At 34.8% G+C, this 102,525-nt stretch overlaps 2 protein-coding genes across 6 annotated transcripts; both read right to left on the bottom strand.

Moving 5' to 3' along the window:
• Positions 1-1,317: 1,317 nt before the first annotated feature.
• LOC138691686 (zinc finger protein 723-like) lies at positions 1,318-41,253 on the bottom strand. Of its 3 annotated transcripts, none has more exons than XM_069813930.1 (6): positions 41,123-41,253; positions 12,393-12,496; positions 11,540-11,677; positions 10,384-10,524; positions 9,125-9,207; positions 1,318-4,037 (listed from the first exon to the last, which is right to left on the bottom strand). In XM_069813930.1, the coding sequence occupies exons 2-6, from the start codon at positions 12,489-12,491 to the stop codon at positions 3,155-3,157; spliced, it is 1,344 nt and encodes a 447-aa protein (XP_069670031.1). In that variant the 5' UTR covers positions 12,492-12,496; positions 41,123-41,253; the 3' UTR covers positions 1,318-3,154. The 3 variants fall into 3 exon arrangements, with proteins under 3 accessions (XP_069670031.1, XP_069670030.1, XP_069670029.1); XM_069813929.1 differs by lacking the exon at positions 41,123-41,253 and adding an exon at positions 14,027-14,173; XM_069813928.1 differs by lacking the exon at positions 41,123-41,253 and adding an exon at positions 13,898-14,160.
• LOC138691687 (zinc finger protein 665-like) lies at positions 19,028-102,151 on the bottom strand. Of its 3 annotated transcripts, none has more exons than XM_069813933.1 (8): positions 82,160-82,657; positions 62,405-62,507; positions 60,867-61,007; positions 56,817-56,899; positions 30,079-30,182; positions 28,349-28,489; positions 25,305-25,387; positions 19,032-22,063 (listed from the first exon to the last, which is right to left on the bottom strand). In XM_069813933.1, coding segments are annotated over exons 3-8 (1,380 nt in total). In that variant the 5' UTR covers positions 60,869-61,007; positions 62,405-62,507; positions 82,160-82,657; the 3' UTR covers positions 19,032-21,096. The 3 variants fall into 3 exon arrangements, with proteins under 3 accessions (XP_069670035.1, XP_069670034.1, XP_069670033.1); XM_069813932.1 differs by lacking the exon at positions 82,160-82,657 and adding an exon at positions 71,180-71,337; XM_069813934.1 differs by lacking the exons at positions 56,817-56,899; positions 60,867-61,007; positions 62,405-62,507; positions 82,160-82,657 and adding exons at positions 101,583-101,674; positions 101,936-102,151 and having other exon boundaries at positions 19,028-22,063; positions 30,079-30,090.
• Positions 102,152-102,525: the final 374 nt, after the last annotated feature.

Below are 102,525 nucleotides of genomic sequence, written 5' to 3'. Positions count from 1 at the left end.
ATAGACGAAATTATGCGGAAATCAGAGGACAAATATTTTGACCAGAAGTGTACAGTTGAAGCGGAAGTAAAGAACACAATCCAATAAGAGTCTCGATAATAGCGACTTAGCACCGCCAACTTCGGTTAAGACACAGATTCTGATTGGTGATCGACGTCGGGGAATGCACAGAGGGGAACACGCAGCGAGTATGGGAGAAGGAAATGATTTAGGTTTCCGCCATAGCTGCCTTTTCTAAGTGGTCTAGCTATAGGTAGGCGATGGTTGGATCCTGTGTCTCAACCCTATACTCAATTATTATCTTAGCGTATGCTCGATTACTCTAACCTCTAGCGCTTGAAATTGGAACTAAACACCGGCGCACAGAGAAACAAAACAAGGAAAAATCGCTCAGTGTCCATTCTTTATAATCCCTATTCGCTGTGCAGACCACTTAGTAGCAGTAGTGGAAGTGGTGGCAGTGATGGTGGTAGATTGATGTACATCAGCCAAGGACATTCGTGGCATTCTGGGGCAAAAAAGCATGAGAAGTACTCCCCCACTCGTCGGTGTACGCTAAACATAGTTTGTTTACTAATCCTGAACATCATCTGTAATAGTCAGTGGTCTAATGTACAACTGCACGGGTTCCATATGGACGTTTCTCGTAAAATGCTTCGAATGTTTAGAAAGAAATCAGAAAATTGTTATTTCATGAAATTTAAACATGTTAACATGGATTGTGTGGAATCTAAAAATAGTTACAAATTATAAAAGCATAAACTTACTGCAAAATTGATGCGTGTTGTTTTTCAAAGATATTTTATATTTGATAGACTTATTTCTCACGCATTCACTCTATACTCCGTTACGCTATACTTAAACCTAATTGAAATATTGATGGCAGGCTTATGTTATACTTCAGATGACTACAGGCAAACAAAGTAGCGTATATGAATCTGGTAAAAGATTTTAACACTGAATTGGAAGAAAATTAAAATTTCAATCCTGCATTAGATGCAAGCTATGCCTTCATGAGATAGCACATTCTTGCAAATGTTTTTCTAATGTTCACGCTCTCTTGTACACAGCTCCACTGTTAACACATTCCACCACTGCGAGACCAAATCCATGACGTCTCAGTAAGACACACCACGGCTCGTGAGGATAGTGGCAGATATGGATTCGCCCTCTATGCTTCCCTTCCTATGACCATGGCTGCTGTACAGCAATATAGAGCAAGTCAACAAATATTATACTATAAAACAAATACATTATTGTTTATTAGGATTTTATACAATGCTGAAGTTTTCCTCAACCAAGCAAACTTGTAAGCCCTAAAACAAATGTTATTTTAATTCTTTCCCGCAACTGATACATAACCAACATTTATTCATCTTGTAATACTTCAGCTCCTGCACCGTCCAAATCCTTCCATCTATTTTCCAGTTGGTCTTCCTTTCCTATGCCTTCCTTCTAGTTCCATCATCATATTACTTTTTTTGGTAATCCTCCATCTTCCATTCCTTTATTCATTTACAATTTCTACCAGTAATATATCTTTTTCCTACATTCATTGTTTCCCTTTTTATTATATTCTTTAGCTTTTCCGACTTAGACTTTTCCAGCTCCTCTTCTCCAAAAGTCCATTTATAGGACTCTTAAATTTCCTTCTTGTACCCTATTTAATGTCCTAGTATCTGCTCCATATATCAAATAATTTATCTATATAAATACTTTTGTTTCTTTCGGTCAATATGTAAGGCATTTAACATCCTAAAAGCTTGTTTCTTTTGATATTTCTGCTTATCTACTTCTAATTTTAATTATCTATCTTGTTGCAATAAGGCACACAAATATTTAAAATGTTCACCTTACTTTGTTTTACATTATGTTCTTCAACTTCGATTACATCACTATTTGCAGTCATGTATTGTCTTATATAGATTTACTTTTATTCTATAAAGAAAAGATGTTCCAAGATGGAGTCCTGGGAAACTTACACCAAAATTCATGTTCCTCTAATCTGATTAGATTGTATCAGTACTTCATTTTATTCGTCCATTTGTACGTTTTATTATTATTGGTTACATAGCAATGGTGTACCCGAACATCAAATATGTAGTTTGAGGTCTTGCATAAGTGTGATCTATAATCTATACGATCAAAAGCTTCTGATAAATCCATAAAGAATGGTATGTCTCAATCATTATAAATATATAGCTTAGTAAATGTGTGGTCTACGCAATACAAAGCTTTTGCTAAATCCTTGAAGACAAAATTTGTTGTTATTATTATTATTATTACGTGGGGTAAAATATCATAATGATAAGATATTATGTTTAAATGCTCTATTTCATATACGATTAAATGTACATATTTAAATTTGCAACTTTCAATGTTTACGGAATATAGTACGGAATGTTGTCACAGTAGAGCATTATTGTTATTATTACTATTATTATTATTATTATTATTATTATTATTATTATTACAAATTTTTGGAATGCTATCACCATAAAATAAAACTCTTCTGCACAAAAAGACGCAAACAATTCAACATCTGAATTAACCACTTTAGACTTTACCTTGATTTTACGCTAGTATCGGCATTAACACGATTTGGGCATGCGCACTGAAGAGAGCAGAGGATGACATTCATACTCTGGTGGCTGCAGCTTACCCCCTATAAGCAGACGCAATCCAATGGGCCACCAACACAAAAATCCTCACTGTAAATGTACCACAAAGTGTAAGCAAATATGGCTTTCTAATTTCCCTTAAAACGTAACATATATTCCACAGACATAAGTTTTAAAAATTCTTTCGACTGTGTGGGGAAGTTCAGTTTTTGTAGATTTCCAAATAGTCCAATTTAATTGTGTCTCGTCAGTGTAGACACTCTTCACACACATCACATCCGTATTGCCTAACCCGTGTTGCATGTTTCTTTAAATAATCCGGTAAGAAAAAAAAAAAACTTCCCACAAACATCAAATCTGAATGGCCTTCGGCCTCTGTGTACGCGTCCATGTCTGCGTAATTGTCCCGATTGCGAGAAACAGTTCCAACACACATTGCATTTGAATAGCCTCTCGCCAGTATGTACCCGAGCATATTTGCGTAACTTTCCATTCCTCGAAAAACACTTCCGACAGCTTTCCCACTTAAATGGTCATTCGCGTGTATGTATGAGAACATGGCTTCTTAAATGGCCCTTTTCACTGAAACACTTACCACACACCTCGCATTTGAATGGCCTTTCGCCTGTATGTATGCGTGAATGTGTAATTAAATTGCCCTTTTCCATGAAACACTTGTCACACACCTCGCATTTGAATGGCCTTTCGCCTGTGTGTATGCGTGAATGGGTACTTAAATGGCCCCTTTCCATGAAACCCTTGCCACACACCTCGCATTTGAAAGGCCTCTCACCAGAATGTACCCGAGCATGCCTACGTAACCCTGCTTTTGCCGAAAAACACTTCCCACACATTTCGCACTTAAATGGCCTTTCGCCTGTATGTATCCGTGCATGGGTGCTTAAATGGCCACTTTCCGTGAAACTCTTGCCACACACTTTGCAATTGAATGGCCTTTCGCCTGTGTGTATCCGTGAATGTTTCTTCAAAACTCCCGATTCAAAGAAACATTTTCCACACTCCTCGCATTTGAATGGTCTCTCCCCAGTGTGCTTACGTGCATGAATCTTGATATTACATGTGTATCTAAATGACTTTCCACACACATTGCAATGATACGCCTTCCAGCGGGAGTGAAGGACGGCATGCTTGTTTAAGTCATTTAATTTAAAAAAATTCTTCCCACAGACATCACACTGGAACGACTTTTTGTTTGTATGTATATCAGAATGAACTTGCAGTGTTTGAGCTGTTACATAAACCTCATTGGATAAATTACATTTGATAGAACTATGGTCTATGTTACTAATATTTGAACTGTCACCATTTTGGCTGCCACACTGTGTCAAATGGTCATCTTCATGGTTTACGCCGGTGCATTCTTGGGACACACTCTTCTGAACAATATTCACAAACCTGACATGAAAAGAGAAAAATATTAGAGTCCACAATACTCAATGCAGTGAAGTCAAAATATATTAAGCATAATGTAGTACAATTCCGTATTATTTTGAAAGAAGCACTTCAAAACAATTCATAACTACGGGATGTTAGCTGGCGCTAGTGGCACAAAATGGAAACACTTGAATAAATTTTATAAACGAAACTTTTGAACGACCTCTGGAACGTGGCTCTGTTGGCTATAAAGGGATCCCTCCAAATTTGTAAGATTCGATTTAATAATATTTAAAATTTTCTTTTTTACTATAGTTTTGTGCACTTTGTTCAATTGTCGTATATTTTGACTTACTTTATTTTTTGTAATATTTAGAGCATTTTTTACCATCATGATACGAAATTAACTAATTGTAATTTAACTTAAATACAGATTGCATTTCCCCAAACTAATACACAATTAAAATGAAATCAATCATACACCTTGATTACACAATTTTCAACACTGTATCACTTCTGAATGTGTATTACATAGCTTTCGCGTGTTAAATATTACAGTACCTGGTTAACTTGTTCAAGCCTGTTATTGGTCATCTTCAGAACTGGTTGGTGCTCGTTTTGGCGCCTTTTGTTCGTGTTCCCTGTGAGGGTGTTTTTGTGTAGTGTAGTGTAATGTGGAGTCTAAGAGTGTGTGTTAGTTAAGAAGTTTATTAGGGTGTGTTGAGAAGTTCATTAGGATGTGTTTTTGTGTGTCTATATATTTCGTATTGTTCTATTGTGTATAGTTTCTGCCTTTTTGGTTGAATGTGTAGAATTTCCATGTCTGTGTTTATGTCTCTGTGCGTGTGGTTAGCATTTGTGATGTGTTCTGCATATGTGGAAGTGATTTTGTAGTTTTTTTTATGGCTGTGATGTGTTCTTTGTAACGTGTTTGATATGATCTGCCTGTCTGTCTTGTGTACAAGGTCTTGCAGCTGTTGCATTTGAGATTGTGTACACCTGTGTGGTTGTGTTTCTTTGTTTGTGTGTTGAGATGTATTTTAGAGGAATTATTTGTTCTGCATGCGATGGTATAATTTTATTTCTTGAATGAGATTGCAATTTTGTGTGTTTTTTGTTTTCGTATGGTAGTGTTATGAATTTTTTGTTTTCTTGTGTTTGTGTTGTATTATTATGTTTTTTCTGAAGTGTAATTAATTTAATTCTCCATTAAGTCATCATGGCCTTCGGAGTTATAGTACAATCGTAATTCCGAAGACCTTGTGCCTTGTTATTTTAAGCAGTGACCTATATATTGAATTCATTTGTTATATTACGAGAAGAAAATTTCGTCATAAACACAGATAACCTCATATCCTTCGGACTCAATAAAATAAAGGGATGTAAAACTACATCTTCCTAAGAATATCAAACATTATGTGGGCAGCAGCACCTGGACATATGGAGTAGACGCATTTTACTCCACAGGGCATACAAGATCATGCTTCAAAGATGATGGAACGGTATCAATAACAAATAGCCATTTAACATGAAGATGCTTGCATTCATAATATGATAACCTGATAGGGAACACAACGCTAAAATGCAGCGAAGTTTGAACAGAGAGATGAAGAGTTGCAGCTGAACTATGGTGCCAAAGATATATGTACCAGGCCCATAAAAACTCGTCGCAACTTTCACACATTCGAATTAAACAGCACAAAAAGCAGTCAACTAGCACGACACATACAAGGCTTCTAAACTTCTCATAGGTTGCATTAGTATCGAGTTTGTTGGCGAGGGATTGACGGGGAAAGGAGAGCGATTCTGACATCACAAGATAGCTGAGCGCGCCAATATAGGAGACAGAGCCCGCATTCTATAGGTACAGAACAAACTACTTGTGAACAACAGTGCATTTTTTAAATATTGGCCTAAAATCCTGTTGACTGATATTTTTATATGGTACACATAAATATGAAAACAATATATCGTATTGTTCATTTACATTTTAAGGTGTGATGTTATGAATTTTTGTCAGTTACTAAATATACAACGAAGAACGTGTATGTATATGTCGTCGTCATCATCATCATCATCATGACCGTCACTTTTATTTTATTTTATTTTTTTTTATTGGGTTATTTTACGACGCTGTATCAACATCGAGGTTATTTAGCGTCTGAATAATATGAAGGTGATAATGCCGGTGAAATGAGTCCGGGGTCCAGCACCGAAAGTTACCCAGCATTTGCTCCTATTGGGTTGAGGGAAAACCCCGGAAAAAACCTCAACCAGGTAACTTGCCCCGACCGGGATTCGAACTCGGGCCACCTGGTTTCGCAGCCAGACGCGCTGACCGTTACACCACAGGTGTGGACTGACCGTCACGAATTAGGCATGTGTAGACCTGTTTCAGCCCCATCTAACAGTCTTCTAAAGGGCCTTCCTAACCGTCGATGTCCTCTGGGTTGATTGTATGTATATATCTGTGTGTATGTGTGTGTGTGTGTGATGTCGACACAATTAAATTTTAGACTTTCCCTAGCAATGTTTCAAAAACAAATATGCAAATTAGTTGTAAATATAGCGCTATTGGTAATTATTAAACTAAATAGGTCTCATTATGATAATGTAAATTTTCACTATTACTCGGGACAGAAAGATAACTAATATGCCTACCTAAACCAAAAGAGTTCTTCTGAAGTATACAAATTAAAGGTGACTGACATAATAACAAATAAAAAGCATTTCATACTCTTCGGACTCAATAGAATAAAGGGCAGTAAGAGTACCTCCTGATAACAACATGAAACACTTCACACAGATCTGTTTGTATCTCCATAATAATCCTCAAGGCGATTGGAATTTCGCACTGTTCTCGAGTTTTCTTCAGTTTTTGACAGACCCCTAGTTTTCTTTATAGTTAAAATCATGGTTCTATTTTTAGACGCCGTTCCACCAAAGCTGAAAGCATAGCCTAGTCATCTCGCGCAGGTTATGTGTGCAGCAGCACCTGGAAATCTTATGGAGTAGACGCATTTTCCTCTACAGCGCATCCAAGTTTATGCTTCAATGATCATGGGACGGTATCAATAACAAATAGCTATGTAAGACGAATATGCTTGCATTCATAACATGGTAATATCACAGTCTACTATATACAGTCGCGAAGCTCAATATGTAGTAAAAATGCAAACATGGGTAGTTGCCCACCACTAGGATCGCTACTATCGCCTCATCATCGCAGCTCTCTCTCCTAACAGACGACAAAATATGTTACACTTTCGTTGTCTTGTTCTTTTGGGAAAAATTAACACCTTCTTTCCATATTGAAATATTAAATGCACAAAGTTAATTTATTATTTTAATGAAGTATATTAAATTCCACCATAAACTCGAAGATACCTGCAAGAAATAAGTTAATATAATTTTTGTTTGTGCAAAACGCACTGAAATTTACTATAATAGCTTCATTCATTCAAGATTATAGCGATAATTAACTATGAAACCAATATATATTCATTTGCATTTCCCTTTACAACAATAATAATGGAAATATGAATTACTGGAGTAACTTACGTGTACCGGTACTTGTAGTGTAGGCTTACGTAGTTAACAAAGTGGGATGAGGTTAAGCAATAATAATCACACCAGAATTAGAAATAAAACGTGATCAATAAATTTTATTGTAACAGACTTTTTCTACGTCTCTAGTAAAGCAACAAATAAAAATAACAACAAAATTAACAGCTATAATTAAAAACGTCCTTTGAAAAAAAAAATGTAGGCCTAAGCAATAATAATCCCACCAGAATTAAAAATAAAACGTGATCAATAAATTTCATTAAAACAAACTTAATTTTTCTACGTCTTTAGTAAAATAACACATAAAAATAATAACAAAATTAATAACTACAATTAAAAATATATCCTCTGAAAAAAAAAGTAGACCTAACCTTTATTTCTCTGGAATTTTAGCAGCCCACGTCTCTACTAAAGCAACAAATAAAAATAACAACAAAATTAACAGCTATAATTAAAAACATGTCCTTTGAAAAAAAAAAAGTAGGCCTAACCAATAATAATCCCACCAGAATTGAAAATAAAACGTGATCAATAAATTTCATTAAAACAAACTTAATTTTTCTACGTCTTTAGTAAAATAACACATAAAAATAATAACAAAATTAATAGCTACAATTAAAAATATATCCTCTGAAAAAAAGTAGACCTAACCTTTATTTCTCTGGACAGAAGTGACAGAACTTTAATCGGTATCTAATGTCCTTTCGGTTAGACTGAAAAAGTTCATTGTGAAATTTAAGGATATAATGTATTCTAACAGTCACAAAGAACTTCAAAATTGAGAGTTTTGTTTGTGCACAGCATTCTTGTGGAAACCCAGGAACCTTTCTGAATCTTTCGGAAATCGGAAAAAGGATAACTCTGGCCTCTTTCTCTTACTGTTGCTACAATTTATAGCACTACAAACATCTCCTCCTTGTCCCATATTATTATTCCAATTATTATATTTTAGCCATTAACATTTTCATTACAACCAATAACGAACATTTCACAAGCATCAATGTGAAATATGCAATGAGCTAGCACTCGATAGAAATACGACACAGTCCAAAGTCGACCATGGACAGTGTATTGTTTCTAGTTGCTAACCGCTTGGAGCACTTTATCACGAGATTTGCAAAAAATCACCTCAAGCTTCGCGACTGTATATAGTAGATTGTGGTAATATGATAGGGGACACAATGCTAAAATGCAGCGAAGTATGAACAGGGAGATGAAGAGTTGCAGCCAACCTATGATTGCACACAAATATATGTGCCACGCCCAAAAAGCTTGTCGCAACTTTCACTGCACTCGAATTACACAGCGCAAAAGGAGCCAACTAGCTCGACACATAGGAATTGCAGCTGCAGTAGACATGTTACCAATCAAAAGCAATGCCATGTGATCGTACACTTTACGAATATCGTGGTTCCCGGAGAACAGAGGAATAATAAAGCAGCAGATAAAGTATTAACTTATGCATTATAAAATTTAAGTCCTTCGTCATCAAATGAAGCTATACAAGACTAGAAGAAGCATAACCTGCACAGTACACTCACCTCTCAGGGAACACTTCATCCTCCCCTGAAGATATTTCGGCTTTGAGTTCCTGCTGAACTCTGTCCACATCGAACAAATCTTCCTGGAAAAGTAAGTAAATAATGAAGAGAAATTTAGATGATTATTTGGAATACATTTTCAACCTTACATATATGTGCACAAGATCTACACAGGTCCTCAAAAATACGTAAACACAATTTGATTGTTCTTTTCTGATAAGAAGCAGAAAATAAAGGTTTGCTTCCAAACATGCAAATTACCAAAATATTCAACGTACTGTAGGCCTACTACAATAATTGTTTGCGTACCATCAGTTGATTCTTCCTGGAAAGATGAATGTAAATGTCTATGTGTCCGAATTTGGTCACAACCGTAACACACAGTTTTCAGATAATAATAACTTATTTACACAGAGTTATTTTAAAAATAATTTGGAGATACTATAACACAATCAAATATATTAACTAAAGAGGTATACAGACGTGGACAAATTATTAACAAAATTGACGATTTTTATGATAATTCTGTTTACAAAATTTGACTTTTCAATTTAGACTACAATTGACAATTTTGCATATTTCTATCATTGCAGTAGACAGAAATATGCAAAAATGTCAACTGTAGTTTAAATTGAAGAGTTAAATTTTGTAAAAATATATAATAAAAATCTTCAATTTTGTTAATAATTTGTAAATTAGCAAAAATGTCAACTACAGTCTAAATTGAAGAGTCAAATTTTGTAAAACTATAAAAATAAAAATCTTCAGTTTTGCTAATATTTTGAAAAAAAATATCGAAAATGTCAACTGTATTCCAAATTGAAGAATCGAATTTTGTAAAAATATATAATAAAAACCTTCAGTTTTGCTAATAATTTGTAAATATGCAAAAATATCAAATGTAGTCCAAATTGAAGAGTTAAATTTTCTAAAAATATACAGTACAAATCTTCACTTTTGCTAATAATTTGGAAATACGCAAAAATGTCAAGTGTAGTCTAAATTGAAGAATCATATTTTGTAAAAATATATAATAAAAATCTTCAATTTTGCTAATAATTTGTCCACGTCTGTAATTTGAAACAGGAATATTGAATTTGATATATTTCACAATTATTTGAAACCGAACATGTCACGACTGTGAGACTGGCATTCTCAAAAAAAAGGGAAACAATTAACACTATTCGAGAATATTAATGGTTCTGATATATATAAAATGCAGTGTTGGTATATATGTATATTGATAGTGAATCACTTACATCAATTTCCGATTTCACCATAGGAAAGCTAATATTCACTGGAGTGGTGTTTTCAACTTTTATATCTGTTTTTATATCATAATTGTTGTACCAGCATTCTGTCTTCATGTCAGTCACTTCCAGTTGCGATAAACTGCCTTCCTAGAGAACATAAACACATCGTGAATACATTTCTTTAGCTACGGTATATTAAAGTTCACTTTATGTGTAATACCTAACAGTCTGGTTTTACATCGCAGTTATAGGCTAACTTCCACAACTTAGGCGACAATTTAGAGAAGAAAATTTAAGGCAGAATAGAACTCAGACCTTAAGGCGAAAAGGAAATGACTAATAATAGGATACGTATTACTCTGGAAATAATTGAAGTGTCGGCTGGAACAACGTTGTAAGTTACAACATTTTCATTCGGCGTGTTTCCGTGTAATAATATTGTAAGTCATGTTACCTTGCTATACTCTTTGGCTTGCAACTGTCCAGCAATGCAGTACGTGAAATTTGTGCACTCAAAAGTTTGCTACCCTATAAGAACAACGTTGTAGGTATACACATTTGTGCAGCTCCTGTAAATTTTACCAAATGTAACTTACAACATTGTTCCAGCCGATGATTGAATTTACATATTGTAGTATTCTATACGTAAAATGTGTAATAAATGTAAAAGAAGCAGATTTATATTGTACACCATGAGGGCAAATGCATTTTCGAACATGATACTTTATTGCTCACCTGCGTGTGCTGATATAAATTATGATTATACGCAGTGAACTAAAGTTTAAAATTCATATATAACTCTAGAAGGCCGAAAAAAAGCAGCTATATTAAGTGATTAAAATAGTAAAGTGCTGTAAGAAAGTGTAAATAGAAAAATACTGTTGTAATGAACATATCATTGACAAAAAATTATTCCAAACGAACTTCAAGAAAGGAAGACTAAAACATATGGCAAATGGAACTCGATGAGGAGATGTTTTATGAAGAAAGATACAAAGATATGATCAATCTTATTAATAGCACACTGAAAAAGATAGTAGCTCTCTCATGATTCAAACAATACTGTGGTTACGTTTATGAAGACGGAGTCTCTGACGAACACAATACAAGTTAAAACCCAGAGGAAGGAGAAGAGCTAGGGCACACTGTGTGTTACACTTACCTGACCTTCAGACTTCACCACGGGAAAATTAAATGGAACTGGGGTTTCTTCAAATTTCACCTCTAAGACAGAACTGCTGTAGTCGTTGCTTATCTCAGTCGAGGGCACATTCAACAAATTCAGTTCCTGGATAACAAACTGAAAACATAAAATCATAATTTATACCAGTGTTCCACTCCTGCTTGTAGCATAATATACAACGATTTATGTTCTGTTTCCTTCTAGAAGATCGTAGGAAAATCCACTGTCTTTCCCTCCTCTTTCATATAATGCATTTCTCCACTCCTCTCTATCACGCATCTCGTTTTCAAAAAATATCCACCCACAAAAATCTAGATACACGATCACAACACGCATCAATATCATCCATTACCTCCCACCGAACATCCTCATACTCATCTTCTTTCACTGTGGCTGTTCCTCGACTTTGGAATTCCCTACCGAGTAATGTGAGGGACTGTCAGACATCAGACTACTTCAAGAATAGACTAAGAAATATTTTTCAAACAATGCTCGTTAAGAATAATAGTTGTTTCAAGTTTCTCAATGTTTAATGGTTATTACAGGATAAATATTTAAATTATCTGATTATTATTGCTATTATTACTAAGATTATTACTATTACTATTTTTATCAATGTTTATTATTGTCTCACGAACATTACTTATCTAACTTTCATTATTTACTTTCATATCGTTTCATGACCTACATATTAATGTAATCACTACGGTAAGCCTATTGTATTCAGACAGAATTAGAATCTGGCCAACAGGCCTTAGCTCTTCCTGATTAAAAAACTTATTATACCCCTACCTCGCATAATTATATGAAGTAGAAATGACTTTCACGTTACCTCTGATACAGGCTTCTTCCCTTCCTGTTCCACATCTGTGTAATCATTCGTCTGTATAGCCAGCGGGTCGACTTTGGGTTCCGTCTTGATCACATCCATCGCAACTGAAACAGATAATGAAATTAGTTAAAATCAACTGCAGAATGTTGGCTCCGAGGGAAAATTTATTATCTTCCTATTATGAATTAACTGTGTGTGGTTTTTTGTATGCAGGTGATTACATAAATATACACATATCTGAATAGTTGAATATAAAATAGAATATACGAAGTTTCTGTTTAAATGGGTTTTGACAGAAGAGCCATTAGTAATAATCAATTTAAGCACGCAGAGTTTCTCTGCTACACACAAAGGCATGAACTGGAAATTATAACTGAGTTAAGCTATTTGTAATACTTCAGGCAGTGCCTCCCAAACTTGTTTGACTGACGACACGATTTATTGAACGCCCACGATATCGCGACACACATATTTGTTTTTACTATTAATAATATAATAACAACCAGTGTTTTACTTCTGAAGAAAAATGAAGTGGAACTCGCTATAGAATATTTTACAGCGGACAGGGAGATGATTATTGCACACTGCACGGGAATTTTGTCGTCTTTTAGCCAAATAGTTATTCACACATATTTCGCCGTTCCATCCAGTTCTGTGAGAAAAAAAAACACTGATAACAACTTCTTTGTACTGTCGGACAACCAAAGTTTTAATAGATCGATGTTAACACGTAATAGAAAATTCCAGGAAAGAAGCAGCAACTTGAGTAGCATTGGAAAAAAAAAAAAAAAAAAGGAATGCGTAAAAAATCCGAAAGTATCTATGCTGGATGTCCGAAAAGATTTTTATTTTTTAAAACTACATATTTAAATTAATGTGAAGTCTGTGCTTGGTGGGTTGTACAGAGTTCCCCTATATATGGTTGATAGGACTACTATAGTGGTTTTGAGTTCTTTGCAAAAGAAAAACCATTCAGTAATGTCTCAATTATATTCGAACCTATAAACCTAATTAATTGGCATGTACTGCTTGTGTCATGGCTTGCATCCAACTGCAGAGCAAATACAGTATCCCCACTAATTAACTGGTCACATTAATTTCAATGTCGTGAGACATTCCTTTTATTTTACGACTAACAGTGTTATCCAATAACGGAATTTTGGATACTTCTTCCGCAGCATCATTAAACATAATTTTCATAATTTTTTTTTCTCTCTTAATATTACTTCCTTGCCAATATGGAGTTTTTTTTTCTGTTGTTGTGATTCCATATCTACAATATAACCTCTTGGGACATGAGGTTAACTTTAGACATGTTACTGGTCAGGTACGTAAGTATTTATTTATTAGTGGTACATGTACATAATTTATTTGTTGGATGTTCCCTTATAAATCACTGATGTGTGGCGTGTATAGAGAAATCGTATTCACATTACACTGCTCTTCTTAATTTTTATAGGTGTGACAAAATATCGGTGTAATTCATGCATATTGTGCTAACTTACAGATATAAAATATCGTTGTGACAAAATCACCGATATTTGTCACAGATAGTTGAAAATATATTTTAAGCTCATCTCTATGTAAATTTACAAACAGCTGCATTACACTGCAAAACAGGCTTACAGACGAACCTTAAAATCGAAAATGAAATATCAAGTCAAACGCGAGTAATAAATACACCGCAGATAACAAGTGGCAATATTGACGAATGTAGACACTTATCTTTAAGAAATATTAAAATAAACTAAACCACTTCCCAATTAAGAGACAAAATTCAATTGGATTATCAGCTTCCAGTATGATCAAGTGAGCCGTGATCATGGATTGTGGCGCAGCGACAAAGCCCCAATCATAATGTCCAAATAAGTGACCGAAGAAAACATGTCCAAAATGTAAATGTCCAAACCAAAAATGTGCAAACTCAAAAATGCCGAAACAAAGTGTGGAATGCTAAAATGTCCCAAGAAACAAATGTGTCCAAAGTGTAAAATGTCCAAACTGGAAAAATTCCAAAGAGCAAGCTTCTAAAATGTAAAATGTCCAAATGAAAATAGTGCACATTAAGATACGGGAGAAGTAATTGATATTCATAGCAATCGGATCAGTCATTAAATAGCCCATCAGGAAATGGGGTTATAATAGCAAGAACATAACAAAAATGTACAAATATAAAACTATGTCCAGATATATAACTACAACGTTTTTGGTCCATTACAAAAATATTCCAAACGAAAATTTACAGTGTACTTCTAAAATATTAACAACAAAAGTTCAACACCAGCTGTGAATTGTAATTCCTCAACAATATTTTAAATTTTTAACAGTATTAGTTGACTCTTGACTCCTAACAGAGTCAGGTTAGCAGTGGAACATGGCTCAAATAATTGTCTCAAAAAGGTCAATCATTACCGTAGACATTTATGTCAAAAGTAACCTATTATCAATATAGCAACAAAATTTACTGACATGATACAAGGAAATGAATGCAATGCGCGCTGCAAAATTGATAAAAATTTTGAGGTGGTACTTATTTTACTCTATACATTGGACCTGAGGCACATTTGCATGAAGGGAATATTGTAGATTCAGCTAGAAAAGAAACAATACCTATAAAGAGAAAAGCTAACGAGCACCCACATGAACAACCAGAGCATATAGGCTACTGTGTACAGATTTGAACAACATCAAGGCTGAAGAACTTTTATGTAGTTTAACAGACCGCAATAACCTGTGAGGAACTGGCAATACAGCTCAGATTTGTCACAGACCAGGTAGACTTGACATGCAGTTCCTGCAGGATTTTTGCAACATCCATATATCCATTCTACCAGAAGTGAGTGATTCCTAAATTTTTATTCGAATGTGTGTAATTCTACCAAAATGTTTATCTTTGCTGCAGCGAGAAACACTGAAATTCTTAGTAGAAGTAGAATTACACACAAATTATTGGACTATTTCAGAAGGCTATATTTCCACCAATATTGAACATAAATACATGATATTATCATCATTTGAAAGAGGGGAAGATAGAAGTTTCATACTAACCTTGCATGAACTCGATTTGATCCCCAAGTATTATATGGCAGAAGTTTAGGTGGTGATTCCATTTTTTGCTAAACTCTCTCAAGCACGTCTTGTGTGATGTTCCTGATTGCTGTGTTAATGTGCCTTCTCAATTCGGTGAACACCGCTGGAAGTGCAGGTATGTAGACACTGTCCTTCAAGAAACCCCATAAAAAGAAATTGCACACTGTGACATTCGGTGAAAGGGGTGGCCATGTGTAGAAGTTGCTGTCTGCATTTATTACACAACCAGTACAGTCCATCGATCTCATTTCAGCTACTGCCACAAATCACGCACGAGGAACAGGGGTTCATTTTCCAACAATACGGAGCCCCTCTATATTGCCATACGAAGATCCGCATGCACATGTGTCAACACCTACCTGGTCGATGCATTGGTATTATTTTGTTCATGTCGATAGCTATTGTTCCAAATGAAAGAAATGAAACTTTCTAAAAAAAATACATCCTATAAATTATTAAAATCTATGTATGGACTACAATTATGAGCCCTTACTTAGACTTCAATTCCGTGAAAACAGCACATCAATATCACTTTTATTTCAGAAATATTTGCGGTGAAAATTTTAAATGAATCACTGTGTCTTTTGGATTGCAAAATCTTTGAATTACGTTAATTCACTCCTGCCAGAGTTGATTTTTGATAGTGTCCAATTAAACTTGGCTTGTTAAATGTTCTAGCAGTACTGGTAAAGGAAATTATGTCTCATGGAATAGCCTATCAATAAATATCGTCAAATGTAACTAAAGTCATAATATTATAGTAATAAATTGTAGTTCTTCTGTAAAAAGGTTGACTGCTGTTCCCTTTTGCAGTTTCGGGTGACGTAATTTGCCCATTACGTGACTACAGAAATACAATAAAACCTCTGTAAGACGTTCTTCAAGGCACCGCATAAAAATAGCGTATTATACGGCACAGCATCATAGCAAGAGTGGGTCATTTTTGGATTTTTTAAATTTTAACACAAAGGTACATTATGAATCAGCATAAACATATGTTGAAGAAATTTAAGGATCAAATCATGTAATTATTACGCAGGATAAAAAGTTATTTTATTTTCTTTCCTTTCAGAAAATGTCAGAACAAATACACTGTCTTATCAATTGAAGTGTCCAATATTTAAAAAATTCAAAACCTGTTTTCTGTCTTGCACATAATCCAGTACTGTGAATAAACTGCATTTTCCACACGATTTAAATCGTGACATCAGTAATTTGACTCCAAAACATTAATGAATCTACGAATAACAGACACTGTGGCAAGGGCTTTGTTATGAGAAGGATTTGGATTGTCTTCCGCTTCCACGTCCACTTCGTCTAGTCATCAGTGACAATGTGAATTAAAACAGGGAGCAACAACAGGCTCTGAAAACAGTAGTCTTGTAAGTACTCAAAGGTTGCATTCCATTCTATTGTATTTACCAAATAAAGTCCGTTACAAATTCTTGATCATGCAAGCCATAGTTGTAAATGTAGAAGTCCAAGAAAATTTTCTCAGTGTCATTTACAGAACGATATTTTAGAATTTTCAAAAGAAGAAAAAGTGTATTAAACGGAATGAAGTGCATATTATGTGATGGATTTTGCATGATTTTATATAGGGATGTGAAGGCATCGGACGAAAAGTTCTTATAATGCGAGAAAACGTAAGAAACGGGCGTGTATTAATGGGGTGTCACTGTATATCACTCTGGAATAGGGTCTTCCTAAATCCCCCCTCCCTTGCAGTTTGTAAGGTAGTGCCGTTCTTAGAATAGTTTGGTTCCATTTCAAGACTTGATTTTGTTTAAAAGAATATCTATGCCATGAAGAGAGTGGTAAAAAAGGTATTTTATTCCTACAGACCACTTAGTTCTAGTAGTGGAAGTGATGGCAGTGATGGTGGTAGTAGATTGATAGACATCAGCCAAGGACATTCATGACACTAAGGGCCAAAAAAGCATGGCATGTATACCCACTCCTCGGTGTACGCTGAACATAGTATATTTACTACTCCTGAACATCACCTGCAATGAACAGTGGTGTAATCTACGACTACACGGGTTCGAAATGACATTTGTCGTAAAAGAAGGCTTCAATGTTTCGAAAGGAATGAGAAAATGCTAATTTCATGATATTCACAGATGATAAAATGCATTGTGTGTAATGTAAATACAGTTACAAAATATAAAAGCATATAACACACAAAGGCACTACAGAATTCATGCAGAATTGTTGGTCTTGAAAGTGATGTTATATTTTATAGGCTTATTTCTCAGGCATTCCATCTTTACAGTGTTACGTTATGCTTAACCCTGATTCAAATACTGATCCCAGGATATGTTATAATTCAGATGAGTCCATGAAAACAAAGTGACCTATATGGATCTGGTAAAAGATTTTAATATGGAATTGGAAGAAAAATAAATTTTAAATTCTCCATTAGATGCAAACTATGCCAATTCATATGAGATAGTACATTCTTCCATATGTTTTTCTAATGTTTACACTCCTTTGTGCACAGCTTCTCTGTTAACATACTGCGAGATCAAATCCATGAGAGCATCTCACTAAGACACACCAAGGCTCGTGAGAAGAGAGGGAGATTTTCATTCGCCCTCTATGCTTACCTATGCCCATAGCTGCTGTACACCATTATAGATCAAGTCAACACGTATTATAATACTATAAAATTAATACATTAGTATTTATTAGGATTTTATACAATGCTGAAGTTTTATTCAACCAAACAAACTTGTTAGCCATAAAAAAATGGTAAATTTAATTCTTTTTTCGCAACTGTTCCCTATGCAACTTATATTCATCTTCTAATATTTTCAACCTCTACACCGTCCAACTCCTTCCATCTATTTTTCAATTGATCTTCCTTTCCTATGCTTCCATCAAGTTCCAATCTTCATATTAATTTTTTGGTATTCTTCCAGCTTTCATCCCTTTTTTCATTTGTAACATCTACCAGTAATAAATCTTTTTTCTACATTAATTGCTTCCCTTTGTATTATACATATATAAATATATATATATATATATATATATATATATATATATATATATATATATATATATATATATATTATCTCTTCTGTCTTGCAATTTTCTAGTTCCTCTTCTCTGAAGACCATTTCAGTGGCTCTTAATTTTGCTTCTTGTCCCTATTTATTGCCCTAGTCTCTGCTCTGTACAGCGATCAATATATATAAATAATTCTGTTCCTTTTGGTCAATATGTTGTTGCTCCAGAGTCAAGATTTTAACATCCCAAGAGCTCACTTCCTTTCATATTTCCGCACATCTACTTCTCATTTTGATTATCTGAGTTGTTGCAATACTGCAGCCAAATATTTGAAATTTTCAACTTACTTAGTTTTGCATTATGCCCTTCAACTTCGATTCCATCATCATTTGCAGTCATATATTCCGTTGTCATACCCCAGGGACGGATTTATAGGGGATGAAAGGGAGGACCTAGGGTTCTTGGGTTAGCTCCCTATCAATTCTATAATCGACGCTACGGACCCCAAGAGTCAGATATTTGGAGGAGGAGGGTAGGTTCACTGGTTCACTGGTTCAAACAAATAAAACAGTCACTATTTTTAAATAAATATATTATAAACTAAAATCAATTAATTAATCAGTAATTAAAAATGTAAAATAAACAAAGTTGCTAAGTTCCTTTATGAACTTCAAGGTTAAAGAAAATATTGAATAAATGAAATAACAAAATCATCTACCCTTTTCTCATAATGCCAATGCCTTCCCTTTAGAAAAGATAAACTTTTATTATCTGGCTGTGTTAAGTTTAACAAACAATTATCCACTTACAGATTGATAGTAGTGAAGACTTCATGGCGACGACGAAGAACGATGGTTGTGACGAAGACGCTTCCACGGGTAACCAAACCAAAGAGATACCTCGCTTTAAAAGTTAAAGTCCAATAATGTTCATACACAAGATGAGTGAAAACTTCTAAGTCCTAGTTATATAATGTAGACTTGTAATTTCTAAGTACAAAATATTTACAATAAAGACTAAGTGTGAAAATCAACACTTAGATGTTATGATGCGATGCGTTGGAGAACTTCAGAGTGTATAGCACCCTCGCCTACTCTACTCCTCACTTCCTATCTCTTGAACAAAATCTTCTCGCTTGTGCCCCGCTGCAATGGTCTCTAAGCCCTTCACCCCGTCATTTTATATGATTTTCAAATACTAAAACCCGCCGAACAACGCCCTGGCGCCCCTCTCTGATTGGGTAGAAAAATACAAAGGAAGCATCTACGTTTATGAGAAAGGGTTTACAATTGGTTAAGTAAAAGTATTCAAGGCGACACGTGTTACCATATTTAGACAATAAAAGACAGGATGGGTCAAGGTTCACATACCACATTTACCAGGATGATATGGCTTCCTTTAAGCCTTGGCTCATCTTGTGGTCGTGAGAAGGCATCTTCAACAATACCACAAGGGCCGGACGATACACAGGATGGAGCTTCCTCGTTACTCCTTATCTATCTTAGTCATAACTTATGAATCTCTTTTGAATATAATCTTACAGAGGAATTTCAATGCACGTGTGTGCCGTGAGAAAGGTTAAAGGTTCTAGGTACATGGGACCATGGGAAGGCTGGAGCATCACACCGTCTTATTTAGATTTACTTTTATTTTATAAAGAAGAGAGGTTCCAAAAGGGATTCCTGGGGAAATTACACCAAATTTTGTGTTCCTCTTATATGATTACATTGTACCAGTACTTTATTTTATTCGACGATTTTATCTTTCATAATTATTTGTTACATAGCATTGGTGAACGTGAAAATCAAAATATATAGTTTGTGGTCTAGAAAAGGTGGTAACTATAATCTATACAATCCAAAGCTTCTGATAAATCCACAAGGAATGGTATGTCCCAATCATCATAAATATGTAGTTTAGTAAATCAATGGACTATGCAATACAAAGCTATTGCTAAATCCTTGAAATTATTATTATTATTATTATTATTATTATTATTATTATTATTATTATTACGTGGTTGAAATATGATACGATATTATGTTCATATGTTCTGTTTCATATACGATTAAATGTACATGTTTAAATTTGTAACTCTGAATGTTTACGGAATATAGTACTACAATGTTGGCACAGTAGAGCATTACTGTTGTTATTATTATTATTAATATTTGGAATGCTATCAACATAAAATAAAACTCTTCTGCACAAAAAGGCGCAAACAATTCAACATCTGAATTCCGGCGCTTGAGACTATACTTTGGTTTTATGCTAGTATCGGCGTTCACACGATTAGAGCATGCGCAATGAAGAGAGCAAAGGATGACATTCATACTGTGGTGGCTGTAGCTTACCCCTAGTAAGCAGACGCATTCAAAGGGGCCGCAACACTGAAATCCTCACTGTAAATGTACCATAAATTGTAACCAAATATGGCTTTCTAGCTTCACATAAACGTAACATATATTCCAGAGATATGTTTTAAAAATTCTTTCGACTGTGTTCGGGAAGTAGGTGTTTTGTAGATTTCGGAATAGCCGCATTATATTGCATATCGTCTGTGTGTACAGTAACACTTCCCACAAATTTCGCAAATAACTGGTTAATTACGTGTATGTATACGGGCATGGGTTCTTAAATGGCCCTTATCTATGAAATTCTTTCCACACACCTCGCATTTGAATGGCCTTTCGCCAGTGTGCATGCGTGAGTGTTTACGTAAGTGTCCCGATTGTGTGAAACACTTCAAACACAACTCGCATTTGAATGGCCTGTCGCCCGTGTGCATGCGTGCATGTTTACGTAAGTGCCCGGATTGAGTGAAACACTTCCCACACACATTGCATTTGAATGGCCTCTCGCCAGAATGTACCCGAGCATGCCTGCGTAACCATCCATTTTCCGAAAAACACTTCCCACAAACTTCGCACTTAAACGGCCTTTCCCCTGTATGTATGCGTGCATGCGTACTTAAATGACATTTTTCCGTGAAACGCTTGCCACACACCTTGCAATTGAATGGCCTTTCGCCTGTGTGTATCCGTGCATGATTCTTCAAATGTTCCTTCTGAGAGAAACACTTCCCACAAGCTTGGCATCTGAAAGGCCTTTCGCCGCTGTGTATCAGCAAATGTTTCTTTAATCCTGCCAATTGTAAGTAAGATTTTCCACACACCTCGCATTTGAATGGTCTCTCCCCGGTATGCATACGTGCATGAACCTTGAAATTCCAGGATCTTCTAAATGACTTCCCACACACATTGCAATGATACGGCTTCCCGCCAGTGTGAAAGATTGCATGCTTCTTTACGTCACTTGATTTAAAAAAATTCTTCCCACAGACATCACACTGGAACGACGTCTTGTCTGCAGGTACGTCAAAATGAACATTCAGTGTTTGAGGTGTTACAAAAACCTCATTGCTTAAATTAAATTTGATAGAACTATGATTTATGTTACTAATATTTGAATTGTCACCACTGTGGTTACCACACTGTGTCAACTGGTCTTCTTCACGATGAACACTAGCGCATTCTTGTGACAGACGATTCTCAACAATATTCACAATCCTGATATGAAAAGAAAAATAAATTAGAGTGCTCAATACTCAATGCGGTGAAGTTCGACTATATTAAGCATAATGTACTACAATGACGTATTATCTTGGGGGAAAAAAAAAAGCAGCTCAAAACAATTCATAACTACGGCATGTTATTTGGAGCTAGTGGCACAAAGTGGAAACACCTGCATAAGTTTCATAAAGGAAACATTTTTTTAGAAACCTTCGGAACTTGCCTCTGTTGGCTATAAAGGGATCCCTGCAAATTAATAAAAATCATTATAATACTAGTTAAGTTTTTCCTTTTACTATAGTTTAGAGCACCTTTTTCCATTGCTGCATATTTTGACTTACTATATTTGAAATAGTTGTGTCCGGTTTCTGGTACACCTCAGTTAACTCTCAGTTACTTAACTGTTCTCATAAATTTAACTGCAGTGATAACTGTCATGAGTTTCCCGGAAAGTTGACTGTAGATTTATCAGTGCTTGTAACTAATAGTAGAGGTAACTTCAAGTTGAATATCTATTATCGTCCATAGATGTGTCCACCAGTATTTCTTTGTGATTTTTTAGTCATTTAGAGTTACTTTTGTTTACAGGAGTTTTCACCATTAATGTGGCTGATATGTAAACAGTGAGCTCTGTACAAGTAGGTGGAAGGCTTTTTAATTAAAGAATTATGTGACAAACGATAGTGTACTTGTACACTTCTATCTCAATCATAATATGATTAAAAAGCAATAACTGTTGGTATTTGGCGTGGTCATCGATGTAAATAATACTATTGAAAAGAGGGCTAGATGTAACTTCTGCTTCCAAACTGCAACTATATTCAGCTTTGTGGCTATGGCAGCCATTCCGATAAACATATCAAAATATTTTACATTCGTCCATATGAATGCTTGCATGAATTCAAATCGACTTTTCAGAGTCCGAAACACGATTGGCATTGGTAGAACATGCAAGAATAAAATACTCCTCCTCGACTGACGACATAGAATCTTTAGTTGATGACGAAAATTTAACTTGCGATGTTCAAAATTGTTTTTAAAACATATTATCATCCTAATATGTCATAGAAATAAGAGACATTTACCTTAAGTGAAGTAAATACAACTCCAAATTTTTAAAACTATACAGATAATATAATAAAACAATTTATTGTGATCTATATTATTTAATATCGGTTATAATAGTTTACAAAACAGTAATGCAGTAACGTCGCATGTTGGTATTTGTTCGAATCAGTACTAACAGCCAGGTAAATACAGGGCGAAATACAGTTAGCAGTTGAAGCATAGATAACTGTAAAGATGACAATAATATATGTTTTTGGAAACTAATTTTTAACAATTAAGTACGTTAAATCATAGATAACACTGTATATTGAGGTAACTGTCTTTTCAGAAACTCGGCATTAGAGCCTTTTTTACCAAAATGATACTAAACCAAAATTAACTATTTGTAATTTAACTTAATGGTGTTTCATTTGTTTGCATTTCCCAAACTAATACACATTTAAAATAAAATCAATTATACATCTTGATTATACAACTTTTAACAATGTATCACTCCGCAATATGTATTATATATATTTTGCGTGTTAAATATTACAGTACCTGGTAAACTTGTTTCAACCAGTTGAGGATGTGTTTCTATAGTGTAATCTGGTGTCGAAGAGTGTGTATGTTCTGAAATTGAGTTGTGTGTTGAGAATTTCATATGGATGTGTTTTTTGTGTAACTATACATTTGAATTTTCTTCTATTGTGTTTACTTTCTGGCATTTGGTCGAAATGGTAGAATTTCCATGTCTGTGTTATGTCTCTGTGGGTGTGGTGATTTGTCTCCATATGTAGAAGTGTTTTGTAGTTTTGTTATGGCTGTGATGTGTTCTTTGTAACATGTTTGAAATTATCAGCATGTCTGTCCTATATACAAGTTGTTGCAGTTGTTACATTTGAGTTTGTGTAAGCCTGTGTGGTTGTATTTGTTTGTTTGTGTGTTGAGATGTTTTTGTAGAGTATTATTTGTTCTGCATTCGATGTTGTACTTTAATTTCTAGAATGAGCCTGCAATCTTGTGTGTGTTTTTGTTTTCTTATGTTAGTGTGATGTATTCTTTGTGGTCTTGTGTTTGTGTTGTATTCTTAAGTTTTTTGTGATTTGTAATTAATTCAATTCTGAATTAAGTCATCATGGCCTTCGGAATTATAGCAAAATCGTAATTCCGAAGGCCATGAGCCTTGTTATTGAAAGCAGTGACCTATATATATATATATATATATATATATACATATATTCGTCATAAACACAGCTAACCTCAAAACGTAATAAAATAATCGAAAACAAAAATATGGATGAGTGGAATTTGCAAGAAAAGAAGAAAGGTTAGAAATAAGTACAAAGGCAATGCAAGAAAACCTCATTCCAAAGTCTTCAGCAATTTTGAAGGCAAAATCGGAATAATATCAAAGTAGATGCACTGAAATACATGCAACAAGCAAAATTGGCTTTATAAGTGAAAACGTACTCATCACGAGTGAACTACATGCATTCCTTATACAGTCGGTTACATCACGATATATTAAAGCTGTATCTACACTGTTCAATTTTCAATTCGCGTATGCAAACAATCTGGTGAGAATATTGAAAGGATCGAATTGAAAGCGCACGTTTAATTAAGATACACGCAGATTTTGTTTAAATAGCGTCTCGTGTTGAACGTCATCTTCACTACCTAGATATATTCATTAATACATATGAAGTAGAAGCGTTTTCCTCCACAACGCATTCAAAGTCATGCTTCAAAAATCATAGAACGGTATCAATATCAAATAGCTCTTTAAGATTAAGATGCTTGCATTCATAATATGATAATCTGATACGGAACAGAACGCTAAAATGCAGAGAAGTATGAACAGGGAGATGGAGAGTTGCAGCCAAGCCATGGTTGCAAAAATATATGGACCAGGCCCATAAAAACTCGTCGCAACTTTCAGGCATTCGAATTAAACTGCAGAAAAGCAGCCAACTAGCTCGACACACAGGGATTGCAGATGCAGTAGAAATGTTACCAATCAAAATAATGCCATATGATCCTACACTTCACGAATATCATGGTTCCCACAGGACAGCTGAATAATAAAGCAGCAGATATAGTATTAACTTACGCGTTATAAAATTTATGTCCTTCGTCATTAGATGAAGCTGTGAAAGAATGGAAGGAGCATAACCAGCACAGTACTCACCTCTCAGGGAAAACTTCTTCCTCCTCTGAAGATATTTCGGCTTTGAGTTCCTGCTGAACTCTGTCCACATCGAACAAATCTTCCTGGAAAAGTGAGTAAATAATGACGAGAAATTTAGATGATTATTTGGAATGCATTTCCAACTTTACATATATGTGCACAAGATCTCTACAGGTATTCAAAAATACGTTAACACAATTTTCTTGTTCTTTTCTGATAAGAAGCATAAAATAAAGGTTTTGCTTCCAAACATGCAAATTGCCAAAATATTCAACATACTGTACTACAATAATTGTTCGCGTACCATCAGTTGATTGACAGTTTTCTTCCTGGAAAGATGTATGTACATGTCTATGTGTCCGAATTTGGTGACACCCGTAACACAATTTTCGTATATATATATATATATATGTTTTTTTTTTAGACGATTCTGTCCCACACCGGGATGGGTATCCGGTATGGCTTAGTGCGTAAAGCATCAGCACATAAAGCTGAAAACCCGGGTTCAAATCCTGGTGCCGGAGAGAATTTTTCTCTGTTCCATTATTCTTTCATCACACAATTTTCAGTTAGTAATAACCAGGGAAAGGATTTATATGTAAATACATATTTACTTATAAAGCTAATATAATTTATATTTTGCATTATCTTTATGTTTCACAATGTGTAGGGTTGAAAAATCCTACTTTTATTTTCCATATTTTTCCATATTTTAGAGTTTAGTACATATTTTCGTTAATTTCCATATATTTTCCATATTTCATATAAAACAGTCCATATTATATTAGGTTTAACAATAAAACAAAACAAAATTCCATTAACTTTTAAAAATACATTTCAACAATAGAGATTTAAACACATGTTCAGTAATCCCTTTAACATCAGAGTTATTTGAAAATTAGCAGTCCTATCAACAATGGGAAAGTAAGTTACAAAACTGTATTAATTTAATTTAAAATTTTTAACAGACTTCAGTTGTGCAGCTCAACAGTTAAATGCCAGTCAGAGTACACATAGGTTCAGTTTTGTAAATCATACTATAAAGACGGTAAATATGCCAAAAGTACGTCATTCAGTCAATTTAAAATCAAAACTAACAAGTTACATTTCAGAATTTAAAGAAGATGGTTTATCAACTGACAATAATTGTAATTTGTGTCAGTGTGCAGTATCATCTACACAAAAGTTCCTGGTGCAACAACACATTACAACTAGTAAACATCAGGCCAACAAACAACTAAATTCCAAGCAGAGACAATTGTTTTTAACACAACCAACAACATCGAATGTAAGATCTGAGTTTAACATCGACCTGTGCCGTTCTCTCATCTCTGCTGATATTCCTCTCTACAAACTAAAGAATAAGGTCTTCAGGGAATTCCTTGAAAAATATACTCAACATACAATCCCGGATGAGTCAACACTTAGGAAGACGTATGCTCCATCCATCTACGATGAGACAATACAGAAGATAAGAGATGAAATTAAAGATAGTTCAATTTGGGTTTCCATTGATGAGACTCCCGACAAAGAAGGTAGACTTGTTGGTAATGTAGTTATCGGTTTGTTAAGTGAACAATATTCTGAACGAATTCTTTTACATTGTGATGTTCTAGAAAAGTGCAATAACAAAACTATAGTTAAACTGTTCAACGAAGCTATGGGTATCCTGTGGCCAAAGGGTATTATGTACGATAATGTGTTATTCTTTATTAGCGATGCTGCCCCTTATATGGTCAAAGCTGGACAAGCATTATCTGTTGTATATCCTAAATTGACTCATTTTACTTGTGTGGCGCATGCATTTCATCGTGTGGCAGAAGTGGTCAGAGACAATTTCCCTAAAGTAGATTTGTTGATTTCATCAGTGAAAAAAGTATTTCTCAAAGCTCCCAGTAGAGTTAACGTGTTGAAAGAAATGTACCCTGAAATTCCATTGCCACCAAAGCCAATTTTAACTAGATGGGGTACATGGCTAGAAGCAGTTGAATATTATGCCGAACATATAGACTCTATTAACAATGTTCTCCTTGCATTGGACTCTGAAGATGCAGTCTCAATTGATACTGCGAAAACAGTTACCTGTGACATAAGTGTGAAGAATGACTTAGCTCACATTCAGCATACATTTTCATGCATCATAAAAACGCTCAAAAGTCTCCAAAATAGGCACCTTTCACTATCTGAAAGTTTTGAAATTATAAATAGTACTGTGGAACAACTGAATCGTGGTAGAGGTAAAGTTGCAGATGCAGTAAGAGCTAAGGTGGACACTGTACTTTCAAAAAACCCTGGATATGAAGAACTACAAAAGGTTGTTGCTGTGATGAGTGGTGAATCAACAGTGAAGATTAACTTGGACTTATCCCCAGCAGACATTGTGAAATTGAATTATGTACCAGTTACTTCTTGTGACGTCGAACGCTCTTTTAGTCAGTATAAATCTATCCTCAGAGACAATAGAAGAAGATTCACTTTTCAGCACTTGAAAGAAATGTTTGTAACCTATTGTTATGGTAACAGACAATAAAAATTGTGTTTTGTTGAAACTACATTGGAAGATAAGGTACGTCCATTATATTTTTTGTTTAGTTTGATTAAAATGTACCAATATTTAACGTACATAGTCATTTTTTTATAATTTTAAGTCCATATTTAATTCCATATTTTGGTAAAAATCCATATTTAATTCCATATTTTGGTAAAAATAACTACATATATATTTACATATTTCATATATTTTTAGTCCATATAAATCCGTTCCCTGGTAATAACTTATTTTCACAGAGTTACTTTAAAATTCATTTGGAGATACCATAACACAATCTAATACATTAACTAAAGAAGTATAATTTGAAACAGGTAAATCGAATTTAATATATTTAACAATTATTTCAAACTGAAAATGTCACGACCGTGACAATGAAATCCCTTAAAAAAAAAAAAAAAACGGAAAAAATTGACCCTATTCGAGAATATTACTCATAACTGTTCTAATATATATAAAATGCATAATATTATGTATACTGATAGTGAATACTTACATCAACTTCCGATTTCACTATAGGATAGCTAAAAGCCACTGGAGTGGTGTCTTCAACTTTTATCTCTGTTATTATATCATAATTGTGGTTCCCGCATTCTGTCTTCATGTCAGTCACTTCCAGATGCGATAAATTCCCTTCCTACAGAACATAAACACATCGTGAATACATTTATTTAGCTATATTAAAGTTCACTTTATGTGTAATAGCTATTACTCTGATTCTGCATGGCAGTTATAGCATAACTTCCTGGAATTAGGCGACAAATTAGAGAAGAAAATTTAAGCCAGAATAGAAATCAGACATTAAGGCGCAAAGGAAATGACTAATAATAGGCCACGTATTACTCTGGAAATAATTTAGATATTGTAATACTGTATATGTAAAATGTGTAATAAATGTAAAGGAAGCAGATTTATATTGCACACCATGTGGGCAAGTGTATTTTCGAACATGACATTTTATTGCTCACCTACGTGTGCTGATATAAATTATGAGTATACGCAGTGAACAAAAGATTCAAATTCATAAATAACTCTAGAAGTCCGAAAAAATAGCAGCTATTTCATCTGATTTAACTGGTAAAGATACTGTAAGCAAAGTGCAAATAGAAAAATATTGTTGTAATGAACATATCACTGACAAAAAATAATTCCAAACGAACTTCAAGAAAGGAAGCCTAAAAGATGTGGGAAACGGAACTCGATGAGGAGATGTTTTATAAAGAAAGATACAAAGATATGATCAATCTTATTAATAGCACACTGAAAAAGACAGTAGCTCTCTCATGATTCAAACAATACTGGGTTTACCTATATGAACATGGAGCCTGTGATGAACACAATACACGTTAAAACCCAGACGAAGGAGAAGAGCTAGGCCACCCCGGATGTAACACTTACCTGAACCTCACACTTCAACAGGGGAAAATTAATTGGAACTGAGATTTTTTCACATTTGATCTCTGAGACAGCACTGCTGTAGTCGTTGCTTATCTCAGTAGAGGGCAGATTCAACAAATTCAGTTCCTGGATAACCAACTGACAACGTAAACTAATAAATTATACGTGTGTTCTGTCCCTACTTCTAGCATATTATACAACGATTTATGTTCTGTTTCCTTCTAGAAGATCGTAGGAAAATCCACTGTCTTTCCCTCCTCTTTCATATATTGCATTTCTCCACTTCATTCTATCTCGCATCTCGTTTTCAAAATTTATCCACACACCAAAATCTAGATACACGATCAAAACACGCATCTATAGTATCCATTCCCTGCCACCGAACATCCTCATAGTCATCTTCTTTCACGATGGCTGTTCCTCGACTTTAGAATTCCCTACCGAGTAATGTCAGGGACTGTCAGACATCACACTAATTTAAGAATAGCATAAGGAAATATTTTTCAAACAATTCTCGTTAAGAATAATAGTTGTTTCAAGTTTCTCAATGTTTAATGGTTAATACAGGATAAATATTTAAATTATCTCATTATTATTGTTATTATTACTAAGATTATTACTATTACTATTTTTATCAATGTGTGTTATTGTCTCACGAACGTTACTTATCTAACTTTCATTATTCACTTTCATGTTGATTTATGACCTACATATTAATGTAATCCTACCGTATTCAGACAGAATCTGGCATTGGCTCTTCCTGATTAAAAAGCTTTTTATATCCCTACCTCGCATAATTATATGAAGTATAAATGACTTTCACGTTACCTCTGATACAGGCTTCTTCTCTTCCTGTTCCACATCTGTGTAGTCATTCATCTGTATAGCCAGCGGGTCGACTTTGGGTTCCGTCTTGATCACATCCATCGCAACTGAAACAAGTAATGAAATTAGTTATAATCACCTGCAGAACATGGGCTCCGAGAAAAAAATTTATTAGCTTCTTATTATGAATTAACTGTGTCCTATGTTTTCATTTCCGAGTGAATGTTTTTTTTTTTGTATGCAGGTGCTTACATAAATATACGCAAATCTGAATAGTTGAATATAAAATAGATTATGCAAAGTTCCTGTTTAAATGTCTTATGACAGAAGACCCATTACTAATTTTCAATTTAAGCACGCAGATTTTCTCTGCTACACACAAAGTTATGAACTGCAAATTATAACTGAATTAAGCTATTTGTAATACTTGAGGCAGTTGTTCCCAACCTTCTTTGACTGACGACACAATTTACTGAAGGCCCACATCGCGACACTCATATTTGTTTTTATTATTTATAATATAATAACAACCAGTGTTTTACTCGTGGAGAAAAATGTAGTGGAACTCTGTATAGAATATTGTATAACGGACGGGGATCTGATTAATGTTCACTGCACGGGTATTTTGTCGTCTTTTATCCTCCCTTTCGCCCAACTAAGACTTTCAAGCTCTAAGCAGAATTCGAAGAGAAATTATATTAAAAACATAGTTACTCAAACATATTTCGCCGTTCCAGCGCATTGTCAAGAAAAAAAAAACACTGATAACAACTTCCATGTAGTGTCAGACATCCAAAGTTGTAAATGGATCGATGTTAACACGCAATAGAAAATTTCAGTAAACAAGCACCACCTTAAGTAGCATTGTGGGAAAACAAAGAAATGTGTAAAAAAATCCCAAGCTATCTATGATGGATGTCCGAAAAAAGTTTTCAATTGTCGCTTTTTCAAACTACATATTTAAATTAATGTGAAGTCTAGCTTGGTGGGTTGCACAGAGTTCCTCTATACGTGGTTGACAGGCCAACTAGAGTGGGTTTGAGCTGCTGGAAAAACAAAAACTGTTCAGTAATATCTGAATTATATTCGAACCTACAGACCTAATTAATTGACATTTACTACTTCAGTCATGGCTTTCATTCAACTGCAGAGCAAACACAGTATCCCCCACTAATTTACTGTTCACATTAATTTCAATGTAATGAGACATTCTTTCATTGTAAGACTAAAAGTATCATCCAATAACCGGATTTTGGATACTTATTCTTCCGCAGCATCACTAAACATACTTTTCACAATTTTTTTTCTGTTGGTAATATCAGTTCCTTGGCAATATTATGAGGTTTTTTCTACTGGGCTTTTAACAGAGAAACTACTTACGAAACATGCAACGCTTTCTCAGAAGTATAAAAATATATTCTTGGTTATGAAGCTACACGATGTCTTTTTACTATATTTGGCACCACCGTCTGGTTTGACAAAACATTTCCGCATGTAAGAGATTTGGGATTTTGTTTATATTCATCTCCACGCCACACAAAACCATATTGCAAGTATTCATCACTATACTTACGAAACGCATTAAGTTTTTGTGAACACCGAAGGGAATTTTCGCTCACATTATTTGAATTAGCACTGCTGTCATCTAACCCAGTGTCTTTTTCGAATCAGAAATTTGTCCATGATAAAATCTAAACAAAGAACTTTTAATAACATAGTCGTACTATCACCCGCTCACACTTATACAGGTGTAACAACTTTAATGTTTAGAATTTCTGGAACATGTTCCCTGACACGTTCTACGTTGATTAAAACTAACATACCTATATCCGAAAGTGAGAGGTTACAAAGATAACAGAGCTGGAAAAAATAGAACTTGCAGCTCCAACCATTATACCGTTTATACAAGGACTATTTTATGGCATTACTAAGTACAGATACATAAGAAACATTTGAAAAGCAGTGAATGAAGGAAATTTTACTTTTAAGAGAAATTAAATTAAAATTGTTTAGGCTGCTAAGGAAACGAAACAGACAACAGTTTAAAATAACAGTTGTGGGAAAAATAAACCGTATTGTGACTAGTCTTTTTTATTGAGTTTTGACCATTAAAACACGCCTTTTGTGTACACACATCAGGAATACGCCGACATAGTTAATGTGTATTGACTGTGTGAAGGCAATGCAACAGCAGTTGTTTTGGCATATCAAGCACGGTTCCCAAATCGTAGGATTCCTAGTGCACAGGTATTTTCACGTGCCTATTGGCAAATTTCAAGAAGTACAGTGTTTGGAATCTTAAGCACATTTTTTTCAACTTTGCACTGCTTCTTTCATACTCACAAGTAGTTGGTATTAAAATGTAATATGGTAACTTGATAATAAAAATAATGACATAGACATGTCACTTTCGGAAATTGGTGTTACTTCTTTCAGTATTCAGCGATAAAATTAACCTAAAAAATTTAACTTTGGGGTACAAATAATCCAAACCTATAGAACTTTGGATATAGATGTTAGGTTTAATAGAAGTAGAACGTGTCAGGGAACATGTTCCAGAAATTCTAAACATTAAAGTTGTTACACCCTGTATACTGAAACTGTCCAATAGTCGCATATTTTGACGATTCTAAACTCTGTTTATTACTAAGTGGGAAGAGTAAACAAATTACTAAGCATTGTTGCAGGTTTTCACTTTCATTCGAATTATCACCAGGAAGAAAAATTAAACTAAGCATTTATGCAGGTTTTCACGTATCATGGTAAAGTCTGTCTCAAAATAAAATGCACCATATCGAAGACATCGTTGTACATAAAAAATGTGTTGTAAAGAAACTTTCTGGATAGCATAAAATTCATTTTTCAATTTTAAAATTTCGCCACAAACTCCATGCGGAAATGTGATTGCTGTATCGACTTAAAATCGAGAACAGTTCAAGAGAGAGAGAGAGAGAGACAGAGAGAGAGAGAGAGAGAGAGAAAAGAAAGCGCAAATTAAAAAAAAAATAGGAAACAGTCATTCACTAAAGTGGATAGGCTATATCGTAGCTACTTTTAACGATAAATACAATATATCTGTGTCATTTTGCTCCTAAAGGGACGATCTTTAAAATATCTTGAGCACACTTTTGATATTCGTCGCCAAAACTTTAATATCGACAATTACTGTACCTTAAGAATGAATTTTAGAGATACTCTTATAGAAATACGAAGGTACATTTTTTAAATGCAACAAAATAGCAAAATTACATTCCAGAGAAGTGTTTATTAAAAGCCTAAGGAATGTGTGTAGCAAACATCACGAATATAGCGTTAATAGTTTCAGAAGTTACACAACACTTTGTATGGAATAAAAAAAGTAATTGAATTCAAAGGAAACTGAAATCAAAGTGTACTGTCATTTACAAATCTTGTATCAAGAATTTTTTTTAAAGAGGAAGTTATAGGAAAATGCAATCGAAGTTTACTGTCATTGCAAACGCATTTGCACGAGAAATTTAAAAATTGCGTCACAGCACGTAGCAGGGCGAAAAAGTGGTATTGAATTTAATGTAATATGATTTCACTTTTATGGACTCCTTCAGACGAAACTACGTAGCAGAAGCATTACTGGATCGTTCGTGATGCTACGATTGAGCGTTTTAAACCCTGCTTTCCGCTAGAGAATATTTCAATTTTCCAGGGAACATGGCAAATTTGTTCATACGGAGACACAACAGACATCAAAATACAGCGCGATCTGTTATGTTTTCCCCTGAGGCAAGGAGTTTTTCCCATCAGCGACACTTACTCATTTGACGTTATGGTTAAACGAGCAGCGAAGTAGTTTCCTCACAATTGCGCTTATGCACCTTCAATCATCTTAACTCTCATACCAACATCACTTTAGTGATATTACAGATGTTTCACTCTAGTGTACATACGAATCTATGACAGATTAGTTTTGAGTTAGTTTAGAATTTTGTTATGCCCGGCATATATGAATCTCTGCAGGATATTCAAAACCTGGTGATTTTTGTTTAGTGTTGTTGTTAGAACTGGCTAGTTACTGTAATGACTGACGTAGAAACGAAGTTACAATATAGAAATCTTCTGTCTAATTAATTATTTGTTGTGCTTCAGTATATGCCATTGGCTACTGAATTAATACCAGATTCGTGCTTTTCACATTACATCGTATCGTCTCTTTAATGTCCCTACGTTCCATTTCTTCACTAGAAACTACAATGTCTTCACTTACATTATCACGTACCTCTCATTTCTTTACTACATTTCCGAACAATTTTCTTCTCTTGAAATGTTTCCCTATAAAATCCTTAACTTTTGAAATCATTCCCCGCAAGATATCCTTTACAAAAGGTCGACCTGGTTGGCGAGTTGGTATATCGCTGGCCTTCTGTACCCAAGGTTGCGGGTTCGATCCCGGGGCAGGTCGATGTCATGTCAGTAGATTTACTGGCATGTAAAAGAACTCCTGCAGGACAAAATTCCGGCACATCCGGCGACGCTGATATAACCTCCGCAGTTGTGAGCGTCGTTAAATAAAACATAACAAACTACCTCAACGCTCGTTTCTCATTTACTTTGTCTCTAGCTACACTAAACATGCTCCATTATGCAACGTTCTATTTCACCTGTGGCAAGCTTGCAGACATATAAAGAATAACACAAAATTGGGCTAAAATATTAATGAGTACATGGTCATAGTGAAAACGTACCGGTAGGTAGGATTTCCTTCACTTACCAAACAAATAGTTGGAATCAGAATGAAAACGTGTCGCTGGAGTTGCCACTTCCCATTCTACTATATACAGTCGCGAAGCTCAATATGTAGTAAAAATGCAAACATGGGTAGTTGCCCACCACTAGGATCGTTACTATCGCCTCATCATCGCAGCTCTCTCTCCTAATACTGGTGACAAACTACAGTAGTAATAGCGATTAGGCCCGATCGCGATTACCGAAAATGTGGTGACACACTACATCCGTCTGGGCAACAGCTGAATTACCATAGAGGAAAGAATTTTCTCTATGTATATACGTATATGTTTGTTTCCCTCCTGGACAACACCTAAAGTTCATACTTCCTTTTGATGTTCGTTCATTGTTCCCCCCCCCCTTTTTTGTTGTTTCTTGCAGCTTGATATGGGAATTTACAGTATTTGTTAAATTTGTTATATGCTTTACAATGTAAACTGATAGAATTTATATCATTACTATTTATATTATTTTGAAAAGAGATTGTATAACCTATAAAATTATATCATGCCAAAAATTTATCTTATTTTGTAATAAAACATTTTTAAAATCAACCTTAACCTCAACGATAGCGTCGTAATGGAGACTGAAATTGAAAATCTGAAAAAGAAACCAGATCCAGTTTGTAATCCATTATTTATTGAAATGAAACACATTTCAGCATCCTTCTATTGCTCTCCCTCCCTCTCTCTCTCTCTCTATATATATATATATATATATATATATATATATATATATATATATATATATATATATATATATATATATGAAATATGAATAATTCGTCTGTCATTTGTCAATATATTTCTTTTTACTTTTCTCACATCTGCATTAAATTTCTCCACTACGTCTAATAGTAGCCAAATTCATTTTCGTTTCTATTTCATAAACAATGGAAGGGGTAACAAAATTTCACAGCAGAAGCTATCACGACTTCCTGAATAATATAATTCAAGGTTATTCGAAACCAAAGTCTACTAAAATGTTACTTTCGTCCACTGGACCGTGCCTCAGCGTGATTATCTTGTTCTGGAAACAGGATTTAGCCAAAGAGTTTGTAATACTTACTAGAGACACATACCCGTGAGTGGCAGGAAAGAAAAATGTCACAAATTGAATCGGCTAGCATCCGCCATTAAAGGGAGTGTTTGCGGCGCAAAATTCGAAAACAGTACCACAATACATTGATGTAGCCTGGTGATAGACACTGTTTTAAACATCTTTTACAAAGGATGAGTCGTGATGAAATAAACATGAATGGCAGAGGAGCGCTATATTTATTAAAGTATTATAATGGTTCATCTTTGGCGATATTCTAAAAAATAAATTAAATCACCCATATACACTCGGGATAAGTATGTGAAATAGTGAATAATGGCAATGTCAGCTTTAATTTTCAGTATTACTAGTATTGTTTTAAGGACATAATAATGGATATTTACTGTAATATTTCAAATGATCTATATTTCAGTCCTTTCATGCAAAGGAAGAGGAAGGTATATGGTGCTTAGAAAATATTTAGTGGTGAAATATGAGATCATAAATATTCTGGAAACAGATTTAAAATATAATGAGAATAAATTTTATCATAAAACAATCTATTCATTGTGTAGTTGATGACCACCAAGTTAGAGGTCAGTACAGACTTTTTAATACAATTAGTAGCGGTAATAGTAGGCCTAGAAGTAGTGGTAATAGTAGGCCTAGTAGTAGTGGTAATAGTAGGCCTAGTAGTAGTGGTAATAATAGACCTAGTAGTACCGGTAGTGGTAATAGTAGGCCTAGTATTAGTGGTAATAGTAGGCCTAATTTTTGTGGTAATGGTAGGCCTAGTAGTAGTGGTAATAATAGGCCTAGTAGTAGTGGTAATAGTAGGCCTAGTACTAGTGGTAATAGTAGGCCTAGTAGTAGTGGTAATAATAGGCCGAGTAGTGGAAATAGTAGACCTAGTAGTAGTGGTAATAGTAGGCCTAGTAGTAATGGTAATAGTAGGTGCAGTAGTAGTAGGTCTAGTTTTTGTGGTAATAGTAGGTCTAGTTTTTGTGGCAATAGTAGGCCTAGTAGTAATGGCAATAGTAGGCCTAGTCGTAGTGGTAATAGTAGGCCTAGTTTTTGTGGTAATGGTAGGCCTAGTAGTAGTGGTAATAATAGGCCTAGTTTTGGCGGTATTAATAGGCCTAGTAGTAGTGAGATCTAGTTAGTAGTAGTGGTAATAATAGACCTAGTAGTAGTGGTAATAGTAGGCCTAGTAGTAGTAGTAGTCATAGTAGACCTAGTAGTAGTGGTAATAATAGGCCTAACTGGGCCATCACCTATATTTTCACTAATTTTTTTGCATTTAATACAACCAAAAACTAGGAATACATACTGTACAATACGGAAATTACATTATTAATTCATTTATTGTGAAACAAAACAGTTTTAGACAGATATAGTCTGAGGATTTTCTTATGCACTCTGCTATTATAATCCACTGTAATATGATGCCACCTAACCGTTACAGACATTGTTGAAACCAACCTTGTAAACCTGATTAATGTGTTTCTGGAAAAAATTTATCCAAGAAATATTCCGACATTCTGTAAACACATTGAAAGGAGGAACTGCATTTGGAACATTCTTTCAAATATTAAGATATGCATGCTTTCCTGAGCATCCTACAATAGTAGCTATGTTCGAACAATTATTTGCGGCGCAGTATTTCACCATTTTCTTATTATTTCCCTTCAAGTGTACTTATATTTATTCGTACTCCTCAATAAGCACGAACTGCTCGCACTCCCGGCGAAGCATCAACTCCCTTTAATGGCGGCCGAACAGCGGTTCAATTTTGTACGCGAAACTAGCGCCGTTGGTGTCTCTAGTTATATATTACGAACTCTTTGGATTTAGCTCCTGATCGCGATCGGGACGGTGACACCACAGTCTACTATATACAGTCGCGAAGCTCAATATGTAGTAAAAATGCAAACATTGGTAGTTGCCCACCACTAGGATCGCTACTATCGCATCATCGCAGATCTCTTTCCTAGCAGACGATAAAATATGTTACACTTTCGTTGTGTTCTTTTGCAAAATTAACATCTTCCTTCCATTATTGAAATATTAAATGCATAAAGTTAATTTATTATTTTAATGAAGTATATTAAATTCCACCATAAACTCGAAGATACCTCCAAGAAATAAGTTAATATAATTTTTGTTTGTGCAAAACGAACTGAAATTCACTATAATAGCTTCACCCATTCAAGATTATAGCGATAATTAACTATGAAACCAATAAATATTCATTTGCATTTCCCTTTACAACAATAATAATGGAAATATGAATTAATGGAGTAATTTACGTGTACCGGTACTTGTAGTGTAGGCTTACGTAGTTAACAAAGTGGGATGAGGTTAAGCAATAATAATCACACCAGAAATGGAAATAAAACGTGATCAATAAATTTTATTGTAACAGACTTTTTTTACGTCTCTAGTAAAGCAACAAATAAAAATAACAACAAAATTAACAGCTATAATGAAAAACATATCCTTTGAAAAAAAAATGGGCTTAAGGAATAATAATCCCACCAGAATTGAAAATAAAACGTCATCAATAAATTTCATCAAAGCAAACTTATTTTTTTTCTACGTCTTTAGTAAAATAACACATAAAAATAATAACAAAATTAATAGCTACAATTAAAAAGATATCCTCTGAAAAAAAAAAGTAGACCTAACCTTTATTTCTCTGGAAATTTAGCAGCCTAAGTGACAGAACTTTAACCGGTATCTAATGTCCTTTCGGTTAGACTGAAACATTTCATTGTGAAATTTAAGGATACAATGTATTCTAACAGTCACAAAGAACTTCAAAATTAAGAGTTTTGTTTCTGCACAGCATTCTTGTGGAAACCCAGGAACCTTTCTGAATCTTTCGGAAATCGGAAAAAGGATAACTCTGGCCTCTTTTTCTTACTGTTGCTACAATTTATATCACTACAAACGTCTCCTCCTTGTCCCATATTATTATTCCAATTATTATATTTTAGCCATTAACATTTTCATTACAACCAATAACGAACATTTCACAAGCATCAATGTGAAATATGCAACGAGTTAGCACTCGATAGAAGTACGACACAGTCCAAAGTCGACCATAGACAGTCTATTGCACAGTCTAATAGATACAGTCACGCAACTCATACGTATAAAATATGCCAACATTTGACAGCTGGCGCGACAGCAGCCCTCTAGCGGCAGGCAAGTTAAAAGTATGCACACGACATACGATAACACATCAGAAAACGGGTTTTGCGTAATTTATTCTATATCTTTATGCTATACAATAAGTGTATATGGTTCTTATTAATTCTACTTTAGAATCCTGGAAGAATTTCACAAGTTTCAGAAGCTGGGAATAAACGTAATTCTTTCTGCTCCTTACAACTGAATCATGGCCCTGATCACGTATTATGGTTTGAAATAATATAATTGTTCGTGCGTGGTCGGTTAATTCAATTCATTCCTAAATATATTTATGAATCATTGGAACTTTGTATTTCCTGTGAGAAGAGTAAAAATTAGTAGCTTCAAAATTGTAGGGCATATCGTGTGGTGAACTCTTCTCCCTATTTCCTGAGAAATTAACGATTTTGCATACCGCAAATTGGGGTAAACTCGGCCGCTGAGGTAAACTTGAAAATAAAGAAAGTGGAGGATTTAAACATTAATATGAAGTTCATTATTTTTCCATTTCTTAAGAACCGGTATTTCCTTTATTATTTTGAGTCACAAATAGTGCTGATGTATGATTTAAATTTTTATGGCAAGTTTACCGCATTTTACATTACATTTCCAGTTTTCACACATAATGCCTAATTTTAACTTATCCTACCTATATAATATGTAATTTACATGCACTTACTGTTAATATGACGTAGGTGAGAACAAATAAATGAACACACAATTTTGTTGAAAAAATTGTAACTTCAATTAACTCAGAAATTGTAGGCCTAATTTTATTTTCAGAGCAGAAGTGGTGTAAGTCAAAAATGGGTAATGAGGGTTAAAGTAAATATTCTGTCAAATACAGCGCAAAGTGGCAGTTAATATTGAATGTATTTAAACTTTTAATAGTCAGTGAATAGCACGAAGGATATATTAATTGCTACTTTGCGCTGTATTTTACATAATTTTTACTTTAAACCGCATTACCTGATTTTGACTTACACCACATCTGCACTGAACGGCTCAAATAATCACTGGGAATGTAAAATAAACACCAATAACAGTCATGCAAATTATTACAGAAAATATTGTTTTTTATATTAAATTTAAAAAGACTCTTTCATTTCTTGAGAACTTTATACGTCTGCCACATGAATCTACACCAACACATCAGAAATTTATCGACACAGTCTGGATTTATTCAAGAAGTGAATATTTTGCAAAAGGATTACTATACTCCATGAAATCTTGCAAAATGAACACCATGATACCTACTTGAATGCTATATATCGTTCAACTTTTGAAAAATATAAAGAAAAAAAACACGAATACAAAATTATGGAATTACTTGCATTAAAAACTGTAGATATATTATCCAAAATCGGAATGGTTACACATTTACACATATGATCTCTGCAAAAAATAATATACTGTAACAGGTATTTACTTTGTTTTTATTTAAACAGTCCTTCCTGACATACAAATAGGTACAGTAACTGATAAATAATAAATGTTTTATAGAACACAATTCGTAGGCTACCTACAACGTGGATTATTGGTTATGACTGAGTTATGATTTTCTCTTGGTCTTTAGGGAATCTGACGAACGACAAATTCGGAGATTTAAACTTTTTGTTACTGCAATTTTCGTCATTGCACACATCGCCTTTATTCCGACGCATGATTAAAACGTTATTATAATATCTCGCATCCCTTTAAAGCACGTGCTGGCTGTATCACCCCTATGACCAGTGCCTTGCCTGCCGCTTGGGCGCTAGTGTCGCGAATGTTGGCAAAAAAAAAGTGTTGAAGTTGCGCGACTGTATATATTAGACTGTGGTCTATTGTTTCTAGTTGCTAACCGCTTGGAGCGCTTTATCATGAGATTTGCAAAAAAACACCTCGAGCTTCGCGACTGTATATAGTAGACTATGATTTAACCTTATTAGCTGTATTACATTGGAAAACACGTTTACAGAAGATCCTCAAAATCGAAAATGAAATATCAAATCACACTCGAGTAATAAATAGACGCAGATAATAACTGGCAATATTGATGGATGTAGACACTTACCTTTAAGGATTATTTGAATGGAAATAAACTAAGAGCTAGCCCCACTTCCCAATTGAGAATGTAAGACTCTTCGAACATAATGCTCGAAGGTAAGACTCAAAATTGCAATGGACTAAGAGCTCCCAGTATGATCAAGTTGGCCGTGAACATGGATAATGCCGCTGCCAACGAGCACAGAATACATTCTGCTGCCACTACCCACAATCATTATGTCGAAATGAAAATATCCGAAATGTGAAATGTCTAAACACAAAAATGTCCGAAGCTTAAATGTCTTTTCTAAAGTGTCAAATGTCCGAACTGAAAAAATTCCAAAGAGTAAACTTCTAAAATGTAAAATGTCGAAATTAAAAATCTCAAAACCAAAAAGGTCCAAATAAAAAAACGTGGGAACTAACATGTAATATAACCGGTACCGAGTTTCATAGCAATTGGGCCAGGCATTAAATAGCCTATCAAGAAAAGGGGACATAATACCAAGTACATAACAGAAATTTCCAAATATAATAAAACTGTAGCCAATACAGAAATGTTCCAAACGAACATTTACAGTGTACTTCTAAAATACTAACAACAAAAATTCAACACCAGCTGTGAATTGTAATTCCTCAAAGATATTTTAAATTTCTAACAGTATTACTTGACTCTTGACTCCTAACAGAGTCAGGTTAGCAGTGGAACATGGCTCTTAATTGACTCAAAACGGTCAATCTTTACCGTAGACATTTATATCACAAGTAGCCTATTATCAACATAGCAACAAAATTTACTGACCTGATACAAGGAAATGTATGCAATGCACGCTGCAGAATTAATAAAAATTTTGAGGTGGTACCTGTTTTACAGTATACATTGGGACTGAGGCACTATTGCATGAAGGGAAAACTGTAGGTGCAGCTAGAACAGAAACAGTGACACCAATAAAGAGAAAAGCTAACGAGCACCCAAATGATCAACCAGAGCATATACTGCGTAAAGATTTAAAAACATCAAGGGTGAAGAACTTTTATGTAGTTTAACAGACCGCAATAACCTGTGAGGAACTGCCAATACGGCTCAGATTTGTTACAGCCAGGTAGACTTAACGTGCAGTTGCTGCAGGATTTTTGCAACATCCATATACTCATACCACCAGAAGTGAGTGATTCCTAAATTTTTATTCGAATGTGTGTAATCCTACAAGAATTTTTATCTTTGCTGCAGTGAGCAACATTGAAATTCTTTGTAGAAGTAGAATTACACACAGTGGTTACAAATTATTGGACGATTTCAGAAGGTTACATTTTCACCAATAATGAACATAAATACCTGTTCTTGCCACCATTTCAAAGAGGGAAGATTGAAGTTTTACACCGTACTAACCTTACATGCCCTCAATTTGAGTGCCAAGTATAATACGGCAAACCCCCATAGAGTGATTTAATTTTTTTCCTAACCTTCTCAAGGATGTCTTGTGTGATGTTCCTGATTGTTGTGTTAACCCATTATATCCCAACGTATGAAATAACATACGAGAAATACGTAATTTTGTTTATTCAATTAACAATGTAAATATTGTTTGTTACAAGGGTTTTGTCTGTTGTTATTATACAAGGATGTTTGAATTTACCACATAGAAAGTTTCACTGTTTGTGAAACTGTCTTTTGTCCTTTAGTACAGTAGTCAACATCAAGATGTCTATCAATGGAAGCAAAAACGCACGAAGGTAAACAATTTTGGCTTTATTTTATATAATACTGCAATTTTCTTGCTTTCTTATGTAATAATATAAAGAATGATCTTTGTTGCTTCTATAATCCCATTATTGACAGATAGCTCCATTACATTATTGTAGTAGGACAAGTTGAATTGTTGTGTATGATAAATCATACGTTGGGAAGTAACGAGTTCCGTATTGTTTTAGGGTTCTGGAAACCAGTGAAGATTTTTTTTTAATTTTAGTAGGTTATTTGACGACGCTTTATCAACATCTCCGGTTACTTAGCATCTGAATGATATGATTGCTCATATTGGGTTGAGGGAAAATCCCAGACAAAACCTCAACCAGGTAAATTGCCCAGACCGGGAGTCGAACCCAAGTCACCTGGTTTCATGGCTAGACGCGCTAACCGTTACTCCACAGGTGTGGACACCAGTGAAGAGATATTTAGTGTATTAGAAGAATTTGGATAGGAATGATGAAGTAGCGCAAGACATAAGAAAAGTATCTCATAATAATTGGTTCTTGTACCACCATGTGATTGTCTAGATAGCGACCAAGATGAAACTGGAAATGACCAGGAGGGGCGAAGCACATTTTCTAGATTTATGGAGAGATGTTCTGAGTCAGGAAATGGAGGTGAAATCTGTATTTGATAATTTTTCCAAGGTACTGAAATTTTGTACAGATAAAGAAGATTCACTTTCAGGTCATAAAGAAACATAAGGAACAAAAAGCAAACGTAGTGTACACAAAAGACCTAAGAAAGTAAAAGTAGATGAAGTTCAGAGAAAATATACTGAAAAAATTTTGGATTCTGATAATAGTATTGCAAAAATACCTGATTCCATTCCTACATAATGTATAAGTAGTTTACACAATAATGCCGCCTGTATTGATATATTCAGACATAATTGATGCAATTGTTGAACGCATTGTTAGAGAAAGTGTAAAATATGCATCAGAAAAGGGTTTCATGATCCAGTTGCCCTCAGAAGATGTATACAAATACAAAGCGATTTTGCTTTTATCTGGATACTGAAAATTATGCATCGTCGTATGTACCTATTGATAGAGTCGACCTGACACCAACAATGCCCTTGCGAGCAACGCAATGTAAAGAAATTCCTTCGATCAGATACATAGATTTTTTTCATTTGAACGATGACAATACCAGAAGACAAAATATATAAGATCTGGTCACTAATTACACATCTCAATGATAAATTTGGAAGCCTCATTGTCCAACTAGGGAATAAATTCTCTCTGGACGAAGCAATGGAACCATACTATGTTCATCACTTCCTTGAAACAATTTATTCGTGGAAAGTCCATTCGGTATGGATACAAGTTGGTATCATGTTCATCCACGGGTTACCTCGTTAGTTTTCAACCCTATACTGGTGCAAGTGGTAGAGAAGAAGGTAAAACACTTGGAACTGATGTTACCAAAAGACCATATAGGCCTATTGAATTCCTTCCTCAGAAATGTACAGTTTATATTGACTATTACTTCAATTCTCTTCCTCTTCTCAAAACTTTGTCAGAAAATGGCATCAACTGCATAGGAACTACACTTAATGATCAGTGGAGAAAGCTCCATTACACGATCTGAAGAGAGATCCCAGAGGTTCACACCACGCACTACAAGATGACAGAAATTGGATAACATTTATCAAGTGGCATGGCAACAGTGTAGTTACTGTAGCTACCAACATATGCAATGACAAAGTTCTGGGACTAGGAAAATGTTCTCGAGGGAGTAAAAATCAAAAGAAGTGTGGAAAGTGTTCTAAGTTTCGATGTGTGAGATGTAATGTTTGTTTACATCCAAGGAAAAGTTTCTTGCAATACCATTTGCGATAACAATATATTTGCTACACCGAAACAGTGCCATTGTTTACAAAATGTATCAACTTATTATTGTTATTAGTACATAGGCCTATGTAGTGTAAAACACATAAAACATCATGTGCAGCAAATGTTTACTCATATGAACAGAAAATTTATTTGCACTACACACCAAGGCCCAGTGTATGATTTTTCATACGGCTTAAAAAACACAAGTAACTTACATTATTCTCAAAATAAAACCATTATATGTGATAAGTGATCTAAGGGCATACTAGAACTCAAATTTAGTACAAAAATTCAAAAATATTTTATTTCGGGATATAATGGGTTAATGTCCCTTCTGAATTCGGCCAACATCGTTGGAAGTGGACTTATGTGAACATTGTCCTTGACGAACCCCACAAAAAGAAATTACATTGTGCAGTTCGGTGACCGGTTTGGCAATGTATAGAAGATGCTGTCTCCATTCGTTGCACGACCAGTCCAGTCCATTGACCTGAATTCGACTAATGCCATAACTCACTGACGAGGAGGAACAGGGGTTCACTTTCCAACAATATGGAGCGCCCCTATATTCGCATACAGAGATCCGGATGTACCTAAGTCAACACTTACCAGGTCGATGGATTGGTATTATTCTATTCCTGTCAATAGCTAATGTTCCATTTGAAAAAAAAAAATGTAACTATAAAAAAAAAATAATACACATCCTAATAAAAATCAAAATCTAAGTATGGGCTACAATTATGAACTCTCTGACTTCAATTCTGTAAAAACTCCACATGAATAGTACCTTTCGTTTCAGAAATATTAGGAGAGAAAATTGTAAATGAGTCACAGTGTATATTCGATTGCAAAATCTTTGCATTATTTTAATTCACTTCATCCACAGTTGATTTTTATAGTATCTATATTAAACTTGGCTTGTTCAATATTCTAGCAACACTGGTAAAGCAAATTATGTCTCATGGAATAGCCTATCGATAAGTATCGTCAAATATAACTAAAGTCATAATAATACAGTAATAAATTTTAGTTCTTTTATAAGAAGGTTAACTCCTCTTCTTCTTCTTCGCTTTTGTAGTTTTGGACGACGTTACTTGTCCATTCTGTGACTACAGAAATACAGTGAAATCTCTGTATGACGCTTTTCAAGGCACAGCATAAAAATAGCGTATTATACGGGACAGCATCTTAGCAAGATTTTTTAAATTTTAGTACAAAGGTATGAATCAGCATAAACATTTGTTGGAGAAATTTAAGGATCAAATAATGTATTTATTACGCAGGATAAAAGGTTATTTTATTTTCTTTCCTTTCAAAAAATGTCAGAACAAATACACTGTTTTATCAATTAAAGTATCCCTTTATTTAAAAATTCAAAAATTGTTTTCTCCCTTGCACTTAATCCAGTACTATGAATAAATTAAATTTTCCACACGATTTAAATCGGAAGTGACATCAGATACTTGACTGCTAAAATATTAATGAATCTACGAATCACAGACACTGCGGCAAGGGCTTTGTTAGGAGAAGAATTTGGATTGTCTACCACTTCCACTTCGTCTAGTCATCATGACAACGTAATTTAAAACAGGCAGCAAGAAGGACAGGCTCTGAAAACAAGCTTACCAGTTTGTTAAGCACTATTACCATACCAAATTTGTTCCCGATTAAAATATACGGCACCAAAATTCCGTTCAGTGAATCAGTAAAGAATCTAGGTATTTATATGGATAAAAGTTTAAATTGGAACATTCAAGTTGCAGAAACCTGCAAAAAAGTATTCTCATTAATCCACTCGTTTAGGTGATTGAAGAATATTCTACCCCTTTCCATGAAAAAAATGTTAGTGCAAACACTCGTGATGCCCCACTTCGATTATTGTGATATTCTGCTTACTGACCTAAGCGTTACTTCGGCGCAGAGACTACAACATGTTCATAATATGTGCGTCCGTTTCGTCTGCAATATTCGCCGGCCTGATCACGTAACACCATCCATCGAAATGTTGTCCTGGCTCCGTCTAGAAGATAGTAGGAAAATCCACTGTCCTTCCCTTCTCTTTCACATATTGCATTTCTCCACTCCTGTCTATTTTGCGTCTCGTTTTCAAAATTTATCCACCCATCATAACCTAGACACACGATCACAAAAATCCTCAAAATTATTCATTCCCTCCCACCGAACATCCTCATATTCATCTTCTTTCACTGTGGCTGTTCCTCGGCTTCGGAATTCCGTACCGAGTAATGTCAGGGACTGTCAGACATCAAACCAATTTAAGAATAGGCTAACGAAATATTTTTCTAACAATTCTTGTTAACAATAATAGCTGTTTCAGATTTATCAATGTTTAATGGTTATATATCACAGATAAATATCTAAATTATTTCATTATTATTATTATTATTATTATTATTATTATTATTATTATTATTATTATTATTATTATTATTATTATTATTATAACTATTTCTTACGAATGTATATTATTGTCACACTAACATTACTTATCCAACTTTCATTATTTACTTTCATGTTGTTTTATGGTCTAGATATTAATGTAATAACTATGTAAGCAATTGTATTCAATTAGAATTAGAATCTGGCTGGGCGGAAGAGAAGGTCTACTGGCCTTAGCTCTGCAAGATTAAATAAATAAATTATTATTATTAATTATTATTATTACTAGGTATCATGATAACACATCAATATTATTATTTTCTTTGCTTACTTTATACCTTATAAAGTACATAAATTCGTATTAAAAGTCATATTTTGTGATGGGATAGAAGTTACTCCTGGCAGAGATATTAATATGAATTTAGGAGAGGTGGATAAATTTCCAAAAAGGGGAAAATCCCCTATCCCCCCATTAATTCGGACCCTGCTGCTGAACATCATCTGTAATAGTCATTGGACTAATGTATGATTGTACGGGTTCCAAATGGACGCTTCTCGTAAAACACTTCGAATGTTTCGAAAGGAATGAGAAAAAGCTTATTTCATGATATTTAAACAAGATAAAATGCATTATGTGTACTGTAAAAAGTACAACATATATAAAGGCGTACAACGCCCAAAGGCACTGCAAAATTCATGGAGAATTGTTGGTTTTCAAGTATATGTTATAATTTACAGACTTATTTCTCACGCATTGGCTCTTTACTCTGTTACGTTATACTTAAACCTAATTCGAATATTGATCGCAGGCTTATGTTATACTTGAGATGACTACAGGAAAACAAAGTAGCCTGGAAAAAGATTTCAATGTGGAATTGAAAGAGAAATAAAATTTGAATCCTGTATTAGATGCAAGTTATGTCATTTCATATGAGATGGCACATTCTTCCGAATGTTTTCAAATGTTCGCACTCTTTTTGCACGGCTCCACTGTTAACATATTCCACCACTGCGAGACCGAATCCATGACAGCATCTCAACAAGACACACCACGGCTCGTGAGGAGAGTGGGAGGTATTCATTCGCCCTCTACGCTTTTCTTCCTGTGACCATGGCTGCTGTACATCAATATAGAGCAAGCCAACACTTATTATACTATAAAATCAATGCATTATTATTTATTAGTATTTTATATAATGCTGAAGTTTTCTCAACCAAACAAACTTGTAAGTCATGAAATAAATTTGTTCATATCATTCCTTTCGGCAACTGTTCCCTATCCAACATATCATCTTTTAATTCTTTCAGCTGCTACATGGTCAAACTCCTTCCATCTATTTTTAACTTGGTCTTCCTTTCCTATGCTTTCCTTCTGGTTTCCATCATCATATTACCTTTTTCGGTATTGTTCCATTTTCCATCCCCTTTTTTATTTGTAACTTCTACCGGTAACATATCTTTTTCTTACATTCACTGTTTCACTTTTTTATATTCCTTATCTTTTCCCGTCGACCTGGTTGGCACGTTGGTATAGCGCTGGCCTTCTATGCCCAAGGTTGCGGGTTCGATCCCGGGCCAGGTCGATGGCATTTAAGTGTGCTTAAATGCGACAGCCTCATGTCAGTAGATTTACTGGCATGTAAAAGAACTCCTGCGGGACAAAATTCCGGCACATCCGGCGACGCTGATATAACCTCTGCAGTTGCGAGCGTCGTTAAATACAACATAACATTTTAAAAACATTTTTTTATCTTTTCCGTCTTGAAATTTTCTAGCTCCTCTCCTCCAACTGGCCATTTCAATGGCTCTTAATTTTCCTTCTTGTACTCTATTTATTGTCCTATTCTCTGCTACATACAGAAAACAAATAAATATTTTTTTCTTTTGGTCAATGTTGCTGCTCAAACGTAAGGAATTTAACATCCCAAAAGCTTGTTTCGTCAGATATTTCTGTTTCTCTACTTCTAACTTTAATTATCCATCTTCGTGCAATACTGACCCTAATATTTAAAATTTTCAACTTACTTTGTTTTGAATTATGTCCTACTACTTCGATGCATTTGAGGTTTTTTCCGGTATTTTTCCCTCAACCCAATATGAGCAAATGCTGGGCAACTTTCGGTGCTGGACCCCGGACTCATTTCACCGGCATTATCACCTTCATCTCATTCAGACGCTAAATAAGCTATGATGTTGATAAGGCGTCGTAAAATAACCTACTAAAATAAAAAAAACTTGGATGTCATCATTATTTGCAGTCATGTATTTTGTCTTATTTAGATTTACTTTCATTTAATAAAGAAGCGACGTTCGAAGATGGAGTCCTCGGGAACCTACACGCTCCAGATTTTATTTCCATCTTATCTGATTAGATTGTATCTGTACATAAATTTATTCACCATTTTAAAAATTTGTCCATTTGTACCTTTTATAATTATTGGTTACATAGCAATGGTGTACCCGAACATCAAAATATGTAGTTTGTGGTCTAGCAAAGTGTGAACTATATACTACACAAACAAAAGCTTATGATAAATACATAAAGAATGGTATATCCCAATCATCATAAATATGTAGGCTAGCTTAGTAAATGTGTGGTCGATGCAATACAAAGCTTTTGCTAAATACTTGAAGACAATTTGTTGCTTTTTATTATTATTATTATTATTATTATTATTATTATTATTACAAGGTTGAACATATCGTAAAGATATTATGTATATATGCTGTATTTTATATACGATTAAAATATACACTTTTAAATTTGTGACATTGAAAGTTTGTGGATTATATTACAACCACAGTGTACTATATACAGTCGCGAAGCTTGAGGTGATTTTTTGCAAATCTCGCGATAAAGCGCTCCAAGCGGTTAGCAACTAGAAACAATAGACTGTCCACAGTCGACTTTGGATTTAGAGTCGACTGTGTCGTATTTCCATCGAGTGCTAGGTCGTTGCGTATTTCGCATTGATGCTTGTGAATAAAAATCCTACCATCTATTTCTTATTGTACTTCTAGATGCAAAAAGTGGTTAATAAACAGCAGGAGGGAAGATCTAATGACAAAGAATGAAGCATATCTTTATAATAATATAAACTTTTGCTCTCTTCATTTCGAAAACACACAATTTATGAATGAAAACAAAAATAAATTAATCTGGAATGCAGTTCCAACTTTATTTGATGCTTCAAATAAACCTGTTCCGTTATTACCTGCAGCTGAGAAACAAAAGCTTTGCATTAATTTTACGTCTGTATAAGCTGATTCCTTGAATAATTAGTATATTTTCAGACAACTTAGGCCTACTTTTTTTTTAAGGATGTGTTTTTAATTATAGCTGTTAATTTTGTTGTTATTTTTATTTGTTACTTTACTAGAGACGTAGAAAAAGTAAGTCTGTTACAATAAAATTTATTGATCACGTTTTATTTCCAATTCTGGTGTGATTATTATTGCTTAACCTCATCCCACTTTGTTAGCTACGTAAGCCTACACTATAAGTACCGGTACACGTAAGTTACTCCCATTAATTCATATTTCCATTATTATTGTTATTATATTATTGTTGTAAAGGAAAATGCAAATTAATATTTATTGGTTTCATAGTTCATTATCGCTATAATCTTGAATGAGTGAAGCGATTATAGTAAATTTGAGTTCGTTTTGCACAAACAAAAATAATATTAACCTATTTCTTGCAGGTATCTTCGAGTTTATGGTGGAATTTGATATACTTAATTAAAATAATGATCTTTATCCATTTAATATTTCAATAATGGAAGGAAGGTGTTAATTTTTCCAAAAGCACACGATAAGGAAAGTGCAACATATTTTGTAGTCTGCTAGGAGAGATCTGTGATGATGATGCGATAGTAGCGATCCTAGTGGTGGGCAACTACCCATGTTTGCATTTTTACTACATATTGAGCTTCGCGACTGTATATAGTAGACTGTGTTACAACTATGTTAGTACAATACAGCTTTATTGTTATTAGTATTACTATTATTATTATTATTATTATTATTATTATTATTATTACACACTTTGGAATGCTGTGAACATAAAATAAAACTCTTCTGCACAAAAAGAAGCAAACAATTCAATATCTGAATTACACCACTTCAGATTATACCTGGATTTGATGCTAACAGCGGCCCTCAAACAATTAGCGCATGCACACTGATGAGAGAGAGAAGGATGAGATTCATCCTCCTTTGGCTGCAGCTACCCCACCCCCGCAAATAAACACGCCAGACGCGTTTAACAGGGGACGCAAAACATATATACGCACTGCAAATGTAGACTCTCTTATAAGCGAATATGGCTTTCTAGCTTCCATTACACGAGAAACATATTCCACAGAAATCATTTTTAAAAAGTTTTTCGACTGTGTGGGGAAGTTTAGTCTTTTGTAGATTCCAAATAGTCGCATTTAGAACGGGTCACGGCTATGTAGAGTTTTCACACACATCGCATTCGAATGTCTTTATCTGTGTATGCATGTATCTTTAAAAACAAATCCCACACGCATGACAATTGAATAATTTCTGCTAGGTGTGCATCCGTAAATGACTCCTTAAGTTTCCCTTTTGCAAAAAACACTTACCACACGCATCGCACTTGAATGGTTTTTCTCCGGTGTGTATGCGCGCATGTCTGTATAATTGTCCCGAATCAGAGAAACCTTTCGCACACATAATGCATTTGAATGGCCTTTCGCCGGTGTGAATGCGTGCATGTATGCGTAATTGTCCCGATTGCCCGAAACACTTGAAACACACATTGCATTTGAATGGCCTTTCGCCAGTATGTGTCCGAGCATGCCTACTTAAATGTCCCTTTTCCGAGAAACAAATTCCACATTCTTCGCATTTGAAAGGCCTTTCGCCTCCATGTATCCGTGCATGTCTGTTTAAAATTCCTAATTGTAAGAAACACTTTCCACACGCCTCGCATTTGAATGGTTTCTCACCTGTATGCATACGTGTATGAATCTTGAAATTCCATGATTTTCTAAATGACTTTCCACAATCATTGCAATGATATGGCTTCCCGCCAGTGTGCAGGTTTGCATGCTTCTTTGCGTCACTTAATTTAAAAATATACTTCCCACAGACATTACATTGGAATGAGTTTTTGTCGGTATGTATATCAAAATGAACTTTCACTGAATGAGGTGCTACAAAAACCGCGTTGCATAAATTACATCTGATAGAGCTATGGTTTATGTCGCTAATATTTGAATTGTCACCATTGTGGCTGCCATACTGTGTCAAATGATATTCCTGACGATCAACGCGTGCGCATTCTTGTGACACACGCTTCCCAACATTATTCACAATCCTGATATGAAAATAGAAATATATTAGAGTCCACAATACTGAATGCGGTGAAGTTAGATAGACTACACTACCAGAGCCTTTAGTTACAAGCCGGAGCCATACGTCGGCAACACTGTAATTAACTGTCACCCAGAGGCCGACTATAGAGGACACGTGTTTGTGTTAATACCGATTTTCAATGTAAATTAATGTTACAATATAAGTGTGTGTCGATGGAATTATGATCGCGGTCGTACCAAACGTTTATTGTTGATGAATTTTAAACTAAATGCGTGTTGGTCATAGAAAAAAAAAAAACAAGACAATAAATGAAAATAAAATGGTTGCAGTCTTTGGGAATTTTTACGGTTATTGATGACAAAGTAATTGACTATTCTACTAAATATTAAATATTGTATAACTACATTTTTATAGTCTTATTTGTGGTTTGTGTGTATCAGAATTCTAGCCAAATTGTTGGGTCTCACCTGCTATATCAATAAAGTTACGCCGTTGGTTTTCAAATTCATTGTAAACAGCTGTTTTGTTATCCCATAAATGTTGGAGTTTTGTTGAAAATTCGGAATGCCTGCTATACGTCAGAACTACCTATAATTTGTAGATGCATATAATCACTTTGTTGGTTTTTAAGGTTTGTTTATTAGTATTATTTATTTTGTAATAAATTAGGTATAAACATGTTTCTTTTCACTTCGTATTTACAGGATTTAAAGTTCACTGAGTTTACGGTAATTGACACATTCATGTACTTAATAGATAATGTTGCGTTTTGTTACGTATTATGTTGAGGGTATGTTTTTTTCATTTTTTCATAGATCTTTTTACGTGGCTTAACTGTATTTACATTCTCATACTTTTATTATAATAGGTATGTCAATAGCTTGTTCTGTTTATATTTTATTTTAGGCCTATTTGCATAATTTACATTCTTAGCCTGTTTTCTGTAGTTATATTTATTTAAAATTATATTTTAAAAAGTTCATAACAAATAATTCAGGATACCAGTATTGTTATGGTGACTGGCCAGGTTCAAACTTAAACTGGCTTCCTGGACATCTGAAATATTTATAGAAAAGCATGACATAATCACATGAAATTAAAATGCATGATATCCTACATCTTTCACGTCAGAGGTGAAACAACATTAAGCGGAAAAACATTGTCAATTTACTAGCTACAAATTTGTTAACTGAATGGAACTTAAGAATACTGCGTAGGAACTTACGTCTTTATTACATTATTGTTTTTATTATTTTGGGTGCAAGGAATATCTTTTTTATTTATTTATTTACCTTCGTACTATCAATAAAAACATGTTCTTTTTTGTAATTATTTTAAGTGGCAGCCTTTGTATGTAAGTAGCCTCCTTACTTCGTATTCTGAAGTATAGCTAATTGATTGCAATAAAACACTATTTTCGAACCCGCAATAATTTACATCACTACTCTGAATCTTGATCTTACCTTTGTGCATGAAGTAATATTGAAAAAATACGCGTTACGTATAACGAAAAGAATGAGCAAACACAATATCACTTTAAAATCTCCCGCCTCCACTCTGCGTTGCCAAACCTACCCATGCTCTGGCTTGTAACTAAAGAAGGCTCTGACACTATGCATAATGTAATACAATGACGTATTATCTTGAAAAAAGCAGCTCAAAACAATTCATAACTACGGCAAGTTAGCTGGAGCTAATGGCACAAAATGGACACACTTGAATAAGTTTCATAAACGAAACATTTTCAACAAACCTCTGGAACCTAGCTCTGTTGGCTATAAAGGGATCCGTCCAAATTTATAAAAATCAATGTAACAATACCTAAATTTTTCTTTTTAACTATAGTTTTGAGCACTTTTTCCAATTGTCGCATATTTTGACTTACTTTTTTACCAACAATATACCAATCCAAAATTAACTAACTGTAATTTAACTTAAATAGAGAGGTTAAATGGTGATACATTTGTTTGCATTTCCCCAAACTAATACACATTTAAAATAAAATCAATTATCTTGATTACACAACTTTTAACACTGTATTACTTCGGAATATGTATTACATATATATATATATATATATATATATATATATATATATATATATATATATATTTAGAGTGTTAAATATTACAGTACCTGATTAACTAGTTTTAACCTGTTATTGGCCATCTTGAGAACTGGTTGGTGCTGGTATTGGCGACTGTTGTTTGTGTTTCTGTGAGGGTGTGTTTGTATAGTGTAATGTAGAGTCAAAGAGTGTGTATGTTCTGAACTTGAGTTGTGTGTAGAGAATTTCATTTGGATGTGTTTTTGTGTAGCTATATATTTGAATTTTGTTCTATTGTGTTTAGTTTCTTGCATTTGGTTGAATGTTTAGAATTTCCATGTCTGGGTTTATGTCTCTGTGGATGTGGTTAGCATTTGTGATGTGTTCTAAATATGAGGAACTGTTTTGTAGTATTGTTATGGCTGTGATGTACTCTTTGTAACGTGTTTGAAATTATCAGCCTGTCTGTCCTATGTACAAGTTGTTGCCGGTGTTATATTTAAGTTTGTGTAAGGCTGTGTGGTTGTATTTGTTTGTTTGTGTGTTGAGATGTTTTTTAGAGGAATATTTCTTCTGCATGCGATGTTGTACTTTAATTTCTAGAGTGAGCTTGCAATCTTGTGTGTGTTTTAGTATTCGTATGTTAGTGTGATGAATTTTTTGTGGTCTTGTGTTTGTGTGGTATTCTTAAGTTTTTTGTGATTTGTAATTCATTCAGTTCTCAATTAAGTCATTCTGGCTTTCGGAATTACAGCAAAATCGTAATTCCGAAGGCCATGCGTCCTGTTATTGAAAGCAGTGACCTATATATATATATATATATATATATGTCATAAACAGAGCTAACCTCAAAATATAATAAAATAATAGAAAACAAAAAGACGGAGGGGTGGACTTTACAAGAAAAGAAGAAAGGTTAGAAATAAGTACAAAGGCATTGCTATGCAAGAAAACTTCATTCCAAAGTCTTCAGCAATTTTTAAGAAAAATCGGAATATCAAAGTAGATGCAATGAAATACATGCAACAAGCAAAATAGGAATACTTGATTGATTTGCCCTATTCCAACGCCTTCAAACGTAATACTAAGCCTACATGATAAATATGTTATTTATATTACTATAGCTGCAGTATTTTAGACTGGGGGTTCGCAACTGGTGTGATGCGGAGCCCCATGAAGTGTGTCGCGAAATTTTGAAATTGAAAATTAAATTTAATTCCATCCAGATAGTCTCTTCACAACGCAATTTTTTATTTATAAGGAAACCTTTGATTTGGTACATTTTATTTTGAGACAGATTTTACCAACGAAACTGAACACTTTCAAAAAGTCTCAGTTTCATTTTTCTCCCTGGCGATAATTCAATGGAAGTGAACACTGCAAAAATGCTTAGTAATTCCTTTACTCTTTCCACTTAGTAATAAACAGAGATCAGAATTGTTAGAATATTTTCACCAGTGTCAGTATATACGTGTGAGCGGGTCATACTGGGATTATTTTAGCAAAAGTGCCTTTTTTAGATTTCATCATGGACCAATTTTTATTTCGAAAAACACAATCTCAATCAAGTTCTGGGTTAGATGACAGTAGTGCTCATTCAAATAATATGAGCGAAAATTCCCTTCAGGGTTCACAAAAAACAACTACGTTTCGTAAATATAGTGATGAATATTTGCAATATGGTTTTACATAGTGTGGCGATGAAAATAAAGAAAATCTCGAGTGTATTATATGCGGATATGTTTTGTCAAATCAGTCCATGATGCCGAATAAACTAAACAAATATTTATAACTGCCATTTTGAACGACATAATTGTGTTAATTAGCATTTTGTACCATGAAAATAGTGAAGTCTATACAAAGGAACAGAGTGTTGTATCTTGAGGATGATTTACTTGTAGCTCTGTCAACCATAAGGCCACGCATAGGGAAACTCTATGCAATGCACCAAGCGCAGACTTCACATTAATTTAAATTAGTGAGTTTTCAATAACGACAATAAAAATCATTTATCGAACATTCAGTATAAGTACCTTGGGATTTTTGACACATCCTTATATTATTCTTCTAATGACAAATGCCATTCCAGTTGCTGGTTTTTCTTTTGTAATATTCGACTACTTGTTAGCATCGACCTATCTACAAAACTGGATGTCCGACATTACAAAGAAGTTATTATTATCGGACAAAAAAGCGTATTACAAGGGATAGCGTAATAAGCGGGCGCGTCTTATCGAGGTTTTACTGTATTATTAATTTAAGCCTTATAAAATTTATGTCAGACTTCATTAAATGAAGCTGTCAAAGACTGAAAGAAGCATAACCAGCACAATTCACTCACCTCTCAGGGAACACTTCATCCTCCTTTGAAGATATTTCAGCTTTGAGTTCCTGCTGAACACTGTGCACATCGAACAAATCTTCCTGGAAAAGTAAGCAAATAATGACGAGAAATTTAGATGATTATTTGGAACAAATTTTCAAACTTGCAAATATGTGCATGAGATCAATACAGGTCCTCAGAAATACGTAAACACAATTTGCTTGTTCTTTTCAGATAAGAAGCGTAAAATAAAGGTTTTGCTTCCAAACATGCAAATTGCACTTATTCAATTTTACTATAAAATAATAAGTAACACAGATCGTTCCAGCTGCTTGACAAGATTCATAACTTGAAATTGATTGAAGTATGGAACCTGGAATTTGTCGTCTTTGTGAAGAATTGTAAGATATTTGAAGATACCTATTCCACGGCAGATAAAAAGATATGGCAGATAAAAGTTTATAAAAAAGATCCGGAATATGGACCATACAGCATACAGTAACGACAAATGCATGAATGGAAAATTCAGTCTGTTTATACAAGACCTGTCGCATTTGTTAACTGCCGCCAATCAAGGTGAAATCTTGCCAAGGAAGCAATGGATTGAAGAGAGTGGAGGGACAAAATTTTCCCTCAAGTTGTCAAAGAACCAGAGAATCAGTTATCACTGTTATCAGAATTTAAAAGATATGTTCGCTAAAGAAGAAACAACATAAATATTATCATTCCTGAGAAAAGAAGGTTAATGTAAATGAGGTCGTCATGCAGGCTGACTCCCTAATAACAAAAGATGAAATTCAGGCAGCTCATTGGAGCCATAATCAAGTAACCTTATTTACATGTAGTGTGTGCCATGATCAAAAAGCATCATCTTATGCAAAGACAATAAACTTTGTCGAACCATGGAAGATGGCACTATTTGTTAATACATATAACAATTTTATTAAAATCTTGAATCCTCGTGAAATTCGAATGAAAGAAAACCGTTTTTTGACAAAATCATGTAAATGTTCAGATCAGGTGAAATCAATTTCTTTGTTTCAATTATTTAGTTTTATGTTAGGAAATGACAATCATTGTATTGAAAGTATGACAGGAAAATTCAGTTAGTAATAACCAAGATATTTCTGAAAATACTTACATCACTGTTGGCCATCTAGAACATCATATAATAATTATTTACTGGTTATTGAGAATGGTTGGAGTCATTTAGAGAGAATCTATGTACCATACATACAACATGAAATACGACAAAGATTTCACTAACCTAGATAAGACTGACGTCCTATATGTAGGACACAGGACGTTGTATTTTTTTTAACATTGTTGTGTAAGATTTTCATAGTCGGCAATCATGATATCATAATCCTTATGTGTTACAAATTGCCTCTAACTTTTTTTTCTTATGTTTAGTCTGTCATAGTCATTGTTGTTAACATATTTGTGTGAGTCATGGCTGTGGGGTAGAACATGTTGTTCTTGAAGTCGGTATATATCACATGCTATAGGGATAATGCTTTTGATATTGATAGGGCATACTCGTATGATGTACTTGGTATATAATAATTCATAATTAGATTCAATTTTTTATTTAGTGTTATGCCATATCATGGTAAAGTTAGGCATACTACATGTAGTACGTCAGTCATAAGAGGGGACATTTCGTGAGACTGATGGTACTCATGTTGTTATAGGGGTTTTCACTAAATGAAGCCTTACAAATGATTCAGGATATCCAAATATATTTCTTTCATTTTAGTTCCGACATCAATATATTTTTTTATCATTGGTATTTTCATTTATCAAAGAAATTTCAAGCTAGCTATTACTTTCCTTGTGTCTGTAAGCTGTGTTTTTCCAATAATTGAACGCAAACTGCGTAAGGCTTGATTTTTTTACTCCTAACAGATACAGCAAAATCCCTCGTAACCAGGACACATATAACCAAAAATACGAAAACAACGGCACTTTTGGCTGGGCAAAAAAGAAAAAAAGTTTAAATCTGCCAGATTGCCACAGTGTGGGCCGTCAGTTTTGCCACATTGGAAAGTTCGCACGAACTTTCATTTTCAGTGAATATTCGAATCTAAAAGTTTTGTATTATTTGTGCCCTGTGGTGTGTTTCAATAAAGAAAATTCACGAAGTTTTTATGTTTATTTAGTGTTGTCACATTAGAAAGTTCGCATGCACTTTAGTTTCCATTGTATTTTTGTCAGTAGGTTATGTTACGACGCTGTATCAATATCCTAGGTGATTTAGTGTCTGAATGAGGTGAAGGTGATGTTGGTGAAATGAGTCTGTGGTCCAGTACCAATAGTTACCAAGCATTTGCTCATATTGAGTTGAGGGAAAACCTCAATCAGTTAACTTGCCTCGACCAGGAATCGAACCTGTACTACTGGATTTGCGGCCATACGCGTTAACAGTTACTCCACAGGTTTAGAGTTTAATGAATATTCTAACCTAAAATTGTGTATTAGTGTATGTGTGTTGGGTAATGTGTTGTAATAAAGTAAATTCACACACTTTTTATGTTTAGTTAGTTATGTTCGGGCCGTCAGTGTTGCTACATTAGGAAGTTCGCACGAACTTTCATTTTCAGTGAATATTCGAACCCGGAATTAGTGTATTATGTGTGTTGTGTGATGGATTTTAATAAGGAAAATGCACAGTTTATATGTTTATTCAGTTGTGAGCAAGTGATAGAGAAATAAGCTTCATATGGCTGCAGTTTCAATATTTGGCACCATGAAATACGAACCTTTTTTTTTCTTCCTATGTACGGATATTTATTTATTCATTCATCCAGCAAAATCTCGTATCCAGAACTGGCCTTGGCCTTTTGATGCCAGTCAAAAAGGATTCTACTGTATTTTAATTGCTTTTCCAACATTCTTCCACTAATTATTTCAATAGATACGTACCCGTCATAACTGTGACATTACATTGTCATACAAGTGACCCATGACAGTGGAAATTATGTTATGATTTTGAAAAATAGCAACCCTTTTGTTTAATATTTTGAAGTGTCAATCAATCAATCAATCAATCAATCAATCAATTTAGGGTATTTCAAAGCCTAAGAGGTTTTTAGCCTCATTCACGATATATCGCCATATGTCTCTGTTCTCTGCATCTTCTTGTCGTCCTCCCACTGTAGAAAGATTATCATATACTTGGTCCTGCCAGCGGAGACGAGGTCTACCAAGAGGTCTCTTACATCTTGGAACACGCCATAGAACGTGTACAAGCCAACGTAGTATTAACGCTATTATGTCCGGATCTTTATAAATATCCCTTAATTCCCTGCAGTTCAAAATTCTCCATGTCTCATTTTCTTGAATGGGACCAAAAATCTTCCTCAAGATAGTGTTCTCCAAAGTAAAAAGGGATTTTGTTGTTTTCTTTTCTTAATATCCGAGTTTCACAGCAATATAAGAGAGTTGGTAGGATTATAGTTTTATAGCATCTTAATTTTGATAATCTAGAAAGTAGTTTGGAACTAAGCAATTTATGAAGGGAGTAGTAACACTTATTTGCCAAAACGAGTCTATGTTCAATTTCTTTCCCAAATAAGCCTGTTTCATCAACTATACTTCATAAGTATTTAAATTCTGTAACTTTTTGAAAATTTTCTCAAGTATAACGAATTAAAATATTCAACATACTGTATTACACAAATTGTTCACGAACCATCAGTTGATTCACAGTTTTTTTTTTCTGGAAAGATGTATGTACGTGCGTATGTGTCCGAATTTGGTCACACCCATAATACACAGTTTTCAATTAATAATAACTTATTTTTACACAGTTATTTTAAAATTAATTTGGAGATACCATAACAAAATCAATTGCATTAACTAAGGAGTTATAATTTGAAACGAGAATATAGAATCTGGTATATTTTACAATTATTTGAAAATATACATGTCACACCCGTGACAATGAAATCCCCCCTCCCAAAAAAAAACTGAAAAACTTTACACTATTCGAGAATATTACTCATAACTGTTCTAACATATGTAAAATGCAGTGCTAGCATATGTACACTTAGAGTGAATACTTACATCAACTTCCGATTTCACCATAGGAAAGCTAATAGCCACTGGAGTGGAGTCTTCAACTTTTATCTCTGTTTTTATATCATAATTATGGTCCCCGCATTCTGTCTTCATATCACTCACTTCCAGATGCGATAGATTTCCTTCCTACAGAATATAAACACATCGTGAAAACTTTTAATTAGTTATATTAAAGTTCACTTTATATGTAATAGCTATCAATCTGATTCTGCATGGCAGTCACTCGCTAACTCCCTCAACTTAGGCGACAAATTAGAGAAGAAAATTATGCAGAATAGAACTCAAACCTTAACACACAAAGGAAATGACTAATAATAGGCCATGTGTCATAATTTAATGACTAGAATCATTGTCTTGCTAAGTAACTTTGAGCCATATATTTTTAAATTGTCTTAATTATACTTATTGGAACCAACATGCCATTGAAATTAAGAATAAATGCGAAATAATAACTAATATTCTATTGTAAAGTGGGTGTTTATATTCGTATATCAGCACAAAATCTGCTCATGTTGTATGGAGATTATGTCACGAGAATATCCCTGGAGATCCAGTTTCAAGTTGTGATACGATTCATTAATTAATTAATAAGTTTGGGGGAACGGGAAGTGTTCAAGATAAGAAGCGAAAAATACGAGGTAGAGAAAAAACTTTTGATGACATTGCATGCCTAGAAAATTCCCCTAAGAAACCTCCTAAGCAGATGGCATAAATGTGTGAAAAATGAAGACAGGCAGTTCCAGCATCTCCTTGCGTCACATGGGTGAGTACATAACTTACAAAATGCATTAGAATTTATTTGGCAGTCACTCTAGCATGACAAGTAACTGTTGAAACACGGACTCATGTATTGCTTGGCCAGCGGGAAGCAGCAGGTTATTGACGGGCACTATCCCTGTTGCAGTTCTGGTCGAATATAATTGGATGACCCACTACTATAAGAACAGTTTGCAATGGATGCCAGCTTCTACACATCTCAATCGGTTCGAAGCTATCGTTATATAATTATGTGTAGCCATGAAGAAGAAAAGTATTTAAAAACAGCATATATATATATATATATATATTTTTTTTATTGGGTTATTTTACGACGCTGTATCAACATCTAGGTTATTTAGCATATGAATAAAAATGAAGGTAATAATGCCTGTGAAATGAGTCCGGGTCCAGCACCTAAAGTTACCCAGCTATATATATATATATATATATATATATATATACATATTTCCTTAAATTTTTATGATTCTGGAAAAGGGATACAGTACAAAGAGTGTTCTTTTACGCATGCACATCTTAGTCTCTCATACTCCATTGCTCTGGCATAAAAACAATTTTGGAACGCACAAGTAAAGTGTCAGAAAAGCAAAAGATATCTATAAGATTGGATATGATGGTAAATAAGACGAAAAACACCATGATTTATTTTCTTTGGTCAGATAAAAATTATTTGGGAACATCTGCGTCATATGATACGAGTATACTCTTAAGTAGCATATATGAAATAGCAATGACTTTCCCTTTACCTCTGATAAGCCTTCTTCTCTTCCTGTTCCACATCTGTGTTATCATTTGTCTGTATACCCAATGGGTCGACTTTGGGTTCCTTCTTGATCACATCCATCGCAACTGAAAGATGTAAACAAAATAGTGACAATCAACTGCAGAATGTGAGCTGAGAGGGAAAATTTATTAACTTCTTATTAAGAAAACTGTGTGTTATGTTTACATTTCCTGTGTGGGTATCTTTGTATGCAGGTGCTTACATAAATGTACACACATCTGAAAAGTTGAATATGAAATAGATATCTCAAAGTTTTTGTTAAATGTGGTATGACAGAAGAGCCATTAGTAATTTTTAATTTAAACACGCAGATTTTCTCTGCTACACACAAAGGCATGAACTGCAAATTATAACTGAATTCAGCTATTTGTAATACTTCAGGCAGTGATCCCCAGTCTTGTTTGACTGACGACACACTTTACTGAATGCCCACAATATATCGACACACTTATTTTTGTTTTTATTATTAATAATATAATAACAACCAGTGCTTTAATTCTGGGGAAAAGGTTAATAGAACTGTGTGTACAATATTTTATAGCGATGGGAGAAATGAACTCTGTTCACTGCACGAAAACTATATCGTTTTTAACCTTACTTTCGTCGAACTAAGACTTTGAAGGTCTAAGCGGAATTGAAAGAGACGTTGTATTAAAAACACAGTTATTCACGTATATTTCGACGTTCCAGCGCGTTCTGTCAGAGAAAAAGCACTGATAACAACTTCTATGTAGTGTCGGACATCCAATGTTGTAAATACTGTAGATCCACGTTAACACGCAATAGAAAATTCTAGAGAACAAGCAGCAAGATGAGTAGCATTGGGGAAAAAGCAAAGGCATGCGTCAAAAATTCCAACCTATCTATGCTTGATGTCTGAAAAAAGATTTTGATTATCTTTTTTTAAACCACTTATTGAAATTAATATGAAGTATGGGCTTGGTGGGATCCACAGAGTTCTTCTATACGTGGTTGACAGGCCAACTATAGTGGTTTTGATTTCTTGGCAAAACAAAAACTGTTCAGTAATATTTGATTATATTCTAAGTTATAAAGCTAATTAATTGGCATTTAGTACTTCTGTCACGGCTTTCATCCAACTGGACAGCAAACACAGTATCCCCAACTAATTTACTGATCACATTAATTTCAATGTCATGAGACATTTCTTTTATTTTACAACTAAGAGCGTTATCCAATAACGGAATTTTGAATACTTCTTCTTCCGCTGCATCACCAAACTTAATTTTCACAATTCGTTTTCTGCTCTTAATATTAGATCCTAGCCAATATTATAAGATTTTTTTCTGTTGGGCTATGAACTCTGAAACTACACATGAAGCATGCAACGGTTTCTCAGAAACATAAATTCGTATTACTATCGAAGAAAAGGATTTTTCCTGTGACTTCAAAAGACATTCAAACTATTCTCTTGGTTGTGAAGCTACATGAGAATGATTACTTTCTTAATGTGTTTTTAAGTTTATTTGGCACTGCCGACTGGTTTGACAAAACATTTGCGCATATAAGACACTCGCGATTTTGTTTATATTAATTTCCACGCCACATAAAACCATATTACAAGTATTCATCATTATATTTACGAAACGCATTACGTTTTTGTGAAACTTGAAGGGAATTTTCCCTCACATTATTTGAATAAGCACTGCGGTCATCTAACCCAGAAGTTTATTTAGATTGTATTTTTTCGACTTAAAGTTTGTTCACGATAAAATCTACATAAAGCACTTTTGATAAAATAGTCGTACTATCACCCGCTCATATATATATATATATATATATATATATATATATATATATATATATATATAGGGTGTTTGAAAAATACGGGGCATAATTTCAGGTATGTATTTCCCACATGTAGACAATCAAAATAGTTCATTACAACATGTGTCCGGAAATGCTTCATTTCCGAGTTATGGCCTTCACAACATTGAAATTCACTGGAACGTTTTTCTTTCCGCAGGTCGTTGTCATTACAGAAAATGTTCAAAATGTCCACCTCCTGCTTGAATATAGACCTCACATCGATGTCTCATTGACCTGCGAACACGATCCCAAACTCCAGGAGTTTTGCGTATGTCCTCAGAACATGCCACAATTCATTTCCGAAGGGATTCCAAATCAGGCACCGGAGACGAATAAAGCAATGATTTTAAATGGCCTCACAAGTAGAAATCGAGAGGGTTCTGATCAGGTGAGCGTGGAGGCCAAGCATTTGGGCCACCTCTACCTATCCATCGATCAGGAAACCTTCGATCCAAGTACCGGCGAGCTGTACGACTGAAGTGTGCAGAAGTGCCATCATGCAAAAAGTGAATGTGTTGACGATTGGTCAGTGGAGTGTCTTCTAAAACATGAGGTATGGTGTTTTCCAGGAAGTTTGTGATTTCCTGCCCCGTAAGTCTGTTTACAAGTACATGGGGTCCAACTAATCGATCACCAATGATACCGGCCCACATGTTGAGGGAGAACCGCACCTGGTGATGAGATGGAACAGTTGCACGTGGGTTTTCGTACGCCCATACATGCTGATTGTGGAAATTTCTTATGCCATCTCGTGTGAACTGTGCTTCATCTGTAAATAATACTAAGGCAGGAAAGTTCGGATTTACACCACACTGCTGCAAGAACCACTGACAGAACCTAACTCGTGCAGGGTAATCTGCTGGTGACAGGGCCTGTACACGTTGCAAATGATAAGGATACAATTGATACTCTTTCAACAGTCTCCAGACAGTCGTATGAGGAACACTGACTTGCAATGCTATCCTTCGTGTGCTGATAGGAGTCATGTTCACAGCCTCCAGAATATCCTCCTGTACTTCTGGAGTTGTAGATCTTGGTCGTCCCCTTCCCAAACCAGGACAGTTAAATTTTCCATACTCGCACAGACGGTAATGGAGACGTACAAATGTCTTCCGATCTGGACATTGTCGCTGTGGGTACCTCTCCTGGTACAAACGACGAGCCAGCGCAGCATTGCCGTCCGCCTTACCGTACATGAAGTGTATCTCTGCCAGCTCTTGATTTGAATACATGTCGTACAGTCTAACGCCTACACAACACTGAATGTAACCTTCGCCTCGGAATGAGCTGGCATAAAATTTATAGTTCAATTTTAAAATTTCGCGACAAACTCCATGGGACTGCGCGACACACAAAGTATTTCTAACATCCTGACTTGAATACTTTGAAAACTGTCAGCACAATGCAAGATTTGTAAAAGAAAAAGAAAAAAAAAGACCTAATTTTTAAACAAGTATCTACCACTAACTGAAGTAGGAGTTCCCAACCGGTGTGTATGACTCTAACTCCATTAAATTCGGAGAGGCATCCTGGAGAATAGTTGAGGGAAATTACGGTTTATACTCGTTTAAAAAAGGCTTTGTTTCTTTTGTACAAATCTTGCAATGTACTGACAATTTTCAAAGTATTAAAATCAGGGTGTTAGAAATACATTAAATGCGATGTTTCAAAACTAAATGCATAATTCTAACAGCAAGTTGCCGTTATGTGCTACTGGTTATGTAATATTGTAAATGGTGAAGAAAATACTTAATAATTTTCTATACATCGTGGAAATGTTTCAAACAGAGAAACAAAAGACTGTGCATGTATATTATTGATATACGGCATGTGTATACAGGTTACAGAATAAAGCCACACAAACCAACAGAATACACTGGCAGTATTAACTCCTCTACAAGCGATAATGCTCAGAGTAGTGAGGCAAGGTAAGTGCAAAACTGGCATATATTAAATATTGCAGTTTGTTTTGAAATTACAGAGAATTAAATTATGAAATTGACAAAATTATGTCTTCACAATAAGCTAAGAGTACGCCTGAACGCTCTCCTCTGTGTTCCATACGACAGACACATTCTCAGTTAAAATTAAACTATTATAGCTATTACTTCAACATTTTTTTACGCGAATTTCGCGGAAATATTATCAAATTATAAGTCAAATGGGCATTACATCCAAATTATCCACATTTTCCTCCTTCCATTTATCTGGTTGATGCAAGTTAGAGGTCTGCACATGCTCGGGTGAAGATCGTGAGCCGGGCTTGTGTTGAAATTCGAGCAGGCTTGATCCTTAATGAAATGTAAATCATTTTGTTGTGCGACCGATTAATAATAAAACGAAGATTTTAATACGTGCTTGACTAGATGCCCATCCAACACCCATGTAGAACAATAGACTACCGGTATCATAAATTACTGTTTAGTTTGGTTCACATTTTGTAACGGCATTTGTCTCGTCTCTACTCCGTCTCTGACACAGATCATTGTTTATTTGTTTTATGTGTGAATTACTCTTTCTCATCCTCCTACTGAAGTGATATGTCTCACAGTTTTTCCTTACCCCAATAGACTCTGCCCTCTGCTTTATCTGGTAATCTTCGGGTTTCGGGCCAGGGCTCGGGTGATAACTATGACCTAAATTTGGGTTTCACGTCGGGTTCAAATCGAGTCGGACCAGGCTGGGCCTCGGAATGTCGGTCCGTCCAGACTTTCATAGCAAGGACGGTCAATGTATCTTATAATGACTTTTAAGTGGAGAAGGCAGTGGATTTTGACATTTTCTTTACTAGTATAAACGCACCAATTTTATTTATTATTTTTAATGTGGAAATATGATTGCTCTATCAACTTATATTCCAGATCAGTTCAATAGAAAAAAAACGCCCAAGTTAAAAAAGAAAAAGAAACAGGAAACAGTCATACAATAATGTGGATATCTCGTAGCTACTTTTAATGATAAATACAATATCTCTATCCCATTTTGCTCCTAAATACACAATCTTTAAAATGTATTGAGCACACTTTTGATATTCGTCGCCAAAATTTTATTATCCACAATTACTACACGTTAAGAATGAATTTTAGATATACTTTTATAGAAATTCGTAGGCACATTTTTTAAATTCAACAAAATACCAAATTTCTATTCAAGAGAAGTGTTTATTAAAATGCCTAAGGAATGTGTAACAAATTTCACGAATGTAGCGTTAACAGTTTCAGAAGCTTTTTATACAGAATAAATGTAATTCAATTCACAGAAAACTGAAATCGAAGTATAGTCTCATTTAAAAATCTTGTATCAAGAGTTTTTTTTAAAGAAGATGTTACAGGAAATTGCAAACAAAGTTTACTGGCAAAAAGTCTTTGCACGAGGAATTTAAAAATGACGTCACAGCGGATAACAGGGACAAAAGGAAGTATAAAAATTTATGTAATATGTTTTTCATCTTTATGGACTCCTTCAGACAAAACTACTTAGCAGCAAAATTAGTGTATTGTTACCGGTAGTGACGCTGTGAACGAGCGTTTTAAACCCTGGTTTAAACTATAATATACTTCAGTTTTGCAGTGAACATGGCAAATTTGTAAATACGGAGACATAATAAACGTAAAAATACGATGAATTTAAATACTATTATAGTCACAATCATGCCATGGTATGAAAGAAAAATTCCACAACCTCGAGCGGAATTCGAACCTGCGACTTCCTGTACTCCGGCCAGGCGCTCTACCACTGAGCTATCGAGATCATCTCACGCCAAAGCCTTGGAATTATCCTTTCATACTGGCGACTCTTTTATAGAGTACTGTCCATAGCGTCTGATCTAGTCAACACTGCTTATGGGTGGGAAGAAACTTTACAAATGTAATCTTCATCTTACTATGTTGGATGACGTATAAACGTCCGTTGATGTGACGTATTAATGAATTTTAATACTATTATAGTCACAATCATGCCATGGTGAATATAATAGTATTTAAATTCATTAATCATGCCATGGTGACTATAATAGTATTTAAATTCATTAATATGTCACATCAACGGACGTTTATACGTCATCCAACATCGTAAGATGAAGATTACATTTGTAAAAATACGGTGCGATCAGTTACGCTTTCCCCCGCGCCGCGGAGTTTTTCCTATGAGCGAGCCCTGACTCGTTACGGTTAAACCCGCAAATAGGGATTATAAAGAATGGACACTTCGCGTCGGTACCTTGGATGTAGCCGGACTGATTTCAATGAACTTCAAGCCAACTACAGCGTGAGATTCTGCTTTCTCCCTAGAGTTGGCGCTGACATTACACCAGCTAGCAGTCGACACAGCGGAAATATAACACATATGAAGGGTACACGGGAATAACGATCAAGGTCCATTTTATAAAGTTTCGAGAAAACGAATTTTAAAGTTTAAGCACTTAATACTTAGTTATGTGTGTATTTAATATAAATCGACGTAGTGGAATGTCAAGAATGATGATTTCTTATTACTAGCTAGACCACATGATAGTACTTTCTTTCCACTATAAGATAGCATTATTAACTCAATTTCGATTTTTGATGGACCTTGTTCGTTTTTCCCGTGTACCCTTCATATAATTAATACATCTAGGTACATTATGTACTCAAATTAAATAAATTGGATCCATAAAATAATAAATCCGTCCTTAACTGTAATGTCTAGACTCTAGAGTTCCTTTATAATGAGAGTTGAGACGTTGATCTCAACAACAATTGAAATATGTAATGATTTGATAGCACTGAAAATGGAAAAACAAAACTCTTATGAGAAGTAAAATCATATCCTTATATTATATTATACAATACATAACTATTAAACGAATTAGATACATAATTTTATAAAATGATATATTATATCTGAAATATAAAAAATTATTATTACAACTAGTTTGTCACTGATAAATAAGGAAAAGCCGTTAACTTGAATTTATTTGAAGCAAAGTGTTACTGGATTATGCAATAAGGTAGGTGATGCTTGGATCCTGTGTCTCAACTCTATTCTCAATTATTATCTTTGCATATGCTCGATTACACTAACCTCTAGCACTTGAAAGTGCAACTAAACGCCGGCACACAGAAAAACAAAACACAGAAAAAATTCGCTCAGTGTCCATTCTTTATAATCCCTATTCGCTGGTTAAACGAGCACTGAATTAGTTCCCTGTCCATTTCGCTTATGCACCTTCAATCATCGTACCTCTCATACCAATATAACTTTCATGATATTACAAATATTTCATGCTAGTGTATACTCACACTTTGCCTTGCATATACGAATCTGTGACAGATAAGGTTAGGTTAGTTTCGGGTTTTGGTATGGTTTTGTATATACTAAGCTATGACAGATTAGTTTAGCGTTTTGTTATGCCTGGCATATATGTATCTCGACAGGATATTCAAAACCTGGTAAATTTTCTTTAGTAATGTTGTCAGTACTGGCTACTTAATGTAATGACTGACGTGGAAACGAAGTTACAATATAGAAACTTTATAATTAATTATTTGTTGTGCTTCACTACATTCCAGTGGTTAATCAATTAATGCATGTTTCGTGTTTTTCACATTACATCGTATCGTCTGTTTAATGTCCCTTCGTTCCATTCCTTCACTACAAACCATAACGTCCGCACTTCCATTACCACACAACTCTCAGGTCGTGTCTCAAAGATCAAGTCTAAACTGCATGCAAATAACTAGCACCCAGCTAACTTGTAAACTACACACTAGAGAGCTTTGAACATGTAAGCTGGAATCATGGCCTTCTTCATAGACTATTTTTCTGAAACCCATGAAATTAAGGTATGGCTCTAAATTAAGAAGGCAGTGTTCTAATGCAGTTTAATTATGAGTTATCAGCTGATATTTTTTGGAAATTCGAATTATTTGTTTATAAACAATTTTCCAATAAACAGTTCATGAAACTTAAGTCTCAGGTTTATGAACAGAATGGTAATTTCCTGAGAAGATACAAAAGAAACGTAGAAAGATATAGAATTGTAAAAGATGTTCAAAAGGTATCTATGAAAATTACGTTTGGCTGTCAACAATCGAAATAAATGTGGACAAGGTAAAAGCATGAAATATTACAATATTAAAAAAATGTAACGCAGATACCAACCATGTCAATATTCCAAGTTAACCTGTTATTCTACATTGAACTCACATTTTATTTCCAAAGCACCATCAGATTTTATAACACCCAATTGTTAATGAAGTATCCATGTTTGTTTAGTATACAAGTCAACAATCAAGCAAGGATTTTCAATTACTAGCTACTACGGAGTTGATTGCTATTCACTACGTAACTTTGGATCGTAATTTCTGATGTCACATCCGGCAATTTTGTCAACAATCTAGTTCACTTCAGCTGAATATATAGCTTCAGGACACGGCCTCATTACATACGTGAATTACATTTCCGAACAATTTTGCTTGCTTGAAATATTTCCCTCTAAGATCCTTAACTTTTGAATTTTATCAAGATAACCTTTACGAAATTCAACCATTTTCACTCCAAAAATCGCGTTTCCACAACGCTAATTGTCATTTAATTTGTCTCTAGCCACACTAAAAAGTCCCTTTATGCTAAATTCTATTGCACCTGAGGCAAGCTTGCAAATATATAAAGAATGAGACAAAATTTCGCTGCAATATCAATGAAGACCATGTACTACTTTTATACACGGTCATAGTGAAATGGTAAATAATAAATAGGGAAGCATAGGTAAAATTTCTTTCACTTCGCAAACAAATAGTAGGAATGAGAATGAAAACGTGTCTCTAGAATTGCCACTTCTCTTTCTATATAATAATTCAGTTTCCAAACCTAAGTTTGATAATCATAAATATGTGTAGGCTACTGGTATGTCAATATTCATACTTACCTGCATTACATTGCATAGAGGCTTACAGGAGACCATTAAAATCTAAAATGAAATATAAAATCAGACTCGAGTGATAAATACATCGCAGAGAACAACTTGCAACACTGACGGATGCAGACTTCCCTTTAAGAACTATTAAAATGAAAATAAAGAACAGTTAGCCCTTCTTCGCAGTTAAGAAAATGAAACATAAAATTCCAAGGCGTTCCTCTATGATTAAGGGAGCCGTGACTTATATGGTGGTGGTGCGACTGAGCCACAATTATAGTGTCAAAAGGAAAATGTCCAAAATGTAAAATATCTAAACACAAAAATGTCCAATACAAATCTATACAAAATAAAAAGTCCGAAGCAGAAATGTCCAATACAAATATGTGCAAACCAAACATGTCAAACGTATAAAATGTCCAACGTGAAAAAAATTACAAAACATAAACTTCCAAAATGTAAATTCCCAAATTAAAATTGTCCGAACCAAAATGGTCCAAATGAAGAAAGGTGAGAAGTAACTTATGTTACATAGCGAGTTTCATGGCAATCAGATCAGCCATTAAATAGCCTATGAAAAAAGGGGTTAAAATAACAAGTACATAAGAAAAATGTCCCAATTTAATAATACTATTGCCAATACAAAAATGTTCCATACAAACATTTACAGTGTGCTTCAAAAATACTAACAAAAGAATTCAATACCAGCTGTGAATTGTAATTCCTCGTATTAAAAGGAACCGCATATTAACAAGAGTGGGGTCTTTTTTAGATTTTTTAAATTTTAACACAAAGGTACAGTATGAATCAGCATAAATATTTGTTGAAGAAACTTAAGGATCAAATTGTGTAATTATTATCCCTTCCTGTGTGCATGGCTGCTGTACATCAATATAGAGAAGTCAACACCTAAAATACATTATTTTTTATTAGGATTTTATACAATGCTGAAGTTTTCCTCAACCAAACAAACTTATAAGCCATGAAATAAATTTGTTCATTTTGGTACAACTGTTCCTTATCCAACATATATTCATTTTGTAATCTTTTCAGCCCCTACACAGACCAACTCCTTCCATTTATTTCTCAGTCCGTCTTCCATTCCTATGCCTTCCTTCTAGTTCCCATCATCAAATTCTTTTTATTTTTCTATCTTCAATTCCCTATTTTCATTTGTAACTACTACCTGTAATACATATTTTCTACATTCATTGTTTCCCTTTATATTATATGCCTTAAATATTCCGTCTTAGACTTTTCTAGGTACTCTTCTCCAAAAGTCCATTTATATGGCTCTTAATTATCCTTCTTGTACCCTATTTATTGCCCTAGTCTGTGCTGCATATATGAAACAATATATCTTTATAAATAATTTTGTTTCTTTTAGTCCATACATTGTTGCTCCAGAGTAAGGAATTCAACATCCCAAAAGCTCATTTCCTTGGATATTTCCGCATATCTACTTCTAATTTTGATGATCTTACTTGTTGTAACACTATACCCAATTATTTAAATTTTTCAACTTACTCTGTTTTCCATTATGTCCTTCAACTTCGATTACATCATTATTTGCAATCATGTATTCTGTCTTATTTAGATTTACTTTTATTTTATAAAGAACAGTGGTTCCAAGATGGAGTCCTCGGGTACCTACACCAAATGTTATTACCTTCTTATCTGATTAGATTGTATCACCATTTTCAAAGTCGTCAATTTGTACCATTTATAATTATTGGTTACATAGCAGTGGTGTACCCGAACATCAATATATGTACTTTGTCGTCTAGGAAATGTGTGAACTGTATTCTATACAATAAAATGTTTCTGATAAATCCATAAAGAAATGCATGTCCCAATCATCATAAATAAATTGTTTAGGAGATGTGTAATCTATGCAATAAAAAGCTTTTGCTAGATCCTTGATGCTTTTCATTATTATTATTATTATTATTATTATTATTATTATTATTATTATTATTGTTATTACTTATATTATTATAGATTTGTTAATGCTATCACCATAAAATAAAACTGTCCTGCACAAAAGGCGCAAAAAATTCAACATCTGAATTACACCACATCAGACTATATCTGCATTTTATGCTAACATCGGCGATCAGAAGATAGCGCATGCACACGGAAGAGACCTGAGGATGACATTTATCCTCTTGTGGCTGCAGCTTCCCCCGAATATGCACACGCATTTAGAGGGGTCGCAACACAAAAAATGTTCACTATAAATGTATATTGCCGTGTAAACTAATATGACCTTCCTTTAAACTTGGAACATGTTCCTTAAAATCTTTCGAATATGTGGGGAAGTTTAGTCTTTTGTAGATTTCCAAATAGTCGCATTTAAATTGTGTCTCGTATGTGTAAACAAATCTTCACACACCTCGCATTCCAATGGCTTTGTCTGTGTATGCATGTTACTTTAAATGTGCCAATATAAACAAGAACACTTCCTATACTCATCACAATAGAATGGCCTCTCTTAAGTGTGCACCCGTGTATGAATACATAACCGTCTCTTTTCTGCAAAACATTTCCCACACACATCGCATTTGAATGGCCTTTCGCCAGTGTGTTTGCTTCCATGTATGCGTAATGATCCCGATTGCGAGAAACCTTTCCAAAACACATTGCATTTAAATGGTCTTTCGCCAGTATGTATCCGAGCATGCTTGACTAAAAGTCCCTTTTGAGAAAAACACTACCCACACATTTCGCACTTAAATGGCCTTTCGCCGGTATGAATGCGAACATGAGTCTTTAAATGAGACTTCGCCACGAAACTCTTGGCACACACCTCGCATTTGAATGGCCTTTCGCCCCTATGTATGCGAACATGGGTCTTTAATTGAGACTTCTCCACGAAACTCTTGTCACATGCATCGCATTTGAATTGCCTTTCGCCAGTATGTACGCGAACATGAGTCTTTTAAACGAGACTTTTTCCACGAATCTCTTGCCACATGCCTCGCATTTGAATGGCCTTTCGACGGTATGAATTAGAACATGACTCTTTAAATAAGACTTTTGCAGGAAACTCTTGTCACACGCCTCGCATTTGAATGGCCCGTCGTCCGTGTGTTTCCGTGAATGTGTCTTTAAATCCCTCAATGCTAGGAAACATTTTCCGCACACCTCGCATGTGAAAGGCCTTTCGCTTCTGTGTATCCGTAAATGTGTTTAAAACTCCCAATTCTAAGAAACATTTTCCACACGTTTCGCATTTGAATGGTCTCTCCCATGTATGCAAACGTGAATGCATTTTCAAATTCCATGAGTTTCTTAATGACTTCCCACACACATTGCAATGATACGGCTTCCAGCCAGTGTGAAGGACTGCATGCTTATTTACGTCACACAATTTAAAAAAATACTTGTCACAGACATCACATTGGAACGACTTCTTGTTTGTATGTAAATCAGAATGAACTTTGAGTGATTGAGCTGTTACGAAAACCTCATTGCATAAATTGCATTTGATAGAACTATGGTTTTCGCTAAATTTGAATTGTCACCATTGTGGCTGCCACACTGTGACAACTGGTCTCTTCACGATCAACGCCGACGCATTCATCTGACACACGCTTCCCAACAAAATTCACAATCCTGATATGAAAAGAGAAATTTATTAGATTCCACTATACTGAATGCGGCGAGGTCATAGTATGTTAAGCATAATGTACTACAATTCCGTATTATCTTAAAAAAAAACGCACATCAAAACAATTCACAACTACGGCATGGTAGCTGGAACTAGTGGTATAAAATGGAAACACTTGGATAAGCTTCTCAAACGAAATTTCTTCAAAAAACCTATGTTGGCTATAAAGGGATCGCTCAAAATTTATAACAATCAATGTAATAATATTTAAGTATTTCTTTTTTACTATAGCTTCCAGCACTTTTTATAATTATCGCTTTTATTTGTAATATTGAGACCCTTTTTACCAAGAAGCTCTAAGCCACAATTAACTAATTGTAATTTAACTTAAATACGGAAGTGAAATCGTGTTTCATATGTTTGCATTTCCCCATACTAATAGACGTTTAAAATAACATCTATTAAACATCGTGATTACATAACTTTTTACACTGTATCACGTTTGATGTGTATTACATAGCTTTCGCGTGTTAAATATTACAGTTTCTGGTTAACTAGTTTCAGCCTGTAATGGACAACTTCAGAACTGGTTGGTGCTGGTCTTGGTGCCTTTTGTTTGTGTTCTCCGTGAGGGTGTTTTTGTGAAGTGTAATGTGCAGTCAAAGAGTGTGTATGTGTTTTGAAATTGAGTTGTGTGTTGAGAAGTTTATTTGGATGTGTTTTTGTGTGTTTATATATTTTGTATTATTATATTGTGTATAGTTTCTCGCTTTTTAGTTGAATATATAAAATTTCCATGTCTGTGTTCATGTCTCTGTAGGGATGGTTAACATTTGTGATGTGTTCTGCATATGTGGAATTGTTTTGTAGTGATGGCTGTGATGTGTTCTCTGTAACGTCTTTGAAATGATCTGCCTGTCTGTCCTATGTAGAAGTTCATGCAGGTGATGCATTTGAGTTTGTATATCTGTGTGGTTGTATTTGTTTGCTTGTGTTGTTTGTGTGCTGAGAGATTTTTGTAGAGTATTATTCGATCTGTATGTAATGTTGTTAGTTAATTTCTTGAATGAGGTTCCATTCTTCTCTGTGTTGTATGTTAGTGTGATGTATTTTTTCTGTTCTTGTGTTTCTGTTGTATTCTTGTGTTTTTTGTGATGTGCAATTCATTTAATTCTCAATTAACTCATCATGGCCTTCGGAATTATAGTGAAATCGTAATTCCGAGGCCATGTACCTTGCTATTGTAAGCAGTGACTTACATATTGAGCTCATTTGTTATATTACGACAAGAAAATTTCGTATATACAGAGCTAACCGCAAAACATAATAAAATAACCGAAAACAAAAAGACGGATGTGTAAATTTTATAAGAAAAGAAGAAGGGTTGCAAATAAGTACAAAGAGAAAGCAAATACAAGAAAACCTCATTCCAATGTCTTCAGCAATATTTAAGACAAAATAGGAATAATATGAAAGTAGATGCAATGAAATATCCTGCTACAAGCAAAATTGAAACACTTGATAGTTTTGAGCTATTCTAACGCCATCAAACGTAATTCTTGGCCTACATGGTAAATATGTTATTCATATAACTTTAGTAGCCTTATTTTAGGCAACCGCAGATGGAATAACGTTTCTTTAATAATTGTATCATTTAAATAATATTATGAAGTATCGTTCTTACTTTCAAGTTACAAGTTATAAATCAGAATCTGTACTATTCAGATTATACAATGTTTAATTATTGCTTAACCTAAACAGAACTTCTAAATATTTTTAGTCCATTGCACTAAATAATCTTTTCTTTCGGAAATTATACTCGTCCATGTTCGTCAGAAATCATCATTTTCAAATAAATCAAACTCACCATTCTTCTCACGATAATAAAAAAAATTGACGTTAATGCAGAATTAATTATTTAATTGACCAAATATTGACCAATTAACTTAAATGTAGTTTAAGGAGAGCATAAATCCCAATTTGTGATGGTGAAATTCAATTTCTATGTAAGTGCCAATCAGAAAGACTATAAGTGACAAAGTTAAATAAGCCTGACGAAATCGGCTCTTATTTGAATATTTAAAAGATAAATTGATTATATACACGTACACATTTACAGGCTCAACTATAAGTAATGTCATTCATTCATTCATTCATTCATTTATTTTATTCCATAGATCTTACATGAGCAATGAAGCTTTAAGATGTGGAACATGTCAACATTTTACAATATTACAATTACAATTTTTACAAATTTTTATAGTTTTACAATTTAGTAATTTTCTACAATTTTTACAATTTTGTACAATTTTTTTACATTTTTTTTTTACATTTTGGCGAGATGTAGTGAGATGAGATGAGGTCCGAGGATTCGCCAAAATATTACCCGGCATTTGCCTTTTCGGTGGGGGAAACCTCGGAAAAACCCAACCAGGTAATAAAATCAAAGGGGTTGATGCCAAGGACTCGCCATAGACCATCCGGCCTCAGTCCCATGGCTGGGGAAAACCTCCGAAGAAACCAAAGTCCAAAGGGGGATCCAACCCAAGCCCGAACGCAGCTCCGGATCAGCAGCCCAGCGAGTCTGTCGACTGAGCTACATCGATGGGCTCTACTAAAAGTATACAATACATAGCCAATCAGATTATTAAATTTACAAACGCAAACGATCATTCATAAGTTGAGCTATATTATAATACAAAACAATTTAATTAAATTTAAGGCATAAACAATTCAACCAGTTGTGATATACAGAAATTGATAATACATATCATGCAAACTACTTCAAATTACAAACACAAACAATTTATCAGTAGAGCTATATAGATTACTATTCAATTTAAAGCATATACAATTCATCGGCCAAAACTATACAAATATATACAATACAAAGTAGCATACTTTCATTAAGCTATACAAATTTGTGCAATTAATATCAAGTAGATTAATTCAATTTATAATCATAAACAATTCATCAGTTGAGCTATACATATTACCATTCAATTTACAGTAGGTCTATATACAATTCATCAGTAGAGCTACACAGACTAGTAATCATTTTAAGAACATATACAATTCATCAGCCAAACTATACAAACATATACAATCAAATTAGTTCAATTTACAAACTTATTTTCGTTAAGCTATACAATTCATATGAAGTAGATTAATTCAATTTATAAGCTTAAACAATTCATCAGTTGACCTATACAGTATACTATTCAATTTACAGTACATACAATTCATCAGTTATGCTAAACAAAAAATACAATACATAGTAAACAGATTAAGTCAATATAAAAACATATTTTAGTTGAGCTATATAAAATTGTACATGTCATTTAAGTAGAATAATTCAATTCACAAGCATAAACAATTCATCAATTGTGTAGAAGGTATGAGTATGTTGAAATTTGGTTAATTCTTTTCTGAACCTTTTCTCGTTGTTCTTCAAATCTTTAAGATAATTAGGCAGTGCATTGAAGACTGTTATACATGAATAGCGAACTCCTTTTTTAAAACAGCTTAGACTAACAGAGGGTAGATGAAGATCTGATTTATGTCTTGTATTAAAATGATGAATGTCTTGATTAGTACTGAATTTATCTTGGTTCTTAATATACAGCATCATTAGGGAAAGAATGTATTCACAAGGTAAAGTCAAGATTTCTAAGTTTCGGAAAATATTTTTACATGAGGTCCTTTTATGCACACCGGTCATTATTCTGATAGCTTTCTTTTGTAAAACAAAAACGTGTTCAGCTTCAGACGAGTTACCCCAGAATATTAATCCATATTTCATTACAGAGTGAAAATATGCAAAGTATGACATTTTAAGTAAGTTTATATCACCAATAGTAGATAAGGATCTTAATGCATAACAGGCAGAGCTCAATTTACGAGTAATACATTCTATATGCGTTTTCCAGTTCAAGTGATTATCCAATTCTAAACCAAGAAACTTTGTGCTTATAGATTCTTTGAGATGAGTTCCATTTAATCGAATACTGTAGGAAACCTGAGCACTATTGTGTGTACTAAATTTGACTGCACTGGTTTTATCAACATTAAGTGCTAGTTTATTTGCATGGAACCATTCATTCATTAGATTCAGCATTGTATTAGAAGTGTTTATAAAATGATCGTATTGTTTGCTTGAAATAATTACACTTGTATCATCTGCAAATAAAATTACATGGGATGAATTGTTTATGGTCACGGCTAAATTATTAATATAAACTAGAAACAACAATGGACCTAAAATTGACCCCTGTGGAACACCATGTTTAATATTTCTAAATTCTGAATAAGTAACTTTATGACTATTTGGTACATTTATTTCTACTTTTTGTTTTCTATTTGATAAGTACGATGTAAACCAACCCAACATCTCATCTTTAATACCATAAAACTTCAATTTTTTTACTAATATACTATGGTCTACACAATCAAATGCTTTAGCCAAGTCACAAAAAATCCCACCTACATGTAGTTTCGAATTTAATGAATTTAGTATTTCATCCACCAAACTAAAAGCAGCATTCTCTGTCGATTTTTGTTTTCTAAATCCAAACTGTTCTAAAACTAATATATTGTTGGACTCCAGGTAATGATATAATCTATTATACATAACTTTCTGAAACACTTTTGAAAATGTTGTTAATAATGATATGGGTCTGTAATTAGCAATAGTACATTTATCTCCCTTTTTGTATATTGGTTTTACTATTGAATATTTGAGTCTTTCTGGAAAAATACCACATTGCATTGACAAATTGCATAGATAGCTTAACGGAGGGGATAATATTTCAGAACAAGCTTTCAGAACTTTACTTGGAATTTCATCATATCCAGAGGAATATTTTGTTTTTAGTTGTTTTATCACATGCATGATTTCTGCTGCGGTAGTGGGAATAAATTTGAGACCTAAAAACTCAGTGTTAAATGCATCAGTTAGGTAACCAAGTGCAGCATCTTCTGCACAATCTTGAATGTTTAAGTTCTGAATAATATTTATATAGAAGTCGTTAAAATGATTTGCAATTGATTTTGGGTTATCTATTTTACTATCATTGATATTAATGCAAGTAACATTTTCACTCTTTGAATATCGATTAGTTTCATTTTTAATAATATCCCAAATAGTTTTAATCTTATTATCTGAATTTTGTATTTTTTCATTCAGATACATTTTCTTTGCATCTTTTATAACTTTTGTCAAAGTTTTACAGCAATTCTTGTAGTAATTAAGAACATGAGGATCATCACTATTCCTACTCATTAAATATAGATTCCTTTTTCTAGCACATGATATTTTAATTCCCTGAGTTATCCACATATTTTTACTTTTACATTTTTTCACCACCTTGACTGGAAAACATTCATTGAAATAATTCGTAAATGTAGTGAAAAATGCATTATATATCAATGGTATCGTCTCTTTAATGTCCCTACGTTCCATTTCTTCACTAGAGACTACAATGTCTTCACTTACATTACCACGCACCTCTCATTCCACACGTAATTTACTACATTTCCGAACAATTTTCTTTTCTTCAAATTTTTCCCTATAAAATGCGGTAATTTGCTAGAAGACGGGCAAAATCCAACATTGCTGACGAAAACTACCAAAAAACGTTCTGCCAACTACGAAGTTCAAATGTCACCAAACATCACAAAAACAAAGATGGAAAATCAAATATATATCCATGTTTTTGAAGAGGAACAAGCCCTCAGAAAAAAATTAAAATATAATTAATTTTTCACCTTTGATTTTTTTGGCGTTTGGTGGCATTCGAACTTCATAGTTGGCAGTATATTTCTGGCAGTTTTCGTCCGCACTTTACCCCCAAAAATCACTAAAATACAAAACAAAACATAATAATTTAACACTTTATCAAATAAAATTCAATTCTCATTGAAGTCTTCAACGACAACCACTTCACTTCCAGTATATGACACAGGCTTTAAGGGAATCTAAACAAACTATGCAGGCAATAAAGCACTGAACCAACACTTTGTCGTACAATAAACTTCGCATAAATAAACCATGTATTAACACAAAATGAAATTCTCTTCGAACACTTATTACACATTAACTTATACAGAAAATTTAGTAAATAATTCCTTTAAACCACAGAAAACAGTTTTCTCCTCAACACTGAACACAATTCTTATTCACCAGCGAAAGAACTAAACCAAAATCAACACAAAATTTAATACTTTGTTCTAAGTTCACACATCTTTCACAAATATCATAAAATGACAAACTTTCAATAGTTTTTGCCATCAGATACAATATAACAACCATTCACGTCAAACAACCAAGAACTGACAACGTCATTATTCATTCAAAATTAATGAAAATTCTAGAACAAGTGACAACTATAACCAATCAAATCGAAAGAAAATCATAAAATGATAAACTTTCAGTAGCTTTAGCCACCAGACACGACATAACACCACTCACGTCAAACAACCAAGAACAATTTACACCGTCATTATGCATTCAAAATGAATGAAAATTCTAAAACAAATGACAACTATAACCAATCAAATTAAAAGAAAATCACGGCGACACCTAGTATAAAAAAACCTAGAACTAACATAAAAAAACACTAAAAATCACTAACATTTAACTCTGAAATAAAAAAGTTGGTAATGCTTACTACATGCAACCAAGTGCCCGTCTTCTATCAAATTACCGCGCTGGGCCTTCTATGCCCAAGGTTGCGGGTTCGATCCCGGGCCAGGTTGATGGCATTTAAGTGTGCTTAAATGCGACAGGTCATGTCATTAGATTTGCTGGCATGTAAAAGAACTCCCGCGGGACAAAATTCCGGCACATCTGGCGACGCTGATATAACCTCTGCAGTTGCGAACGTCGTTAAATAAAACATAACAAACTACCTCAACGCTCGTTTCTCATTTACTTTGTCTCTAGCTACATTAAACATGTCCCATTATGCAACGTTCTATTCTACTTGTGGCAAGCTTGCAGACATATAAAGAATAATACAAAATTGCGCTAAAATATTAACGAGTACATGGTCATAGTGAAAACGTACCGGTAAATAATAACTAGGAAACCAGAATCTCTTTCACTTGCCAAACAAATAGTAGGAATCAGAATGAAAACGTGTCGCTCGAATTGCCACTTCCTAATCGATATTATTATTATTATTCGGTTTCCATAAATGCGAAATCAAGAACCTAAGTTTGCTAATCATAAATGTATGGCAATATACTTATTAGCTGCATTACATTGGAAAACACGTTTACAGAAGATCCTTAAAATCGAAAATGAAATATCAAATCACACTCGAATAATAAATACACGCAGATAAAGACTGGCAATATTGATGGATGTAGACACTTACCTTTAAGGATTATTAGAATAAAAATAAACTTCCCATTAGAGAATGGCTGCGTTCAGCCGGGACAGCGCTGCGGTAGCGCTGAAATTGAGACAGCACTGAACGCCTTGCTGGCCGACAGCGCTGAAATAGCGGGCGCCATTTTTCGTAGCAAAATTTTTTTCGCTGCAAGCCTGCTGCTAGCCAGCAAAAGTGGAGGGGGTAGACATCAACCATTATAACGTCTTTGACATCAACCAATGGTGCCGGAGTAGACAGAACAATGGCATGTTTCTTTGTAAACAAAGCGGACATTTTGCAGTCTGGTCGTTCAGCCACTAACAGCTGCTGTAACTCAGCAAAAATGAATCGCTACTCCAGCGCTGTCCCGGCTAAACGCAGGCAATGTAAAAGTCAAAATTGCAATGGATTAATATCTTCCAGTAGGGATGTGACAAACGGTTATTTTCTTGTAACTGTTATAACAGTCTCCGTTACTTTTGTTCAGTAGTTATAAATAACGGTTATAAGTAACGGTTACAATTTCCTGCCGGAGACAAAATAGCAGTCACATAAAAAGAAGTTAATATTTAACGGTTAAATAACTAGCAGAGGCATAAAAGCAGTTAGTTTCCCACGAACAAGTTATATTTGAATGTTAAATAAGTTATATTGTAAATATGATTGAAAACGTTGACAAGTACATTTGTAGCATAAATACTGTACCATAAAATATTGGTTTGATTGAACTTTCAACACTCGTAACAAACACATAATAATAATAATAATAATAATAATAATAATAATAATAATAATAATAATAATCATCATCATCATCATCATCAACACGCCACAGAACCGACTGTTATTTAACAAACACAATGATGAATCATATTATACCTGAAATATTATGTATATTATGAATTTATTTATTATAATAAATACGCATATAGCGTAAATAAGTGATTTTCAATCAGAGGTCCGCGGCCACCTGAGTATCCGCACAGCTATTAATGCGGGATCGCGAACAAAATAATAATAATAATAATAATAATAATAATAATAATAATAATAATAATAATAATAATAATAATAATAATCTTCATCATCATCATCAATACGCCACAGAAACGACTGTTATTTAACAAACACAATCATGAATCATATTATACCTCAAATATTATGTACATTATGAATTTATTTATTATAATAAATACGCATATAGCGTAGATCAGTGATTTTCAACCAGAAGTCCGCGGCCACCTGAGTATCCGCACAGCTATTAATGCGGGATCGCGAACAAAATAATAATAATAATAATAATAATAATAATAATAATAATAATAATAATAATAATAATAATAATAATAATAATAATAATAATCAGAATCATCATCATCACAAATACGCCACAGAATCGACTGTTATTTAACAAACACAATCATGTATCATATTATACCTCAAATGGGCCTATTATGTCCATTATGAATTTATTTGTTATAAAAAATAGGCATATAGCGTAGATCAGCGATTTTAAACCAGAGGTCCGCGGCCACCTGAGTATCCGCACAGCTATTAATGGGGGATCGCGAACAAAATAATAATAATAATAATAATAATAATAATAATAATAATAAATAATAACTCTTGATCTTCAAAATAGCTCCATCGATGCGATGATTTCTCAAAAAGGATAGCACAAACTGGAACCTCTCCCATTATTTCATAGATTTGCCGATAGTTTGTCAAACTGGACAAGTGGCAGATTGTAAGCTACTTCTTTCACAGTGACAATGTCATTCATTACACTCAAGTCTCTTATATCTTCCGCACTGATAATGGTGATGTAATTCGTGATTTATTTTGGCTTTGGCTGTAGTGAATGACAAAAGGGCAATTTTTTCCTATTAAGTTATCCACGAAATCCCGGAAATCATAATTAGCTATAGAGAGTCTCCAACAAGCAGTGCAAAAGCACCTATTTACACTTGCTATTTGTCGCGGAACATCAAGCGCTTTCTGTCGGCTATATGTAGCATCACCGTTTACACTTGGCAGATTTTTCGTCCACAAGTCGACGCAAGTTGTTGCGCTTTCTGTCGGCTAAATGTAGTATCACCGTTCACTCTTGGCAGATTTCTCGTCTGCTACTCGAGGCTAGTTGTTGAGCTCGAGCAACGTGTGAATGATGCGGTGAGCCTTTTAAATGAACAGAATGGATTTTAACAATTAAAAGTAGCTGTTTTATCTTCTGCAGCTTCAAGTGTTTTGTTAGCTTGCACTAATGAGAAGCAAAAAAAAAAAAAAAAAAGAGAGAGAGAGAGACTGGGAAAGGAGATGGAGGTCCAGAAGGCAGGAGAAAGGGTTATTCCATGTTCTCAGTAAAGATTTCAAACTGGAACAAAATTGTCCAATAGATATTTATTATATTAAAATGAATTGAAAGTTTCATTTTTTTTCCTTGCATATTGACTTCTGATGTTCTTTATTTTTGTTTTGATGTCGGAGGGAATAGTATTAGGACGAACAGACTCCAAATTTTTACAAATAAACTCCAGTGCATTTTCCCTCCAAATCCTAGTGTGATAGTCCTTATTTGTGATGTCATAAAAGTATGGAAATTCCTCGTAAAGCTTGATTAATTTCATTACTTGGTTTTTGTTCCACTCTGACATGATGCTACAAAGCGCGCGGAAAGAGAGAAACAGCTGATTAAAAGTTGTCTGCTACTACTTTTCCGAACCATGTTCGGGTCCTGTCGCGTCAATTCGGCTGGCCCACCTAGGAAATGTCGCACAGAAATAGAAACAGCTTCTACTCAGCAGATGTCGAAAGGGAATAATAATAACTATCGATACCCAGTGAGGGGAGGGATAGAGTGGACGGGACCGCAACTGTTGAGTCAGCGAGAGAATGCAGTTTGAGTTGAGACCATGGAGTGGTCTGCCGTACGACGTGCGTTCATCGCAAAGACATTTAAAAAAATAAGAGTCTGTAATCGCCACTCAGGACTCATTTCGACATCGGACATCACGCTAGGATTCCAACTCGGAATAGAATTTTGCAGTGGGTGGCTTCATTTCGTACTACAGGTTCAACAGTAAACAAGAAATCACCTGGACGACCACGGAGCCCGCGTACACCTGCAAATGTGGAGACAATAGAACAGTCGGTTGTCCGGTCATATCAACGATCAGCCCGCAAACATGCTATTGCACTGAGATTGTCCGAGCTACAGAAAGACGCAATTTGCATTCAGACCTTAAGTTTCGCAATTTTTAAAGATGACAATTGAGCAACAACTTAATGCAGAAGATTGGAAGGACCGTGTTGATATTGTCGGCGTATTATCACGAACGTGACACTTACCACCGTTGTTTTGACCAGTGACGAAGCCTATTTTCACCTCTACGGCTGTATCAATAAACAGAATTTCCGTTATAGGGCACTAACCAATCCTAATGAATTGCACGAGAAATCTCTTCACAGTGAAAGAGTTACGGTTTGGTGTGCTGTAGCAAATTTGGTGAATGGGGGTCTTACTTTTTTTAGGATGACGGCGGGAGTACAGTAAGCATTACAGGTGCTTGTTACGTTAAAAATTTTCCTACAACCAAGTTTGAACAAGCTTACTGTTGATGCTGAGGACGTTTGTTTTCAACAAGATGGGGCTACTCCTAACACCGCGCGTCAAGCAATAAATCTCCTACAAGAGCTCTTTCCGGGGAAACATCATCGCATCGTAGCGACATTCCTTGGCCTGCACGTTCGCCAGATATCGCGCCCTGCGACTTCTTTCTTTGGGGCCATTTGAAGGCGAAAGTTTTTAAACACTTCTACATCTACCTACCTTGCCTCCCGTTTCAGTTACCTGTCATCATACGATAATCTCTTCACACGCACCCAAAATAGCCGTATACTAGCCATACCAACACATGAGATATCGTATTCATCATCATACACAATCTCGTTCTCGTGCTTGTGGAATACCCTACCCAGTGACATCAGAGACTGTCGGAATGTAGTAGCGTTCAAAAGCAAGCTTATTAAGCATTTTCTTACTGTGTAAAGTAAGTTTAATTTGTACTTAATCAATAAGAGAAATGCTTCTCTCTTCTTAACTTTTACAATAAACTGTCTAGCTTTTATTAATCTCTTAATCTTTTAGTACTTTGACTTTTATTGTATCTGTAAATTTAATATTAATTGTAATTATAATTGCAATCTTAATATTGTAGTTGTAATCGCCTGGTAGAGGGGAAGAGAAGGCCTGAGGCCTTATCTCTACCAGGATAAATAAACAAACAAACAAACAAAACAAACAAACAAAACAAAACAAACAAACAAACAAATCGCGTCAATGCCACCAACTATGACTATGAAAGAGATGGCGAACTTCAGAATGTTGTATGAATGATGAATGATGTATTTCATAAATAAACTGCATATATTGGTGAGTCCGTTGATAACAATACATTTTTCATTTGATGACTCCTTACAATTTCTTGCCCTGGGAAATCCATCCGTTGTTTCTGACGCATCCTATATTATAAACTTTTGAATGCAATCAACATACAATAAAACTCTTCTGCACTAAAAGACGCAAAGAATTCAATACCTCACTTACACCACTTCAGACTACACCTGGATTTTATGCCAAAATCGGGGCGCAGACGATTAGCGCATGCGCACTGAATGGAGGGGGAAGTCATATTCATCCTCTCGTAGTGCAGCTCTTTCTGCCCCCAATGAGCAGACGCACTCAGAGGCGACGCAACACAAAAATCCTCACTGAAAATGTACATTATCGTGTAAGTGAATATGACTTTCTAGCTTCCCTTAAACGTGAAACATATTCCTTACATATCATTTTTAAAAATTCTTTCGACTGTGTGGGAAGTTTAGTCTTCTGTAGATTTCCAAATAGTCGCATTTAAATTGACTATCGTCTGTGTAGACAGTTTTCACACACATCAAATTCGAATGGCCTTACCTCTGCATGAGTATTTCTTTAAATGTCCCGGTAACGAAGAAAATTAAGCTCACAATCACAATTACATGGTTTCTCCTAGATGTGTATCCGTGCATGACTGCGCAACCGTCTGTTTTCCAAAAAACACTTCCCACACACATCACATTTGAATGGCTTTTCGCTTGTGTGTATGTGTTCATGTCTGCGTAATCGCACCGAATCAGAGAAACACTTCCCACAAACATCACATTTGAATGGTCTTTCGCCCGTGTGTTTGCGTGCATGTATGAGCAATTGTCCTGATTGCGAGAAACACTTGCAACACACATTGCATTTGAATGGCTTCTCGCCAGTATGTGTCCGAACATGTCTAATTAAATGTCCCTTTACCGAAAAACACCTCCCACACATTTCGCACTTAAATGTTTTTTCGCCGGTGTGTATGCGAGCATGTATGCTTAAATGCGACTTATCCACGAAACTCTTGCCACACACTTCGCATTTGAATGGCCTTTCACCTGTGTGTATGCGTGAATGTTTCTTTAAAGTGCCCAATTCTAAGAAACACTTTCCGCACACCTCACATTTGAATGGTCTGTCTCCTGTGTGTATGCGTTCATGTCTCTTTAAAACTGCCAAGGTTGAAAAACTTATTCCACACACATTGCATATGAAAGGCATTTCCCTTGTATGTATGCGACCATGGTCGATTAGACCACGCTTTTCTAAGAAACACTTCCCGCATACATCGCATTTGAATAAACTATCGCCTGTATGTAACCGTTCATGTTTTTTCAAATATTCCTTCTCCCAGAAACACTTCCCGCACACTTCGCATTTGAAAGGCGTTTCGCGTCTGTGTATCCGTAAATGTTTTCTTAAACCTCCTAATTGTAAGAAACCTTTTCCACACGCTTCGCATTTGAATGGTCTCTCCCCTGTATGCATACGTGAATGTATCTTGAAATTCCATGATTTTCTAAATGACTTCCCACACACTTTGCAATGATATGGCTTCCCGCCACTGTGCAGGATTACATGCTTCTTCACGTCACTTAATTTAAAAAAATACTTTCCACAGACATGACATTGGAATGACTTTTTGACTCTATGTATATGAAAATGTACGTTCATTGATTGAGGAGTTACAAAAACCACGTTGCATAAATTACATTTGATAGAACTATGGTTTATGTCGCTAATATTTGAATTGTCACAATTGTGGCTGCCACACTGTGTTAACTGGTCTGCTTCACGATCAACACCGGCAATTTCTTTTGGCACACTCTTCTCAACAATATTCACAATCCTGACATGAAAAGAGATATTTATTAGAGTCCACGATACTCAATGCGGAGAGTCATAGTATATTAAGCATAATGTTATACAATTCCGTAATATCTTGAAAAAACACCTCAAAACAATTCATAACTACGCTAGTGACTCAAAATGGAAACACTTGGGTAAGTTTCATAAACGAACATTTTTCAACAAACCTCCAGAAACTGGGTCTGTTGGCTATAAAGGGATCCCTCCAAATTTATAACAATCAAAGTAAAATTACTTAAACTATTCTCTTTTACTATAGTTTCGAGGACTTTTTTCAATTGTCACATATTTGACTTACTTTATTAGTAACATTTAGACCCTTTTTTACCAACATGAAACTAATCCACAATAAAATTAACTAATTGTGTTGCATTCTTGCTCAGGATAGGGACCAATGACGGGTTTATGTGAGGGAGGCAATGAACCTCCGGGGTCCTTAAAAGCCAGGAATTAGTAAGTAATTGTGCTTCGCTTCCATTTCCCCAAACTAAAACGCATTTAAAACAAAATCAATTATACATCTTGATTACACAACTTTTCACACTGTATCACTTCGGAATATATATTATTATATATTTCCCGTGTTAAATATAACAGTGCCTGGTTACCTAATTACAGCGAGTTATTGGCTATCTTTAGAAGTGATTGGTGCTGGTCTTGGTGCCCTAATTTTGTGTTTCCTTTGAGAGTGCGTTTGTGTAGTGCAATGTGGAGTCAAGGTGTGTGTGTGTTTTGAAATTGAGTTGTGTGTTGATAAGTTCATTTGGACGTGTTTTTATGTTTCTATATATTCCGTATTTTTCTACTGTGTTTAGTTTCTGGCTGTTGGTTGAATATGTAGGATTTCCATGTCTGTGTCTATGTCTCTGTAGGTTTGGTTAGCATTTGTGATGTGTTCTGCAAATGTGGAAGTGTTTTGTATTTTTGTTATGGGTGTGATGTGTTAATTGTAACATGTTTGAAATGATCTGCCTGTCTGTCCTATGTAGAAGTTGAGGCAGGTGTTAGATTTGAGTTTGTATACGCCTGTGTAGTTGTATTTGTTTGCTTGTGTTGAGAGGTTTTTGTACAGCATTATTTGTTCTGTATGTTGTAATTTAATATCTTGAATGACGTTGCATTCTTGTGTGTGTTTTTGATTTCGTATGTTATTGTGATGTATTTCTTGTGCCTGTGTTTCTGTTGTATTCTTATGTTTCTTGTGATGTGTAATTAGTTTAGTTCTCAATTACGTTATCATGGCCTTCGTAGTTATAGTAAAATCGTAATTTCGAAGGCCATGTACCTTGTTAATGTACGCAGAGACTTACATATTGAGTTCATTTGTTATATTACGTTAAAAAAATTACGTCACATGCAGAGCTAACCTCAAAACATAATAAAATAATCGAAAAGAAAAGGACGGATGGGTAGACTTTAGAAGAAAAGAAGAAACGTTGGAAATAAGTACAAACAGAAAGAAATGCAAGAAAACCACATTCCATTGTCTTCAGTAATATTTAAGACAAAATCGGAATAATATGAAAGTAGATGCAATGAAATATCCTGCTACAAGCAAAATTGAAACACTTGATCGATTTGAGCCATCAAACGTAATACTAGGCCTACATGATAAATATGTTATTCATATTACTTTGGTTGCCGTATTTCAGGCAACCGAAGATGAATTAACGTTTCTTCAATAACTGTATCATTTAAATAATATTATGAAGTACCGTGCTGATTTATCAGTTATAAATTCTAAATCACGTTCTGTACTATCCAGAATATACAATGCTTACGTGTTGCTTAGCCTATACCGCATTTGTAAATATTTTTCTTCCATTGCATTGAAGTAATCTCCTCTTGCGGAAATTATCATTGTCCATCTTCCTCAGTAATCATCATTTTCAAATAAATCAAGCCTATCATTTTTATTACCATGATGATAATTACTGTCGTTAATGTAGGATTAATTATTAAAATGAACAAATTTTGACCAATTAACTTAGATGTACTTTAATGAGATATTAAAACCAATACTGTGATGGTGAAATTCAATTTCTGTATAAGTGTCAATTAGAAAGACTTTAAGTGACAATTAAAGTTACATAAGCCTCGTGAAATCGGCTCTTAGTTTAATATTAAAAGATTTGATTATATACACGTATATATTATTTACAGGCTGAACTACAAGTAATGGCATTAATTTAGACTTATTGAGATATTTCAAACAAAGTTTAATACAATTTTGTTCGTGCTTGCTTCTTTAGGAGATTACATGTTATACGAAATATTTCACAGCACGTTTTGGGAAAGCCATTGATTTAATTCCTAATATTTTTATTTGAGTTGGTAATTTAACGACACTGTATCATCTACTAGGTTATTTAGCGTCGATGAGATTGGTGATAGCGAGATGAGGCTGAGAATTCGCCATAGATTACCAATTCAGAATATGATCAGTCTGTTTAGGAGAATAGTGTATTAAAAAAATAAATTATTGAAAGAATTTTATTTTTGTCCGTTAAATGTGCAGAAATTTGATCCAAGAAATTTAGCATTGTAAAGTTCCTCTGCAGAACAAAAAGTTACATTAGTATCGAAAAAACGACGTTGGAACATCTGATAATAATAATAATAATAATAATAATAATAATAATAATAATAACAACAACATTCTCTGCAATGTGGAAAATAATTTGAATCTGTTATGCATTTCCTACATCTCTGGCTTAATAAATGGAAAGGTACTCATCATGAGTGAACTGCATGAATTTCATATACAGTCGGTTACATTACGCTAGATTAATGCTATATCTACACTCCATTTTCCATGTGAGTACGCATATAATCTGGCGAGGATATTGAAAGAATCGAACTGAAAACGCACATTGAATTAAGATACACGCAGATTTTATGTCTACATTGTGTACCGTGATGAACTCCATTTTCACTAAGTAGATATATTAATTAGTACATATTAAATATCAATTTCAAAACTTAGGCCTGATTGATTCTAAAAACTGTGATTAAAATCTCCATAGGCGCTCACATCTGTGATATTTGTCAATAAAACTAATCGTACTTGTCGACATTTTCAGAAGAAAAAGTCCATCATCACCAAAGAAAACAATTTTAAGTTTATTCATGGCAACCTATAACAATCAGTTCCTCTCAAATACGTTATAGTTATATCACAGTCTAGTATACACAGTCACGAAGCTCAATACGTATGCATCCATAGATAGTTACTAACCACTAGGATCGTTACTATTGCCTCGTCACAGACAATGCGAAAATGTAGCGAAATAGTCAATTCTTCTTAGTACCCTCAACAACTCGAGCTTCGTGACTGCATATACTAGACTGTCGTTATATATCACAGCTTGTAACATGGTACTGTTGAACGAAATAACGCACAACATACTCACTGTTGAGGTGTAGCTTTCAATTGATACATGCACTCCCACTTTTAGTTGAAAAAGGCATTCACTATTGAATGTGACCATAATTAGAAAGAAAGGTGAAACAATGTAGATGCAACTTAAGTCCCTATAGTAATTCCATGACAAGTTTATCAAAGATCGAACAGAAAGCAGAGATTATCGGCACCACAGAGCATATTATCACAGCTGCCTGGGAACACAAAGGTGTATTATTCATGGATATTTGCCCACAATAACATGAAACATTAAAGTTTATCTCTCAAAAGTACAGTTGATCACGACTGAAGGTTAATCGATGGCACTGCTCAAATGATGTCGAAATGAACGAGTGTCAATATCAAAAACAATTATAAGAGTTCAAAGAAGAAATATTTCCATATTATTACGTACTTCGTACACAGCAATAAATTTAAAATTTAGTAACAGCCTAAAGAACTTCAACTATTTGAAATATTCTCAGGGTGTCCATCGAAGATTTGAAAAAAAGAATTTGTACACTTTAGGAAGAAGAATGAAGTGCAAATGATTTTCTGATGATATGGTGTTAGTAGAAGAGGAAACGAAACGAAGGGAAGTACTAGTGAAGCTAAATGACAACTGTGAACAGTACAGGATGAAGATAAACGCAAACAAAACGAACAATAACTACTAGTCCAAGAAAAATAATGAAGGTAAACATGCTAATTCAAAATGAGGCAGTAAAACAAATGGACAGCTTAAAACACTTGGGGCGTACTATAAGAAGTAACATGACCAGCTCCATGGAAGTCGAAGAAGGGGTATAGAAAAGGCAAAGGAGGCATATAACCGAGAAAAAAATGCTTCTTCTGCGGATCTCTGGAAAAAAAAAAGACTAAGGAAGAGATTAGTGGTGTGCTGTGTGTGGAGTGTGTCACTATATGGGGCCGGAGCATGGATATTACGTAGACGTGAAGAGAAACGGCAATATGCATTTGAAATATGGATGTAGACAAGAACGCAGCGTGGAAAATTGACAGACAGTATAAGAAATGAAGATGTGTTAAAAAGTAAGGGTGGAGAAAATATAATTCTGGTACTGCTCAGTATGAGAGAAAGGAATTGGTTGGGTGACAGTTTGAGAAAAAACTGACTTCTGAAGGAAGCACTGGTAAACAGCAGAGTTGGGCAACACGATTCTTTTTCAGAAGTCGATTCCAACGATTCAATCACACATTACGAATCGATTCTAACGATTCGTTCACGATTCTTCTCAGTCTGCGATTCCAACTATTCTTTTGAATCGTCAAGGAGTTCACGATTCTTCCCAGTCTGCGATTCCAACTATTCTTTTGAATCGTCGCAAGACACTTTCCTTTGCAAATCACGCGTAGAACAAAAACGTTCTACATCTATCTCATAGATGGCATAAGAGGCGAGACATTGGATTGTCTCTTTCTCATTGGCTGGAACCATTCAGTATGAACTCCATTAGTCTACAAAATTACCCAAGATAATGTTTCTAAATTATAATTTATCAACTGAACCTTATTATGAAGTACATTTTTTGCACTACATCTCTATTTAACTATGCAAATTTCAGGTTTGTGTTCATTATTTTCCATACTTAACAAATGCAGTACATATTTTGATTTCACTCTCGCTCGGGAGCATTCGACACGGTTCGGAAATGTCCGTTGACAGGTTACATCAAACAACGAATAGAATCGTGGGTTACGATACCATGCCGATTCCTTCATATTCTTTTGAATGACGATTCGTTACGATTCGTTTGAACGACGATTCGTTACGATTCTTTTGAACGACGATTCGTTGATACAACGAATCGATTCTTACGATTCTTTATTATTAGTCGTTCGAATGAACGATTCGTTCACGAATCGACCCAACTCTAGTAAACAGAAGAAAAGTTTGGGGCAGAATAAGGTATTACATAATAGACGACATTAACATGATATAAATTGTATGCGGAAACTAAGAGGAAGATAGAAAAAGGTAAATATTAAGGACTGCTTAATATAGACTCAAAGACCTTCCCTTGGGCAAAAATCTAATGCACTATGAATGAATTCCTGCACGTGCCCTACATCCACGTCACAGTTTTGTAACATTCACGTGACACAATCTGCATAATGTTAAAGAATATTAGGACATCATGACAAGTAAAGTGAATAATCCAAAAGAAATACGTTTATACACCAAGAGGAATATTTGTACTCGTGAAATATGTGGCGATGGTCCCACCAATGCCAAAAGGAGTTAAACAATTATCAAAGACTGTTAGTGAGGGCAGAAAAAAAGGACTTCAAATAATAAAATTCATGTCACTAATGTAATGAGGATACAAGCGAATGCATCCTTACAGTATTTGATTAAAATATGTTGTTGTTGTTGTTGTTATCTAATGCCGGGCTTTGGCAACGAAGCCATTAGCATTCTTTCTCTCCAATATTTCTCTGTGGTGGATCCATCAGGTAGAACTTCACAGGTTATGAGATGATCTTCAGTCATTTCTTCTTCTTTGTTGCATAGAGGGCAATTTGGATTTGTGTAAATTCCTATTTTATTCAAGTGTTTGGCCAAATAATCGTGTTCTGTAAGCAGTCTGAATTTTGCTACTGCAGATTTACGTGGGATTTCTGGAATAATTTCTGTTTTTTTTTTTTTATTAAAATGCTCCATTTTTTATCTTTGGCTTTGGTACATAGTGCTTGGTTTTGCTTGATTTTATATTTATTTTTAATTAGTCTTTTGATGGATGTAAAAGGTAGGCTTGTATTTGTATTCTGAATTAAATTGGATCCTTTTTTGGCAAGAAAGTCAGCAGTTTCATTTCCAGCAATTCCGCAATGTGCAGGTATCCATTGCAATTGAATTGTTTTCTGTAGTTTAAGTTGGATCATTTTGTGACATTCTTTAATTTGGATTGACATCATTTTATATGAATTTATTGCATATAATGCTGCTTTAGAATCAGAGAGAATGACAGCATTTTGAAATTTATCTATTCTGTATAGTAGGTGTTGGAGTGAGATATGAATAGCCATTATTTCCGCATCAAAATTTGTTGTATGATGTCCTGCTGGTTGATAAAATGAGAATAACGCACACGTAGTTCCTGATCCTGAGTTGTTATCGATAGTAGACCAATCTGTGTAGATATGTTACCATTCTTCTGGTGGGTATCTATTGTTCACAGCTTCTAATGCCAGCGCTTTTAGTACAGGTTTGAAAGTTTCAGATTTTGTAACTGGTTCTTTTAAATCTAGTTGAGTGTTAATTGGTTCGAAGGTTAGAGGGTTTTCTCTGCTTAAAATGTTTTCTTTAGATTTAGGGAGATTCAATTCTGTTTTTATTTCCGTGACTTTGGACAGGAAACTTGTTTGTGTTTTCAACTTGGTTGGTTGTAACAGTCTATTTTCCCATATTGTTGTTGTTAACCGTAGCATTTTTTCATGATGTGTTAGTGCCTGCTCCTCTAGAGTGAGATATATTGGAGGATTCTGGGTTAGGGCTAAAATATTAAACATCTATCATTCTAGATAAGCAAGTGTAAATAAAGTATATAGAAAGCATAACAAAATTATAAAAATAAGTGAGGAATGAACAAAGGGGTAAATTTCAAACAATTAAAATAAATGTAAATCGAAATATTAATGAAAATAAAGTAATGAATTAATAAAAAGCAAATGATGTACTGTACAGGCTATACAGAGCGTCTGTTACTGTAACAAAAAGAGAGACCACTGTGAAGGGCCAGTAATGTGTTAGGGATGGGCGACATGTGATTTGGAAAGCAACTAATGGAAAGGTCAAGTCAGATGGTTAGAAAACAAAAACATTCTTCATAACGAAAAAGGACAGAGAAACTGAGGCTGATATGTAACAAAATACGAGACGGAGTTCGCATTCCACAGGTACGAACACATGTTGTTAGTTTTGCGACGTTTCGGAACAAACTACTTGTGGACAACAGTGCATTTTTTAAATATTGTTCTAAAATCCTGCTGGTTGATATTTTTATGTGGTACACATAAATATGAAAACAATATCTGATATTGTTCATTTACATTTTAATGTGTGATGTCATGAATTATTGTCAGTTACTAAATATACAACAAAGAACGTGTATGTATATGTCTTAATCATCATCATCATCATCATCATCATCATCATCATCATCAACCGTCACGAATTAGGCGAGTGTAGACCTGCTTCAGCTCCAGTCTTCCAAAGGGCCTCTAACCGTCGATGTCCTCTGGGCTGATTGTATGTATATATATACAGGGTATATCAAAAATACGTGTACAAACTTCAGGCATGGGTTCCTTACACCAAAAGAACTTCATTTCTTTATGCACTCATTCATAGAAGGCTGTGACTCGTTTTATCAGAAATGGACTGCAGATGGCGAAGTGTTGCCATGGAGACTTGTTTACATGTGTCATTTGTCATTAGTCTGTCTTCAACGTTGCAATTGTGAACGTGGAGTGAATTAACGTGTTTCGTTCAACCATGGCAGGACGATATTCATTTCGTGGGCAGGCTGACATCATTTTTATATATGGTCGCGCGAATGGTAATGGACGCGAGGCTGTACGGCTGTATCAGATGGCATTTCCAGACCGAAGACAACCGAATCATCAAACATTTGTTGCTGTGTATCGTCGCGTTGCTGAGACAGGAACCGTTGCACCACAGACTGGTGATCGAGGAAGACCAAGAGTTGTGCGTATGCCGAACCTCGAAGAAGACATTTTACACTGTGTCGAAGACAATCCAGATATCAGTACAAGACAATTGGCTGTGGCAACTGGTACATCACACAGTACAGCATGGAGGGTACTTCACGAGCAGCTCTTGTATCCGTATCATATGCAACGTGTGCAGGGCCTTTCGCCTGCAGATTGTCCACCACGGGAGAACTTTTGCCGATGGTTTCTAGCACAAATAGCCAATCCATTGTTTGTCTCATCAGTTTTGTTTACAGACGAGGCAACGTTTGGGAGAGATGGAATTACCAATTTCCACAATGAACACGTATGGGCAGATCGTAATCCTCGTGCTGTACTTCAGGCTAGACATCATCAACAATTTAGGATTAATGTGTGGGCTGGAATTGTAGGTGTCTGTCTGGTAGGTCCATACGTTCTACCAGCACGTCTTACAGGTGCTATCTACAGGGACTTTATCCAAAACACTCTTCCAGAATTACTGAACATAAGACAAAACATGTGGCTCATGCATGATGGGGCTCCAGCACATTTTAGTCGCCTTGTTCGAGATACACTGACTGGTGTCTACCATGACAGATGGATAGGCAGAGAAGGACCAGTTCAATGGCCAGCACGTTCTCCCGACCTCAATCCTTTGAATTTTTATCTTTGGGGGCACCTTAAACAATTGGTTTATGGAGCAGACATCCCGGATCAAGAAACTATTCATCGACGTGTCATGGAAGCCTGCGAAACCATTCGACATCATCCCGGAGTATTTGAAAGGGTGCGACAGTCCATGATTCGACGAGTGCATGCATGTCTAGAAGCATGTATATACGTGGGTAACACTGCGGTAAAAGCGAAACGAGGCGGAGTTAATTGTTGTCAGTTCTACCACATGTTAGTCTATATCTGCTGTCCTCCCCCCTAAACGGAGTCTTCCGTCCGACTCACAGAGCATGCGCTGTGGAGAGTTTAACTTAGTTTCCTGTTAGTTGCAGCTCTAAGCGGTTGTTTCGCCATGTTCAGAAAGCAGGAACAGCGATCTTGGCTGAAAATTCAATCTGCCCATGGTCATTCAGCACGACAATGTCATGATGGTCTTGTTGAGGCATGTGGAGTGATGGCGTTTCCATACAGGACTCTGGCGAGGTGGGTTCGAGCCTTCAACGAGGGGCGTCACCGCGTGGAAAACATGGCTCGGACGAATCTCCTTCAAAGACAGAATGTAAATGCACAGTAATTCCGTCATTTCTGGACCATAATCTGAGACCAGCATTGCGAGGAAAGCGCCCACATGTTTTGCAGAATCCTCCTATCATTTTGCAGGAAAACGCAAGGGTGCACATGGAACGCTCTGCAGCTGATTTGTACCGTCGCTGGGAGTGAGAAGTGCTTTTTGATCCACTACATTCACCTGACTTAAGCCTCTGTGATTATGACTTAAATTCCATAGATGAAGGAACCACTTCGTGACGTTCGATTCTGGACTGTTCCCGATATTCTGCAGGTAGTAGGGCACTCCATCAGAAACATCAACAGAACTGGAGCTGCTACAGGGATACTGCGACTTCCACATCGTTGGCAACGAGTTGTAGACAATTCTCGTTACTACATTAAACGACTGTAAAAGTTTCACAGATGTATCATTTGTATATTCGTAATGAATAAATAGTTGCCATTATTAAAGTTACAACCTGTGTATATGTATATATCTGTGTGTGATGTCGACAAAATTAACTTTTAGACTTTCCCTAGCAAGGTTTCAAAAACAAATATGCAAATTAGTTATATATATATATATATATATATATATATATATATATATATAGCGCTATTGGTAATTATTAAACTTGGTCTTATAATGATAATGTAAATTTGAACTAATACTAGGGACAGAAAGATAACTAATAAACCTACCTAAACCAAAAGAGGTCTTCTGAAGTGGACAAAGTAAAGGTGAATGACATAATAACAAATAAAAAGCATTTCATACTCTTCCGATTCAATCGAATAAAGGGCTGTAAGAATACATCTTGTTAACAAAATGAAACACTTCACACAGATCTGTTTGTATCTCCATAATAATCCTCAAGGCGATAGGAATTTCGCACTGTTCTCGAGTTTTCTTCAGTTTTTGACAGACCCCTAGTTTTCTTTATAGTTAAAATCATGGTTCTATTTTTAGAAGCCATTCCACCAAAGCTGAAAGCATAGCCTAGACTTCTCGCACAGGTTATGTGGGCAGCAGCACCTGGAAATCTTATGGAGTAGACGCATTTTCCTCTACAGCGCATCAAGTTTACGCTTCAAAGATCATGGAACGGTATCAATAACAAATAGTTATGTAAGACGAAGATGTTTGCATTCATATCATGGTAATATGATAGGGGACACAATGCTAAAATGCAGCGAAGTATGAACAGGGAGATGAAGAGTTGCAGCCAACCAATGCTTGCGCAAAAATATATGTGCCACGCCCTAAAAAACTTGTCGCAACTTTCACTGCACACGAATTAAACAGCACAAATGCAGTCAACTAGCACGACACATAGGCATTGGAGCTTATGAAATCATGGTTGCCAAAGGACAGCGGATAAAGTAGAATCTGTAGTTTGTTATTGTCTTGGTAATGATAACTTTAGTGAATCTTATGCCATGTAAGAATCAAAATATATTCAGGACTAAATATATATAACCACATAAATATAGTAGATACAAAATAGTATTAACTTATGCATTATAAAATTTATGTCCTTCGTCATCAAATGAATGTATGAAAGACTGGAAGAAGCATAACCAGTTCAGTACACTCACCTCTCAGGGAACACTTCATCCTCCTGTGAAGATATTTCAGCTTTGTGTTCCTGCTGAACTCTGTCCATATCGAACACAAATTCCTGGAAATGTAAGAGATAATGAAGGGAAATTCGTCTGTACGTGTGTAAATTTCGTCACACTGGTAACACAGTTTTCAGTTAATAATAACTTATTCTAACACAGTTATTTCCAAACTAATTCGGAGATACCATAACAGAATCAATTACATTAATTAAAGAGGAATAATTTGAAACAGGAATATTGAATCTGATATATTTTACAATATTTTGAAACTGTGCATGTCACAACCATGACAATGGAATCCCTCCAAAAAAAAATTGACACTATTCGAGAATATTAATGGTTCTGATATATGTAAAATGCAGTGCTGGTATATATATATATATATATATATATATATATATATATATATATATATATACGGATAGTGAATACTTACATCGACTTCCGATTTCACTATAGGAAAGCTAATAGGCACTGGAGTGGTGTCTTCAACTTTTATCTCTGAAATCATATCATAGTTATCGTCCCCGCATTCTGTCTTCATGTCAGTCACTTCCAGATGCGATAAATTTCCTTCCTACAGAACACAAAACACATCGTGAATACATTTACTTAGCTATATTAAAGTTCACTTTATGCGCAATAGCTATCAATCTGATTCTGCATGGCAGTCACTCGCTAACTACCTCAACTTAGGCGACAAATTAGAGAAAAAAATTATGGCAGAATAGAACGCAGACATTAAGGCACAAAGGAAATGACTAATAATAGGCCATATATTACTCTGGAAATAATTTATACTGAATATGTAAAATGTGTAATAAATGCAAAAGAAGTACATTTATATTGCACACCATGTGGACAAATGTATTTTCCAACATGACATTTTATTGCTCATCTGCATGTGCTGATATAAATTATGATTATACGCAGTGAACTAAAGCTTCAAATTCATACATAACTCAAGAATGACGGAAAAATAGCAGCTATTTCAGGTGATTTAACCGGTAAAGATGCTGTAGGCAAAGTGCAAATAGAAAAATATTGTTGTAATGAACATATCACTGACAAAAAATAATTCCAAACGAACTTCAAGGAAGGAAGGCTAAAAAATGTGACAAAAGGAGCTCTAAGAGCAGATGTTTTATGATGAATGATACAAAGTAATGAACAATCTTATTAATAGCACAATGAAAAAGATGGTAGCTCTCTCATGATTCAAACAATACTTTGGTTACCTATATGAACACCGAGTCTGTGACGAACACAATACAAGTTGAAACCCAGAGGAAGAAGAGCTTGGACACCCCATGTGCTACACTTACCTGATTTTCACACTTCACACCGGGAAAATTAATTGGAACTGGGGTTTCTTCAAATTTGATTTCTGAGGCAGCCCTGCTGTAGTCGTTGCTTATCTCAGTCGAGGGCACATTCTACAAATTAATTTCCTGAATAACCAACTGACAATGTAAACTTACAATTTATAGTAGTGTTCCACCCCTACTTGTAGCATAATATACAACGATATATGTTCTGTTTCCTTCTAGAAGATAGTAGGAAAATCCACTGTCTTTTCTTCGTCTTTCATATATTGCATTTCTCTACTCCTATCTCGCGTCCCGTTTCCAAAATTTATCCATCCGCCATAATCTAGATACACGACCACAACACGGATAAATAGTATCTATTTCCTCCCACCGAACATTCACTATGGGTGTTCTCGACTTTGGAATTCCCTACCGAGTAATGTCAGGGACTGTCAGACATCACACTAATTTAAGAATACGGTAGGTTAAGGAAATATTTTTCAAACAATTCTCGCTAAGAATAATAGTTGTTTCAAGTTTGTCAATGTTTAATGGTTATTACTGTATAGACATTTAAATTATCTCATTATTATTACTATTATTACCACCATTATTATTATTATTACTGTTCCTATTCCTTACCAATGTTTATTATTCCCTCAGAAACATATCCCAGTTATTCACTTTCATCTTGTTTTACAATCTAGATATTAATGTAATCAATAATGTAAGCCTATTGTATTGTCAGAATTATTAGAGTCTCGCATGGTGGAAGAGAGGGCCAACCAGCCTAGCTTTGCCTGATTAAAAAAGTTATTATTATATTCCTACGTCGCATATATGAAACAGCAATGACTTTCAATTTACCTTCTTCTCTTCCTGTTCCACATCTGTGTTATCATTTGTCTGTATAGCCAACGGGTCGACTGTGGGTTCCGTCTTAATCACATCCATCGCAACTGAAAGAAGTAATCAAAATAATAGCAGTCAACTGCAGAATATGAGCACCGAGAGAATATTGATTAGCTTCTTATTATGAATTAACTAGCTATGTGCTATGTTTACATTTCCTGGGGGGTGTGTGTGTTTTTGTATGCACGTGCTTACATACATATACACACATCTGAAAAGTTGAATATGAAACCGTAAACACAAAGTCATTAACTGGAAATTATAACTGAATTAAGCTGTTTTTAATACTTCAGGCAGTGGTTCCCAACCTTCTTTGAGTGACGACACACTTCACTGAAGGCCCACGATATCGCGACACACTTATTTGTTTTTATTATTAATAATATAACAACAACCAGTGCTTTACTTCTGGGGAAAAAGATAGTGGAAGTCAGCTTAGTAATTTGTTTACTCTTCCAACTTAGTAATAAACCGAGTTTAGAATCGTCAGAATATGCGAGTATTGTTCAGTTTCAGTATATACCCCTGAGACAAAATTCAATGAATTATCAGATTCTTGTATGATCAAATAAGCCGTGACCTTGGATGGTGGCGCAGCGACCGAGCCACGATCGTAATGTCCGAAGGAAACATGCAGGGGCGGCTTTCGAAGGTGCTGCGGAGCTGGAGGACCCCAGACATTTGTGGCTCTTGTCTCCTTTTATGTTGTGAAATATATTTATTATACAGTCTCTATTTAGCGGCTCGATTTTTTTTTTATTTCGCTCTCATTGACATGCACGCAATCGTTAGTGAAGTCACTTCCTCCCCTGGTGCTGCCTGAGCGAAACCAGAGACAAGGACTATAGGGTGAAGCCACTTCCTCCCCCGGAGCTGCCAGGCTCGTCTCGGAAGCTTT

Source organism: Periplaneta americana, chromosome 16, assembly GCF_040183065.1.
Source record: "Periplaneta americana isolate PAMFEO1 chromosome 16, P.americana_PAMFEO1_priV1, whole genome shotgun sequence".
In the NCBI taxonomy this organism is placed as follows: domain Eukaryota; kingdom Metazoa; phylum Arthropoda; class Insecta; order Blattodea; family Blattidae; genus Periplaneta; species Periplaneta americana.
This window is presented reverse-complemented; position numbering and strand designations above follow the sequence as displayed.

What these genes read in the sequence shown, in the direction of transcription:
- LOC138691686 (XM_069813928.1), bottom strand. Translation starts at nt 13,997, where the DNA reads ATGCAGCTGTTTGTAAATTTACATAGAGATGAGCTTAAAATATATTTT. An exon ending in GGAAGAAGCCTGTATCAGAG is followed by an intron (nt 11,678 to 12,392) that starts GTAACGTGAAAG and finishes TTATGTTTTCAG; the next exon opens with TTTGTTATCCAGGAACTGAA. An exon ending in GATGAAGTGTTCCCTGAGAG is followed by an intron (nt 4,038 to 9,124) that starts GTGAGTGTACTG and finishes TTTTCATGTCAG; the next exon opens with GTTTGTGAATATTGTTCAGA.
- LOC138691687 (XM_069813933.1), bottom strand. An exon ending in GATGAAGTGTTCCCTGAGAG is followed by an intron (nt 30,183 to 56,816) that starts GTGAGTGAATTG and finishes TACTTGTTTCAG; the next exon opens with TTGCGATGGATGTGATCAAG. An exon ending in GAAGAAGTTTTCCCTGAGAG is followed by an intron (nt 22,064 to 25,304) that starts GTGAGTACTGTG and finishes TTTTCATATCAG; the next exon opens with GATTGTGAATATTGTTGAGA.